General features: G+C 47.2%; 1 protein-coding gene across 2 annotated transcripts; it reads left to right on the top strand.

Moving 5' to 3' along the window:
• Positions 1 to 27,347: 27,347 nt before the first annotated feature.
• LOC311213993 (gamma-aminobutyric acid receptor subunit beta-4) lies at positions 27,348 to 89,629 on the top strand (the record flags this gene model as incomplete). 2 transcript variants are annotated; one of them, XM_084294354.1, is made up of 9 exons in its annotated part: positions 27,348 to 27,427; positions 31,074 to 31,162; positions 51,262 to 51,329; positions 68,697 to 68,917; positions 80,041 to 80,123; positions 84,343 to 84,480; positions 86,078 to 86,230; positions 88,451 to 88,695; positions 89,252 to 89,629. In XM_084294354.1, the coding sequence occupies 9 exons, from the start codon at positions 27,348 to 27,350 to the stop codon at positions 89,627 to 89,629; spliced, it is 1,455 nt and encodes a 484-aa protein (XP_084150480.1). The 2 variants fall into 2 exon arrangements, with proteins under 2 accessions (XP_084150480.1, XP_084150479.1); XM_084294353.1 differs by having other exon boundaries at positions 88,451 to 88,707.
• Positions 89,630 to 114,610: the final 24,981 nt, after the last annotated feature.

Genomic DNA, 114,610 nt, shown 5'->3' with positions numbered 1-114,610 from the left:
GGAATAGGAATGCTCAGTCAGCTGGGAAATCTGCCTGAGTAAATGACATCCTCAAGTGTTTTCTAATCCAAGGCATGCAGCCTCTCACTTTGCTGCTAATGGGCTGCAGTGGGGAGTACCAAAATTTCTGCTGTGGACCCACAGGCATCCAGGAACACCTCTTTAGCTAATTCTCTCCAGGATTCATGCCAGCAGCCCCAGTCTGTCACCTGGGAGAACCTGCTAGGTCCTGCCAAGAGATCGTGTCAGTAATTAAACCACCTCAGTCTCAGCTCTTACTACCCCAAGGCATCATGAGCGTACACAGTTTAAAGAAAAATCTTTGTCAAGGAATATGGGAGCTACAGAAAACCTGGGGGCAGGTTCAAGGATGGCCTGTAGTGCTATTAGCATGGACAGGACTTTAGATTTGGAAGAACAGAGGTTATGAATCAAGACAGAAGCTGTACAGCACCTGGAAAAATCACACACCAGAATATTAACTAAAATAACCTTCTGCCTCATCTCTTTTAAATTCAGATGCACAGGGGAATCCATCAAGGTAATTTATGGTGTGTAGCTGCTGATATGCCAATCAAAGGAAGCCCAGAGTAACAAGTGTGCTAAGAGACCTCATTGATCGTTATCTCCACAAACACAGGCTTAATTCCCTCAATCCTAGTTAATCAGGCTACTTTGTTACATTTCTTGTACAAATGGGTAAGTGATCAGTGGGAAGCATTAGACATTAGATACACAGCCCCCAGATAACTTCAGTCGTCTGGAGGCAGGATGTGGAGGTGGTGTTTAGGAGGAAGCCTGAAAGGTCTCCACCCAAAGGTTTTCAATAGGACATCCTTTCATAAGCAGAAATTTCTTCACATATGAAACGCCAAGATTTTGATGAAAACCTGATAATTTGCAGATGTGGAGATTATTAGAAAGGCAGGAAAGAAAGCTTCGCTAAATTCTAAGAGCCCACAATCAACTTACATAGAAGGAGCAGGTTCACATTTTTCCAGAAGCCCAACAGATCTTGCTCAGTGGATTGCAGATCTGAAGATGCCAGAAGCTGCAGTGGGAACAGTAATCACTACAGCAGCTTTTCTCCACCTGCTGTTTAGCAGTACAAGCAAAGGCCTCCTTGTCTAGGTTCAATATCTTTTTGTTCTCTACTTGAAAAGAAAGCAATTCTGACCAAATTGGTAGGGACTTCCTCACAAGGAAAGATGAGCTATTGCATCACTATAAGCTGTAACGTAACAGCACACTGAGAACTGGGAAATATTGAGAATGCACAAATCATGACTAGATCTAGCCTTATGAAATATCATAATTACTGATCTGGAAGAGGAAATTAGCAGCACATTAAATCTGATGAGGATCTGAAAGGAGTTGCCCGTAACAGACTAGGAAAGGCTTCAAGAAAAAAATAATCAGGTGACAAGAAAGTAGAACAACCCATCAGCAAAGCAAAAGACACTTAGGGGAGGCTGGAGAGGAGGCAGGTTCAACCTGACTTCACTCTAATAGTCTCCAGAAGCCCCTTGCTCATCTTCACCTTCTTCCCAAAGCCTAAGCAGCTCCCTGTCAGAAAGAGCTTGCACACACCCCTGTAGTAACATAGGCCTCCCAAGATAGTGTGTTTTTTTAGCATCAGCACGATCAGGAGGGAATGATGGAAGCACTGTCCAAAATAAGATGGGAAACCACTGTCCACTTTGACTAAATTGCCCTTTTAGAAAGCCGTGAAAGTTAATGCCACCTTCCTACCTTCTTTTGCATTCCTCTCCCACTTCTTGCTCATATGCATGCTCCATAGCTCTGATGCTGAGCCAGCCCAACCATCTATCCACAGGAAAAGTAATCCCATGGTATTGAAGTCCATATCTGTCTTGCACATCCTTATTGGTGATGGAGCATTGGCCAATATCTGTATTAGCAGAAGTGAAAAGGTGAAGGACAAACACTTCCCATGTTGCTGCAAAGAACTGGACTCCACTCATCCCCCAAGCAACATTCCTGAGTCCCCTATAAAAAACAAAGGCTTAAGCACATCCTGAACATGCCTAATTTCAGATTAAAGGGAACAAGAGGGAGGTCAAGTAGGCCAACAGCTCTACCCATGAAGTCAGGGATGGGGAGCTAGGAACAACTGTGACAAGAATACATAGAAAAAAATGCTTGGCAGAAGACATAAGACCCTAGTCTGTAAAAAGCAGCCAGGGCATGAAGGGAAGAGATCAGATTCCATGAACTGCTGTGGCCACAAGTGCCTGATGCCAACAGTCTGTGAAGTCTCTCCAGAAACAATACCCACAAAGGTGCAGAGTCAAGCACTCAATCAGCAGTGCCAGAATTCAGAGCAGCCCTGCTACCCTCATACAGACATAATTAAACTGTCCATAATTTGCTGCTCTTATGTAATCCTATTTACTTCACTACCGGACCTCCAGCTCTTTCAGCCAGATGCATCTATCCCAGACTGAATTAGCACAATGAAGTACAGCAGTTCCTGTTTACATGGAACTGTTATTTAATACAGATAATGAGGTATAAATAGCAGATAGCCATAAAGCTGCAGAAAAGATAGTAGATGTTCATCTAGTGAAGGGACATTAGAGGAACAGGTTCTGCCTTTGCCCATTGTAGATTACTAGGGGAGCCACTCAAATACAGTTACCGTGCTCTTTGGTCTCCAGAGGCATAAGATCTCCTGGGTCTGCCTTACAGTCACTACCGTAAGTCAGGAGAAGCTTCACTGCAGAGAACCTTAAGTATTCCAAAGTCATGACCCTACGTATCTTCTGTTTGACAGCCAAAAGCATTCACTTTTTTTTTTTTTTTTGCTCTAAGTTTTGCATGTCAGTTTTCAAATGTAAAAAAAATAACCTGACTTCTAGTTGTAGCAGTGTGAAATTAAGTTCAGTACCATGTGTGATGCAACAGGGATGAGTACTACTGCTCAGCACTTGAACAGGCAAAGAAGCAGATCTTATAACAGGGGAAAGAAGAGACTTAACCACACTGAGCACAAGTACTGGGAATCCTTAGCGAGGCAGAGGTGCTTCAGAGAAAACCTATGGGGAGGTCAGGTAATTGGCCTATATTGATATATATGCACACCGTAGGGTGGGGGTAAGGTAAAAAGAAAGTTGTTTCAACTCCCAAACGTTAGGACTCACTCCCTGAACTTCTCAGTAACATCAGCATGCAAAGTATAAAAGGGTTGCTAAAAAGAAGGTTAAAAATGAAGTTAAGAAAAAGGAAAAGTTGGGCCAGAAAGACTATTTCCTATATTCAGGTGCTCCTAATCCCTTGTAAGGACATTGAGAAAGGATTGGAAGGGCGAGACACTCTACAAAGGAGCAATGTAGCTGAGGAGTCACTGCCAGGAACCAAACAGACTTCACTGCACATCAGCTGCAATGGGCTTCAGCACTGCCCTGCTAGCAAGAACCAGAGTTAAAAGGATGTGTTGCTGGCAGCTTCTTCACACTACACTAGATTCTGTGGGATCTTCTATCCTTTTAAAAAACTGACATCTCAGTGGCTTTAGAAATATAAAATGAAAGTTTCCAAAAAAACATTTTTGTTTAATGCCTTACATTTCTAGTTTAAGCTGTCTCCCAGAGCTACAACAGCAGTAAAACATTTTTCAGAGGAAACAATTTTCTTCCTTTTCATCATTCTGTCTCCACCTGAGCCACAAGGAAGTCAGAATATTTTCTGAGTAACTACTGCCTTAGCCCCTTTCCCCACTCTCACTTTACCAAAAGTAATGTGGTGTTTCCCATCACTGAGAAAGTTGACAGGCCTGATCAGACCGCCAATGAGAATAAATAAATAAATCAGAATAAAAAAATTTTTATCAGGTGAAAAGAGATGAGAAAATTCAAAGAAAGCAACCTATTTCTCATCAAGAAGCCACTCACTTAAAACATCTTCAGCTCTTTATCTAAGGCATTCTCCTAAAGAAGAGGGTTTAGTACTTGCTGCTAAAAATACTTTTAACCTGGGCCAATATCAATTAAATCTGTAAAACCTTGTAAAATGAAGCCTTATGAAGTACAGAGACAGTAAATCTGTCTTCACCACCTCACAGGAACTCAGAGCCCCAGGAACCAGGCAGTACTACACACTGACGGCTACACTGCAAAGAACAGCTCCAGCCCTTGTTCTGGCCAGGAGGACAGGGCTAAAGAGCAACACCAACTGCACAAGGTGTTTCACAGAGGGGTTAAACACCAATAAAAGCTACCAAGAGATTGTGAGAGTATAGCCTGTATGAGAACAGCCTTCCTAACACAAAAAGGGAAGGAAAGACAACTGGAGTGGCTTTGGGGTGTGCTGATCATGGCTTTTTTCCAAGCAGGACTGCCATCCTTTGGAAGTGACTGGCACCAGAGTGCCTTGTTTCAGGAGACCTAGAGAGAGGCATCCACGAGAAGGTTACTGAGGGATTCCCTCAGCTATTGAGGCACTGAGATACTTGGCAAGATGCTCTCTGGAAACCGCAGATACAGACGCTGTGCAAGCTCCCTCTGGGGCTTTTAAGTAGTGTCTGACTCAAATGGAAATCAATGCAAGGCTGGAGTCAACTACTCTGGAGAGGAAAAGCTCTATCCAGAGCCAAGCACAGGACAACCTCTGTGTACCATCTTGGGCTAAGAAGCAGTGTCCCAGGGCCCCTGATGGCTTGTGGGGAGGGAGCAGCACACCAAAGGGAACCCAGAGGGGCTGCTCCATATTTCCCTTCACCACAGCACTGAGTTTTCCCCCTGTTTACCTGCCTTCTGCTCTCTTCCTTGCTTCACTTAGGCTCAACCCACAGCCTTTCACCCCTATTCTTAGGGACTGGTCTGTGTCCTGGTCCGAGTAGCCCATGATCAGAAAGACACTGTGTCATCTGCAAGGAAGCAGCAGACCTCCTCCTGGATATCACAGCACAGGCTGACAGGGTTTGGGAAGTTTGTTTTGCTTGAAAAACAGCCTCTTCCCCCCAGTTCCTTGAGAAGGCTGGAGAGGGGAAGTTGTAGTCATGCAAGGAAAGCCCCCTAAATTACAGCTGTATCAGGAGCCACTGCAGTAACAGCCTCAATGAGCCAGCCAGGCCACTGCCCCGCTGGGGAAGGACATTACCATGAAGCCAGTTCCTAACACGGGACAGAAGCGCTAGACCGTACCACTTTCCGCACGAGCAGAATGCCCCCTGCAGACAGCACCAACCCTTTAAACAAGCACAGAGACCAGGACAAGGGGCATCACCGGTACCGACAGCACCCGCCCGCGGACCTGCATATGGAAGGAGCCTAGAGGGACACGGGATAACAGCGGAGGAGCTCAGCAAACAGCCGGGCTCCCCGCAGCAGGCTCTGCCAGCAACCGTCTGGCGGCCCCCACCGGGCAAAGCTCCCCCGCACCCGGGCCGGGCGGGCGGCGCGGTCCCCGCCGGGCAGGGCGCAGGGGGCGCGGTGCTGCCCGCCCCGCCCCGACCCCTTCGGGCTCCGCCGCCGTTCCGCGGCTTCTGCTGCCCCCTGCCAGCCACCGCGGGGAAGTGCGCGGCTGCGGCGGGGCCGGGGAGAGCCGGTGCCCTCCGGACACTTTAGGGGGAACAGGCAGCCCTATGCCAGAACAGACTCCCAAAGCAGCATCCAGCAGGAAGACGTTCGTTCCTCCCGCATCCGCCCCGCAAGAGAACCCGCTCAAAGAACCACCATATCAGCCAGGCCACAAAACAACCATCCAGTGCTCAGAGTAAGGCACTTGTTTAACAGAAACCTTGACAGGTCCCCTGGTGATAGCAGGTTACCAGATGAGCACCATAGAACAAAAGCAGCAGGGATGTGGGTGTACAAAGGCACAGTTCGTTTTATTTTTGTTTATGCATATTTATTCCTGCAGTGAAGTGACCAAAGAACAAGCAGACAGGTTGTTCCCTGGAAATCATTGCCTAACAGGGATGAGATTTGTTTGAGAACTGCTTGCTCTCCAGAATCCAGCAAAGCCCCAGTTCTCCAGTTAAACAGACAGTCCAACTTCTCTCTAAGACTACCTCCCCACACACACCGCTCTCTTTTTACATAGTTCCTCTGGCAGCTCTTTATACATGCTTCCCAGAATATCTTGGCACCAGTCACTTGCTCCAAAGCGAAGAAAAACTGTAGAACAATAATAGCATCACCTGCAGACATGTGCCACAGGCATTCAGGTCAAACAGTGCATTTCTGGTAACTGGAAATGTCTCTGGGAGACCTCTGCTTTCCTGGATTAACTTCCATTTTAAAGTGAAGCTTATTCAAACATTTACATGCCAGTGATGCATGCAAGTGTCCCTCTATTGGTAAAGTGACCATAAGATGCTATTTTTGTATCCAGGCTTTTAAAAGCTGATCTTGATCAGCTAACTGGTAGCTTGTTAGCATTTTTCAGGGACAGTCAGTGTTTAACTTACAAGCTCCACTAACCTAGACAGGGCAGACCTCAGCCTGTAAATCAACCCAGTAGCAAAAATGCTAAAGCCAGCAGAACTGCTGATCGCCCCCCCAGCCCAGCACATGGGTAGTTCCCCCATCCCACTCTGGCCCTAACCTTTGTCTGTGCCCACCATAAGCCACAGAGACCCTCTCTAAAAGCCTGCTTCTTCTGTGCTTATTACCAGGTCCTCTCCAGAGTTTGTATAAGACGTTTGGTTCTGCTTTTCTTTCATATTAGGGCTTTAATTACTACTCACAACTTGCAGGTAAAACCAGTGGGTTCAATCCCTCAGTTGAAGAACCTTAGTTTGATGTCCAAGAGGACGATCAGTTTTTAAGAACTACTCAGAAAATGGCATAACAGGGCATCTATTTCTTCAGCAGATCTGCTTCCCTGCATTTGTTTGAAGTCTGACCTGATTATTCTTGCAATTGTATTTTTAATGCTCATCAGGTATCCTTTGAGAAATGGATAGTCACTTTTTTTTTAGATCATGCATATGCAATCAAACAATATATAGCTCACCTGCTCTCCACAGCCAAAACCACATCCTTAACAATTAGCTATTACTTTCTTTGGAGCAGTCAGATCGGACAGGGGATCACTTTCTGATCTGCCTTGGGCACACACACCAGAAATGCCATCTGTCTTCATTGCAGGGAAGAATGCTATACTCATACTTAAATAAGCCAAAGGAAGTTGTCTCCCTGCCACTGTTTGCTCTATTCATATTAGGTCATACAGTGCTTTCGTGTTTCCCTTTTGCCTAAGTAAGGGCCTCACATTTGTACAAGACCACCTAGATGATTAAATTGGTCCAGCTCCTTCATTCTTTTTATTCTTGTTCCATACTGTCTGTTAACCACTGCCTGGACATGGCACAGGGATGGTTAGGATCTCTTGGCACTTTGCAGGTGTAACTTTGCCACTGGTGTGCCAGTGAAAGGAGAGGCAATGTAACTGAGCAGAAGCAGCAGCATTAGACACCAAGTGCTGAACTGGTGAGGTGATACTTACACATGCTGGGTCACACATCATCCCCATCAGATAGTATAACCTTAGCACTAGGAAAATGAAGCAGTGGGCCTGTAAGATCTGCTGAGGAGGCAGCTGCTTACACTCTGCCAGACCAGCCCGCAAAGGGAGCCTGAGACATCAGCTCTAGCCCATGAGCACACCCCAAGCTCTTCTGATCTGAGGCTTGTCAATTTTCACAGTTCCAGGGCATGAGATTGAAAGGCACCTCCTTGTGGTTGGGAAATACCACCTCACTCAGATGTCACATCAGCTCAGTCCCCAGTGACCCAAGGCCAAGTCTGCACTTCTCTCAGCCTTGCCATTGAGCAGCTGTCAGATTGATGTCCCATCTCAGTTCTTCCCTCAGCACTCACAGCGCCTCTATCATTGCTGTCAAGCCTCCCAACAAGGCTGGGAGCAGGGACAATAAGCCCAGGGATGCAGGGGAGCTCCACACACACCTCAGCAGCTAGAGCCACAATAACTTATGCCTGAAGGGGATTTAAGGCAAAAAGTTTGAGATGTTGTAAAGTGTTGCCATAAGCAGAAACCACAGACACAGGCAGCCTCTGCACCTCATAAATCATCAGGAGGGGGCAGAGATCTGGCCACCATTTCAGTTAATTACAACTGTTAATCATATTTTCATTAACCTGAAATGAAATTGCCAGCCTTCCCTGCTTCCCACCCCGCCATTTCCACCCCATGCCCCAAATCCCATTTCTCAGATAGCAATTCCTTGTCAGCCAGGACACATGCTGTTGTTTGCAACATGCATCTGGGCAGCATCCCATTTACCAGGGCTTCTAGACCTTGCTACTTTGCCTCCTCCACACCTGCATTCACACCCCTTCCCAGGCCTCAGTACACACACACTGCCTTTGTGGTATAGATGGCATGTTTATTCCCTGCTCACTCCTTTTGCCCTGCTCCAACAAGCTCTAAAAGATTCTGCTCACAGCCACTGCCACTCTAACATAGCTTAGTGTGGAAAGCATATGAAGTCCATGCTTTTTTTTGGCTGTCAGACTTCCTAATATATTAAACATGTTGCTATAAGAGAATGCCTGTCTTCCTCCCTTTTTTTTTTAGGGGACTGATGCTACAGGCTTGCTCCTATAAAGGACTGATCTCACCATACACACCTGTAAACCAAGCTGCTCATCCCAGATATCCCACAGGACTGAGAGAGGCAGGAGGCATGTGAAAGTCTTGGCCCTCTCCACACCCCAGGTCTGCTCATAATTCCCTGTCAGCTTCCACTTCTGCTCTCTCCATGAGAAGGGGGTGTTGATTAATGTCAAATGAAGACTTGAGACACTACATCTTCCCCCCAGTGTACAGAGAAGTAACTAGTATATTTGAGAACCCCTTTGCCTATGCTGTTAGAGCAGTGAACCTGAGGGGATAGCTCACCTCTGGGGTGAGGTAGATTCAGCATCTCCCTGCCTTCACTTCTTGCCTTCTCCTGCCCTGGGCCTGGAACAAACCCTCCTGCAAGCCAAGGCATCACACCCCTCTTCTTGCCCTTCTGCTCTCAGAAAAGCAGCCCTTGAGCAGAGCCAGACACTCCTCAGAGGAGCAGCACTGTCTCCAGCCCTGCTATGCTGGGAGCACCATGTCAGCTGAGCAGCACTTAACAGTGCAGGAGAGGGAGGTAACTGCATAAGTAAGAGCTTGCTGCTCTGCTTGCTTCTTTGCTCTTTGTTTGCACAAGGTCACTCCCAAAGTGAACTAGGTGGGTTGAGAGGAGATCAACTGCTTGGCTGAAGCCAAGGGGCAGGACAGCACTTCCTCAGAGTGCTGCCAGATTTCTTATCCAGGGATGTCACACTCTTCCTCCTCAGTTTCTTAGTCTCTCCACCCACTCTTCAAGTCCAAGAGTGAACTCAACTTTTTGCTGTTACATTACCTGCAGGGCTGAAAGGAGGTCAGAAAGCCAGCAAGGGAGGGGAGGAGAGCTTGGTTGTAAGCCAGGACTAGAGGCTCCAAGTTCCACAGCTGCTTTGTTATCTCCCTCTCCCCCACTCCAGGAGCATCAGATGTGCTAAACAGCCTGTGAAGGTGTTAATGGAGAATGTATCACCTCTGTCACAGCTGCAGTGCAATAGGGCACCCAGCACAGAAATGAGGTATAAAGAGTATACTTACTCTCAGTGTGAAAACTGCTGGGTTAAATATAACGGAGGATTGCTGGCTCCAGCAAGCAGAGCCGATCTCTTCATTTGATGGCAGAGTGGTTACTTTGCCAAACATAGCCCTCAGTCCCCATGGAGCTGGCAATTTCTCCTGTGTTAAATGTGTATATACATTACCAGGTATGATAGAGGTGCATAAATTGCCTTCATTATATATATTTCCATGGAAAGTGTCACAACATCTCAGACAAGCCCAGCTTTTTTGTTCACTACAGTTTGATTGGTCTGAGTAACAGCGGTTCCTGCAGAGGCAGGTGGATTGCAAAGAAGGACTAAGAAACCTTTTACACCTGCCTGGCAGCCTTGCACTGAACTTGCCATGAAAACCCCTTCAGACAAGGGTCAGGAATTTAGGGAAAATTGTAGAAGGTCTGTGTTCACCTCAGTGTCCTGTTGAACAGCAAATCAAATTCTTTAGCTGAAAAGAAACAGATTTTGGTCTTTGTTAGTGTGCTCAGTTGAGTAGGAGGGAGGGAAGAAAGCAATAGTCTGTTAAAGGAAAGCCTTTTCTGACCCTATTTCCCAGTCTTCTTAGTCTACATTGCTCTCCAGCTCCACAAAATCAGTTCCATGTCCCAGAAGTGCTACATGAGCTCCTGCCCTCATCTCCCAGAGGCACCCTAGAAATATGCAAGGTTCTTAATAGCAGAAACCACAAATCCCATCAATACTCAAGTTCTTCCATCTTAATGCCCTACCATAAACAAGCTATCTGACCTAGGCACATTGGTAATATACAGCAAAAGTGGGTTTTATTTTGATTCTCTAGTGAGATAAACCCCCTATTCTTCAAGTTGATAGAGCCTATACCTCCTCCAGGCAACTGCCAGGGCCTCTATCCCTCAGCCACACACAGCACAACTTTGCTGCAGACAAACAGTGCCTGGGGAAGGTGTCTCCTATGACCCTACTGATCCAAGACCCTTATCTTAGGATAAGAGAACACCCAGCTGTTGAACTGGAGAGGCTTTTGTCCAATTTGCACTGCTGGCAAAGCATAATTAGGTCAGAACACACCTAACCAGTGCAACAACCAGTGCTTTCAGTTTCATGACTTTGGCTTAAATCTTCAATCTGTCTGGACAGTTTAAGTTAATGATTCAAAGGAAGACACCAGGCATGCAACACCCCAACCTTCCCTCACACAGAACAGACAGTACAAGACAAGTTGAAGCTGTATTTTAGGTGACTTTTCAAAACTAAAAGCTGGCACAAGACATGAAGGGAAGTACATTGCCTCACAAATATAACCACTGCATTCAAGCAGAGGCAACACAGCAGCAGACAAGCCTTGAGTGCACATACGTTTATTAATAACATACAGAGGAGATGCTCTAGTGTTCACAGAGCAAGCCCAGTGCTTGGTTCAGAAAAGCTTTAGCAGCAGCAGCTGTGCAGTGACACAGAGCCCAAGGACCCGGGGAGATTTGCTGCACCCCAGCAGGCAGAGCTGCCCTGCTAACAGACAGGACCGTTTCCTGCAGCCTTATTTCACAGCCCTGAGAGGCTCTGGCTGCACAGAACCAGCCCAGGTAGGGCAAGGACACCGCAAAGAGGCCCCAGGATTGCTGTAGGTCAGGGCCTGCTTCTGTGGCAGCCTTGACAGTTAGCACCTGCCTTCTGGTTAGAGCTTTAGCTACAGATTTCCTCAGCCCCTTTATGCTTACCTGACCCATCATGCCCCAGACAGTCAGAGTGAGGATAAGCTGCATTTGTAATATCCCATCACTCTGACAGCACAGACTACTTGGCATTCACCCTAGGTCTCCCACAGGATCATTTGTAATCCCTTGGACTTCAAGTCCAACACAGGACATCCTTATCAGCTACCACTGAGGAGAGCTTAAGTGCCAAATAAACACTCCATGAGTTACAGACCTGCTCTCCCAGCTAAGCTGCTCCCACACCTTGCACCTGTGCTAGACCACAGGTACTCACCATCATGTAAAGCTAAGTTTCAAATTCAGAGCCCTCTAAATTTAGCAGTGAACTTAGTTTGTTCCTCTAGTTCCCCACAGAGAAACAATACTTGCTTGCCTCATTTCTGAATTCAAAACTAACTAGCCTTCATAGTTTGAAATTAGACAAGGAAAAAAGAAAATCAAAGCCAGCATTTTTAATGGCAAGGATAATTAAGTGTTGCATTCACTGCAACTGCATTCCCTATTTACCTGATTGCATGAGTTTGTGTTTATGAGAGGTCTGCAAATCTAAACTGTCCTTGCCAAACATACTCTACCTTCATCCACATGAAGTTATTGGGCTCAGCTGATGAGTGTTAATCTGAAATTTAAGGACCCACTAAACAGAACTTATCCAATCACCCCTGGCCTCAAGCTCCAAGAGCTCAAGCCTTACACTCTTATCAAGAGTTGAGCTGCTAAGCAATTCCTTTTACCAGACTAACTACCAAAAACATAGGAAGACACTCACCTTAAAAGTGCATTAATATTTACTAACTGAAGGCAAACTGCATAACAGCTCTTATCTGTGCTAGGTTTAAGAGCAGCCCAATAAAGGCACAGCAGCAAGACTTTTTGTAGCGATACATTACATCTGACCCAGGGATGTGCCAAGAGAGCTTGTTTTAAGTGAGGATCTTTGGGAAAGCAAGGAGATTCATTGCCTTAAATGCGTGGTATAAAACTGGGTTAGACAGGACTGCTCTCCCTAAGGAGCTGGCTCTGCCAGTCACCTGGGGGAAGTATCTTTTAGATATAACTCAATAATTCTCAGTTACCCACTGCATTTTTAAAATCACAGCCCTCTACTAACCCAGCTTCCCTCCTTGGCCAGGAGCACCAGCTTGGTAGATGGCAACCTCAGACCCATGTTTTTTCCTAGGGTGAGTGGGGGCACACCACAAGAAAAGGCTACTGCCCTCCTTGCTCCCCTGCCACAGCCCACACCTCCACAGCAGCTACAGCTTCAGTATCCCCTTGCTTTGCAATATGTCAAACTAATCCAGGTCACTCTCCATAGAAACCCCAAGGAACAGCTGCTAGCACATCCCAGCCTGTTTTCAAGGAAAGGCCACATACAGGGTTTGCCAGCTTTCTTATACCCATGATAATTTCCTCTTCATTTTAGTACCTAGCATCGTGACACAAAGCAACACAGCCTGTAGCTGGAACACCGTGCTCAAATTTTCAGCTGCCTCTCAGACAAACTCACTGCCAGGAGAACTGAAAAAGCAAGATGCATATTAGCCTTGTTTCTCCAGGCTGAAAGTAGTGCTTTGAAGACACAAAGGGGAAGGTTTCAACTCACCTGAAGCATTTTGCTAAAAATAGCTTCCCTAACCCCATCAGATACTTAGGTTAGACTGTTGGAGAATTTTAAAAGAAAGGCTATACATACAGCTTCCTTCCCTCACCTCACCGAATTCCTGATCAGCAGCTGCTGTGCATACACAACACCATAGCAATTCTGCCTTTAGGGCTCAGTCAAAATTTAGGTCTAGCTCAGACATAATACATCTGCTATGGGGCAGTAATAGCTCAGGTCCCCTCAGCACTTCGCAGGGGAACCACAAAGCTTGATACACTGCAGAAGGAAGAAGTCTAAAATGAAAAGCAGAAGCAAGGAACAGCACCTAGCTAGAGCAAAGGCTAAAATCAGGCTCTGCAGTGCAGACACCTGCCTCTGAGGATATGTAGCTGCACTGCTGACAGAGGGTCTCTCAATCCAGGTCTAGGTTTACTCCTCCTTATTCCACAGACCCACCACAAAGAAACTAAATCCAGCCTAACACCTCCCACCAAAAAACAAAACAAAACAAAAAAACCCAAAACATAGCACCACCATACAATCAAGATCTCTGATTGTGGTCAGCAGGTGATTGACTGCAGATTTACTGCAGTCTGTGGGGTGGATCCAGGGGTTCCCTACAGTACCACAGGTGGGCATGCTGCTGGGGGCTTGCACCTCCCTGTGGCTGGAGAGGAGATGGATGCTGGCAGCCGGGGCTGCCGCTCCCAGGATCACATTTGTTCCTGCTTGGACTGGGAGAGCCCCAGGTGAACACAGCACTTTCCTAAGATGACCAATGCTTAGAATAATTCATTAACAAACACCCCACCTGGAGAGCAGAGCCTTCCTCTCCTATGTCCTGTTTTTGCAACAAGATATTTTTGCAAGAGGGTTTTTTCACTAGGCTTTAAAGTCATCTTGTCTGCTCCAGATCACCAGTGAGAGATGATGTTTGTGCTAATGCTCAGCTACATATCCCAGGGCAAAGGCCAGGGAGAAATACTGCAGGAGAGTGGAGAGGGAGGGAGAGGAATTCCCTGAGCAGAAATTATTTTGAGCAGAGAAAGCTGCAGAGCAGTGTGGAGTGAGGCAGAAGAAATGCAGGAGAGGGAGGTGGCTGTGCTGGGGGAGATGGAAAAGAACAGAAGAGGGGAAGCTCACAGGGCTCCTCCAGAGAGGAGGGGTGGGTAGGATGCTGCACACAGGGGCTCTGTAGAGGTTCCCTGTCAGGAGCAGGCTGGGCTTAGCCGTGCTTTCCCCTGCAAGGGGATTCCCTCTGCCACCTACTATTGGTCCTGGCGCAGTGACAAGCTGCTGGAGTGGATTTCTTTCCCTGCATACATGGTGGAGGTATAGAAAAACAGCAGCCTCCCTCCTCCCATGCAGAGGAGTGGGATTCCCTCCCCTGCCAGGAGGGATACTCCATGCTAGGGCTGGGCACTCACAGAAATCCAGGGAACATGTCCTCAAGAAAAACACTGAGGGTTGTGCTCACAGCCTGTCTGCAGGATGCAGGGGGAAGGATCCTGTGCCAGCAGGCTGCTAGGAAAGGGATTCAGAAGCTCAGTCTCTGGTGACAACCAACATCTCAGCCTGCTGACACTGAGATGGTCCCCACCTCACAGCCACACTGGGATCCTGCCTGTCCATGCTGAAGACAACACCCAGACATCAACTGGCCTCACAAAGCTATCGAGCATGCAGAAGTGGCAAGCAAAGCTGCCCAGGAGATGTAAGACCCATGCTTCATGCTTTGCACAGACCAGTCCTTAGGGCTTCCCACGTTTGTGAAAAGGGGCTATGATCTTCCATCTACATATTCAAAATAGTGCCCCATCATAACAGAGTGCAAGATTTTTTACAGCCTAAAACCCTACCTTAAGTTCAAGCTGCATCTTAACAGCTAACCACTGATTTTCTCTGTCATAGACTTCCTGAGAGACCTCAGGACACTCACTTCTCTTCTAGTTTCTGTTTTTGAAGGAAAGATCTTCACATATTACCTTAAGGTTTGCTTAGGAGCAGGCCCCTGCTCTGCCCAGCCCCACTGCAGGCTCTGTTCAACTATGAAGCATTGCAAGAAAAAGTGCAGTGAAGGGGACTCAACAAATGTCTCCTTCCCAGGAGGACACTGGGTACCTGCCTTTCTTTGGGGATAGGAGCTACAGAAGAGTCCTCAGAGGGCTGCTCCAACCTAGCACCAAGGAAGCAGCAAGAGCAGAAGAGGGGCAAGCCAGAAACCAAGTGACCACAGTGCAAGCAGAACCCTTACCAGCCAGGGTGCAGCCCCACCATACCTGAACAGGGTGAGCAAAGTCCCACACAAGGCAGTAACTCATGCCCAGGATATCCAGCCAGAGACAAGGTTGCAAAGTGCACCTAAAGGCCCTCTGAAAGACAGATCCAAAAGCAGCTACAGCATGGACCAAAAGAAAGAGAAGGTACAGGAGCCTGAGCTTAAATGGAGCCGTGGCCATGGGTGGGTGTGAATGGGTGGTGGATGTCCCAGATGGGGCTTGTTAGGGCACTCAGGACTCTGTCACAGCTGCCACGTTGAAGCAAAACTCTCCAGAGGCAGCTGTGTCCTGACAGCTGTGCATTTTTCACTGTCACAGATGACTTTTCCTCTTGTCACTTCTTGCTTTATGCTGTTGTGGTTCAGGAAAAAGCAGCACACATGGAGCTGGTGTAAAGTGAAGGCCTTGCAGAGCTGTTGCAGAAAGCTGGGTGGTGCTCACAGGCTGGGAGGGAAACCTCACTGAGCCCTTGCAAGAGACCCAAAATGCAACCTGCACCAACCTGTGGACCCAGCTGGGAGAAACCAGAGCTAGGTCAAAACATCCCTTTGAAATACCTGGACAAAAAGCAGCCAAATATTTAGCCTGGCACCAGGAACTATGTAAAACTACCCCAAGTTATGTGCTTGAGGGTAATGCGTGCCTGCCTGCTGCAGGTGCACGTGCAAATTTCTTGGGGTCAGTAGAAAGTCACAAGCAGCATGGAAGCAGGGACACTTTCAGTTGCCATTTGTGCCAAAGGTCCTGGTGTCCTCACCAGCATTTCAGAGATGCTGTGTGGAAGCAGTGAAGGTTTTGGCCATGCAGATAGACCTGGGTTTTTACTGCCTCTACTTCTTCACTCTTCTGTTTCTTGGGGAAAACCCTGCGTGATTTCTAAGTGAACAAGTATTACCTAAAGCTTGAAAAACCCAGCATCTTGAACCATTTTTTTTAAATGTAATTTAGGGTCCACACTGTAATGGGGAAAGGAAACCAGTCCAGGGTGGTGGTGAGATTCGTGGGATGCCATAGCCCAAACAGAGCCTGGGACTTATATTTGCACCCCAGATCCCTGTTCACCACTCGACTTTGCCTCCTCAGGGAGAGTTGCTGGGAAGAGAACAGGGGGATATCAGGAAGAAAGTGGTGCAACCCTCTTTCCCCTCTCCCCGACAGCTTGGGCACAGATTATGCTGTTTTTCTCCCACCACAATAACATCGTTATTCAACTTGGCAGCACAAGGTGGAGTGAGTGAGTGAGAGAGGGAGAGTGTGTGCGGCTGTGTGTATTTTTTTTAATCTCCCAAACATTTCCCAGTTCTGCCGATTGCGAACTCCTGCCCGGCCATCCCCACCGCAGCATCCCACGTTGCCATGCCGACAGGGGCTGACATCCCCAGGTAGCAAAGGGAATGCTCCGCTTTGCTGGGGGCTGCAGGATGGGAGGGATGTGCATGTGCCTGACTGGTGCTGACCCCTAACCAGGGCATTTTGGGGTTATTTTTCCCCAGATATCCCAGCGCTGGGCAACGATTTATTCCTCATCAGCCCCTTTAAGGTGTCTTCAGCAGCGCTTGACTTAATCAGGATGTCTTGGCATGATAAACAGCCTTCTCCTGACCCCGGTGCTCCCACTGCGAATTAGATATAGCAAAGCAAACGGTTCCTCGCTCCCTGCAATGCCTCACCACCTCCCTGCCCTTGTGGCTGCTGTAGGGGGTAGCAAGGCTGGAGGGAGCCCACAGCTCAGGGCAGCAGAGCCCAACTGCCCGGCCTGCTGCCAGCATGGTTTCTTTTAAAGCGTGTTTAAAGCTCCAGCTTCTCCGGGAGATGTCCTACAGCGCTGGCCAGGAAATAAAGAAGAGAAAGTTTGATGGTTTTCATTTCTTTCCACCGGGGCGAAGACACCAGCGGGAGAACTACAGCTGTAGATCTGAGTGCTGCCGCCAGGAGACAACAGCCTGCCCAGGGTGCCGGTGGGATCTGGGGAGAGGGAAGCAGTAGATCTGCTGCCTGGTCCCAAGCACACACCAGACTGTCCTTTCTGGAGGCAAAAATATCCTCGTGGCCATCTGGGGAAGGGACACAGGGCTCATAATGGAAGAGAAAGCAAGCACGCTGCTAACCAACACTCGCCTGAGACTGGGAAAAGAGGAATCCCCTTGGATCAGGAGTGCCCCTTGTTGTGCCTGCTGGTCACAAGGCATGGACGGCTTGCAAGGGGAGGGGAGGTTGGATTGGACTAGGTGATCTCCAGAACCCCCTTGCAGCCAGTGGTTGAATCTCTGGGAATCACTGGCTTTTTGGTTCAGGTTTCTCTGCAGAACGGGGCACATATTGCTGGAGGGATCGTGTGCTGATAATGAAGGGAAGAGATGAAGGTCTGTACCCAGCTTGAGCTGTGGGTTACTTAGGCTTTGCAATACGCTTCCACTGGTGGTCCCAGGGGAGGAAGCAGTGGGATTTGCTTTTATTCAATAAAAGAAACAAAACAGAATGCATTGCTAATATCTGCAAAACCAACATGGCCAGCTGCTGGCTTTAGAAAATCACAACCAGACAGACGTGCGACCACACCATGTCCATTCTCTTTGTGCCTGCTAGGATTTCTGAGCCTAGCATCAGGCCACTTACTACAGCCTTTTACTTTACAAATGAGGGCAGAAACTCAAAAGAAACAAAAGAAGAAGGTGAAGTTTCCAGGAACTGGGAGCTCAGGATCACACTTTGCCTGTGGGATCCAGACCAGCCAGCCCCTGGTGTGGGTACCCACTGCCCACCCAGCCCAGCACAGCCTGGGGTCCTGCTCACCTGGGCTGCACCTGCCTGCGAGCCCCTACCTGCACATCCCACAGGGGTGCTGAGTGCTGTGGCCACTGCTATTCCCATTCATAAAATAAAGTGCTTTTCTATCCCAGAGGAGTTTTGTACTTAAACTGCATTGCAGGAACACATTACGGCTCCCTTTCCAATCGCTTTGTTCTCCTGCTTCCCTGCAGTTTCCTTGGAAAAGTTCATTTTCCCTGTGGACTTCCTTTAGATTTAAACATTTCCCCTCAATGGATTTGGTGAGCAAAGAAAGCTTCAATTTGGAATCTGAATAGAAACAATTTGTAGCACCTTGGCGTACAAATTATGGGCATACATTGCGAAAACTTGTACACCTCTACCCATGTCTTGGTTCACAATATGTATGAGACACAGCCTCAATTTCAGTCAATAGCTTTCCAAGAGCTCTTGTGCTAGCTTCAACTCACTTTCTACTACTTTCTGCAGCAGCTGGCACCAGCATAAAACAAATGTAACATGCTACTAAAGTGTTATGCACTCACTTTAGGCTGGTGCTAGCTGCAGCAGGAGGTGTTGGCTGGTGGAAAATCAGATGTTTCTGCTATTGCTTCAATTATAGATAGCTCTTCCTGTGAAAAGACTTTTCTGCCTGAGAAAAGGGCAGTGGAGTGAGAGGACAGTGACCTAGCACGAGGAAGGCTGGGAGAAGATTCACAGCTCCTCTCTGCCCTGCATGGGGAATATGCTGTAACCTTCTTCTTCAGACAAGTTTTCTGGCTATTGCACTTTAAAAAAAAAATATATATATACATATTTCCCTAACAAAGCTTACAATATGTCAAGGACAGGCATGTTTAGTGACACAGCTGGCACAGGCAGGCTCAGTGTGGCCACCACACATCCTGGTCTCCCAACTGCTTTGTCCTGTGAGTGCCAGCTTCAGCCCAGAGGAAAGTTCCCATTTGGCTCTTGGGCTCTGTGCTCAACCCTAATTTGTAAAGAGAAAACAATGGATTCATTTTCTCAGGAAACACTTGTGATACTAGATGGAAATGATCCACAGAGAAAGATTGATTTTTTTCCTAGATGCTCATGATAAAAGATTATAATACATTCTGTTCTGATAAGTGTTTTAGTCTGTATCAGTTTAAATTTAGTATTGCATGATATTAGAAATTACAAGAAAGGTACAGATAAAACAAAACTTTATCCCAAACGTCTTAGAAGTAGCTGCAGTTAGGAAAAGTTGTTGCTTTTCTTTCCAAGTTGGGATAAATCAAGTCCTGAACTTGGAATTTCCTGCCGGCAGTCCTGTTATAATGCTGTTTTCAGTCAGGCTGGATGGAAAAGCATCAAGATGGAAAGAACCGAGCTAAAAGGTTTATCTGAATTATTAAGACTGTGGAGCAGAGCACAGGGAAACCACAGTCTATTGCAACCCTGCTACTGCATCGCTGTGTGAGTGCGAACAAGATACCTTGTTTTATGTGTCCCAGAGGCAACATGGATGGATGCCTCCTCCTGAGAACACTGTGAGATGGCGTGCTTATGCTAAAAAAGCAAAAAGGGAAGCAAGAGAATGGCCAAAGGGACAGCTGACATCAGTTACGCAACGTATTTTGTGCAGGGACAGTCTTGTGCAGGGTTTAGTGCTGAAAGTGTGCTGAAATGCAAGCAGAAAGAGGTGGGGAAACCTTGTACACAGGACAAAACAACATCCCCAAACATTTCTTTGGGATGCCTGTGGTAGAAGTCTGCAGCCAGCACTTGTGGTGCCATGCTCCAAGGGGGAGAATTTCAGGCATGAGGTGCAGCGAGACCTGTGGCTCTGAGTGGAGTTACCCAGTCCAGGAGCATTTCTTGTGGATGGAAAGCAGTTGCTCTTGTCTGTTTGCCCATGCCTTACGTTATTTTATCTTTTTTTTTTTTTTTTTCCTTCCAATTTTAATTTCCAAACAATTAAAGAAAATGGAGAATAGACTCACACCTTCTGTGCTGACTGAGCCAGACCTGTTAGCCTGAGCATCGTCCTTTAGGACAGCCTGACTGGGGCTGGGTTCCTTTTGGGACTGGCCAGAGGGGTGCTGTTACTCCCAGTGAAGCCTTGTGTGGACGCTCGTTGTTCAGGAAAAAAGTCCCTCAGCCCAAATCAGCGCAATCAACCTTGAAACTTGGGTGAGGTCTCCAGGGATTGTGAGGGCATCAGGAGTATATGAATTCCTAGGAGGAGGAGAAATACAATTCAGAGGAAACCTGCATTTTCCTGCAGTTCCTTGGGGCAAAGAGAGACCAGAGCTCTCCCTGGAAGGTGACAGCCATGAGCCCTTGCAGCTCAGCCAGTGCCCAGGTGCCTTTCCTGGACCCTTATTCCACGTCCCCTTCTCTGGCTTCTCTCTTTTCCTCCGTCTTCACTGGAATTTCTCTCCCTCATGCTCCCTGTCACGTTTCTGTGTCTGCCTTTGCTCCAAGACACATCCCTCTCTGCCGGGGTGTGCTCTCCTTCCCCGTGCCACGTGCATGGAGCCGGAGGTGCTCCTCTCAGCACAGCCCTGCAGAAGGCTTGCCCTGTGCTCCATCCCTCCCAGCCTGTTACCAGGCAACACAGCATCACGCAGATCTCACTCCCAACCTCCAAAACAAAATGTCTATACGGGGGATTTTCCTCCTGCTCCTCCAGAGAGGAACCTCACGGACACGTTGGCTGCTGGCTGTGCCTGAGCACTGCTCTGCCTGGGGCAGAGGGGAGGCACCTGTAACTCCTGGCACCAGCTGGGACCATTTCCTTTCCCCTTCCCTGCGTGGTGTGCCCATTCTTGACATCTTCTTCCAACTCTGCATGCAGAAGGGATTGGCAGGAAGGCTTCTGCCAAACTGGGGGACCAGTGCTGTGTTTGCCGTTACACTGGTGCAAATACAGAGTAATTCAGTTTGGGTCAAGGCGGTTTCTCACCAGCCTAAGGAGGAACACAGAACTCATCTCAGTTGTTTTCTCTTCCCTGGCATGAGCACATGAATTTGGGGCTTTGCACACTTACACGGGAGTTTTGTTTTCATGTCTACAGAGTGCATGCTCAAACGACTTCATAAGTTGAGGCTTGACCAGAGCTTACTAGCTGTCAGCAGGCTGATGGACTGTCAGACCTATTTCAGGAGCAAGACACATGTCACACTGTCTTCTATCCTATAATGTACAAATTGCATTTCATGACAGCAATATAACACTCCTGAGAGCAAATTTTGGCACAATTATCATCCTTCTCAGGTCGTAAAAGTCACTCAGCTCTTGGCCACCTGTTTTAGAGCTGTCAGCCAAAGCCCCTTGCAACCTCCGCAGTGGCTGAACACCATGGGAAAGCACACATGAATATTAGCTCACAGAAAATACCAAGTTAACGAGGAGAACACATCATGTGCCCGGTGAGAACGTTTTACAAATTCCCTGTCCCAGACAGGAGCAGTTGTAGAGGAAACATGTATCTGCCTCAATTTCCCACTTGAAAAATAAAACTGGGAATTTATGATAAGCAAAGGAGTAGGGTTGTTCCTTCTGCATTCAGCCTTGGAAAACTTGAAAGCAGTTTTGTGTTCTCTCTTTCGTCTCTGATCAGAGTAGAAAGCCCTGACGGGCACCTCAATGTGTGCCATACCAGTGTCCTTCACCTTACAGTGGCTGGACTTCATGCGTTTGCTTCTCACCCTGGAGCTCTCAGCCTTTGGGATGCTCCCTTCAGTAACACGTCTGTGTGGTTCTCCCGTGACATTGCCACTTGTTACTGCCCTCCACCGCACGGCATCACAGGTCATCTTTCTTTGTCATGTCCAGAGCAAACACTGCTTGGGTCCTCCCGAGTAGGAAAGGCATGGGAAGGAGCCCCTCTGTCTCCAACCACTGGGTCACTGCCCATGGAGGAGACCATCAGGATCTTTGGGATAAATACAGATGAAAACTTGCTCACTCCTACATGCCTGTGTAGATGGGGACTTGACCAACATCAGGCTAATGGGGCAATTGGGTCCCCTGCAGACTGCAGGCACAATTTCTTTTACTGCGTTTGCTGCAGCTCACAATGTAGGAAGTGAATGCAGTAAAGCTTTGGGAGGAGACATCTTCAGGTAGAACCTGCAAGGTTTGCTCAGGAAACTCCCTGTCCCTGTGGCTAGCGAATCCCAGATGCCGATTTTTGGCTCCTCCTGCCTCCTGGGTGGTGGTGCTGAGAGGGCCTCAAAGCACAAGAGCTGCATGGGTAGAGGGAAACAGAGGGGCTGAAGCCATCCACCCCTCCATGTGGTGTTCAGGAACATTTTATTTACTTAGATCCTTGCAGCCCACTTCACTACAACTTCCAGCACTTTTTTTTTTTTTTTTTTTTTTTTTTCTGGGTCTGGGACTGCACCCAGGAGATCTGGCTGCGAAGGAGGCTGATCTGCTGATGCAGAGGGGAGGGAACATCCCCAGCACTGAGGAGTGCCACAGCCTCTGAAACTGGGGAATGCCCAACAGACACGCTCTGTGTCAGAGCAGATCCCCACCATTAGCAGTAAGGAGCGGGGAGGCATTTTTTGTCACTTCTTAATGGTCTGCAGGGGCTGGAGCTCCTTGTCCTTGCCTTGGGCCCTTCGCACTGCCAGTGGTAACATGATCGGAAATGCCAGTCCCAAAGGGCACCGCTGCTGTTCTGAATCGCAGTCATGGAAATTAAACTCGGGGCCTTTGATGTGCTAAGCTCCAACCCGAGGAAACCTTTCCCACATTCCAGGGGTTCACAGCCCCGAGGTGGGATGTGCAGGTGGGATAAGCTGAGGACACGTCGCTGCAGTAAGCAGGAGCAGGCAGGCTCACGTGGCCAAGGAGCTGGCCCCGATGCCCATGCAGAAGCCAGCAGCCAGAGGACATAGAGCCATGCATGCACTCGTGAGAGGACTGAGGGTCTGAGCTCTACATCCCCTGGCACAAATGTAGGAACAAACTCATGCCTCCCCGGGTACCCCAGCTAGGTTTCCCTGTGGACCCATCTCCCTCGTCTCCCTCGTCACCTGCTTACAGGGCAGCTGCAGGTACGGCTGGAGCAGGTTGTCCCTGTGCCACAGGCCCGGAATGGTGGCACTGCCACTCTACAAGCTGTCCGCATGGCTTGTGAGGTTGTGGCATGGGGACACCACCATGCAGAGAGCTGTTCTTTCACTGTAGACCCATGAGCTAAAGCTTCTCAATAACCACAGCTGTCACAGCACTTCCACACCCATAATTGAAGGGCCTTCACTTGGCCGTACCGTTTTTCAGATGAAAGAAAGCTCAAACCAGACAGGGCCTGCAGACTTGTAATAAAAGATGGCTGAAATGGGAGGTGGTGCGTGAACCCATCTCTGCTGAGAATCCTTCCTGCCACACTTTCCATCCTCTGGCTAAAGAGATTTGAGCACAGGCAAGATGCGCGGCTGCGTGCAAAGCTCTGCTCACCAGTTCACCCATTCACAGCTCCTAAAAATAGCAAACATTTCCGCTCACTCCAGAGAATTCTGCACTATCTTGCAAAGTGATGAAAGATCTTTAACTCAGCAAAGATGGAGAACCCCGGCTATAGACTATGCCTTTGGGATATTTCTTTGGAAATATACAGCTTCTAGCATGTGGTGTGTCCAGGCACAGCGGCTCATGGGGCTGATATGTTTGGGAGTGATTTGTGACTTAAAGGGCACAGAGTTGCCAAAAATGATGGTCCCAGCTGTCCGAGCAGTTGCTGGTTGCTGCCTACCACATCAGTACATGGGGGTAATGCCTTGTGGTCTTCTCTTCCAGGGCCAAAGCCTGAGGGTGATTACGTGGCACTATAATTACTGGTGGAGCCTTTGTCCAGTGGGATAGCTTGAGGAAAAATCTTTCCCGCTGGGAATCCAAGTCCAGGAACCACAAAAGGAACTGCACCGCCTTGCTGCACTACTTGTGCAGCCCCTCAGGGCAGCGCTGATTTCTCTCCCATGGCACAAACCCAAAGATGGAGGGGGCACATGGACAGACATGCAGCAAGTGTTGGACAATTAAACACCAACGAGAAAATTAAAAATAATAATAATTTAAAAAAAAATAAAAGGTGGGGGACAAACTGCACTGTGGTGGCTGTAGACCGGAAGCCATGACCTGCCATGATCTATAGAGGCTTTTGGCACAACATTGTCACACTGCCTGTGACCCTGTGACTTGGAGCCAGGGGTGGCCACAGGATGAGAAGGAGGTCCCGGTGTGGAGCTTGCAGCAGAGCAACAAGTAGGGGGGGAGTTCACGTGAGTGATTTGATAGTGGAGGACAGCAGAAGGCCATGAACAAAGTCCTCCATGGCCTCTTTGGGATGATTACAGCCACAGCATGTCATCTCCAGCAGCCTCTCATGGCTCTATTTGGATTCAGAATATGAACTTCAGGAAAAAAGAAACACTGCTGGGCTTCCTCTGGAGAGAAGAAGGGGAGGGAGACACAGCCCTTGGGGTTTTGGGGGGAGGCTTGAGGCTGCCAATCTTCTGGAGGGAGAGAAACAAACACCTCAGTGAGCATCTTCACGTATCAAATGCGCATCAGCCCTAATGAGACTCAGCAGAGATGGGTGACTAATTCCAGAGCAGTCATTTATTCGTGAACATGGCTTCAGGTAGATTATTCAAGAGCACACAATGGTTTCTTTGAATGCATTTGCTGCTAAGCAATTGGCTTCCCAAAGTTTCACGTTGTGGCTGAGTGGTCAGATAATTCATGTGACACGGTTTCTGCTCCCGACTGGGTGAACTTGCAAGCACAAATGTCACCATTTGTGAGCATAATTTTCCCCTTCATGTATACCTCTGACATTTGCTTTCCACTTACCTTTTTGCCAGTAACATGCAATCACAGTTGGTGGGATGGAGCAGTGCTAATGGGCCACAGAAGGAAGGAGGGGAGCGGCCCAGGGGGGCTAAATGGGGCCTCTGGTGCCCAGAGAGAGGCAAATGCTGCTCGGCTCCCCCAGGAGCTTCTCTCTGGTACCCAGCAGCTTAATTCAGAATAAGTGTTTCAGAAACATGCTGCTGCCAGGAGACCTGCGCACCACAGCAGCAGTCGGTGAGGTTAATACCACACTGTGCAGGGCCGGCAGCAAGAGGAGCTGGGGCTGCTCGTGTTGGGCTCAGGGCTCCCAGGGGCACATGTGCACGTGGGGGAACATGACAGGGTCCCCACGGATCAGTGCCAGGGCTGGCTGTGTCCTGCAGCACGGGGCTGGGCACTCTGGATAAGCCATGAGCAACCAAAAAGGAGACAACCTGCCATGTGGAAATGGTGGAATTGTCTGATTTGGGGGTTGGGGATGAGCCTGGACAAGCACAGCTCAGATCTGCTGGGCTGGTTCCTTTTCTGCAGGAAAATATCTGCAGGAAAATTCTGCAGCAATTTTCCTATTGCTTTGGAAGAGCCCCTTAGATAAGGTGAACCCCTCCAGCCACAGGTATGATGGGAGATGAGCAGCGCTCATTTTCCACCATCAGGGGCTTTTGGGCCTCATCCTGCCCAGCTACAGCCACACATCTGCTCTGCCCTCTTGACCCAGAGGACTTGGAGAGCTTCCACACACAGGTGTCAGCCACTGTCGGCAGGGTACAGGAGGAGGGGAGCCTCCTCTCTGAGGGTCTGCTCCCAGCTGCCCAGACCTGTGGACAGGAGAGCTGGCGTGGTTCCTCCTGGGGCTGCAGCTTCTGCTCTGCACCCACAGTGCTGCTGGGTCTCTTCCCAGGAAGAATTCCTCCATGGAAATCCGTCACCACATGCCTGATCTAGAGATGTCAAACTCCTTAATTATGTTACTTTTTAAAGATAAAAATCAGAAGCTGATACAAGGAGATCAACTGTGAAGGTTTCCATAAGGTTACCATTTCAGGAGGCAAAACTATAGCACCGGGAGCTGATCCTCAGCAGCATTCCTGGAAGTTTAGGCTCCCTTTTCCCAAACATTGTTGTACCTGTCATGTAGCGGTCCCTGGGGAAAGCTGAGTATCCCTGCTGAGATGGGCTTCCCTGGCCTGGAGAAACTCCAGAAGCTTCATTAGATCTTCCCCAGCTCCCCAGGAGTCCACCAGGCCCCTCTGCCCTGGGGCATGGAGGGATTTTCAGTAAATCACCTTCTCCTTTATGTCTGTGGCTGAAGGAAGAAGCCCAGCCTTTGCTGATCACACCATTTTAGACAACCCCAGCACCCAGCAGCTCCTGCAGCTCAGCCACTCTTGTCCAGGAGCATCCCACTGCCTGCCAAAATGCTCCCACCTTTCTCTCCTAACCTCTCCCTTGCTCCCACCTCCCCAGGAAAGAGCACAAATTCCCCTCTGCAAGCCAGCAGGGGTTAATGCTGTCAGCCATGACGTCAGGATCCCAATTTGCCCGGAGAGTCCCCCTCCCCATCCCCAAACTCCCTCTCTCCTCCCCTCCTCTTGTGACTTTGCAATGAGCAGCAAAACTCCACAGGAGCTGCGGCAACAGCACTAGGGAGAGATCCAGTCCTCCCTCGGAGAGCAGCCCTTCCCGCAGACAGGGATTTATTTATTTTCTACACATGCATATATGCATTTCTTCATTTAACGGGTTGCGTTTGATTTTCCCTTTTCCCCCCTTTTTTAACCCTTTCAGAAAAGCCCCAGGCCATCTAAGCGATGAGCCCCAGCTTCCCGTAAAATAAAACAACAGCACGGTGGGGTTGCCTTGCCTCCCCTTCCCCCCTGGAAAATAGAGGGAGGGGGGAGCAGGTAGGTAAAATCCAGAATAAAATTGTGTTGCTAGATAACTCACAGCTCCCCCCTCACACGCGCACACACACACACACCACTCTCTTTCTCCTCCTCCTCTTCTCTGAAGGTGGGTAGCAGGAGCCATGCAACATCTGCAGAACCGGATGGCAAAAGAGCAGGAGGAAAAATAATCCAAGTGGAGTGCTCAGGGGACGTTGAGTTCTTTTTTTTTTTTTTTTTTCCTTTTTTTTTTTTTTTCTTCTTCTTCTGCGTACCTGTGAGATTCAATTTCACATTTTGCTAAGCCCATTTTGGGGCATTTTATTTTTCTTTCTCTTGGGATTTTCTCCATTGCCAGAGGATGTCTCTTGTTGAAAGGATGCTGAAAGGAAGAAGAAACGAATTCTTTGACTGGCACTGAAGGAGGGGGGGGGATATTTTTCCCCCACATTTTTTATTTTTTCTCATTATTCTCTTTCTCTAGGAAATCACTAACTGGGGGGGGTTGGTTTCTTTCTTTCCCTCCCCCCCTTTTCTTGGAGGGGGATTTCAGGAGATCCATCCTTCTTTCCCCTCCCCTCCAAAGATTTTTTTTTCATCCTTCGTCTTTGTGGAAATGTGGACATTTCAGGCAGACAGATTGAGTGGAATTGTCTCTGCTTTAGCAGCTCTTTGTCTCGCCTGCTGTGCGCAAAGGTAAGGATTGCGATCCCAGCCTGCAGGGGCAGGGGGGCTGACACAGGATTTGTTTGTTTTGTTTGGGGGGGTTCTCCATCGATCTGCGTGTGGGAAAGGGGAGGGGGTCCTTTCCCCAGATCGCTTTCCCTGCTGCCTGCTGCTGTTATTTTCCAATCCGTGACATTTTAGGGGGAGGAGGGATGCTCATACATGAGATGTGGAGCAGGCTCGCTGCAGACGGAGCCCACCTCACAGCCCACTTGCAGCACGTCCCCCCCCCTCCGTGCTTGACCTGGGGGGAAATGGCAAAAGGAGCTGTTTTGCTGGGGAACATGGTGTCCATGGAAGCTGAGAGAGTGCATGGCACTGAGCTGTGTGCATACGCAGCCGGGCACAGGGCTGCCTTGGCCATGCCTGTGTGTGTGCACACGGTCCACACGCAGCCACACTCACATCCAAGCGTGCTGTGCCTTTACCAGAGCCCCGGCTCTGCGGTGCACAGGAGGCGATGCCTACGTCTGTGACTACACGCAGATTTATGGCATGCCACATAATCATCCGGGGGGGGCAAGCCACTCAGATACATCCCTGCATGTGCGCATTGATCGGTGCCTGTTGGGGTGCACACGCATGTGTACCACGACATGCCGACAGCACAACACGGGTTACCTGCTCTGTGTGTAGCCATGTAAATGCTCTAATTCCCTGCATACTCAAGCTGCAGCTATTCCTGCTGCATGCCTTGAGCTCTCCGAGCAATCCCAGCAGCCGGAGGCGTAGGCACCCATCCAGCCTGGACAAGGTGTACGGAGCACACCTGTTTGCTCCGGCACAGGCAATTACCTGCCGCCTTCACACGCCAGAGCAGCGCTGCCTACTCCTCACCCTCCCTTCTCACGCGTGTGGGCAGGTGCCTTTGTACCTGTGTGCACCAAGTCTGCTGGGGTGGGAGCTGGGGCATTGCCTTGCCCAGCCACGCACGCTGAGCAGCGCGCTCCCGAGGCACATATGCAGGTCGCTGCCCAGGCTTGCAGATCTGTATATACGATTTATGTTCCCATAGTTATAAACACGCACATGCGCAGTCATGGCCACCTTCTCCACACCATTTGGGCATGGTTCTGCTGGGTACGGACGCACACACAGGCATGCTTAGAGGCGGTGTCCAAGCAATCATGTAAAGAGCAGTGCCCACATCAGTAGCCTGTGCTCAGACACGTCCTTGCATGTGCTTTTGTATCTGCTTGTATCCTGGACCAAGAGTCCCCTGTAGTCCCCATGTACATCCCTGCACATCCTGGGGACAAACCACTCTGCCATGTGCACATGCCTCCAGCTACTCCCACACACCCCCGCCAGCAGCACGGTGTGCATGTATGTGGCTGTTTGGCTGCAAGTGTACGTGTGTATGTAAAGCACATGCACACCCACTCAGCCAGGGACACGGTATTCAAAAATTCAGTTCACAGGCTGGATGTACGTGCTCCCTCGGCGGATGCAGACCCACATTTGCCAGGAATAGCACTTGCATGCAGCTGCTCGCCCACAGCTGGGCAAATGCACAACTTGCCTGTGCAGTGGGAGGGAAGTGGCTTTTTGGATCAAAAAGAGCACTGAGAGACATGAAACCTTGCCCATAAACATGATGCCAGCTTATACCCTCACAGGGCCAGCTGGTAGCTGAGGAGGAGGAAGGAGCCCTGCCTCCCTCTTCCCACTCTGCCCCTTTCTGCAGGGCCCCTGGCATGTTGCTTGCTGTCCCTGCCTCGGTTTCTTTGCCTCTATGAAAGAGGCAACACAGCTTCTGAGCTTGTGGCCTGTGAGGGGCTGAAGGGAATTGTCTAAACCCCCCTGAGAAACACTGAATATGGAAATCTATGAATATGGAAATGTGTACCCAGGAGTGACTATCTAGAGATAAATAAATGCTGGTGCACACTATCAATCCACAGTGAGTGCATACACAAAAACACAGTGCAAAAACTCACCTACCTGCATAGAAATCCACAGGTGCAGCCAGACCTTGCAAGTACAGGCACTGTGCTGTGAAAATGTCCACCTGTGTGCACCTCTCTAGCCTTTTTTCAGTGAACAAAGTGATGCAATCAAGACCTATCTCTTTGTAAGGTGCCCAGTCGGGAGGGCATCTCAGACACAACCCCAGCACAAGTGCTGAGCAGTTTGTCCACGCACAAAGCTGGGCCTGAGAGGTGTGCTGCCTCACATTCGCACATCACTGCTCAGCTGAGAAACCCCTGCACATCCACAGCCTGGGCATCCAGAACCTCAACGCATGCCCAGACTCCCTGGTGGTCCCATTGCCTCCACCCACACCTGTATGGGGAGCCTGGCCACCCGGGAGCCCAGCCTCTGGCACCCACAAAAGCCTTTTTACATGCACCTGCACAAATCTCATCCACACCCCAGCATGGACATCCTGACCTAACCTGACAGAGCAGGTTCTGCACCTGTAACCCCCTCCACGCAGACCTGGAGGTGGTCACGCACATGCACACATGCTCGAGCACATCTGCCACAGCTGCAGCCCTGACATTTGGTGCTTTCCTGTGTCTGCGTGTTTGCGTGCCCACGCAGGAGCCCGTGCATTCCCTGCAGAGTCAGCAGAGGGTGCAGACCCGGCTGTGTGTGTGCAGATGCACAGACGTGTCAGCACTAACCCTGGTGTCCGGAAAGGTGCAGGTCTGCCTGGCAGAGGTAGTGCTATGGTGCGCCTTGCTTTTGCCTTGGATGGATGTGGGAGGCAGTGTTGACAAGGAGACATGCTGTTTTGGTGGGTGACTGCAAAGAGCAGTGCCTGTCACCGGCAGGGCCCCTATTCTTATGCAAAACAAGGGATGGAGGTTGGCACAGGGGCTGGGTTTCAGATGAGAGAACCTATATACCCCGCAGCATTGAATAGCTTCAATATTTTTAGCATCCTCTGCATTCTGGTTTCCCACCTTCAGCTTTGCATTGGCTCGTGGGCTGCTTTTACAGAGAGCCCCCTTCTTGCTGGAGGGGCTGGAGCAGAGCTGGGGAGGGCAGCAGCCCCCTGCCCTGCTGTCAGAGGGCTGGGAGGGACAGAAGCCAGGCACTGGCACACAGAGCGAAAGATGGACTCTCCTTCCCTTCCCTGCCTCTCGAGTCGTGTTGCTAAGAAGCCATGGTGATGCTGAGTGGCAGAAAATGAATGTTCACATGCCAAAGACTATCTGTGTGCTACGGCCAGAGGAGCGTTGCTTTTTCCCGTGCCTCAAGAACACGAAGGCACAGCTGGGCGTGCAAGACAGCAGCGCTTGCATGGGGATGTGCTGGTGCAGGCTGCGTGCTGGGGGCAGGTGTGCAGCAGGGACATCGGGGCATGACTGCTCCACGTTGTGTTGGGTGAAATGAGGAGAAAGTGGCCAGCGAGGTGGGCTGGTGGCCAGCAGCACAGGGCGAGCAGTGCCCACACAGGGGTCCTGCAGGATGGCCAGGACACAGACCTGCACCATAAGGCAGCATGGGGTGCGGGGTCCTGGGGGGTGCAGGGCATGCTAGGGGTCCTGGGGGATGCTGTGGGACATGAAGGGTGCTGAGGTGGTGCTGCCTGGCTGGGACCTCCACCCACAGGGCTGGGAGCACAAGGGATGACGAGCAACCTCTCTGTCCTTTTTTGTTTCAGCCCCTCCACTGGGAATATTTCTGTGGTGAAAGAGATCGTGGACAAACTGCTGAAGGGCTATGACGTCCGCCTCAGGCCTGACTTTGGAGGTATTGTGACTGACCAGCAGCATGCTCCCTCCTGCCTCACCTTGCCTTCTTGCCTCCTGGTTTTCCTCCTCCTCTCCATCACCCCTCTCCTCCCACCCTGCCCTTTCCCATCCCTGGCTCCCTGGTCTCCCCAGTGGAGGTCCTCCAGCTCCCATGCTGGGTGGTGAGCTTCGTAGTGCTTGGGTCAGCCAAACTCACTTGGGCCAGGTTCAACCTTGCTGAGAGCCACTGGAGAGCAGAATTTTGGGGAAAAAAGAAAAAAAGAAAAAAAAAAAACAATTCCAAATTCACAGTTTCTGTACACAGATGGGGGATTATCCGTGGTGGGATGTTTCTGGGGACTTTTGGCTGGGACAGATGCCCTGGATTTTCTCTGCTCTGATATTACCTCCATCAAGGACCACAGGTTACACTTCCACCACTTCTGCTGCTCCCAATGCCAGAATTTTTGGCTGTTTTTCCTGCAGAGGGTTGGGGTGTCCACTGGCAGGGCTGTCAGTCAGTCTGCCAGGCTGCACCCCCTCAATAATGATATGGGATAAAATAACCTGTTATTTGCCACCCTGGTGGAAATAAAATATGAAATAAACCTTGGGTATCGTCATACTGCCGGGTACTGCTAAGGTCCATTATTGGAGAGAAGCAGGCAGGGGAGAGCTACCATGGTGGGGGGATTTGGAGTACTTCTGGCTTCACCTCCCAGACTTGCTTTTTCCTGGGCAATGCGAGTTCCTCCTCGGGAGGATGAGTGTGGAACTGGGGGAGCTTCAGCCTGCAGGAGGACATGAGCCACGGCCAGGTGTTCTCCAGGCAGCTGCTGGGAAGGGATTTCATTTGTGGGATTTTGAGGGGATGCCAGGGCCAGGTCAATGGTGGGCAAGGAAGGAATTTTATCCCAAAGGGACTGATCCAAAGCTCTGTGCAGCTGGGGGCAGGGGAATATCCCCACTGATTTCGTCAGGTTTTGAAGTCACCCTGGTGCCAGGAGGGCAGTGTGAGGTGCTGCTGGCCCTGGCCTGGTGGGGGTTGTGGGGTGGGGGTGATGCCCATTCCTCTGTGGGGCAGCTGGGTGGTCACCTCAGTGCACGGGATACGGCTTTGGGGGGCTTGAAAGAAAATTGGATTCCCCCCTCTTCCTCTTCTCCTTTGAATGTGGGATATGGCTGGATTTGATTTAAAGGGTCTGTCCAGAAAACATAAAATGCCCTCTTAACTGACCAGCCCCAGTCACGAGAATTGGTGCAGTCACATTTTATGAGGGGGAAAACTGCAGAGGTGACATAAAAACTGCAAGGGAAACCACCTCGTAAGCTGCCGAGGTGATTACAATACAGTAAAACAGCAGGTGACCCAGCTCCATGGGAGCACGGAGCAGAGAGGCACTGAGGGTGCTGTGGGGAGCTGTGGGGGTCCTGGCACAGCCTGCACACCCTGCCCATGCCCCCAGGACAGCCAGCCCACCCCGGGACACATCGCCCCATCCATCAGCCCAGGTGCTGGCCATGCTGCCGGGTCTGTGCAATGCATGGGCTGGGCATGCATTGCATTTCTGGCTGTAAGATGGATGGTTTGGGGAAACCATCTCAGTTTATATGATTTTACCGTGAATACCCGAAGTACAAACTGCATTCTCCTCAGACAAGCAGAGAAAGGAAAAGACAGCAGTAGCTCTCTTTCCCTGTATGCATCTCACCATTGCCTTTCATCCTCTCTTGGCCTTCCCTCTGCTCAGGAGCGCAAAGTCCCTGCTGGCAGCACCCACAGTCGTGCCGCTGGTGCTCAGTGTGCAGGGACACCCTAGCTCTCAGTGTGTCTGGCCCTCTGCCCTTGAGGATGAGCTTCTGTGTACAAAAATTGCCCCTGCAGCATTTATAAACAAGGGAAGGATGGGCTGAGAGGTGTGTCTGAACGCTGCAGATCGTTTGCGTTGCACACTCCTGGAAAAGGAGTAGAGGTCTCCTCGCACCATCGCTGTCCCCAGAGCTCACCAGTTCCCTGAGATTTGGGGCCAAATCCATTGCCAGGATAAATCCAGAGGGATAACAAGAGGGGCTGTCTTGGGGCTGGCCCCCAGTGACTGAGGTCTCTGGCTGGACAGGCAGCTGCCTGCAGGAGTGGGCAGGCTGGAGCAAAGTGGCTCCTCTCCCCTGCTGGCACTGAGAAACACGCTCCCCTCTTTCACTCTCCCACCCTGGGTTCTTTGCCTTCTCCACAACCATGATCTGACCCCGGTCCACCTGCAGTGCCAGGCTCAGATGGGTGCAGAAATCAGCCCACCGGCCTCAAAGCAGAGAATGCTGCTCCCTTCCTCTCCCTGTGGAAGAAAGGATTCCCAACAGCACCTTCTTGCCCTGTTGTCTCCATCCATGGGCCCTCCTCATCCCAGCACCCCCACTAACCCCCGGGATGCGGTGCTTCAACAGCTCCAAAGGCAACTCACAGTTCCCCAGTCCTCTTTTATTTTTTTTTTATTTTTTTTTTTTTGAGAGAGAAAGAGAACTCCGACTAATGCCAAAAGGAGGACAGGCCTGCTGGGGATTGCAGTTCACTTTTTAATTTTGAGATGCCTCGTTAGCTCTGGGCCGAGCTGAGTGGCTGAGAAGCGTCAGCCACTCACTCGCCTCCCCTTTCCCCCACCCCCTGGAAACCCATCAGGGCACGGAGCAGGTCGGCTCTCAGGGGCCTGGGAGCTGAGCTGAACAGGGGGAAACATGGGAGAAAAGGGGAAAGTTGGAGCCAGGTAGGGATGACGCAAAAATCTGGGAACACCTCCTCCAGAAAGTCTCCCTGGATCAGCAGAGGCAGCCCAAGGGAGTCCCAAGCCAGGAGAAGTGGAGTGAAGAGGGTGCTGTTGAAGTGGATGCTGTGGGACCAGCAGGTACTTGAGTCTTTGGGACACAGGTGATAAATCCTTCTAGCCCATGGAGCCCTGGACATTCCCCTCTTACCTCCCAGTCACTGTCCCCCAGACCCCAGAGGAGCACACCAGTCCCGGGAGATGTAGGACACCAGCAGGGTTGGATATGTAGTGACCACAGCTCCCAGTTTTCAGGGGCTGGGCAGGGACAAAGGGCCGGGTGTCACTGCACCATGGGTCTAAGGGGCTTGTCCAGGACTGTGGTGGGGCACTGGGATGCCCAGTTCACAGGAGGGATCTGCAGGGTAGGAGGAAGACCCAGCCAACCATCTGCTGGAGATCTCTGCCCTGGTACTACAGGAATGTGGCAGAGGTGGGGAGCGAGGTTTTTTGGCAGGATGAGCTGGGGAGACGGGGAGCCTGCCTCACTGGGACACCAAAGGGCAGGTGGGTGGGATCCAGCTGGCCCGAGGGATGGGCAGCACAGGGGGCATTGCTGCCTTGCAATGGGTAGGTTGCAAGCCAGGCCATGGTGCCGCAAGCAGGATGCTCGTGATTTAGGACTGGAAGAGCAGAGGATGCTGCAGATCAGGTCTGGGAAGCATTGCAGAGCTACGGGTGGGGGAGAGGGGGAGCTTTCAGCACCCTGGTTCTTGTAAATGCTCTTAAGCACTTGCTTCCAGAAGCGTTAGTTCCATAGGAGGGGGAAAAAAAAGGAAAAGAAAAGAAAGAAAAAAAAAAAAGAGGAAAAAAAAAAAGGAGAAAGTAAATGAAGACTGTCTTGCCCCAGGGTAGAGAAGGCAATGAAGGACTGGCAGGAGGATCCCGCTTGAGCTCAGTGACTCAGCTGCTCTCTGTTGGTGCAACATCTCCAGCCCAAAACTTTGCAAGAGTTTCAAGCAGATCTTGTCTCTCCGTCTTTCCCAGGAGCTGATGGAAAGGGGACCCTGCATGGCTTCCCAGCATCATTTACTGATCTTAGCTAAAAAAGTAAGGGGAGAATATTCGCTGCTCCTTGCCCCCAGCCCACCTAGAAATTATAGGGTTCCTAGTGTTTCTCCTGGGTGATGTGCACAGTGCCTGAAAATGTGTGGTGAAAAGGGCATGATGGGGAAAACTTCAGGATTACGCTGTAATTCCTGTGTTTCCACGCCTGTGGGTCCAGCAGCCTCCCTGCTCATTTTTATTCAAACCTCCCTAAGGAGAATTAGAGCTTGGTGGGGGGTCTGGGATCAAAATGAACCTGTGCTCTGCTCCTCATCTGCTCTGCAGCAGGGACCTGGCTTTCCAGCTTTCTTCACTTTGGCCCAGTATCACCACTCTCCTCTGAGACACGAACCCCTCCTCAGCTGCAATACCTTGCCCTCCCTGCTTTGCTCCTCCTGCTCTCGCCCCTCTCTGCTCCATCACTCCTGCACCCTCTCGTGGTCCCAGCCCCAAGTTCAGCAGACTTGGCGGTGAAATCCTTAGCCACTGTCTGCGTAACGCTATCCCTTGAAGCCCAGAATTGTAAAAATAAATGATTGCTGATGCATAAAGTGTTGCAGTGAAGCTCCGTCGGTGGTTCAGGGCTGGGGAACCAGCGGGGCTGGCAGCGGAGCGGCTGTGTTGGCTGGCACGACTGCAGCAGGAGGCAGCGGGGGCCCAAGCCCTGGCCCCACCAGCCCTGCGTGCCTGGGAAACAACTGGTCTTACTGGTGCTGTACTGGAAGGGAAGGGTATTTGGTGCCTTACGTAGTCAAGGCTGGCAGTGTTGCATATCGCTAAGGCTCCCTGAAAAGGTCCCTGTTTTCCACTGCGTATACAGCTTGGCCACTGAGCTTGTGGGTTTTTTGTTTTGGTTTGGTTTTTGCTTTTTTTTTTTTTTTTTTTTTTTTCCATGTAGCTAGCTTGCTTTGACTTTTCCGAGGGGAAGGGGGAAATTTTAGGCAAAATGATTCAGACATTTCTGAGAAGAAGCCAAGGCACATACGTGCTGTTTTTTTTTCCTCCTTCAAAATGTTGGGGGGTGAAGCTGGCAGCAGGGCTGGCCCTGGTGCATGCTCAGCCAGGTGCCCAGCACCACCACCAACCCAGCTGGCACCAGCATCTCAGCCCCACCACCTCCACCCCAGCACAAAAGCCTGGCTAGACAGGAAATATCCCCTTCCTTCCCTGTACCCAGCTCTGGGTCCGAAAGCAGAGGGGTAAATATATAAATCAGAAGGAAAAAGGGAATAAATTAAGGAAGGAGAAGCCAGAGCTGTCTGGAGAAGTCAGCAAACCCCTGTGCCACCCAGGGCCAAAGCAAAGGTGGCTATGCCAGCAGGGCCACCAGTAGCCCCACTCTCCTTCCTAGGGAAAGGTGCTAAGCAAAGGGTGCTCTTGGTCAGTGAAACTGGCTGCAGCTGCGCAGCCCCCACTGCCTCCCCCATTTACATGACTTCTGGCTCCAGACCATGGGTCACATCCTCTCTAGGGCTAATCCAGAAGGAAGATGACAACCTCCTGCTGTTGTGTCTTACTTCATTAGCTGAAGTGGCAGGAAATGAAAGGATCCAGTCCTTCTTGGGACATATGTGGATGTTAACACATTGCCACATGATGGGATTTCTATTTTTTTCACTTTGCTCTTTTTATAGGAAATACATACTGTGATAAGGGCTTTGAGGCTGTAAAGTCTCAGGACTTCAGAAAAGCCAGAACTGAGGTTGCTCCCTGTCTCTGTGTTTGGTCCCCTTGTGAGGGTGCATCCGGAGGTGAGATCCAGCAACATCTTCCTCCTGCACGCCTCTCCAGAGGACCCAAGAGATACCTTTTATACATAGAGCTGCTCCTTCATGTTCCCCTCATTTAAAACCAGCCCAGGCTGGGAGCATGACTGTGGGGACTAGCTGAAGTGGTCACAGAAGATGATTAGGACAGGTTGAGACAACAAAAAACTGGAGTGATCTGCAAGTCTGGTGCAAAGCCTAGGACTGAGCAGGCGTGAATGTGTTTACACTTCCCCACTGGGACACATCCAGTCTTGGAGAACAGGACCCAGCTACACAAACAGCTCCTGGCCTTTCCTGGAGGCCTCCCCCTCACTCGCTGCACGGCTATCAGGTTCTTCAGCAAATCAGGCAGGGACCCCACTGACAACGCTGTCCTTCGGCACATAATCCTGTGTCATCCTTAGAGTAAATCCATCCTCTATTGAACAAGGAAGAGGAATGAACAAGGATCCTGTGGATTGTTTAATTAAAAACTGCCTCCATAAGATCCATGCAGCAGCGGGCATCATTCTACCTAAATTTTATCCCCTTTGTTTTTTTTGGGGGGTGCAGTAATATTTTAGAATATTACAGCAGTCCCTTCCTCCAGTGTAACAGAGCTTGCGACTTCTTTTATGTTGTGTTGAGCATATTTATTTGTCCTTCTGTGGCCCCACGAGATCCTTATTTTCTTCCTTTGGAGACAGGAAGCTCTGGGTGGTATGACAAAGAGAGCAGTGAAGGTGGGTTCCCCCAGCTCTCAGCACAGAGTAAAATTGGATTTGGGTGTCTGAGCAATCCGGATGCCTGCCCTAGATCAGTGCTCGATAGCACCAAGTGTTGTTTGCTGGGTTTGGTAACCAGTGAAGGACATGGAGCCCTGCTGTCATCCATAGAGCCACTATATTTTCACAGCAACAGGAGCTGGTGATTCTCTTGTCTGTGACAAATCTGACATAGGATTATTGCATTCAGTTGCCTTCCTCCCTCCTTTTCCCCCTTTCCCTACCTTCCCACCCCTGACACAGCCACTTTCCGTGCTGCTGGAGCACATCCTTGGCAGTGCACTGTGGCTGGTGGAGGGCTCTGAGATCTCTCTCCCTAAAAGAAAGATGTCAACATTGTTTTTGCAAAGCATTTATTCTGTGATTTTTGCCTCTTTGCTTAGTCTCAGATTTTTTTATTACCAAAATAAAATGTATTCAAGTTATTGATTAGCAGAAAAAATCCAATAATTCTTAATTAATTAACTGATCAAAAGCAGGCTGTTGTTTATAGCCAGACTGGAAGATGCTTGCCATCTCACCTGGGCACATCTTTCTCCTTGATTAATATCTACATAACATTCAACCATTTCTGAGTCTATTCTGCCAGTAAACTTGCCTTCTAGGGACTGTCACTGCAAGCAAAATGTGAAAAGAGTGCAAAACCCATTAGTACAAGTCTTTTTGATTACTCAAAATATATTCCCACAGCCCTAGAGCTGTTCATCAGAGCAGCTTTACATATCTGCATTGTTCATTTCCTAAGACTCCCAATATCCCAGCTAGGCAGAAAAATATTTTTAACCCATAGAGCATGAAATGTAAAAGACCAGGGATAAGCTGTAGCTTTACTCTTACATGAAACACAGACTACGTGTGCATGTCAGTTTTCTCACCTATGTCTGGTTCAAAGAAAAAAAAAAGGCAGGAGGCTATTAAAGTGTCAGGCTGAACTGATGTAATATGGTTCTTCAGCCATAGTGACAGCATTTGGTGTGGAAGACTCTAAGATTCATTCTTGCAGATAGCCCTTGGTGGGGTTTGTTAAGTGTCTATTTATATCTTGATATTTCATGTGAAATATCATGCACTTGTTAAAACATCACTAGAAACATGGGCAAGACAAATGAAGTGCTTAATGATGGCATAAAGCCCATTAAAGGGATTCACATCATATACGTGAGAGAGGGAGAAATGCTGGTTGGTGCAGCCCTATAGCATGAATAGATCTGTCAGATAAACAGGTATTCTGTTGATCCAGTGATTGATCCTGTTCCCATTAAATGGAAAGCAACAAAGCTCTGCTCAGCCAGCCCTTCCTCCCAGGCTGTAGGAGCACTGCTGTTTGCTTTGAGCAGGGTATGAATTTCAGGCTGGTTTGGAGAACACTGATCATGCAATTCCTATAGGCTATTCTTCTGATTTGGGCATTTATTCTTGGTTCTGTGTCAGAGCTAAAAACTCTTTTTCTTCTCTGATCTTCCCTCCCTCCCCTTTCTGTTCCTTTCTGTTTCTTCCGCTCTTTGTACTCCTGCAGGAATAGTGCTGTTAAGTAATTGTGCACTTACAGACGTCTGTGCTTGTGACAGGGGTGAGCCTCAGCCAAACCTACCAGGGCTTGAATTTCCCTCCCCAGACCTCAGGACCTCTTAGTTCAAGTCTGGGATGGCTCGGAGTACAGTTATGGTTGGAAAAGAGCCTCTGTAAAAATTACATCTTGTTGTTCCATATTTATTCTCCCTCAGTGGTTTCCATGTCAAATTTGCTCAGTTTACCAGTCAAAACAAGATATTTCTACCTGCCAGCTCTGCCAGCTCAGCCTGGGCTCTGGAAATCAAGCTGTGCTCTCTCTGCTCTGGACATCATCACCAGCCAAAAAGGATTCTCGAACCGGGGCTGAGCTGGATGTGATTTTGATTATGCATGAATATAATTTGTTCTCAGGTAGTATTATGGGCTCTGTGTGACAGCGGCGAGGCCTCTGTGCTGTACAAATATTGACTAACAAATCTTCCACACAACTGGTGGGCTGATGGGCTTCTGCTAGCTCCATTTTACATCGAGTGGACACCAGGAGCTGGCAGCCTGTTGGGAATGACACAGAAAAACCTGGGGCAGAACAAGGAATAGAATTGGGAGATTCTGCTTCCTGCTATTGCTATTTATTCACAAGAACACACCTGAGGGCTGTCAGTGCTCTGGTCCACTGCTTGGTCACCAAACCATGACCTTCCCTTTGACTGCAGTGGCCTGTGAAATCCCCGGAGGGAACGGGTACAAGTGCCCATTTCTTGCTGCAGGGCTTTCTTTAGGCAGCTTTGCCTCAGTGAGACCACCGTAGAAAACTCCTTCAGATTGGGGAAAGTTGTGTTTTGGGAAAGGCCAGTTTCAGGGGAGGCACTGTGGCTCTGAGCAATTCAGCAAGGAACACACACACAGGAGACTCTTGATTATGGTTTCCAAAGCTCTGAGTGTAAGATCAGAGGCTTCACTCCATGACCAGAGGCCACCCAGGTAATTTACGTGTGGGATCTCACAGCTAGAACAGTGTTAGGTGAGGAAGGAAACCTCCTCCAAATGGGGAGAGGAAGCTCTGCTAGGCAGAAAGGCTGTGTGGCAGGTCTGCAGGAGAGCCCAGTTTGCTGGCCTCTAGGGAAGGGTCTCAGCTTGGCAAGAAATTTTTGGAAGAGAGGGAGAGGGTAGACTATGATCTGATTTTCTCTTCTTATTCTCCTTTCATAGCAAAAATAGAACATTCATCACAAGTTCCCCTACATGTTTTTCTTCTCTACTGCACACTAGCTCCTTGCTAGTATTTGAAGCTAGAGAAAAAAAATTGATGAGTACTCAAGTTAATAATGCGTGATTATTATGTTGATGAATTGCTGGAGATGAATATATATGTAAAAGCTCTGCAAGATTCGCTCATCCATGCATCCTGAGTGAAAGCAATTATTTTGGTGAACAAATTGCAGTTAGTCGTATCTCTTAACAAGAGGTGCTGGGGTAAAGGTGGCCTGGGAACTGGTCCTGCTGAATCTCCAGGGCGTTTTTGCAAACTGATCACTACCTGATGGAAACACCAGCCTGAGGGTCAGTCTTTCAGAAGTGACCAATGTACAAATCTGAATTCTTCTTCCTACAATGGTCTTGCAATTTTCAGTCATCACTGAATTTAGTAAGATTTTTTCTGTCTTGACACTGGGGAAAAAAAAAAAAAAGCAGAACCTGAACGAAACACATCTAAGAAATTAAGAAACTGGGAGATGAAAACGTATAATCCCATATATAACATTTGGAAAGGGGGAAGCTTGTTTGTGTGTGTGCTTTGCTTCTCATGATTTCTAACTCAGGCTCATGATTTTAATGTGAATGTCATGATATTTTCAGACCTGACTCACTGCTTTTTTCACTGGCAATACTTGCACTGTAAATTGTCCTGACTGTCACAAGCCTTGGGCACTACAGGACCCCAGAGCTCTGCTGTTGAGCTGAGCCACATGCTTGGGAAGGTAGGGGTATGGGAAGGAGCAGGTGTGTGATACAGAGAGGTTGTGGGGGGAGGCATCTGAAGGCAGCATTAGCAAAAGCCCTAATAGCAGTGCCTATTGGGAAGGACAAGGTGGACACTGAGAAAAGGTATATATCCACTAAGGACTTGACAGAGGTAATGATAAAGGAATGACTGTCTCTCCCATGGGGACCACAGCCATCAACTCTGAGCTGTGTTGGAGGATGAAGGACCGTGCCCAGCAACAGCAGGAAATCACCTTGTGGGAGGGATGGCAGGGTGGCTATGGCAGGGCTGTCCACTGCTCCCCTGGGATGTCCCAGCCCTGATTTCACTATTTTCACAAGTTTGATGTGTCCTGACCTGGTCATTGTGTTTCCTTCAACTGGATTCAACCCAGGAATTAGAGATAGTGGCATCATTTAAAGACACGTCCACAAGCAGTGATGAGGACATGTGACTAACTCACTAAAAATTGAAAACAGGGTAAAAAGGAAAACACCTTCTAGTTGTCACTTTGATAAAAATGATAAGTCTAGATATATTGTTGTTGTTGTTGTTACAAAGACTTCCAAGACGGAGTAATAGATTGGATATGAACAGAGAAGCTTGTGTTAACCCATTTAAATTAATTTGGTTCGGCTCATTTTCAGCTAAGGGGATTAGATGGCTCGGGATTTGGTAACGTATGAAAGTGTTTTCCCAGAGAGGTCACATACTCAAGTACAGCCTTGGTCTGCAGTTGTTTGGGAGATATTTCCAGGGTATCACAAAAGAGAGCCTCCTCCACAAAGCAGACATTTACAAGTAACATGCCAGCAAAGCCCAGTGCTGAAGAGGTGAGGCAGGACACCTCTGTGCTCTGAGCCCTCTGATGAGATGGGAAGCAGACTGGTGGGCAATGTGGGATAAGTTTCACCAGTTGTCAGCTGGTATGGGGGAAAAAGGACTAAATGGCCTCACCTTTGTGCCACCTGGAAGCCTCACCCAATAGGCCAAGGTGGGGTGGGATGCCCCACATATATAGTACCACCTCTGGACCTGGGGGCTGTTTGGCTGTGGGCAGGAGGGTAGCAGTGGCTGCTTCTGTGGTTTTCCCAAATATTTATTTATTTATTTTTGTTTTATTTTATTTATTTTTGAATTCCCACCTGCTGGGCAGTTGCAGATGTCCCAGCACTGGGCTTGGACCTAGTGGATAAATGCCTAGCTCTGTCTTGTGGAGTTCAAAATATTTAATGTCTCTGCAATTCTTTCTAAATTTCTGCCCCTGTCTGCATGTCCTACAAAGACAAGGAAATGGCAGTGGGCTAGGAAATGGCAGCAGCAGGGTGTAAAAGGCTTCCCAGCCTGCCTGAGCTGGGGTCAGGTGGCTCTGGGAACACAAGAGGTGATGAGGAGATGCAGAAAACCTGAGCACTGAGGGCCTGAGTAGAAAGCAGAAGGGATGGGTTCCTCCTGAGTTCTTCATAGCTTTCCTGGGTGGGCAGAGCTGTGCCCTGCTGCTGTGCTGGCAGGACTTGCAGGGGAAGAGGCGTGCCAGGATCCTGGTGAAGGTAGGAGGGAGCGAGCCTTCTTGGGTGGAGATCTGTGGAGGTCAGTGTGGGTCTGATGGTTCATGTTGCTGATGGAGGAAAAATGCCTGACTTGGGTTGATCTGCTGTTGGTCTACAATGTGTGCTTGCTTGGGAAGCCCTGTTGCACTCCTGCTACCAGTTTTGATGGGGATTGAGAGCTGAAGAAATCTGGGGCACTTGGTGCCTCTGTTTTTCCCAGGCCCAGCTCTGCAGGAAAGGGGATAAAAGCAAAAATAATAATAATAATAAAAAAATACTTGCTCTGTAGACTGCAAAGCCAGGGATCTGGTCTGTGTGTGTGCCCTGGAGGACATATGGAGGAACGTCCCCAGAAGTGAAGGGTGGGTGACTGATCCTTGCTCTAGCAACACGGTGCACACCAGGGTGTTGTCCTCACCTCCTGATGGCTGGATGTGGATCTACCATCTGCAACAGCCCTGCTCTAACAAAGAAACCAATGGTGGTGGCAGCCCTGCAAAGTAAACTTGCTGTGGTCTGGCCTGGGCATTGCCTACATCAAGAGATGGATTGTATTTGGAAATTGGTGGCTTTGGTAAGGTTATTCTTTGAAAATTGATTGCTCAGGACCCACTGGTGATGCCAGGTTGATAACTACCAGACTAGGTAAGGTGATACAGCTGTGTATGTTTGTAAATGGGAACAAATATCCAGTTTCTTTTCCCCTCAATTTGCTGTAACATTGGCAAATATATATCAGCCAGGCAAAAGATAAGCCTTCAAAAGGCTTTGGAAGGCTGTCTTTATCACTGAGGGTGAAATAGCTTTAAAAGTCTGTCTCCTGAATACTGACCTACAGTCTGTTCTACCAAGAACTCTGGGAAGTCAGGTTTTTTTCTTCATACTGAAAGTCCTGTGCATGTACAAGTGCTTTGCTGAACTGAGCTCGCCAGTAGTACAGATGTTGTAAGGGTTGGTGTCTACTTTCTTGTTCCATTTTTAAGCCTGTACATTAAGATCTTGTTTTTATTTAGCCTGGGTAGCTGTCTACCAGCAATCTTTTAAAATCAACCTTGATTTAGCTTCCTCTGTAATCCTTCAATACCTCTGGGACAACCTTTACACTGTTCTTGCAGCCAGTTGATTGTTGTCTCTCACTTCCAAATTTTCATGGGATATTTGCAATATACCACTCTAATACCTACTAATCCATTAAAAATACCCATGAGATAGATTAGGTAATCTACTGTGCTTTGCAGATTGTGCTCCTTAGCTCTCTGCTTTCCCTGGAACAGTTGCAGAACGAGCATTACATCTGCATTGGGAGAGCATTGTTCCTCCAGAAGGATCCCTCAGCACTGGTTCCCAAGCAGGTACAGCTTGCTTGAGAAAATCTTCTTTATTCACATCTACAGGGACAGACAACATAGTGAAACTGTGGCTGTTATTTATCAGCATTAGCCCTATGTTTGCAGAGGGCATCATGGGATAGTACTTGAGTGGTCAGTTCTGCCTGCTCTGCATGTGCTGCATCTCTTGGCTCTGCTGAAGAGTCAGCTTGCTTGCTTGCTTAGAGATAAGCCTGTTTCTTACTGAAGTTCTCAACTTCCTCAGTGTTTGGATATTCCAAAGATCTGCCCAAGAAATATTCTAGTCGAGCCCTCCTGGCTTGTGAGTTGCCAGGGCCAGGAGATAGTATGACTCAGAAAAATATGTAGCTTGATTATCCCTTAGCTGTTCCATCAAACTTGTGTGCCATCCTTGATGTCACTGTCTTGGTGAGGGCTTATTCTACCTTCCCATGTCTCTTGGGAAGTCACTAGTATTCCCTCTTGTTCAATGAGTAGTGCAAGTTCAGCCATCTGACTGGGTGAGTGAAAAACCAGGCTGCCCCGCAGAGCAGACTGGTGCAGGTTGGAAATCCTCATTAGCCTCCTCACCCAGGGTTACCCTGTGTCTGGCCTGATGGGGATGGATGGCGAGCCTGGCAAGGTTAGGCACAATCTTGTTTAGTGTTAGAGGCTCAGTGGCTTAAAAGGTGCCAAGCTATGTCCCTAAGAAAGCATGGCAAAAGGCAGCAAACCTGTCAGGAAGAAGAAACTCTTTTCTGCCAGATCCACCTGGAGACCAGCTGCAATCTACATGAATTGGTGGTGGTGGATATCCCTCTGCCCCTGCTGAAGAGTGGGGAAGCAGCAGGCGTGGCCAGACCTATATATTCTAGAGATCAGAGCCCTGTCTATTAGCTCGAAAACACACTTTCTTCATACGAAGTAAGCAGATTCCTTAGTAGCAAGAGCTCACTCAGCCCCAATGTTCCCCCACAGCCCTGAAGGCAGTGTAGTAGTTGTTGATTTGCCATGAGACCATCTCTGGTAATGTACTGCAGTGGCTAAAGCCCCCTTTTGCTCTTGTAAATTCAGCAGATGTTGTGGAGTGACCTGGTACGGGTAGTGGGAGATCTCTGATGGAAGTGTGCGCGACAACTCTGGCTGTTGTGCTGAGGCTGGCAAGCTTACTGCACAGCTATCGGCTGCGGGTGGGGGAAGAGGTCAGCAGTGAGTCATAGAAGTAAGAATGAAATAGAGGAAGAAAAAGGTTTGGAGGATGTTTAATGGATATTTAAACCTAGATTATGTTGGAAAAGTTTACGTAGGTGCTTAAGAGACCCTGCTGAACTTGGCACTTCCAGATGTCACCACAAATCAGATATGCTGGATGAAAGCTGCTCCCAAAACATTTGTGCTCTCATGATATGTGGTCAACTCTTCTTGCTCATCCAGCAGTGTTAATGCTTACTGAGTTTGTGGTTAATGCTGTACCTAAGCTAGAAGGAAAAGAATGGGGAAGTTATTATTGGAAACTTCATGATTTGACTTGTGTTGCCTGCTGGGATGACATCTTTTAGAAGTTTTCCTATTAACTGCTGTAGCAGAGCCTTGGTCTTTCTTGAGATCTATGAGCACAGCAATTATGCAGATAGCAATCTGCAAACTCCTCTTACAGTGTTCTGTTGTGAAAAAACAGGAGCATTTTCATTCCCATGGTGCTGGGCGATAGGTGTGGGCTCCTCCACAGTGAAGGAGTGTCCAGACAGTAAGCTGGGCTCAGAGTTATCTTCTGGGAAGATTTAAAACGAACTATGGCCCAGGAATAATTAGTCTGTGAGCTGAATGCTATCTGAGAGCATATGTTTTGGGAAGGGCAGGGGGATTTCTTAGGAGGTTGTATGGCAGCATCCCTGCAGCAGCCCCTCTGCTGGCAAGCTGAATGTTGCCCGTTGTGCACCTCTGATACCTGGCAGTCCTTGTCTCCTAACTGTGTCTGTCAGCCCTTGTATAACCAACTCTTCACTGCACGTAGCAGTGACGTGGGCTGTGGTTTTAAGTTGTAAACAAAGCCAGGCTGCCCTGAGGTTCAGTGCTGTGAACAAAGCAGGGGCAGTGGCTCCGGCCAACCTTTTTTTGCAGAAAGAGCAAGTAGGTACTGAACAGTTCCGCCTCCTGCAGGAAAGCAGGAATAACACTGAAGGAAAAAGTCCTGGGAGTGAAATTAGTCTGTGTGCTGGTCATGCCTTTGGCAAGCCTCAGAATATCTTAATGGGGGGTGGATGGGGATGGTGACTAGGGGAAGGGGAGGGGAATCAGTGAAAATACAAGTAAGATGCTGCAGTCCCATAGCTGATATGTACCAGGAAACCTTGCCCTCTCCATGTCTGTCTGTTCTGTCCTGTTTTTGCAGAAACATTTTTACTAGCCAATGCAGGGCAACCTTGTCTGGGACTTGTTGTTTCTGGGCTCTGGTGCCACAGCTTTCCTCTGGTTTTTGGAGAGCTGGGGAAGAGGAATGTGCATGGGCATTGTGCCCCCTTGTAGGGTGAGGCACAGCCCTGCTCTATATGTAGATTTAGTGGGTTAAAATTCATTTTTCTCTGACTGGCTTTGTTTATTCACCAGAAGACTTTAAGGCAGTTTTGATGGTGTTGCAGGGATCTTGGAGATCATTGATGCCGTAGGCAGGCTCCAAACAGGGAACACTGGGGCTCATGCATATAGCTGTGTTGAGTGATCTTCACTCTTAGCCGAAAGACAGTGCTGCACTCCTTCTTTCTTCATGTATTGCACTCAAATGGCAAGAGTGGGGCTGTCCCATTGACGTCTCTAATCTCCTGCACAAATTAAGTAGGTCTCAGAATGGGTGTAGTGTATTTGGGTGTATTCATTCCCAGAAGCCTCTCCAAAGTGGTTTTAAGAAAATATACATTGGAGGCTTTTTTATTTCTGTGCTGGTGACATGTCATCTTTGCTTCAGTGTCTGGTTTCTGGCTACCATGCTTTAAAATAGAGATGTAGACAGATTGGCAAAAGGCCAGAGGAGAACAGCACTAATTGTTATAGCTTTAGAAAACATGACCTCTGAGGAGAGGTTGAGGAACTCAGGTGCATTTAATCTAGGAAAGACAGTATTAGTGGGGGAGGGAGAAGGATGACATGGTTTCTCCGTACATAAAAGCTGTTGTCAAAGAAGGATGATTGATTTATTCTCTCACTATCATTGGGGGAATGATGAGAAAAAAATCAACTATACTTGCACTGCAGAGAAGGTTTAGTTTAGATATTCAAGAAAAGCTTTGAGTGCAGTGGAATGCAGGAGGAGATGGTCCAGGAGAGCTAGGGAATTTCTGGTATTGGTGGTGTTAAGTCTGTAGTCTGCTCCCATGAAGGTTATGGTCTGTGTGACCTCCCAAAGTCCTTGTCAGCCCTTTGTTCCTGCATTTTGGGCTAACAAGTAGGTTTTAGGCTGATGCCTGTCCCTTAACAACTGCAAGCTTTTGCTGTGCCAGCATTGCCAAGTTCACATGGTCAGAAACGCATGAGCCAGGCTCCTCAAAGCATCGGCTGTAGTTCATAAAAATGAGTGTCTTTAGTAGGTGATAATATAATGTAAGTTCTGTTTACCTGCCCACTGTGTTAGAGCCTTGTCTGTGTCTGTATTGCAGTTGGACATCTGATGGCAGAGAAACCTAAGCTCACTCTAGTTTAACTTTCTGGGTTGGGAGTGAAGAGAGGGCAGTGTGGACTTTAATGCAGTTGTACAAGTAAGCATTGAGTGTCTGGAGACCTATTACACAGAATTTTGTGCTGTAGTCTTTGCTTCTTCCTGCAGCTGAACTACCAAGCTGAGATCTGCAAGAGATGTCTTGATCCAGGTTGCCATCACCTTTGGCTGTAGTGCGGACAGACCCAGACTTGGAAGCATGACCCTTCCTCTGCGGTTGTGCTACAAGAATGGCTTCTGTAGCAACATGATTCTAGGTTCTGGGGCTTTAAAGCATTATAAAATAAAATGTGAAAGTAATAACTAGTTGCTGGAAAAATATTGCAGATTAGCACAACTTGTTCTCTACCTTGGCTGTTTTTGTATGTGACAAGTATCACTTGCAGAAAAAGGGCTGATTTTATTATAACTCCTTTGTCTGCTTCCCTTCCAACTTCCCCGAGTACATTTTTCAGACGTCAAACTGTTTTGAGGACAAAATGTTGGTGACTTTTCCAGTGGTGATGAGAAGCAGAGATGTGTGATGGTGCTATTCACCGGTGGAAGTGGCAGAATTTCTTAGACTCCCTCGCTTGTGGGCTTGCCTACACATAAACATTTTCTTTAAGAGGGGAAAAGGTCTAGTTTGCGTGGATTGGTAAGGTACAGATAAAAGACACGGATCTCTAATATCAGGATTTCTTTTGCATCTTTTCAGATCCACAAACGCAGAGCTCTGCCTTTTGGACAAAGTCACAGGATGACGTTATCCTGTATTTTAAATACCCTAGTTTTTGTATCCCTCTTGCCTGAAGCTATTAACATTGGCAGAATTGATGTCCTTTGTTTATTTTGTGTACTACTTACAGCCTGAATGTTGGGCACTGGTTGGTCTAGTTTTTCTATGGTCTGCGAAAAGAGGTAGGGCAAGCTTGTTTCTGCTGGCTGTGTACGTACATGCGCATGCATCCCCCTTCTGAGGAGACAGACTGCAGATTGGTCTTCATGACAGGGATGGAGAAGGTGAAATGACTTTCCTGCAATCAAGCTAAGAGCAAATCCCGTAAAGGCAGAACTTTTGCATACCTTCATCTTGAGTGCTAAATGACAATCTCGTGCTTGTGCCTGCAGGTTGACGGATCCACGCTTGAGGGGCTGCAGGCAGGTGATAGAGCTTCCCATGTGCTGTGATAGATGGGGCACAGAGGTGTTGGCAGTGCTCAGAGTGGCCATTGAGAATATTGTTGACAGTGTGGGGGAGCTGGGTGCAGGTGAGCCCAGACTGATGGGGAGCTGTGTGGTCGATCTCTGCTCCAGCACTTGTCTTGGAGCTGGGAGGTCTGGATCTTATCCACGGCTCTGACACTGAGTCACTGCATGACCTCAGGCGCTCAGATACCATGGTGATGAACACAGCACAAATGTCTAGACAGATAGATTAGATTGGATAGACTCTGAATTTGACAAATATTTGTATATCACCACTGTCAGTGCTCCCCTGTTATTGCCACCCAGTCCAGTTGTTTCAGTGGGTTTCTTGCACAGCAGGGGGAAGAGACACTAATTTTTTGCACCAAGGAAGGGACACCTAACCACAGTACCACAATGACCAGTGTTGACAAACTGGAAATAAAGCAGGTGGTAGGGCAGCTCTTGGAGGAAATGCTGCATGGCAGAAGGGCTCAGGAGTGAGCTTTTCCCCAGCTCTGTGGCAGCCCTGATATGGTGGCCCTTCTTTTCTCCTGTAGCCAATTAGTCTCTAAGGTCCTCAGGGTAGTGGCGACTTCTTCCTCCTGCAATGGCTTGCATCACAACAGGGCCCTGGCTTCAGAAAAGAAGACAAACTACCAGAAGTGAGACTTCCTGAAGAGCTTTAGTGGTGCCACTGTCAGCTTCTGACACAAAGGAAGATGCAAGATGATCGGCTCTCCTGGGGTGTCTTGTGGTTACTTTCCCACCTGGTTCCCTGGTCACAGCTGAGCAGAGGAATACAGCAAATAGATGGCCAGGAACCTGCCCTGCATGGGGATTTCTGAAGGCTCTGCAAAGTCTCCTGAGCACCCCTCTCTGGTACCACTGACAATGAGCCAGAAGTGCTGGAGAAGAGCACTGCCTCTTTAAGGGGATTTACATAGCAGGGCCTAATTACAGTTGTTGATTCTGATGTTTTCAGTGTTGTTCATATTCCATTAAAGGATAATGCTGCTTAATTTGCAGCAGAGGGTCTCGGTTAACAGTGCACCCAATCACAAGGCAGCCCTAATGACACTACTTCCCTGCTTCTGGTAACACATAATTAAAAAATCACTTCATTTCCAGTTGTGTGGTTCTCCCCTCTCCCCCAATCTCCTAATTACTTTCTAAGCTATTTCATTATTATCTGCAAATATTTCAGCATTTAGATCTACTAATGAGTCCATGGAAGAGTTAACACCTTGAGTGGCATCGTTGTTTGCCATTCCCTCTCTACTTCTGCATTGCAAGGAATCATTTTCCCCCTGGCATGTGTGGGAAGAGGGGACTTGGGTTGTGGTGGGATTGTTTGTGTTTTGGCTTTGGAACTGTGGGGATAACTGGAGATGGGTGGCATTCAAAAACCCCATCTCAAGCTGCAGAAGGTCTTTTGCTGTTTTTAGTAGTTGCTGTATATCTTTGCAAATAGTTTTACACAACTTAAATGCCACTGAAGGGGCTGTTCTGTTGCCTGTCTGTGGGAGCTGCTTGTCAGAGGGGCTGAAGTTGAACTAGGTATAAGTCATTCTAGCTTGGAGGCTCACACATCTGGAAGTATTGGCTGAAATGTTCTTCTGACCTGAATCTACAGGTCTGTGGGAAATGGTAACTCAGCTTTTGCTGCATTTGGACAAGAGGGCAATAGGTCTGGCTGTGACAGCACTTGGGTGGTATCTCTTCAAGCTCATCTTGCATGCTGCAGTCAGTGGCATTTACTGCAGTGTGAGAGTAGCTTGTTCGCTGGGTAAGGGAATATCTGCATTTCCCAGAGAAGTTGTATGCGGATATCTATAATAGCCCAGTGGCTGTGGGCAACAGGATGTGGGGTGGGATGTCCTGATACCAACAGTGAAATGGGGAATTTGTTCTCTAATCCCAGCTCTGCTCTGAAAATCCACCGTGCAAATGCTGCTTTCTCACTTCATGGGTCTGGTTCCTGTACTTGTCTGGTATCTTGGGTATTAAAACTCACTTGGGCATTTCAAACGGTGTGCTGCAGAGCTGGCAGGGTGATGGAGGAGTGATTTGGAGTATCTTTCCTGCCCACGTGTTACATGGGCTTGATTGCTGTGTTCTTTGTATGGTCAATCAGCAACACCTTATGCAAGTCCTCTGGGAGCTTTCTGATGTCTCTGAAGGCATTATTTGGAATAACCAGAGATAATTGTATAACTAGGGGGTAATTAACTTCCAGGAATTAAAGAATCAAGCTTAGTCTGCGCTACCCCTAGGGGTGAGTCTATAAAGCTGGGAGTTAGAGAAATCTATTCCTCTTTCATCATTTGAGCACATGTGACTTTGAAATTCTTGAGACTTGGGGAATGTGAGGCTGCTTCAAATCATATTGCAGCATTTCTAGTCGATGCTGTAATAGCAGACAAGAAGAGAGCTTGAATATGATTCTAATCCAGTCCATTTGTGTTTCAGGTAACCCTGTCACAGTGGGAATGAGCATCCATATCTCCAGCATTGACCAGATCTCTGAAGTCAACATGGTGAGTCTGGAAGGAATTTAAAAAAATATATAAATAAATAAAGCCTAATAAACTATTCTTCCTCTCTCTGGTTGAGAGGCACACCCAAGACAATGGCTCCTTGGAGTCACCTGAGATCTTAGGGTGCCCTTCTAAAAAGAATAGTTACCCCCTGCTTCCGTAAACTCCTTCTGCAGGTCTTCCCTGCAGCTGGGAAGCTTTTGGAGGAAGAGTGGCACTTTTCTGGTATTGAATAAGTGTTTTTTCTTCTGATTTGGACACAGGATTCTGAGGGATGATGGGAGCTCTGATTTAAGACAGTTCTTCCTCACTAAAGCATATGGAATTCAAGCATGATTTCTCCATATGCAGTGGGATGAGAAGTTAAACATCATCATGCTGTACTAAATGAGATTTCCAAATTTCTTTCTCAGCATACTGGTTTTAGTCTGAGCCTTCCTATTTCTGCCCATTGATTGGCCTTTGTCACTGGGACTGCCTGTCAATTGGCACCACAGCCCAGTTCCAGGCTCAAAAAAAAAAAAAAAAAAAATTTTTTTGCAAGACAAAGTTGGCATGATAGACCTCTCTGGTACACTCTTACCTTTGCTGGCAGTATTTGTGATGTGATTGAAAGACTGTAGTTTGCTTCCAAAGGTGAAGTAAATTCTAGTAGGGTTAGTGAGTGTCTCCACCAGAGATGCTCCTGTGAGCTAGTGTCTGGTGTTGTGGATGGAGAATCTCAGCTGGCCTCTCTGGAGCTAGTTGTATCTTATGCAGGGCAGATTCTCATCCCTTATCTTTCTGTGCTAGTTGCACGGATCTCTCCAAAATATTAATGCTTATTAAAGTAGGTTCTTATATTTTTCCAGTGACACAAAGGCAGTAGTGGTTTTACAGTCAGCCTGTAATTCCTGAGTTGAAAAACAGGCAGAGGCTTTGTATCCTTTCTGGTGGTACGATGGCCTTTTCCAGATCTGTCCTGGAAAGGAAGGAATCTAATTGTGATCTGCTTGTTTGGGGTGTAATTGATAGGCTGGAGCTTTTCATACCACTGATGAAAAACATCCTCTGCTCAGATAACAGATTTTACCCCCAACCATTCCATAAGGATTTTGGTTATGGATGGGATCCATATCTGGGCTTGTGCTATCTCTCAGAAGCCCTCAGCACCCAGCAGAGGACATGCATTGCACTGATCTGTCACCTAGCCCTGCCTTCCTCTCTCCTGTGCCCAGAGGCTTTTCTTCCAAGTTGCTTTGCTTTCCAGGAGGCTGGGTAAGGGAGGAAGGCTGAAGGGGACCTTCAGGAGCAGCTGTCCTGTTCCTCAGTTCCAGACCCATGTAGGAGAATCCTAGGCCAGTTTACAGTTCTTGCTCATTGAGCCAATTAAAACCTTGGTCTCCCAGTGCTCCTGTCCTATTTATCCGATTCTGTACTCTCCTGACCTGTTTCTCTGTCCCACCAGCTATTTTGCTGTCGCACTGGGGGAGGAGGGGAGATGAGGCAATCATCTGACTTGTCAATTTGTTTTCCAAACTGCTTGAAACTCCTGAATGTATCTGTTGATACATTTCAAGCGGAAGGGATGACCACGAGTCTTCAGGTTCTCATATAAAACAGTTTTTTATATTTTCTTATACAGAAGAGGCTTGGAAAGTGGAGATCAAACAAACTTCTGGGCCTTACTAGGAAAATAAAGATGAGCAGTGCTGATCTATGGGTTAAATCACTATCAAATATTTGCTGTTTCTTATTATTCTAAACTATGGAACATGCAGCAAATTGCAGACTCTCCCCATTCACCTAACCTTTAGCATCATCTATATGGCATGTTACGCTTCAGTGTTAACATACAGAAATTTAGGTATGGACCTATGGCCCCATTGCATTGGGTAGCTGTGCTTGAGGTTAGGCTCAGCTTAGAGGAGACAGATGGCTTAACCCGATTCCATCTATCTTGCCTGTCAGGACAGAGCTCATCTCTAAGTCACCTCCTCCCCCGGTCTCAAATTGGATCTGAATTTTCCTGTGTGGTGAACGAGCTGTCACCCTCCTTGCTAGAGTCAGGCTGAACACTTTGGGGTCTGAGAGCATAGTCTAAGACCCTAGCTTGCACAGACCTCACTGGAGGGAGTGAGGGATTTGACTATTTGCCTGCTATAATTGCTCTGATCTTTCACTACAGACCTGAGAAGAGAGCTAGGTGCTGCAGAGGCAGGTTCAGAATGAAGCTCCAAGTGAAGATGTGTGTGGGCTAATAAAGGCTGCTCAAGCTCTTTGCCATATACCTGTTGTCAGGCATGCTGTGTCCTGGGCTAGTAGCCATTCTCTTAGCAATGCTTTCAACCCTTTCCTCATGAAAGCCACATTCTCCCCTTTCTGGTGAACACCTTGTTTTCCTCTACCCCAAATTCCTGGGGCAAGAGGGTGTTTGGGGCTGGGGAGAGAAATCCACATCATTGTGGTATGCAGAGGAGAATGTTTCCCAACATGAACCTTCAACCATGTGGTGCTCTGGGTCTTACAGGTTTCAGGCAGCACTGTTGATGGACACTTTTTTTGGTAGTCATGGCTTTGTTATAATCAGGCTGGGCTCTAGGTACTCTGAGTTTATGCCACGTTCCTGTTGATGCTGCTATGGCACATCACTTCTATGCTTTTCTCATCTCTCCTGGCCTTCTGTACAAGTTGACAAGCACAATCTCCCAGCCATCCTTCATGTGTAAGTTTGGGAGGCTACTCAAGGTCAAGATCTATGGGTATCATGGTGAGGCATCTTCAAAAGGGGTTAAAAAATCAGAATCATCTTAAAGAACAAACAGGGAGTGGAAGAGTTCTTGTGTAATGCAAGTTTCCAGGCTGCAGAGATTTATGTGCATTGTTCTTTTGTGTGACAGATGCCCCGGGGAAAGGGCTGTCTTACCCCTGCTCTGGACATGGTTACGGGCAAGAAAAACAAGACATTTTTTGGCATTGTATGTGATTGGGGAAGGGACTGTGCAATGAATAAATTAAAGGCACACAAGTGGAGCTGGGTTGTCACGGCAACCAAATAGCTTCTATTGTTCCACAAGGAGTGTTATTACTTACTGCCCCTTGTAGGATAATTAATTAATCCTCAGACATCCTTTCTGGAACAATGGCCCTGGGGCTGGGCAGGCTGAGGAGAGCCCCCACCTCTCCCATCGCTGGGCTTCCTGGCACCTACTGGCTGCGTGATGGTGGGGAACAAGTGCTGCCAGGGACTTGCCACTGCATGATTCAAAAAGTTGTTTTCCATGGGAGTCCAGCTGGACACGGTGCTGTGGAGGAATACAGCTCCATCCGTGGTCTAAGCAGCACTCTTTGCCTTCACTCCCATGGGAACTGTACTGCCAAAATGATGTGGTGACATTTCAGTCCCGGAGGCTACAGGGCTCTCTGCTAAGGCAACGCAGCTATGTCTTTATACTGGAGGTTCCCAGACACTGATACACGGAATGCATTGCAATTGCCTGTACAAGCTCAGTGTGTCCTGGTGCCTTGCTGTTACAAAGGCAATGCCTCTCCACCGCCTTGAGGGCCATGCCCCAGTGCCATGCCATGGTACAGTGCAAGTGGAGACGTGTCGGGTTAAAGGAGGTTCCTAGGTGCACTGTAATGATCTCCCAATGATGAGGAACCAGAGCTACTGCTTTTATTTAATAAAAAGACGCCTTGTTCATTGCAGCTGCTGCCTGTGTGGTCAGCCATATTTCCAAGCTCACTTGCTCAAGTAATGTTTTATTGCTGTGTACTCCTCTTAGCCCTGCTAAGCAATGCTGAGCTGCAGCCTCTGTTCTTGTCAGTGATTAGCAGGATTATTTGCTGAGCCAAGATCAGTGACATCAGTTGAAATGCCTGGGAAAGAATGCCAGGGGCCAGGCCAAACAGGTATTGGGGAGGGCACGTTTGACTGGCAGACCCTCTGGGAAGTGCTGCTCCATGAAGATGAAAGGCCTAGCTGGAGACTTTTCAGATCCTGTACAAATTTGCAAGCTGAGGATTTAAAGGCAGACTGAAAGGAGAAATATCGTCACAGTGATGTTCTGTAGCTTAGATGATATGCTAAGCAAGGAAGAATGGTATCTCCCAGTTCTCCTTTAAGGAAATAGGCTGGATAATTTATCTGGCAAATGCCATTTTGCTACAGGTGGTTGAGTTGTTTTAAGTGTGCAACAATGTGCAGCTATTTACAGATGCTTGGTCACATATTGGTGCTCAGTACTATGTTCAGACCTCTTACTATGGTGTCCAGTTACTGAGGAGTCTAGCAGTACTTCTGAACCAGGAGAATGAGAAGTGCTGTCGGTCTGGAGCTCAAGTCATTCTGCAGCTGGAGAAACATGTAAATTTTGGCCCTTGTGGTATGTGGCCTTAACGCTGTCTGAACTCACCATCAGCTTGGTGCTCTGGTTCAAGCAACCTGCTTTGCTGGATCTAGCTCTGATGGTATCTAGTCCCTACTGCTTCAGAAGGAGCTGGAAGTCTTCCCCTGTATGCTCCTTCAATGGACAGCTGAGGAATGGCCTGTTCAGGGTGGACTGAACTGGCTGCATGGTGGGTGTAGAGGTTGGTGCTTCCAGCCGCAGCCTTGTCTCTCTAATCTTTGCGGACATATTTTTCCAGTTCCAGACCGTTCAGACTCCCTTCAAGCATTAATGAACTATTTCAATAAAGAAAACAACCAGAAGTTTTTTATGCATTTAAAATAAGAGATGATTACCCTTCATAACGCTTCAATTTTCCTGCCCTATGATCTGTGCAGTCCTAAACCTGCTCCCCCCTGTGTTTCTGCATGCCATAAACAGCTTGGAGCACGCAGCCTTTGTCGTCGTGATTTCTTTGTGGCTCCTATAATTTATTCATCCCAAGATGCTCTCCTACATCTGCAATAACATTGTTTCAGTTTGTTATAGCACTAGCTTTAAAGTTTTATAAACCTGGTGACAAGTTGAAAAGTTACAAGAGAATTATTGTAGAGGGCTAGTGTAAGAAACAAGGCTTCCAAATAGAAATGTCTGCTGCAATATACGACATGCTAAATGAACGATACCTGCAGGATGGGTGATACCTTTTTCTGGGGGACAGCCTGCAGTACAGACGGGTTAGTGTTTGGTGCAGAACACTTGGCAAGGTGCACCTTGATGTTTTGCTTCATTACCTCCTATTCCTGTATCATCACCTCTTGCCACGTTGCTGTCTTGTGGGAGTGACTGCGCTCATGCTGGTGTGCTGTACTTGGTCACTTGGGGACTTACAGAAGGAAGCATGTCTGCTATTTACCAACTTCCCAAAGCTTGTTTGAAAACACAGTTGTCATGTTAAGAAAATAAGTTATCCCTGCTCAGGAGAGATGTAAACTATGCCCAAGAAGTCTGAAGGCTGAGCACTAGGTGTTTTAAATTGCCTTTTAACACAGGACAAGGTGGATTGGGTGTGTAAAGATGTTCTTGACCAGGAAAGATCATTGTACAACTGGTTATGCCATCATCACTTGGGCACTACTCTTCACTATGTCAAATTTTCTCTCCATCAGGAATGTTTGAAATAGCCTCTGTAGAGGAATCTGTCCTGATGAGGCATTGCTGTTCTGTTTTCCCTGAAGTATGAATATGCACTGCCTAGCTGAATCTCAATTCACTATAACCAATGCACACTAATAACTTATTGTCTAGTAGGCATAGCTGGTGAAAGAAGGCAGTGTGAATGGACAGGCTCAGTATGAGAGTCTTTGCACTACACAGTGATTTCTTAAGCTACTAGCTCATGGACACAGCTCTTGGCCTTTGATCCATTTCAGGTAGACCCTCTGTGTCTGCAATAGCAGGCAGGAAACACCTTTGCTGCAATATGTTTCTGAAAAGGATTTTCCATTCATATGGATATCTTGAGTTTTTTAAAACAAGATTTATTTATTAAGGAGAGGTTTCTGCTACCAACATTTATACTACCATGTGTTCTCTTCAAATATATTGATAGTTTTTATTTAACTAAAATTGTTGACATTTTTTTCAATGGAAAAATGACATACAGATATTTTCTAGTTAGTCTGTTCTATGTTTCTGGACATCAAAAGGTCTTAAAACAAAGGTTAAAGCATTTACATCCTACAGTTAGAGGCTTCTGCAGTTATATGTTATGAAATACAGCAATGAGTGTCCTGTCATGCTTGTAACTGTTTCTCTGTAGCCTCAGGTATCTCCAGGCCCATGACACTACAATTTGAAGTGTGTGTGTGTGTACACTGTATGTAAGGTTGCTGAATATCGAAGACTGCCAAGATATTTGAAAGTTGAGACACTCTTAGTGCTGAGTTTAATGGGTGGTGTGTTGTCATGGTACTGCAGGGGCTGTAGGATTGCTGTAGGCTCCTGAGGTACTGCATGTAGCAGAGGATGCAGTGGTGCCTTGGTGCTGAAGAAGGGCCAGGCTCTCGTACTGTGGCATAATGAGAATGGTACAGCTCTGATTTACAGTGAGATCCCTAGATTTTGTGCTGGTATGGATGGATAGTGTTGTTTTTCTTCATATGCTGGGGGTTTGTGTGTGCTCTGAGTTAAGATATTCCAAGCATGTGGCTGAGATAGGTTTCTTCAGAGCTGGCAATGGTCTGTGCCTTCTGCTGCCAATCATGGCTTCAGTGCTACTTAGGTCATGCAGCTATTGTTGCTTCAAGTCCTCAAGTGCAGCTCTGTAATGCACTGGGTGGCTGCTTGGAAAATCAAATGGTGGCAGTTCTGTACACAGGACTGTTGGGGCTCAGCACCGATACAGTCTAAAAAGCCAAGATGTGTATATCTGTTCATACCACATTATATTTTAACAGATATCCCCCTGATTGTGCTGAAAAGATCCCTTGTACTAACATAGTACATGAGGACAAGCAAAGTACCAGACCTCAGGGCAGCTGTATTCTGTGATGGGATGTGGGAACAAGTATTGAAATTCAAACAAACAGTGGTCCCCTTTCTGCCCCAAAGACAGGGACAGTCCTTCCACAAGAGGGTGGGGTTCTTGTACAAAACAACTGAGAAAAAAGCTGTGAATGAGTCCAAAGTACTCCACATTTATAGGTCCCAAAGTTGGTTGTGAAGAGATTGGCCTGGCTTAAACTAGAAAATAGGTCAGTGTGACTCATATGTCAATATTTACTGCATTTCTGGCAACTTGTAGAAGGGAAAAATCTTGCATCTTCCATAATATTTTGGAGATTATCCTATTCCAGTGACAAAATTCTCCCTGTGTCCTTGGTCTTGATGCTGGTTAACTGCAGAGGCAGCCCAGTAAATTCACTACATCTTAGAGTCAAGTTGCTAAGTAACAACCAAAGATCACCACACAATCTCTTCAAATGCAGTGGCCAGCAGAAAGCCAGGATCTTCACAAAGAGCCAGCAGTTTCTTCTGAGATGGAAGTCTCAGATTTGGTGTGTAGCAGAGGGCAGTCAGGTAAAGCAGCAGTCCTGCGGGGAGGTGGCTCTGTGTGACAGGGGACAGCTTTAGAGCTTCTCCTGCAGAGGGGTCCCCTATGTTTGTGCTGAAGGGTGCTGATGTCTTGGTTCTTAATAATGTCCTTGAATGAAATATTTTTGTTGGTTGGATTGTACTGTTTTGACATGGATATAGATCAGTCGATAATGAGCTGTGGAAACCTTGCTGAAACAAGCTCTCAGCTGAAGACAGACTAGGAACTGCTGGACTGGAGTATGACTCTTTCCCCCTGAGGCTTTCTATTCTACCATGCTGATTTCCTCCTAGAAATCCTGTAGCATTCACAGGATAGCTTAATGGGAGGGTTTGCAGGAAGCCTTTTATCTGCGTAACTGGAAATGCTTGGCTATGGGCAAGCTGTTGGATGGACTGGATGATTTCTAGCCTAAACCCAGGGTTTTTCAGCACTATTAAAACATGGTGGCAATGCTTATTGAGAATAAGCATTTATGTGCTTATTTAAGTAAGCATCCCCCCTGCACATCTTTCCATGATGTTGTTTTCCCTAAGGAGCAGCTCTGCAAGTGCCCCAGTATCACAAGTTTGAGCCTCAGGAGGGCTGAGTCAACCCTGCTTCCAGTACTGAGAGAGTTCAAATGACTGGCTCGCTAGGTGATTTCCCCAGTGAGAATATTTCTGTGCTTTCACTGAAGAGACTTAAGTTCACTCTGCATGTCGTAGATGACTCCACCCCACAGCAGGAAAGAAGTCATATTGGAGAGGATGAGAATCCATGGCTATATGGCTTGCAGCACGCTTTCAGCTGAACAGTGCTATGTATTGCAGTGCTCCATCTGTTCCTGTATCAGCCAAGTTATCTTTAGATCTGAACATGTCAGTGTATGGTGGTGGTATGAACCTCTTTGGTTTGCACTCCAGCATTCTTGTAGTAGTTAGAATTGTTACTGCAGAAAACTTTGTCCAGGATAAAAATGACTTTTTTTCCTGCTTAGGTTTTTATTCAGGTTTTTACACAGGCGGAACTCCCACAGCCTTTATATATATTTATATATATATTTAAAAGCTGCATGTATTTGAGAGCAGTGTTCCAAATGGCCACCTGTTTCAATAGCAGTGCTGCAGCATTGGAGAGGATTACTGCAGAATGCTAAAGTATCTTCCCCCAAGTGAGAGCTTTGTCTGGTTTGATTGAAAACCGAATTAGACCTTGAGGATCTGACCTGCTGACATCTTGTCATATATACATTTAAAGCGTGCAGCAATAGTGTACGTGCGCAAGAGTGCCAGTACCTCAATATAGAACCTAGATTGGAATACAAGTGCGTGCGTGCCGTGTTGCTATTTGAATATGTAAATAAATGGGGCTATATATAGCTCTATGCTATGTACATGTTGAGTGAAGGTGGCAGATACGGCAGCTGAATAGCTTTGCTGTTTCTGAATGCTGGTAGAGGCTCCCTGCTTGCTCCCTACATCTCTCCTGCTTGCTCCTACCCCTATCTGCCTTTCTGCTATCACAATTTTCAGGCCTCTGGAGAAGATCGTGTGTGGGGACAGGAGCTGTTAATATTCTGAGTCTGTGCTGAGTTGCTAGGCTACAGAGAAAAATGAACATTCAAGGAAAAAGGATGGTGAAAGGGAGAGGATCTGCTGAGCTGTTTGGAGACCCAGAAAGGCCCTCTAGTCAAATGAAAGGGATCGTTTTGGGGAAGGAGTCAGCGCACGCACGTGGGATGAAATGTGGGCAGTCCCTGCTGGCCTGGCACAAGCAGACTCGGGACAGCTCCAGACAGAAAAAGGGCAGAGGAAGAAGTAAAAGGATCCTCCAGCCCCTACTCCCTTCTACGTCACTGCATGCAGGGCATGTGCAGCTGGCTGCCAGGGTGCAATGGGTCACCAGGCTGGGGTATACACTTTTATTCCAGGTTGGACGAGACCCTGGGCAACTTGATTCAGTGGGTGGCAGGGGGTTGGAGCTGGGTGAGCTTTCATGTCCCTTCCAGCCTAAGCTGTTCTATGATTCTATGATTCTGTGATGCATCCCTCACCCCTTCTTTGTAGGGTGCTTCATGTGAGGCTCTAGTGAAGAGGGAAGCAAACCCAAAGCATGTTCACAGCTTTCAGGTTGGACTTCATCTCCCTCTCACTGCAGCAACCTACCACCAGAAGATCTCCTTTAACCTCAGTGTGACTGCAGGGGAAGGCAACTCGTGGCTTTTATCTCCTTGATAAAACCTTTGCATTCCTAGGTCATGGATACACAAAGTACTGACCCTTTTATCCATCAAGAGTTTTCAGCTGAGGTTCAAGCAGACTTGAGGGTTTATAACACATCATCTGCAGTCTGATCCTGGTTTTCCTGGAGCCCAATCTAGTTCCTAAGCACTGACCCTCTTCAGCTGTTCCCTTCTGTAAATGAGCGTCAGGTATGTAGCTGTAGAGGCTGTGAGCCATCAGACCTGTGAGGTGTCTTGTCTTCCTCTCTTCTGGAAGGCTGGCTTTGCTCTCTGCTCCCATTCCTGTCTGCAAGATTTGTTCCCTCTCAATATTGCTGGCTGTATCAGAACCCTCAGAAAAATTAAACAGTGCCTTCGGGTATTTTTATTATCTGGATACTTTATTTACCGAGCTCACATGGGCTCCCTGCCAATAACTTTCAGCCAGCTCTGCAAATAGAGCTCCTTGGCTCCAGGACTGTTGGTCCTGGTACTGCAGAGAGCACTCACTCAGCATGGACAAGGACTGCAGCTTGTTCTCCGCCATCCAGTTGGCCGTGAAGTCAAAGTCTGCTTGCTTGTGGACCTCCACAGCCTGCTGAAATCTGTTCTTTAACTCCTGCGTCCTGTAATAAACTTGACTTACTCAGCAGGATTGGGAGTGTTTCATACAGCTGTATTTTGAATGCTATTGTCAGCTGCACTGCACCTGTCCATCAGGTTCATGTTCCCCCAGCCAAGACCTGAACAAATAAAGTGGCAGAATGATGGCATACGCCAAAATGTGTGCAGTGCTGCTGGTGGCACTCTGCTTCCCTTGGCTTTACCCTGTCTACGCCAAAAGCAGACTAACCCAGGACTGCTGGGGCTCTCTATTTCCTGTACCATTTCCACACCATCTTACCTGTTTACTCCTGGTCATCCTTTACAAGATCAAACACTTGGGCTTTTTAAAGGAAATTAACACCATTTTCTAACCTGTTGATCAAGCTACTCTGTGTCAACATTGAGTTGGAACAGATGCACAGAGGTGTTATTTTAGAGTACCTAATACCAGTGGGTTTCTAAGCCCCTTAAAGGATTTTGAAGTTTCCTTTTCTCTTCCCCATTCCTCTAGCCTCACTTCATATAGTCTCTGGCAGTCAGTGTCTATGTAAAGGGCTGCAGGACCTCTCCTGTCTGGAGTAGGGTGTGATTAGATTGGTGTCCAGTAAAACCATTGGCAAGATGGTGAAAAGGATGTTTCATTAAAAAAAAAAAAAAATAGTTCTGGGAATATTCTAGTGAAATCGCATTTTTCTGTTACCATGTTGCTGCTGATAGAAGCCTATAAAGTGTTGACCACTTGAAGTGAGCATTTCTCAGCAGGCAAGATGTAAGAAAGTCACTACAAAATTCTCTGAAGGTATGTGCAGAGGCATTTGAAAGGGTTTAGGGAGCATCGCTGGTCTTCCAGAATCACTTTTCACTTGGCATAATCCAGCTTTCTTCCCCCAGCCTTTTGAGGGCTTTAGAAACTGATATCTTCACTAGTCACTGCTTAAACATCTCACTCAAATTTAATTTAGCTTAATAGGCTAGTTGTTGCATGTTTAATTAAATACAAATGATTATTAAAAACATATTTTTGAGCTTTAATGGCTGTATATTAGATACGCCCATATGTGTATGCAGCAGGGCACTGGAAACAGATGCTGTAAGGCAGAAAGGGTATTGCCTGGTAAGCACAAAAAGATGGGCTGGGGGAAGCTGGGTGGGAGATGGAAGAAGGGATGGGATACAGGCACCAGCACAGTTCCATGGTTTGTGGGTGTGCAGAAGGTAAATATGTAGCATATCACAATAGTGCAGACAAACAGCAGCTTGCTGCCCTCCCTACAGTATCCTAAGCCAGTTACCTCTCTAATGTGCTTCTTCCCTGCAAGGAATTGCTCAGGTAGGGACCTGTCTGAGCTCCCTTCTGGTTTAAGTGAGCATCTTACCTGCTTTTAGCTCCCCCATGTACTACAAGGAGTCCTTACCAGTTTCCAGACCATCTATCAATGTAATTTTGATTGTGCAAGCAATATTCTTTTGATTTTCTGCCTGAAAATTAGTCAAACTCATGCATCAGATACTGAACTTTGAAGGTGTGACCTTGCTTCTCTGGCATTAGTTGGACATCTGGACAAAGCATGCCCTTCTGTGCTGGCTTGGTGTGGGAAGGTATAGGCACCAAGCATGAATCTGACCACCTCTCGTTCGGTGACTCCTCACTGTGAAAGAGGACAACTTCTCAAGTTATGATGAGATTTGGAGTGAAAGCTGGCTGGTGACTCAGAAATGGGGAGGCCAAACCACCCTGCTTTTGGGAGTAGAACAGGCTCTGGGTTTTGCCCAGCCACTAGCTCATGTGGAACTGAGCACGGAGACCAGACCAGCCGAAATAATATGAAATAGCTTAGAGATTCTGGGGCTTAAGAATAGAAACTGCCTGGCAATGATTTTAAGGTCTTGCCCAAGGAAGGTGGCATGCTGCAGGTGGTGACTTTGGGGTTGCTGCTGGTACAACTGAATGAGGTTGCTGTTTGTTTTTTTTTGTTGTTCTCCCAGCAGGTGCTATGCTGTAGTCTTCTGACTTTCTCCTTTCAACCTCTGCATCCAGCTCAAATGGGGCTGTTAAGCAGACAACATATAGTGCTATTCTGTGCCCAGATGGGGCTTTGGTACACAGGCTATGAAGTCTGAAAGCCTTCATAGGCTTTCATGGGCAGGCCAACCCCCTTTAGGCAAAGGATACAGCTAGGTACGTCCTGTCTGACATCTGCAGGACCAGCACCAGTCCAGGTGCTGCAGAGATGGGGCATGGCAGAAGAGAAATAGGGCAACAAGATAACACTTCACTTTCACACCCCTAGTTGTGGAGGATACAGCTGATATGTCCCAGTTTCTGGACATGCATTCAGCAATTAAACACATGCAAATTACTACAAAAGTAGATCAGATCAGTGAGGAGAAACATCTCCATGCAAAGTTCTTCTGAGGTCCTAAAGAAAATGAGTTCAAGAGCACAAAGACCTGCTGTGCAGGAGGGCACAGCATATCATGTTTCTGTCCCCTTGCATTGTGGACAGGTTGTGGGTGCAAGGTGATTTTCCTGCTCCCCAGGTCAGGTGGACAATTGGGTATTTGAAATTAAGGGATGTGGAAGGAGATTCTGGGTTTCTCACCTGCTAAGCTGAAGCATAAGGAGAAGGTCAGTATCTAAAATAGTTGTCGCTTTATGTATAACAGTTGTCAAGCAGAACTTCAGACTTGTAAATCAGGCACTGGCTTGCACTAGAAGATAAATTAAAAGCAGAATAAAAGCAGAATGTTGGCAGAATACTCTCCCTATGAAAAGCACAGTAAGTACAAGAGCTGCTGCCTCCTGCCCTAGGCAAAGGTGAGGATCTAAAGCAGACTTTGTGCTATCTTGGAGCTGGAAAGATTGCTATCGTGTGTTTGTCAGATTAACTGGTGCTTGTTAAGGTCTAGAACCCATTGATTTGTCTTATCTAAGTGGAAATGGACAATCCATTAGGAGGGCAAAGTGGCTTTCTAAAACAAGCTTGCTAAGTAAGGACTGTGGACACCTTGCTCTGTCCTTCCCATATTCTCCTGTACGTTTTACAGAGCTCTGATTCCTTGCAACTGATTGCAGGCACATTGTTTAAGGCTCCCCTTAAAAACAATTCTTATTTCCCCTAACACCTCCTTAAAATGAAACATACTTGAGGACTGCTTTGTCCTTTAATTTCTCTCCCAAGAATGACGGGAACAGGAGCTGGTGTTTAATCATCAAAGAAGTCGAAGCCAACAAACTGTTCATTAGTCTCTGGCAGTGGCAGCTTGGTTTTTACTAAGTCAGATGTTTCATTTTTCTCCCTCTTTCTGGAGCATCTTGGCTTTCCTAATGTTCTTTTATGATCTTGGACAAGGAGACCATATGTCATTTTCTTATATGGGGTAGGACTTTTATTTGGTCACTTCTCCAAAAAGAGGTGATTTATCAAAGTCAGGGGTGGAGGGGAAATGGGGGACAAAGTGAAGTGGCATGGCTAGTGCCAGAGGTAAGCTGTAAAGCCTCCTTTATCCCCCTCATTGCTTACAGTACCTTACGAGTGTTTGGTGGAATGCTAGCAGCCTGCAGTAGTCACCTTCACTTTTAAAACTCCCCCCAGAAGGTACCAGCTGTTTGTCATACACAAAGATGGACTAGGCACAGGAGAGATTCATATTGCTGGAAATACTGTGTTCTGAGCAAAGATTTGGTCCTTTCTCACATAGTATTTCATACCATTTCTAGACCTCTGAGTCCACTGTAGCCTGTAACAAGGATGCAGACTGCCTCTGGTAATATTTAGTACTGGGGGCTGTAGAGGTCACAGGACAGAAAACCAATCTGCTCCAACCTGCCAGTGACCCACATCTCCCAGCAGCTGTGCTGAGGGTTTATGAAGCAGCCTGCTCAGGAGGGATGCTTTAGGTGACTTTCTGTTGGAAGCTGGAGCTCCTGCCGTGCAGCAGGAGGATCTGCATCCTTGGGTGGTTCTCCTTTCCTGCTAGTCCCTCCCCTTTTATGACTTGGAGGACTGTGTTTTCTACATTATGCCTGCACCTTTCACAGTACTGCTAAGTACCTGACCTCATGCTTTTTCCATAGGCTCTGTGGAAAGTTTTTTCCATTACCTTGCCCTCAATCTGTTCTTATATAGCAACCCGCTGCTGAAAGTCAGATACTCTAATTGTACAGCTGTTTTGTTTTTAACCTGTGCAAAAATTATTTCCCCTTTGCTGCTTCCTGCTTCTGCCAGAGCCTTCATACTATTTTTGAATATTTACTTATTTGTATACTGCTCAGTAACCCTCAACTACCTAAAAGTGTGAGACTCTGTAAGCTTAAGTAGCACAGGGTTATGATTACTTACTGACTTAATACAGCCACTACAGGGAATCAGATAAGAGTAAGTCTGATCTGTACCTATTTTTAAGTGATGTAAATACAGTGGAGAGCTAAACTGTAGAATTTACTACCTACCACAAGGCTGCAGGTGCCAAAGGCTGAGATATTCTGAGATGAGACAAACTCTCAGAAGAGAAACCATGTATCTCCAATTAAGAACGTATCAGCTCTGGCTCAGGAGATCATTAAGCCTGAAACAGCTGCAGAATAAAGTATCGCAACACAAAGACCCCATTTTTTCTTATATTTCTCCCTTCTGTTCTCTTGATTGGTGCTGGAGACAGGACACTAATGTGTGATGACTTTTGGTCCGACACAGTACCACTGTCTCTGAAATGAGCCCAAGCACACTTGTAAGAGTATCACTTTGGGCATAATGTGTGCCCTGTACGCTGATGTATCACTGTGTTTATTGTCTTTGGGGTTCTACAGGAAACGTCTTCCTCCATCCACACCTCTCTTGTGCCAACATTTCAGCTGATTACTGTTGTGTCCTCTTACGTCTTTTTTGTTTTGGGGTCTCTGCTGGGTTTCAGAAAATACTGTAGTTATCAGTCTCTTCCTCTTGCCTAGAGATGTATGCCAACAGCCCTGTCCTCAGTAGCTGGCAGGATGCACTGTCACTTTAGCATGTGAGGCCCCCAGGTAAGCTCCTCGTTGTTCTCTGGGGCTTTTCCTAGCCCCTGAGAGAGCTGTCCTCTCTCCTCGCGGGGAAGCAGCTCTGGAGTGTGAGTGCCTGCTGCTCCACATGTTGCTCTCACCTCTGCTTTGTGGATGCATCATGCAGCGAGGAGGAGAGAGGGAGTAAAGCTTCTGCAAAACCTGAGTTGGAGGATGCGCAGGGAGGGGAAGCTGGGGCTGACAGCTCTCCGTTGCTGGGCAGAGCAGGGTGAGTGGAGGCATGTGAAGGGGTGTCCCATGGGGATGGTCACGCTGAGCAGATTTCCAGCAGGCTCAGGTGCTATCTCAGCTTTGTGAGGGGCTGAATGGGAGCTGCAGTGCTGAGCACAGCTCTGCATGCAGCTGGGCCACAAGGTGTGCCTTGCAAGGCAGCATGGAAGTCTTGTAAATAAATAGAATGGAAATGGTGCATCACTGGCTGCCTGTCCCACAGAGGAGAGCTGGGTACCAAGTGGGGTGAGAGGCTCCAGAAACTCAGGTGCTCTGCTCATACTGCAATGCAGGTCCAAAGTCACTGGGAGGGGTAACCAGAGAGAATATTTTCCTTAGCAGGGTCTTGGCCAAAGTGAGAATGTTGGTGTCCCTGAGAGAAGGACTGTGAGGCTTCTGAAGCAAGAGCTTAGCAATCCTTTAAAAAGCAAAGCAACACAGTTTCTTGGCCAGAAACCTGTCACTGTGTTTTTGCTCTTTCCAATATAATACAGAAGGTGACAGATATAGCTTTTGTATCCAGACTACACCACAGGTTTGCTCCATGACCTTTCAGATACGCATGTGGGTCTGGATTTCTGAATCATAGTTAGATACCCGAAAGCTGGCATACCCATACTGTGGGATTATTTGAGCTTGTTTTCAGAGGTGCTAACTCAAACCTGGCTTTGAGTAAAGTCAGTGGGAGAAGACGGGCAGGCAGGATGCCTCTCTGCTCAGCCCAGATGTTAGTGCATGAGCGTGGTCCTTGCCAGCCCCTGGCACAGAGCTGGCAATGCAGAACAGAAATGCCCCTCATGCATGGTCAGGAGGATTCCTTTGGCACTAAGTATCTGCTTAGGAAGAAACAACGTGTCTCTGGCCCCAGCAGTTTATTTGCATGCATTTGCAGAAAGCTTTTTATTTAAGGACTTGTGAAAAGTTACTGGCTTCTGTAAGGCTGCTATCAGCAAGACTTGTGAGCGCTGCTTACCCTGCCCACTTCCTAATCTACATCTTGTTAGCTGTCTTACCCAAAAAAAAATCTTGGCTCCTAGCCTATTTAAGACCTGTTGTGAGAAGATTTTTTCATTGATGTGTACAAGACCCCTTCCTGTACTACTCATTTATCTGAGAGGAAATGATTGTACTTCTAGCACAGTGCTACAACACAGTCTGTGGCTTTGTGGAAAAGCTGATTTGGGGCCTCTGGGTCTCCCCGGGATGTGCAGTTACTGTGCAGTATCTAGAATTTGTTCTGCAAAGCTGCAGCTGTAGGCTACAAAGCAGCTCTCCCTGCCCTTTGGAAAAGTCCTGACTCAGCAGAACTTTTAAGCTTCAGCTTTGTACTGTGGAACAGGAAAGGAAGAGGAGACATGTATGGCATTGTGGTTGCTGGGGATGGTGAAGGAACTGCCCTTTACCCAGCGGATCATGCTCCACTGGTGACAGATTTCCTCCACATATGTCCCTCTCTGAGAATTGCACTGAACTCCCAACTTAGCTCATACACCAGGGCAAGTGCTAATAGTTTGTCATGGTTGGCCGGGGTTGACTCTGAGTCCTTGGGCTAGAGGTGAGATTTTCCGTGTGCCTTTGGGAATGTCCTGAATTTCTGCTCAGAATGAAAGTGGACTTTACCAAGCGTATTGTTTTCATTTTTGCAGAACAAATCAGTTCTGCAAAATGAGTCCCTTCAGGTGGTGGAGGTGCAGACGCAAACATTTGGGTGCCAACAAATGTGGAGACCCACCAAAGGTCTCAGCAGTGGCAGGAGGGGACTGGACTGCTTTATGTCCCTGCCCTGAGGCCAGGCTGTGACACTAGCATGTTTGTCTCCTAGGACTACACCATCACCATGTACTTCCAGCAGAGCTGGCGGGACAAACGCCTGGCATACAATGACCTTCCTCTCAACCTGACCCTGGACAATCGGGTGGCTGACCAGTTGTGGCTGCCTGACACCTATTTCCTGAACGACAAGAAGTCCTTTCTGCATGGAGTGACCGTGAAGAATCGCATGATCCGGCTCCATCCTGATGGGACTGTCCTATATGGCCTGAGGTAAGTTGGAGGGGAATTCCTGTTGGTTGTGGCTGTGAAAGATGCCTCATCTAAATTTCCTCCATTTTAAAAGAGTTTCTGGTATTTTCTTCATGCACACTGACTACACAGATTCTGAAATGTTGTGCAGGTTTAAGCACCTGCTCTTTCTCCAAGTTAGACGTGGTTGTTTCCTTCAGGCCTCTGAGGTTCCCTGTAGTGCTGTAGACAAATATTGGAGATGGGAATAGTTGGTTCTGTGTGTTTCAGGTCACTGTCATTTGTGTTGCATAACACTTCCATTTGAAACACTCATTTTCAGTTCCTTATAATTTTCTGCAAGTTTGGCCTATGGAGATGAGACTTCATTACTCTGGTATCTAATGCTGAATACCTGTAGCACTTGAGTAAAATCACTTTAGTTATTTTTGAGTATGAGATCGTAGACGTTTTTGTACCATTTAAAGAAAAAAAAGTCTCTTTACCAGAGCAATTTTGATAATTGAGCTTTGAAAGTTGGTATCTAGTAGGGGAATGGTCCTCAGCAAGGAGGCTTTTTATGGTGTCTGGAGTAAATTTACTGGCAAGTACAAAGGCTTTTTGAAAGTGTGTTTGTTTGTAGGGGAGGTGACAGAGTTTGGCCTCGCTGTGATATCTGGATCTGTAGAGGTGCCAGGGCAGGTAGGAACATCAAGTGGGAGGAAGAAGGGGGCTAAAAGGGAAGTTTGCAGCTGTAGATAAGTGTGCACTTTTGGATGTTGTAGGTAAAATCTAAGCAATGATTTCCCCAATCCTGTATTTGTCTGCTTTGAGCTGTTTTCCTAGTGTGTTTTCTTTGTTTTTGTTGTTGTTGTTTTTTTTCCTCCTTTTTGACTACCAAAATTCACAGCTGGCTTTTAGACCTGCCTCCACATTCACAAATGATTGTGATAGCAGCTCTGGGCTTACGTCCCAGTGCAGCAAAGGGGGAGGAAAGACCTTTCTCTTTCAAAGAGGGTACACCCACCATTCCCATTTACAGTATCAGCTCCTCTGCTGCTTCGTGTTTTGTGGCAAGGACTGACTTTCTATGATGATTTCTTCCTTTTTAAGTAGCAGGGCTGTTTGGGGGAGGGTGGGGCTGGATGTAGGCACACCAAAGTAGGAGGCTGCACAGGACATCATCCTGCTAGGACAGCGAGGTGGCTGTGCCCAGTGTTTCCCTATGGCAGAGCTCTGGGGAGCTATAAGCAGCAGTGAATGCTTGTGCTAAGGGACAGGCAGGGGTATGCTCCAGCCTGTCGTGAAGGAGGGGGCACAGAGTGCCGTGAGGCTCAGGCTGCTGAGCCAGCCCACCTGAGCACGGAGCTGCCTCCCCCAGGCTGGTGGGCACCCTTAGCGTGTACCTGCGCAGCGCATGGCGCAGAAATACTCGTGTATTTTTATCAGCTGCCATTTAGTCAGCTCCGACAACGAGCAGTGTGGATCCAGCTGCCAAGCAGTGGAAGTCCACGGAGGGTTTGCAGGGCCAGGCTGTTGTCTGAGCACCTCCTGCACCATCCCTGCCCTTGCCCTCCTGTGGGGCCCTGCAGTGCGGGTGGGGGAGCTCAGCTCCCTCCCAGACAGGGCCTGGGTGAGATGAGGAAAACTGCATCCAAGCCAAAAGAAAGAAAATGACAGCTGTTTGCCCCTGTTATTTCCAGGGCCATAGTAAGAGCCGCCTGTGTTGTTTTAACTTTTGGCTGGTTTTCCTGGAAGCTGCTCTCTTGCCCCTGGAGAAAAAGGCAACTGCAAAAACAAAGCAGTGAGCAATTGCAACTGCTCTTCCTGGGCTGTGCCTCCAGCCAGGGTGGCTGGCTTTCACTGCCCTGAAAGCACCGGGGCACTAGGGAACAAGCCAGGTGCCCTGAATGCTTGAAGTCCCTCTAGATTTACCCATAGTGGTATGGGCAGTGCTTTCCTTAAGTCTTGCTGTCTGGACTGACTCCTGCACCTGTGATTTTGCTGACAGCAAAGTGCTAGGTGCAGTTTTGCAGGTGCAAATGATTGTGGTCGTATTCAAAAATACATAGACATATGCACAGCAGGTGCAAGCAGGTAAGAAAATGGTCTGGATATTCACCTGTGCTCCCTTCATCTTGGTACAAATACACCCATGCTTGCTCTGCAAACAGGAAAGAAAGTGCAGGTCCTTCTCCTGCATTATGAAGCCTTGTCTTCTCTTGCATTTTTGGAAGGATCTTTAAAATGGAGTTGCCTTGATAGAAGAAGGCCAAAGGAGGCATTTTCTGTTGTTTTTTGTTTTGTTTTGTTTTTTCCTTTGTTTACCTGCTTATTTGTTTTTCCTCAGGCAAGATGCCACAGCTCTGTTCCTTCTCCTGCTACCTTCTCACCAGTCGCTTCCCCCTCCTTTGAGCTGATCCTGTAGCAAAGTGACTCAATCGTGCTATTTGTGGCACAACAGTCATTTTTCTTTCCAGCAGCCTCTGATGTCAGAGACCGGGGAGGATGACACCCTGGCAGGCCCCAGCTTTCAGCGAGTGTTCAGGCAGGATCAGGCTCAAACCCCGGATCAGACCACAAGGTCCGAGTTAGCTCACATGGAGTCAATGGGTATTTCATTTGACTTCAGTGAGGATAAGATCAAGCTTCAGATAACTTGTTTCCACGAGTAAATGAAGCTCTTTATTCTGCCGCTCTGCTCCATTGTGGAAGTTGCGTGTCAGAAAAGCATATGCTTGTTTTTGATAGAATTAACGAATTAGTGGATGAAGGGAGTGCAGCAGATGTAATACAGCTACATCTTAGGAAAAGCGTTCGATACAAAAGCTTACTCCAAAATTAATTCACACTGGGCTGGGATTAAAAGCCGGTTGCCAGATCTCCGACAAAAGGAATGCATAAACAGCCACGGGCTGCATCGGGGAGGCGACGCTGGGCTGCAGGACCAGCACTGGTGTTTCCCAGCTCCGTCCCTTCCAAGCTAGCAGATGGCCCAAATCCCGGGGTCTGGAGCCCAGATCCAGCCCCGGGGATGCTCCAAGCAGCTGAGGATGTGTGGTCTGCCGTGGGAGGATGCAAACCCAGCAGAGCCAGCGGGGTTTTAGGAGATGGAAGGTGGTGAGGTGGGGTTGTGTCCACACTCCTCTGACCCCCAGATACCTTGAAGGGATTAAAGGTACCTGCAAAGTATGGGAGAGGTCACCTGGAGCACACAGCAAGGAATGTGCTAAAGAAACAAGGAAAGGCTGCAACAGGAAGGGAGGCTTAAAGGAGCTGCCCACAAAGATGAAAAGCAGTCAACTGTTGGTGTAGGGGAGGGAGGTGGATAAGATATTGAGGAAGAGCTGTGTAGAACCAGCTGGATTTAATGTATTTTTCCTCCTAATGGCTTTTTGTCAGAAATTGCATTGGTTTCATCAAATTTTAAACAAAAAAAAAAATAGGGAGAAATTTTTCATTTAAGAAAAAAAAAAATGTTTCAAAGTGTTGATGTTTCAATCCTAATTTTATGCAGGGAATTTTTCACTTATGTCAATAATTCCCTCTCTATTTCATGCTGCTTGCACTACCACTGCTGGAATTTGAGAGTTATAGGGAGAAACATTGAAGCCTTTCTCTGAACCCCCAGAGACTGTCTAGCCTACCTCTGCCATAATATTCAATAAGCTTTACATTAGCACACAGATAGGCTATGCATTATGGTCTGATATCTGTATTTCCTTTTCTAGACTATGCAGTTTCCATTTGGTAGTGAAGCAAGTTAACACTCATCAAATGTTGATGTCGTCAGTATTTTCCTATGTTTCCAGAGACCTAAAAATAGAAATAGCTGTAACAATGCTAAAATCCTCACATGGTAATTTGAAATCGCATTTGAAACCGGCTTAAAAACACCCTTCGGGGAAATCTCGAAGCTATTTGATTTCGTTCCAATTAAGGACCAAACTGAATTCCAGCAGAACAGGTGCCTCGAGGAGCTCAGCATCCCTGTGCTCACGGGGGAGCGGAGGGCCGGGGCGCGGGGCAGCAGGCGCAGAGCTGAGTGGACAGCGAGCGAGATGCAGCGCCTGGCTGGCAAGGAGCCCAGGCGATGTGAGCTGAGCAACTGAAAAACTGCAGAGGAATTTGATGACGGAGACTAAATCCTGTGCAGGGAGAATGAGGGATCTCCTCCTGCGAAGGTGGTGTAGCGGTGGGGGTGTGCGTGTGTTTTGCTTTCTTTTTTTTTTTTTTTTTTTTTTTTTATTCCTGCCCATGATAGTCACCGCAGTGAGGTGTGGTTTGGAGACAAGGCAGTTTGTGTAGATGCAAAGGAGCCAAGGCACAGCAGGGCACTGAGCCCATTGGGAACGCAGACCCCTGCTTTCCCCATCAGTGTAAATGCCTGTTCAGGGCTTGAAGCAAGGCGGAGAGAGCTGTTATAGATCAGACATCTCAACACTTGCAGTTTAAACCCGAGTGAAGCTGGATACATTTGCTTTGGCAGCACATGGTTTCTGCTTTTCACAGGGTTAAGTTCCCAACAGCCAGCTGCTCCCTGCAGTGTAGCTACTCCTGGGGGGTGTCAGCCTTTGCACTACAGCAAACTGACCCACTCCTGGGCCAGGCAGCAGCCCGAGCACCACTTGTAGCTCACCTTATGCAGGGCAGAGACCCAGGTGAGCTGAGGCACATACAGCATCCCTCCCACCCGCTCACCCACCAGCAGGTTGCTGCGTCGTGCCTCTGGGGCTGCCCTCCCTGCTCAACATGGTTTGGGCTCTGCTGGAGCTCATCTTCTTTATAGCACCCATTTTCAGCCCGTTTCTTGACCAGGACCCAGCTATGTCTGAATTTCATTCCCCAAATTCAGGCCTGGGATTATTGGTTCTCCAGTTGGTATAAAGGGTTCTCTCTCTCCTGTCTCGCTCGGAGCCTGCTGTTTGCAGACATGTCCTTGCTCTCCCTATGGGTGTTCTCTGATTTTTATGGAGTAGGGACCTGGCAGGTTATAACTGAGCAGTATTCTCTACACTGAGACCCCTGAGCAGCAATTTTCTCCTTCCATCTTGCAGGCCAGAATAGAAGAAATCTGCAGTTTTTCTCTTTGCTTCCCCCTCCCTCCCCAAGAGAGGTTTCTCTGGAAATGTGCGAGATGATTCAGTCTCTACCCTGCCTCTAGCAGCTCTGCCTGCTCCCTCCGCAGGTTAGGCAAAGGCAACAGAAATCTTTCCTTTGGCAGCCTGGGTGTAAGCAGCTGGGCTCGTGTCCACCCAGCTGGGCTCCAAAGCTGGTGCTGCAGCCTTGCACTGCTCACGCCACCCAGCTCCAGTGCAGAGATCTGGGTGTGGGAGAAGGGTTTGTTCAGTGGGTGAGGGGAAATGAGAGTTCAGTTAGGAACCTGACAAATCCCCATGTGCATTTTGGTCTTCTAGGGCCAGAATGAGGGACTTAGCTGGAAGCACTAGTCAGGCACAGAAGTGCCTGCATCCACACTTCAATTCCTATCCCCTGAAAACACGTGATTTTCCTATCCCAGGGTGGAAAACAGGTTGATTTTGATTACTGGTACCTTGAATACTAGTTTAGAAGAGCTTTTTTTCTCCTCGTCTAATTTGAGTGCAGCGCATACTGCTGTTTATCAAAGGATGCCTATGCAAGCACAGATGCTTTTGGAAACAGAGTGACCTTAGCAGGATTGTGCCAGGACTTATGGAGTCGGTTTTAGGCCAGCAGACACAAGGGGAAAATATTCCATATCCTTGCCTTGCTCTTGGTTCTAACATGACCTCCAGGAGTCTGCAAAGATCAGACCATGTTAAAAGAATGGCAAAATCCACCATGGGTTTATAAATCCCTCCAGGCCCTTCAAAGTTTGTGCTTACTGCCAGGCAGAAGGTGACATTTGCCAGCATGATTTTTATGACTGACTCTGAGAATGTACAGAGTAAAAATTCGATTTCATTTTTTCCCGCATTCAGCAAAAGAGCAATTTTGCCTCTCCTTCTACTCTCGGTTATCAGAATCCCAGTACAAGTCTAACTTATCCCTTGAGGGGGGTCTACACGTGTCCTGTGAAACTCAAGCTGCTTGTGTGCTTTCTCCTCATTGCTACAAATTGAGCTCTAGGTGTCTGTATCACTGGGGACAGGAGCATCTTCAGCTTCTCAGGTAATCTGAAATCCAAAAGGTTTCAACCAGCAACTTAAACTTTTTTTTTTTTTAAATCCTTAGCTGTGAGGGTGTTTGAATATTTGTGTTAGTCCATGGATGATGAAACTTACTCCATACCTGCAAAACAGACAAAACTGTAAGTGTAGGCACATGCTGTTCCAGTACCACTTAACATTGACCCCAGAAACCAGTTTCAGGCACATTTAGTTCACTGATATACACATAGTTATGATGCAAACAGTGAAGTATGTCATTTTGTAAGGATGAGTTTAAGGAGAAAGGGACCCTAATTGCTTTAGGAACCCCTCAAAGGTGAATGTCTTTGCTTCTTTCTAACCCAGCCCTCCTTAGAGAGGAGGACATGCTCCTTTAGGAATCAGTGTTTTGGGGAGGTCATATTTTGCTCTTTACACTCATAGCTGATGAATTTGGTTCTCCCAACACACTGAAGATGATCCAGAGGATGAACTAGTGGCTGAGGGCCTCCAGAGCTGAAGTTTGGTACAGGGAGATCAGACCTGGGGAGCTGAAGGGACAGCTCCTGTGGAGGAGGCAAGCAACAGGGTAGGAGGGAGATGGAGAGGGTAGGATAATAGGTTTAATAGGTGGGAGCTCCACACTGCTCTGTATTTGAACTTATATAATCAATCTAAATAAGACAGAAGAAGCCATTAATAAGTAAACAGTGATAAGGAGGATCGGGAAGGGAATGAAAAGGGTGGTGGCATTCAGGTCAGAGAACTCACAGAGGGCTGGTGGTGTGCAGGAGTCTGAGCTCTCCCCTTTGGGCTGCAAACGTGGTGGGATGGTCCCATGCTGCTGCTCACGGAGCAGGCAGCAGGCTGAGGCTGCATTGCTTTTCCATGCCTGCCTCTGCCTTGGTGGTACCAGTGCCAGGTGGGCATCGCCACCTCCTTGTAACAGAGACCTAGCACTTGCCTGGTGGGACTTGGAGTTTTGTGGCTGTCCTTCTTGAAATGATCCCTACCTCCCCTGGGGCTGAAGGACTCTCTCCATGGTAAGGCATCTGTGTTGCCTCAGCTTCTGCTTGGATTTGCTAGGTGCTGGCAGAGCAGGGGGATATCTATCAGCACACAGCCTGCCAGAGCTGCTTGACAACTCATGAATGCACGTCCCTTCTTTTTCTTTTTGGAAATGTACAGTGGTTTCTCCCTAGCCCTGTCTCCCCTTGATGGACTGCCTGCCAGCTGTGCAGCAGAGGAGCAGGGAGGGCACTGAGGACTTGGCTGCTTTGAAAGCCTGCAGACTTGAGGAGCAATGATTAGGGCAAGGGCACAAAGACGTCTTTTTTGTGGGGAGGGAAGTGTGAAGGTTGTGATGCGAGGGGGATGACCTGGAGGCCTGCAGAGGGGACAGAACTGGAGGGAGGAGAGGGGAGCTGGTGGTGGCGGGTGGTGGTGGCCAGGCTTGGATGCTTCACTGAGAGCATCGTGTGAAGGGCAGACGAGCCTCTCCCCTCCGATGGGCAGCGTCTCTGTGAATCGCCATCAGAGCAGATGGAATTCACACCACACACATTTTTGAATTTAAAAGGGGAGGGATGGTGAGTAAAGAAGCAAGAGAGGGGGTAGGGAGAGGGAAGATGTGGGCTGGCCAGGAGCCAGCACCTCTTGCCAGTGCCACGGGGAAGGTGGCACCCTTTTCTGGCGTCCTCTCTGGCCCCACACTCCCTGCTCTGCTCCACTTGGGTCACGTCTCCTCCGGGCACTGCACTCTGTCTAGAGCTGTTTACAGGGTGATGGTTTGTTCTGTCTCCTCATCTCCTTTCGCACAGAATGAGTATCCACTCTGCTTTCTGTCTTTTAACCTCTCCTTCTTCTCTGGCTTTCCTTCCCCAGGCTCCTTCACCCCCTGCTTCCCCTGATCCCACCCCTCCGCTCCCTTACCCCGGTGGCCTCCTTTCCTGCACTATCTGCTCTCCTGCCCCTCAGCCCTGCCCCTGCCTCCCCCATCACCACTCATGCCATCATCACTCTTCTGTCTTCTGGGAGCAGGCAAACAGAGCAGTGATGCTGTGGGTCACCCATGAGCAGGGTATGGCAAAGGGCTGTTGGGGTACAGGATGTTTTTTGAGGTCCGATATATAAATAATTAAACATCCTTCTTTCCTTTCTGTGATGCCACTTTTCTTATCCCAAGAAGGGTGGTTTATTAAACCTTAGGAAGCCCAGAGGCAGGACCCAGCACCTCAGGCCAGCTGCTCCCCACCTAGTTGTGCTGCAGGAGCCAAACACCCAGGTGGTCCCACAGTGCCAGTGCCCATGGCCTTGCTGGCTGCCCCTTGCTGTGGGTGCAGCACTGCAGCTGAAATGCTCCAGACAAGCAGGTGGCTGCAGTCCAGTGTTTCTCTGCTAGAAAAATAGGAAAAAAAAAAATCTGTGTACTTACTTGGTCCCAGTCCTCACCTGTCCCAGCACTGTTATGTGGGCAGCTCAGCATGAGCCTGGGGCCTCGAGCCAGCTGGGGTATCTCTGTTGGATGCTGAGCTGTGCAGTGTGGATGTGCCCACCCTTTAATTTGAAGGAAAGAGAAATTCTTATCTGATTTTTAAGGACTGATGCCCTCTTAATCTCATTTTTCTCCTTTCTGTCCTATCTGTCCTGAAGTTCTCTCCTTTTTGAATCAACAGGGATAAATCCTGCTCTGATGTAAATCTCTGCTGATGTAAATTGGTGTGATCTTGCAAAAATCATTGGAGTGGCTCTGGATTTATGTTGGCTGTTAGTGTGAGCGGGATTTGGCGCATGGAGTGTGGTAGCCATAGCTCACTGTGTCGTGCTCTGCATTTCCAACCAGCACTGCAGGTGACGAACAAATCCTGCCGAGAGGCACGAGGGTCCCTCTCCATCCAGAACAGGCTTCCCCTGGATGTCCTTAGCGCAGCCACGTTTGCCAGCCAGGCTGCGACTCAGGGATGGACACCGCAGAAAGGTTTTAGCCTGCAGGGTCCCACAAATGGGGTGGAAAATTTTCATTTAATCCATTTTTGCATCGCACACTTTAGGGGAAAATCGGAGAGCGCGTTTGTCGCCGCTGTTTCCCAGGGGTGCGGTATAATGCATACAGTACAGCCGTGTGCGGCACAGGGGATGACTCACACCCGGCCGTCACTCCCTGGTCTCTGCGCCCGGCCGGGATGGACCATGCACCTGCCACCGTGGGCTCTCCAGGCAAAGTTTGGCTCCCCCAGGTGGGCTTGGGGCTGTCCCCCGTGCCCAGGTGGACAGGGGTAGGAGAGGCGTTGGGTTGCCCGCAGTCCTCCCCGAGGTGCCGAACCCGGCGGCTGTGAGATCAATGCGTGCAGTCCCAACGCCGCGGTGATAATTTGTATGTGGCTCCTGCCCTGTCATCCTTCTCCCCCCCTGTGCTTTCTCCTCCACCCCAACTGCATTACGGATAAAAGGGTTAAGAGCTCGCCCGGGCCCCCTGCTTGGAGAGAGGGCAGTTGCAGTGTTGTATCTAGACCCAGCGAGGATATATATAAATTCCCTCCGTCTCTTCGGATCTATTTATAGCACGGCAGGCAGTGGCAAAGGCTCTCCTCAAGGCTTCATCTCCTACAAACAGTCTTCACAGACAGCAGAGAGATAAATTTAGCACACGAGATTTCTTAAAGAGCCAGCAGCTCCGCGGGGCCGCTCGCCCGTCCTGCTTTGGCCCCCACCCCAGCACCCCCCGGGGTTGTGCTCTCCCAATGGTGCTTGCACCCCCGTTCTGCCACCACCCCCCCTCCAATTTTCCATCCAGCTTCACCCTTCCTGCCCCTCCTTCCCCATTCTGCTCTCCTTTTTTCTTTCATTGATGCTTTTTCTGTTTTGCTGGTTCGCCATCTCATCCTCTCTGCTTCCTTGTCTTTTTTTTTCCCCCCCTTTTCTCTGTCTCCCTGGCCACAGGGCTCAGAAGATAAAGCTTTCTTGTTAACAGTTCACTGGTTATGCCTACATAGTAAAAAATGTGTAGCTTGATTAATGCCTTCCAGATGGTTAATTGAAAAAAAGAGGGGGGGGGAATGCACCAATCTCTCCCCTCTCTTCAGCACTCTGCACACATACACTGCATAGGAAGAAAACTGCATTGAAGGGTGAGGGGAGCAATATATTTGAGAAATGGGGGCAGCCTGCTAACTGTAGGGCTGGTAAATTAGCGGCTGTTCTGCTCTGTGCCTGCTTCCTACCCGTTCCCTCATCTACCCCACTGCAAAATGCCCCCATCCCAGAGAGCGACACTTCTCTGTAACACACAAGCACCCTTCTTGCACACACGTGTGAGCGCTCCATGGGCACTGAGTGGCTCTGACACCCCCAAAGCAGCACCAACCCTCTTCCTCTCCCCGTACTTATTTTTATAGGAGATGTGCACACGTGCATTCATGTGTCAGGCAAATCTTGCTCACGAAATCACTCACACAAGAGTGAATCTGTGAGCGGAGCCGCCAGCTCATGGTCCAGGAGCAGGAGGGCAGTAGGTACAATGGAAGGATTGGGACTGCAGTGGGGTTCTTGAGGCAATTTGGGAAGGAGAACAAGGGAAAAACATGGTCAGTCATTCTTCCCCCTAGGTCATGGCCAGGCAATTTAATTGATGCATTTTCAGTTTATGGACATGTGTCCTCTGCCTCACTCTAATAACCTGACATGTCTCTCCCCCTCTGCCCATAGCTCTGCCTACTCCCAGTTTCTTTGTCTTTCTCCTGGAGAGACAGAGGAGGAACACAAATCCCTCCCCACCTCGCTAATAGAGACACTGCCTTGCTGACGTGAGTCACGAAGGGTTTAAGCCATGCAGTTGAGGGTGAGCCGCATCCAGCCCCCCGCACACCTCCCTCCCGCCCTCCCACCACGGCTCTCCCTGGTTTCCAGGGAAACAGCGGCCCCAAATGCTGCCTGACTTTCACGTCTGCCTTTCATTTCTCCTTCTTTTTTTTTTTTTTTGTAAAAATAATAATAATAATAATAAATATATATCCTATTTTTTTCCCCTTCTTTCAGGATCACTACCACAGCTGCTTGCATGATGGACCTGCGGAGGTACCCCCTGGACCAGCAGAACTGCACGCTGGAGATCGAGAGCTGTGCGTATACCACGCGATGCCACGCGCCAACCTGCCCCAGCCAAGTCTTCCCACCCCTGGGCTGCCTCCCCCGGGTGTTAACCCCCATCCAAGGGTGTGCCCTGGGTGGGACCGGGCTTTCTCATCCAAACTCTATTCCCTGGGGACCTCATGGGTGAAATGCCCAGGAAAATAGAGATCTAGCAGCAGGTTGGGCACTAAAAGCACCACTGCTTTTGGTAGAAAAGCCTCCCTTAGACCTAAGCAAGCCCTGGAAAGCTGTCCTCACTGGTGGCTGAGCCTGCTCTTCACGAGAGGTGGGACCAGAGCTCTCCACAGCCCCTCCCTGCTTGGATTTTCCTTGGACTCCCATGAAAAGCCTCCCCTGACCACGCTGACGAAGGGAGGTTGGTCTCTCCCTCATAAAAATGCACTGCAGTATCCCCGCAGGAGCGGTCCAGAGCAGCAGATCTCACACTAATGATGATGCAGCTTCAGTGGTGATTATCAGAGAATTGCTTTTTTCATAAAAGAGGTCCCACGGCATCGGTAGCCGGCAGGCACGGTGCTGCCTCCCCAGCCCTGCCCGCGCCTGGCAGCCCTGCTCCCGCTCGGGATGCACAGCGATAGCAGTGCTTGGCGTGGTGGGTAATGGGATGTAAATGAGGTCCTCCTGGAGGCACTAATGGCATGTCATTTCTGGCACTCCTTCGTATTTTGAGAATAGTTTACGGTACAACCAAGAAAACAGAAGGCAGAGAATTACCCACAGTTCCCCATGTTGCGATTTTGTTCTTAATGGGACATGTCAAGCCAATTTGTTAGTTGAAGTTACACTTCCTTACAATATTTCTAAGATCTACGCAGAGATGAAGAGACTCATGGTTCCCTTCCTAAGAGCTTTTGTCTCTCACACTCCTGCACATCACAAATCCACAGGGCTCCATTTTGTTTGCTTCCACATCCACACAACTTTGGAACAACACTCCTTTTATGCCTGGCTTAAAAAAAAACACACCGAAAACAAACAAACAAGAAAAACAAACACCAAAATAACCCTTTTGTGTTGCGGGAGCATTGGGTTTGTGAAGCAGCAGCATGCAGCTGGGGTCTCCTTCCCCACAGCAGCCTGTGGCACTTGCCTGCAGGAGGTAAGCCCGGGCTGGCAGTGCCTGTTGATCCAACCCCCTGTCCCGAAAACAGCCCTCACCCCATAAACCCTCTCCTAGCTGTGTGCCAGGACTGAACAAAAAAGCGATGAGGCAGGCAACAAACAGGCCGTTAATCTGACATTTCAAGACATTGTATCAATACTTTATGATATTTCAGGTTGAAATGACTTATCTTTGTGAAAGTTCTTTTGCTTTTTAACATTAAAATGGAAACTTCGTTTTCCTTTCTAAAGCTGCAAATCAAAGTGGAACGTTTATTTTTAGACTGAACAACCTTTCCCTTTAGAATCACTTTAAAAAATGGCTTCTCAGAAAAAAAAAAAAAACGTGTTTGATTTCACATTGCATAATAACAAAAAAAAAATAAATAAATAAAAGATTGGTACCCAATATCAGCAGGTCGTAGAATAAATGGAATAGAGCTAGTTAACTGTGAGATATCCTAAAATTAGTTACTGTAATTTGACATTTTCATTGCTGATCAGGAAGTAAATTTGAAGTCACTGCTGTTAAATTTGTGGATGATGAAGATAGCAGCCTGCGTGGCTTGCTTGCTGCACATTTGAATACATCCCGCATACATCTGAACACAGCTAAATGCAGAGGTCTGGGCACAGGACTGAGGGACAGTCCCTGCCCGAGCATTGGCCAGGGGAAATGATGGAGGGATCGCAGCCCCGAGCATCACTGCTGGAGGTTTCGTGGCAGGGCTCTGACAGAAAAGGCTGGAGTGAGCCTCAGTTATATAAACCAGGGGAGCAGTGAGTCAGAGAAGGGAATCGATTGGCCTCTGAATATGTTGCTGGTGAGCCTGGGAAAGGGGCTCTGTCTAATTTTGGTTTCCATAATTTAGAAAGGAAGTTGAGAAATCAGAAGAGGTTGAGAAAAGATGCTAAAAACCGTGCGCGAGCTGGAGCAGATGTTTTGCAGTAAGAAACTTAAATAGCTCAGCCTGGCTTGTTTACTGCAAAGGAGGTGGAGAGGTGACTTGTTTACAGGCTGGGTGCACCTCTGCAGAGGGCAAGCGCTGGGTGGAAAGAGCTTGGTAACCTCAGAAAAACACAGAGCGACCACCAGTGTCTGAGAGTCTGAATTCAGGTGGATTCACACACGATGTTTGTAGCTGTGAGCATGTTTGAGCCACCGGAATCAAGCATCGGGAGCAGTGAGGGCTTTGCTTTTTCATGACTCTTTCCACACTTAGTGCCTTGCTCTGGGAGATGCTGCAGCCAGATGCAAACACCAGGTCCTGCGCACAAAGCCAGGGTAACTGAGGCAGGTCAGCAGGCTGTGACACCTTGGTGTCTGCAGCAGGGGAGATGACCTAAGGGTGCCTCTGAATCCCTGTGGGCTTGTGAGTCTGGGTGCTTTACCACTTAGGGCCATGGAGCAGAAGCAACTGTCAGGGAGGAGGTGGAGGCCTGGCTTGACTGATTTTCACCAGCAGCAGATCTGGCACAGCGTTTGGAAAATTGTTATTACTTTTTTAGCACCTGTGAATAAGCGCAGTAATGACCGTGAGCACAGGACGTGGGCTTGGACACTACAGAGTCATCAAATAACTCAGTTTGGAAGGGACCTCAGGGTATCTCCAGTCCAGCCCCCAGCTCCAAGCAGGGTCAGCCATGAGATCAGAGCAGGTTACTCAGGGCTTTGTCCACTCAGGAGCTGCAGCGTGACACCATCCTCAGAGGTTCGGATCTGAGCTGGGGGAACCCTTGGCACTTAAGGTTAGGTAGAATAATTCCTCCTCCTCTATTCAGCAGCTCTTCGTTCCCCTGCTGTCACTAACAACCTGATGCTGGCTCTGGTGGCCACTCTCTGTAGTGGATGTTGGCCTTGCTGGGTGCTGCAAGCCACCTGCCTCTGCTGCCAGGGCTTGTGGCCAAGGCTGGCTGTTGTGCTGCAGCTCAGGTGGTGAATAAAAGCTGTCTGTGGGTACAGGTGAAGTTTGTGCTCTGAACAAAGCGTTCCACAGTGCTGTACTACAGCCTGTGTATATGTTGGTGCTTCTCTGAGCACAGAGGTGCTCCCATGCAGCTCTACTCTTTGCTTAGAATAAGAGGACACCCTTGTCCAGTACCAGCCACGGTGCTGCAAAGCCTAGCTTGCCAAAAGCAATGTTAATTTTCAAGTGGAGATGACTCCTTGCCCACAAGGGCAATAGGCAGGGCTGTGACTAATGGGAGCAGAGCTGCATGATTTTGTCCCCTGGGCCTTGCTCCCAGTGAGGCCAAAGCACCTGGGCAGTCTTTCTCCTGGGACTGTGCCTGTGGGCTCCTCAGCATTTCCAGCCCATGCAGCGCTGCTATCTATAGTTCAGGGTCAAAGCACGAGGCTGTACCCTCAGCTGAGTTAACCTCTGAACAATTCCATTATGCTGAAACATAAGGGATGAGCATTCATCATCATGCTGCCTTCCCTTCCTTTCTTCTCTTGTTAGTGCTCTTTCAGCCAGTGCCTGGCAAAGGCAGTCTCCAATCTCAGAGGCTCTGTCCACTTCCCAACTCCAGATTTTGACTGAGAGTATTTAAAAGAAGGAGGTGCTCTGATGCTCAAATTCCTTTTCAATCACTGTTGTAAATATTTTATTTATTTTTTAATCTCTTGGAGTTTTTAATACTTGGAGACTCTGTTTACCTAGTCCACATCAGAATGTATTGTGTGATCTCCCCCTTCTGGTAAAAGGAGGCAGTTTATAAAAAGCAAATTGCAGTGTTTGGTGCAATTTTTGGTTCAGATGCTCAAGTCCCTGTCACGTTAGCCATGGAGATTATGTAGCACAAATCAAGACTTGGTGGACCATTTCCCACATTTTTTTCCTGAATCCTAGCCAGAAGGAGGAGTTCTGACCTTTTTTTTTTTTTTTTTTTTCCCCTTTTCTTTGGGGGACTGTACTGCCAAGCTCAGCTGAAGAAAAGTACGTCAGCAGGGAGGAGGTCTGCTTGCTGTCTGATGGTGTGGGCTTTCTTTTGGATCCTCTTCCAGATCACCTTAGAGAAAATGGGGGTGTCATCTGCTGCAGCTTGTCAGCTTAGTTTTCTCTCTGTGCTTCTCCACCTCTGCAGATGGTTACACGGTTGATGACATTGTCTTCTTCTGGCAAGGAAATGATTCTGCTGTCACGGGGATGGAGGTGCTAGAACTGCCCCAGTTCACCATTATCGAGCAGAGGCTGGTCAGCAGGGAAGTGGTCTTCACCACTGGTAAGTGTCTGCCCCAGGGATGTGATGAAATACATCAACCCTCTGCTGATCTAGGTCAGTGTGATTGCTCCTCTGATCTAGATGCTGAGGCTTTAACTTAGGATCTAGGCTTTAGTTTAGGGTCCTGTTCCTTTGAAAGAGAGGCATCTGCTATATCAACATCGTTTGATTTTTTTGGATGCAGTTGTTTTAATTTCTTAATCAAAACTCCAGCTGAGCTCAAAACAGAACCTCCTTAGAAGGTTCTCAGACTTTACCTTATTTTTACATGGTTTGCAACTGGCTCCTAAAGGCAATGTAGGTGTAGCAGCAGACAGAAGAATATTTGACTTGAAAAGCAGGTGGTCTATGGAATGAAAGAAACCCATCTGCACACTGCAATAAAAAGATCTGGAAGGAACGCTTGGGACAATTCAAATACTGCCAGTTGGAAAGTTGGAGGGGTTTGGATTTTGGTTGCTCTGTTCACTTTGATCTGGCATGGAGCTCACTGCCAAAGCAGCAAGCCACACACCTGTTACATGGTTTTTGGAAAGCCGTGAAATCAAAGCCAAAGTCCATCCGTGGTGGTGGCAGATGGTGATGTTACAACGGTACCTCAATAGGCATGCCAGGGGCAGGGTCCCATTGCAGTGGTAATCTAGAGATCTATAAGAGGCAGTGTTTCTCCAAAAGGAGTTTGCAATCTAGATAGATAAGACCTTCAAAAAAAAGGACTGGTGAAGTACTGTATTCAAGCTGTGCAAATGGCACATGTTGGTAAGAGAACATAACCTCCTTTTTCCCAGTCTACCTCCTTGATCATTAAAGAATGTTGTTCTCCTTTTAGCTTAGCTGCCAACCCACAATTATACTCATATTTCAGGCTGCTGTGTTGCCTAGGGAAGGAGGTGAGAAGGAAGAATGGCCTGGACGTTGTTTCAGTGAGAGACACAGCTTCGTCTCTGTAAAAATGACCATGCTCCAGTGGAAGGACAGTAAAAGTCCTTATTGTTGTCACTGTCCCCATTAGGTTCACTAAAAGATTAGGAGGAAGTTGCAAGAACTTAAAAAAAAAAAAAAAAAAAAAAAAAAAAAAAAGAAAAGACCTACAGATTAACTAACAGTACTCTATTTGCATATGAATTTGCCCAGTCTGACCATAACCCATTTTTAGAATAGCATGGGAAAAATACAATTCAGATCTTCATTGTTGTTTGGAGGAAAAGCTAGCACATGAAACAAAGGAAAATCATCTCACTGAATCCAGATATAGGGTTAAAATCTCCTGTGTACATCTATGTCTTATTGGAACGTACCATAATGGCAGTTTCTGCTGAGTACTGAACAGACATTATCCCATGATGTCTGATATAATAATGTAACTTATGTAGAACTTCCTTTCTTCTTAATATTCTGAGCCAACTGAGCAGACTCTGAAGAGCCCCTCCCTAAAGCTGATGAGTCTGCAAAACCTAATGAAAGAGAGATTCCTCATTATCACTGGCTCTTGAGAACGTTTTCCAAATAAAATTTCAATTTCTAACCCAAGCTCCTACCATAAATACAGCCTCACCCACCTCTCAGACAACATCTCCCTCTAATATCTCATTGACAGGTTCATATCTGCGCTTATCCTTGAGTTTCCGGATCAAGAGGAACATTGGTTACTTCATTCTGCAGACCTACATGCCATCTATCCTCATCACCATCCTGTCCTGGGTCTCCTTCTGGATCAATTATGATGCTTCTGCTGCACGAGTGGCGCTGGGTAGGTATCTTTATATTTTACACTGAAGAAGGTGTTTTTTTGAGGGAGATCAGACAGTGCAGCTCTAAGAAAGAAAACACTTTTTTCTTGATGAGGTAGCAACGAAACAAGCTGTTATCCCAAATGAAGAACATTTCTTCTGAGAACAAACTGTAAGTTTTCATCCTGAAGTGTGACTTTTTTGGTTCAGAAGTATTATCTCCTAAGTCTGAGTCAGTAAAAGTTACATTATAGATTTCTGTAGGTGCAGGTTCAGACTCTGTAACAAAGGCATAAATGGTCACAGCTTCTCAGACATGTGAGATTGTGACATGCCATGAACCCACCAGTTCCCTCATTCTAGTTTGTACTTGTTTTCTGAAGCAGAGAAATCTGGGCACCTCTTGGCCAACAGGTGTGCTGGGAGCAGTTTAGTTAGATGGTACATGCTGAGAGTGGATGGCCAAAAAGCAGTAAGTATAGTGAGTGAATGGCTAAACGTTTAAGAAAATAAAGAAAGTAGCATTACACATTTTCATGATATTTTAGGCCCTATACAGACACTTTCTTGTAGCTGAAGACCTTCATAACCAAGTCAAATGTGGGACAGTAAAGTCCAAGTTTTTCTTAAGCATATGTTCCCCTAAATAGAGATGTTTTCCTACGAGAGGAAGAAAAAAAGAGATCTTTTAAGCAACAGAAGGGAAGTGGGGGTGGATTGCAGATGAGGATTTTGAAGAAGGAACAGGAGAAAAGGGGGTTGGCTGGCATATGAGAATGGGGCTGTGCAACATGATAGAAAGTTCAGAGGAAATAAGAGAGCCAAAGAGGGAGAAGAATTTCAGCTGGGGGGGGGGGAGGAGGGTTAGGACTCAGGGAAGCAATGAGGCACAGATAGAGGCTGGGTCTTACAGAGCAATTTGAGGGTTTAAATTAGCTCTAGAAGAAGAGAGAGTTTGTGAAGGCTCGGAGGAAGCGTGGTTTGTACAGAGACACATCAAGAGATGATTTGGCTGTACTTGTTTGGAAAGTCTGGAGCAGGAAGGGGACAGGAAGAACATGGTAAATTGAAAGGGTAAGTTGCAATGACAAGAGTATAATCAGTGAGAGAAGAAAAAGAGATCGTGGCAGACATTGCTGGCACAGTGAGAGTATAAGCAGAAGGGTGGACACGAGATGCACAGCTGTTGAATTTCTGCTGACATCTGGATTCAAAGGAGAAGACAGAAGCAAAACATCATAGGTCAGAACTGCAACAGCTCTCGCTAAGCCATTCCTGACAGCTCTCTATCTAACTTGTCCTAAAAAAGCTCCAAAGAAGTAGACTCTGCAATCACCTCTGGGCACTGTACCTTCAGATTTGCCTCTTCATACAGTCAAAAATCTCTTCTTTGCCTCTATCCTAGGTCTCCAATGCAATTTGTCTAGTTTTGGTAGACACAGAGAACATTCTATTCCACCTCCCTCCTTCCTCCCCCTTCCCCTCCTATTTTTTTGCACAAAGCTTCTGGATATTGAAAGACTGTTGTCATATATCCCTTCTGTTTAGTCTTCTGTGGACTGAAGACTATGTTTGTTTAAGATGCAGGAAATATAACTAGGCCTAAAAAGGAAAACATGAGAGGAGTTTGTACAGATAACTGAAGTAGTGAGGGGTAAAGCTGGTGAGAGGAAGGTGCAAATGTATAGAGCTAAGGATGTGGACAGAAGCCTATGAGGCAGGTAAAAGGAGGGCCATGAAGTAGGAATCCCTTCTCTCTTTGTCATATTCATGGCACTGGAAAGACAAAGCAGATTAAAAATTCATGTCAAGGATACTGAGGCATTCAGTAGTGCCCAGGGAAACCTAATGAGTTCATGAAGTAGAAAACAGGGAGAAGAGTGAGAGACTAAGAGAAAAACTGTGTATTTCCTATCACAGTGAGTAAAAGAAGGACAATCAGAGAGCACTTGGAAAGCTGAGGTCCAGGGAATGTTGATCCACATTGTTCTGATGATACTCAGCTTCAACATTTTCTCCCACTATTGATGTTTTTTGTTTTTGTTTTTTAATTATTATATATATATATATATATTTTTCTGCATTAGGCAGCTGGGCTTAGAATAATGACAATTTTCTGCCCAATTGCTTCCAACCTTTCTGAGGTTCAGTCCAGCTGGTAGGAGTGATGGGGAAACTGAGATAGGCATTTAAAGAAACCACCCCACCTTGGTAACAGAACACCTACCCTCTCCTTACAGGGGTCACCACGGTACTTACAATGACTACCATCAACACCCACCTGCGAGAGACTCTCCCCAAGATTCCTTATGTCAAGGCTATTGATGTTTATCTCATGGGTTGCTTTGTCTTCGTGTTCCTGGCACTCCTGGAGTACGCTTTTGTCAACTACATATTCTTTGGGCGAGGCCCTCGGCAGCAGAAAAAACAGAGCGAACGGATCAGCAAGGCTAACAATGAGCGCCACCGTTATGAAGAGAAGAGGGTGAGAGAGCAGGTTTGTCTCCTTCTTTCATTGTGGGAGGAGAATTCAGTCTCTCCACTGCTCATTCAGTCCTGGGTGAGCTGTGGCGCAGCCTTTCTCCTCATCATGAGAGAGAAACTTCAGTTCCCTTGTGTTGTTAACACAGATCCACTGAAGTTTGCAAACAGATGCCCAGAAAGATCTCTCCCCAGTGATTACTGGGATTTTTTTCTCCTTGATCATTTGGTCATCATCCTCAAGCCAATCTCATCAGGACCATCATCTTACAAGGACAGGTCTAGCCCAGAGTACCCCTGTGGTTTTTGGTCTAATCTACTGGCAAAATCACATTGCCCCACTCACAAGTTTGTTGCAAGCACAGGCTCCAGCCTGTGGGCAACCAGCATTGATGTACAACCTTTACAAATGCATAAGTCCAGCTTCAGAGCCCACTGGTAATCCAACCAGCATTACTGGTACACAGAAAACAGTTCAAAATCATCCCTGGTGGCATAGCCATGTGCACACTGTGCACAGGACAACCTTGCTACCTTTCTCTCTGTCTTCCCTGTTCTAGGTTGACCCCTACGGTAACATCCTCCTCAGCACTCTGGAGATGAACAACGAGCTGCTGGCCACGGACATGATGAGCAGCGTCGGCGACTCTCGAAACTCTGTCATGTCCTTTGAAGGCTCAGGAATCCAGTTCCGGAAGCAGCTGGCCTCTCGGGATGGATTTGGTCACCACCCAACCCTGGACCGCCACGTCCCGCTGACCCACCATGCCGCAGCCCGCAACCGTGCCAATTGCCGTCTCCGCCGGCGGTCATCTAAGCTGAAGCTCAAAATCCCAGACCTGACAGATGTCAGCACCATTGACAAGTGGTCACGAATCATTTTTCCAATCACCTTTGGATTCTTCAACCTTGTTTACTGGTTGTACTATGTAAATTGATGCCTGCAGCCTCCAAGAGAGATAGGGACAGACACTCAGACAATGACAACACAGGAGTGTTGTGGTCTTTTGGGTTTGGGTTTTACTCTTTACTATCATTATCATTTATTCCTTTGATTCATTAGATTTATTCTAAGCTTACTCTTCTCTTTTCAGCACATGTAGAACCACGGAGTGTTGGGGGGGATAAGGGAGAGAAGGGTATATGGGAGGGGATTTGGTTTCAGGGAGGGATGTGTTTGTCTTGATTTTGGTTTCCTGCTGAAGGACTTAAATCATTGTAAAAAAGAAAAAGAAAAAAAAAAAGAAAAAAATAAGAAAAAAAGGAAAAGAAAAAAAAAAAAAGAAAAAAAAAAGAAAAAGAAAAAAAGACATAAAAAGAAAAAAAAAAGAAAAAAAAAACAACAAAAAAAGAAAAGTTTTAAATGGGGGGGAGGGAGATTTAAAGAAATTGAGTCAAAAACTGGTGGGGGGGATAGGTTATCTTCGGCTGTGCTCACTAATGCGCTATCCTCACTTCCATTTCACTACTGAATTTCATCTTTCTCTTCTCAGTATTACTATATTTTTTTAATCTCTCTTCTGTTGCTGTTCTTAACCCCTTCATGTTTATTCTTTCATAGATTCATGAGATAGTGGGTTTTCATTCTCATGCTATGAGATTTCTCTTTTCTTTTTCTCTCTCCCTCTCTCTTGCTTACAAGCCTAAAAGAATCTTTTAAACCAACAAATAAAAAGAATATTTATTTTGGAAGAGCTGGGAAGGGGGGAGGACAGGGCAATTATTTGGGAGGGAAGGGGCAATGTGGGGGTATAGGGGGGTGGGAGGAGGGAGCTTATCAAAAGCAAAGGCACATTTGCAAGTTGCCTTTTTCCACCTTCAGGAGTCTGCAAGATGTTTTTCCTGTGTGAATGGGTGTGGGGGTGTGTGTGGCGCATCTGTGTGTGTGTGTGCGTGTGGATGTAGATATGGATGTGTGTGTGCAAGCATGTTTTCTGGGGTGGGGAGCTGGGGAGGGGGGTTTTGTAATGTCTTTTGTAGAAAGAGAACTCAGATGACATTTAACCGGCAGTGTTTTGGGGGGAATAGCAGGGTTTTGTTTGCTCATTGCAACTTAGTGAGGTTGGAGGTTGGAATCCCAGCTTGTACTAGAGAAATAGGGCTGGGGACAGTAGATTGTGCAAATATACTTGCTGAGGAGAGAGAGGGCTTTGTGGATCAGCACTGGGATGGTGCCATTGTCCACTGCTGGCATCTGATCTAAACTGGTTTAGTCCTGAAATGAGGGCTTGTTCCTAATCATTTCCACCCTGCATCTTTCTTACTGAGTTTTTGGGAGAAAAGCAGTTACAGGACTCTGAAAACTCAGCCATTTCCCCCCACTACCTGCTCTTTTTGCCAGACAAGGGACTTCACACTCCAGTCTACCAAGTAACCATAGCCTACAGCAAGGTGCAGGAAGGGGTGGATGTTGTTTAACTCATTGTGCTTCAGGATGAAAAAAAAAATCCAGAAATGATAACTATTCCCTTTCCTAAGAACTTCAGAAGCAAATAGTGGGCTGGCACCCTCTGATGTGTACTGCTTCTATCTGGCCTTGCTTTGTGTCTGTTAAAACACGCGGAGTGTAGAGAAGAGGACTCTGTGTTCCTTCCTGCAGAAGATGCAACTAAGGATACAGTAGAGTTCTGTGGAGCATCATCCCTCTGGAAGACAATGGTCTTCAAAAACTGGGCAGGCTGAAGGTTGCAATGAAAATGCTGAGCTTGTCTGTGCTTGTGGAAGCCCCTAAGTCTGTAGCAGCTTACATCCACAGGCACGTTACTAAGGTACAGAAGGGTAACTTGGCCTTGGATGGCAAGGTCAACTTTTTTCCAAAGGAGCCAGTGACTTTCAGAAAATCACTGAATTATTGGCCACTTTGGCAATCACTTATGATTGATAATCTCCCTTATAATGTTAATAAAAGCCATGAATATAATAAATTCACAAGTGCAAAACTTTAACCTTAGGGTCATTCTGCCATTCCTGGAGTAATGATGAGAACCTTTTTCTTACCTGATAGAGGTTTTTACATGCCAGACACACAGACACAAACACATGGCCTTGAATCCAAACATCCCTTTATTTTCCTGCAAGCATTCTCTTCCTTTTTTCTTAGATCCCATTGTTTGGGAGAGCAGAGTGATCCTCTGAGACCAGGGAAACTCCTGTTTTTGAGATGACAGATGCATCTAATGCACAGTTTCTCATTTACTAATTTATGTCTGTACAGTGCTATGAAAATGTGAATCACTATAGGCCTGACCTAGTAACACTGAAGTCACGGAAAGTTTTGTCTTGACTTGGATGAAGTAGGATCAGGGCTCATCAGAGTAATAAGTGTTGTTATTTTTATATCAGTAATGTGTTTTATGCATTTTCTACTGGTAGAATCCTAAACATAAATGTAGAGCATTCATTCTTCTTGATCATCCCCAGTCTCTGTCTCCCTCTCATGTTCATGCATGCACACATTTAGTCCAGGCCTCCCTGGACTCACCAAGGTTTTAGCACAACTCTTAAACCAGGATTAGATTCCTAGCTGCCCTGCAGAACAGTCTCTTGCTGGTTTCCACATTTGAGTGATACTGTTGAAACTGGGTTTTCCCAATGTGGTTGCAGTTTATTGTTGACATGGGTCTGTATAGGAATAAGAGTGAAAAGTGAACAGAGCTGGATCATAGGACTAGTGCTGAATCAGGTAGTTTTGTCTGCCTGATACGTAGGAAGTTAAAGGTTGGCCAGAGAAGAAAGTTACACTTTCAAGTGGGGTTTAATTTGGAAATGGCTTTTAAAACCTTTAATGGAAGTCATAAAGTTGTATTTTATGACATCAACAGTATAATGTAGGTGGATATACGCATGCCAGATGGAGGCTGTCTAGCAGCAGGTTTGGTTTTTAAGGGGAATCTAACTAGCTGATTGATCATTAAATAAAATATCTAAACACTTATCCTTTATATATGTGATTGCAGTGTAAAGGGTGGTCAGAACGACAGAAGGAAGAAAAAACAAAGGCAGTTGTAAGAAGCCTGTTAAAGACTGGAGGGAGAACAAATGGCCACATGGTAAGAAATGATGAAGCTGAGGGAGATGACTCAGGAACTCCGGTAAAATGGTAGCTGTAGTAGAAACCTGACAAATCTGTGCCAGGAGTTAGGCACCTGAGAGCTCTCTCAGCTGGTCCCAAAGGCCAGCAGTGGCACACAGATGTGAAGCAAAGCTCAACTATGCTCTTTGCTGCTTGGGCACAGAGCCCTACAGGGAGGGGGCTCCTGCCAGCCACTTACAGACCCATTCAGCCCTGCAGGTATAGCCCAAGGCCTCCAGCAGCTGGAGATCAGGCATGGGGGCATCTGTGTTTACTCTTTGAGGCTTCAATCAGAGATTGAGCCCAGAATTTCATAGTGACAATCCAAAAGCTTTCCAGGGAAAAAGCACTGCTCAGCTGATTTCTTCACCTGCTGGGATTCAAAGCCAGGCTCCTTTGCTATTGCCTCGGTTCTCTGTTGGCTGGGTTCTCTTTCTTATCAGGAGTCATCCTAGTTTCTCTCTTTGAATGTTTCTGACCTGTCATTGCCAGGCCAGTTTTACTTCATAGAGTCAGTCTTAGTATATCCAGACATCTGGACTATTTGGTCCTACACAATAATCTTTGCCAAAGAGTGTGCGGTCAGGACTTTTCACAGTTCAGGAACTGCCTTATAATTTCTGGTGACAGAGCAGGATGCTTGGAGAACAACTGAGTCCTGTAAGTCAGATGAGTAATAGAAAATGTGGTCCTGGATGAGGGAGGATTGCTGAAGGCCTTTAGACATGCTCTCCTCCAGGACCTAGGTGGCACCTCCATTTTCCCCCTCCATAGCTATGTGTCCACCCCTAAGATAGGCAACAAACCCATGTGTTGCTGTAAGGTCCAGTGATCCAGAAAGGAGACAGTGGATTAAAAAAAAAATGAGTTTTAATCAAAGAAGGCTGAGAGGTTTCAAGCCATCACAAGCATGAGGAAAGGAAAGGCATGAGCCTCTAATGCAGTGGGTACAAAGCTCATGTTATTGGAAAGTTGGAGAAGATTTCCACTCTGCGCTTGTGTGCCCATTGCTGTCCACCCTTGCTTCATGAAGGGGGAGCAGTGGGAAGGAAAGAGTGTGAGCGCTATTCACACTCAAGAGTGCTGCTCTGAAAAGGAGCTGCTTCTGGCTTTTGCTGGAGTGGTGCAAGAGGCAATTCTGAGTGGAGCTTGGTTTGTCTGCAGCCTGGGACAGGGCTGCTGCTTGCAGGGTCTTGGTGTTTGGGCAGACTTTAACACGAGCATGATGGAAGGCACCAGGCTGCCTGAGGAAGCTGGTCTGGAGAAGGTTTTGCACCTTTCCCATGCATAACAGCCTAAGGCAGGCATGTGGAGGAGGAGAAGGAAGGGGAGAAACAGAAATGAAATCTCTCTCAGGATATACATGGCCAACATAACTCTATCGCTTCATTTTCTGATACTGTATAGTGCTGTCACTCAGGGACCTTTTGGAACTAGGACCTTGGGACTGTAATCCTACCTGTCCCTCTCCTATCCCCCCTTCACCTTGAGAATTCCGAACTGAAGAGAGAATGAGAGAAAGAGCAGAAGAGGAAAATAAGAGCCCTGGTAGCAAACCCCTGCTATTCCATGGGTGAAAGTAAAGCTTTGGTTACTAAGGTAAAAGGAAAATATATACCTTTATATTCATGTCTTCAAGCATAAACCAGCCCGTAGTGTATATAGGATAAGTTCACAGTGCATGAAACAAACAGGACTATAGGTCTTAACTGGCATCCAGCTTTCTTGCATGCACATCTGACACCATGCCAGCAGCTTATGTCTTGCAAATAAGTAGGGAACCTGCCAAGGCTTGGCACTTCCTCTGTCCAATGGACAGCACATCCACTTCCCAGAAATAGAGCCATGCGGGGAACTGATTGGGCCAGTCTGTTTGACCAGATCTGCTCCAGAGGCCCTGGTACGAGGAGATAAGGGGTGGGGGAGGGAGTTGGTTTTGTTTGCCTTTTTGTGGGGAGGGGGAAGAGGTGTTAAATCTCTGAGCTGTATCAGGCAGAAGCAAAACCTCTGGAGCTGCAGACCAAAGGACAGTGGCTTTAGGAAAGGTGTTTGCTGAAATCCTGAAGGAATGGATGGGATGAGGAAGAGGCAGTTGGAGGGAGAGAGCTGTAATCTTAGAAGCAGAGCTGAATAGAGAGAAGTAGTGAAAATACATGTGCAATACAAAAGGTTTGAAAAGATTAGAGCACTGGAAACCGGGGACGTGCAGTGAGCCAGACAGGCTGGGTGCAGCTGCAGGCAGCACTCAAGGAAACCCAGCCATGGCAGCAGTCCCTGGTGGGCACAGACCGCAGACTCTGGGAGATGGTGAGGGCAGGTACTGGGAAAGGAGCCGGAGACTCATGGTGCTCTGCTGTCAGAAAGAGCTCAGTCCCTTTAGGCAGGGACAATCATTTGCATCTGGACAATGTTGCAGGAGCTGGGCTGGGATATGCAGGAGAGCCACCACCGTCCCAAGCTGGGACAGCGGCTGAGCTCTGCCCTGGTGTCAGAGATAAGGGAGAACCGGGTGAGAAATGCCATGCAGGTTACCAAATGCTTTGTTGGAGATGAGACTGGGCTTACCAAGCAGGGTGGGATGTCTTTACAATAGGCATGGAAATTGGGTCGGGGCATGGGTCAGGCAAGAGATCTGAAATCTATGTGTTGGAAGCAGGACCTAACGCAGATGCTGGGAGGGAGGGAGGAAGGGTGGGAACGAGGGAGGAAGGGAGGGAGGGAGGGAGAGGAGTGGAGACTGGGAAGGAGAAGATGTATATAGTGTTGGGGCTTGGTTTTTATTTTGTTTGTTTTTTGTTTGTTTGTTTGGGGGTGTCTTTTTATTTTAAAGAAAATACATGTTTTATTTCTAATGTCTTGATGTAAACCAAATAAAAATGGTTCTGTACATTCAGAAGTAAAGAACAGCTGAAAGGTGACAAGTGTAATAAAGAAGCACTGTCCTCCAGGCTGGTACGATAACGCATTTCCCCAGACTTTTCCCACAGGGGTTGGAGGGCAAACCTGTGCCTGTGCCTGCACAGAGGTGCAGCCTGCTGGGATGGTGACCTTACGGCTGGCGCCCTGATCCACCTCCGAGTGTAGTAAAGAAGAGGTGGGCAGTAGAGGTGGAAGTGATGGTATGTAAGTAACTTTTCAGTGTTTGATCCCACCACCCCTGAGGCCAATGGGAGAAGGCTGTGTATTAGACTGTAATCTCTTGCACATATGGTCTCTTCCTGGAGAGCCAAACTGCACTATGCCTTACTGTATCCTGGGATGTAGTAGCGGAGGGGTGAGGATGATATCAGGTATCACTTGCATAATGAAGTAATGCAGGTGGAGTGAAGGCAGTATGAGCCTGAACAGTCTTGGAGAAAATGCTGCTGCTGCTTTCTGCCTTGTGACTTAGTGTAGGGTGACAAGAGCTGGGAAATGCCCAGCTGCTCAGAAAGTTACCAAGGAAGCCCTTGAAGTTGAAAGATTTATCTTAAGACCCTTTACAATTCAATAGACCTTTGCCTGTGGGTCCCCAGCTGTTTGGGAAGAGATGGTGAAGGATGGGTTTGGAAGAGATAATACAAAGCAGGGACCTTGCATTAAGCTTAGCTATCTGTTTTAGTGGCCATTGGTCTTGCAGAGACAAATTCTTCAGCAGAAGTACAGAAGGTCAGAAGTACAAATGAGTGGGCATTTGTGTAGGGCATTGATTGAATTTGGTCTGAGGTACACCTGGTTTCCATGCAGTTTCCAGTTAGCAGAAATGAATGATAGGGAAATGCAATGGATGATAATGGTGGTGGGTCTGAGACCTACTGATAAACGTCTGTATTATAGTCCATCTTTGCCTGGACTGGGAGGAGTGTCAAAGGTGTTAAAAAAAAAAAAAAATACAAACTGCTTATCTGTTTTATCTTAAGCTTAGTGCTTTGGAAAAGCAGAGAACAGTCTTGCCTCCATGGGGCAGAAGTGTGGTTTCTGCAGCCAGTAAATGTTGTATTGTTTGCATTATTGCAGCAAGGATAAAAGAAAAATCTTTGCATGGAAGTCAGACCAGAGGGAAGTCTCAGTCTTCTTAGGAACGGCCATTCTTCAGCAGTAAGGCTTCTCTCCACTGCACCTGCCACTCCAGCTAGAGTGCATCTGTATGGGGCAGGCTACACAGCCCTGACTCAGCCTTGAGCAGCCCAGGCAGGACTGGTGGGTACGCAATGACAAAATAGGAAGGAAATGTGTGAGCATGAGTTTCTGCACCCCATTGTGCTCTGGAAGGCCCTGGGGGAAAAAAATAAAAATTAAAAAAAAAATTGCTCCATCCAATAAGATTATGCTGTCATCATCCCATCTAGAGACACTGAACCTGCCATTCCACATCCGTTCTCAGCTCTGTGATGTGAGCTGCCCACTCCCATCTAAAATACCCAAAACTTGTCAATGCCACAGGTAGAATGAACTTACTATTATTGAATATGTCTGACAAAATGGAGAGATGAGAGGTGGTAGCCCCATTTATGATACAGGGGTGCACATTTTATCATTTGCATGTGCTGAGCTTGGCATTTATAACAGCATATTTTTCCCCTAGAAAGGATGAGATAACACAGAGGAAAGCAATATTATTATATGAAGAGGATGATGATTTCTCCTCCAATGTGTCTTAAACAGAGATGATACTGTTTTGCCTTCTATAAAGGCTAATTGCCATACTCAGATGCTGGGTCCAGGTTTTATTTGGGGACCTCAATGGTTGTCCAGTGGATAGAGTGTCCAGGCAGGAGTATTGGATATTTTTTTCCCTGACTTCCCCACCCCTCTGAATGTATCTTTGACCCCAGTGTGCTTCTCTGGGCAGGCTGTCATATGGTTCACGTTGCTCAGCTGCACACAAAGCCCAGGTACTGCTGAGCCCAGAGGGGAGGACTTGGGGACAAACAGCCTGGGAGAAGCCAGGCCAGCAAGGAAGAAAAATGTGGTTGCCTTTGGTGTCATGTAGATACCTTGTGGGGATTGAGATGGTCAATGTCCTGCTTTTTCAGCATGAGTAACGCACTTGCTCAGGCTGTCAGGGGCATTTCTTTCCATGCCTAACCTCCACTGGTCTCTGCAGAGGAAGGAACTGCCCTGAGAGATGCCCTGCCCCACTCTGGGAAGGACTCACTTGACCCCACTCAGTCCTTAAATGGGTTGTCTTTATGTTTGCTGACAGGGAATGGTGGATTTGGTTGATCTCTCCTTTCTCACCACCACCCTCTGGCTGTGCACAGGGCTGTGAGGCCTGTGGTGCTTCAGCACCAAGCCTTGCTGAGGCAAAATGGCCGTTCCCAGCGAAACCTGAGGGGCTCAGCAGTGACTCCTTGCTGCAATGTGACTGTCACACAATATCATGACATGTTAGGCGGGAGTCCAAAGAGGAGGCACACTTTGTGAGAGAGACTGTGCTGGCGTAGGCGGCGATGGTTAACTTTGTTTCTCCAAAGTTGGTGGCCTACAGGACCCAAAGTTCTGGGGATCATTGTACTACCTGCCTCAGGGACACCTGGGGACCCATTATGGATGCTTTAAACAGAAATTTGTCCTTTGCTAATGCAGCTTCTAGGTCATTAGAGATCTCAACAGCCTCATGTCCCACAAATTTGGAAGCAGAGAGAGGGGAGACATGTCCCAGGGCCTCTTAAAGGGGGAGACTGGGCAGAAAGAGTTTCAGGTTAAGACTAGGTGATGTTGAAGAAAGTGTCTGGGAATGGGGGGTGAGGTTGCCCCAGCCTTTTCCCTCTCCCATTTTGATTGTACTGAGGCAAAAAAGAAATGGGCAAAGCAGAGGAACAGGGTAGGGCGCAACCCACACCATGCCCCAGTCCAGCAAAGCCCAATCCTGTGCTCACTTCTGAGCAGAGGAGCAGTTCTGATGACTGCTCATCTGCTTAAAACCATGCCTGGATCCAACATATTCACAGGGCTGGGGCCTATGTGCTTGACAGACTAAAAGAGATGATCTTTAGTGAGAAACCCCATAGAAAGGTTCAGCAGATGTCACAGAGAAGAATTTTGAACACCTGGGAAGATGAATAGCTAGATGCTGGAGAAGAAAATGGAAAAAAATGGAAATAAAGGAGAGCCTCGAGAATTACCAGGAAAGTATCACCGTTTGGCAAGTATATGTAACCTTGGTGGCATGACCATTGTCTGGTCTACAGTACTTTTTCTTTCCATTGCCTGGCATGTCATAATATTGTGTCCTTGTGTGAAATCACATCCCCTTCCAGAAGTGAAACGTGTTTCTGAAGGACAAATGCCCACTTGCAATGTGCTCACCCAAAGGGATGTTATGCCAAGAGGTATGAAAGCAAACAAGATTAGACCTCTAAGTCTGGGGCATCCTTCCCAGGAAAATGTAGACCATTAATGCCAATGTATCATCCTCTCAAACTCCACTCATCCATCTTCCCTTCAGAGATGAAGAAGTGGCAATGTCTTCTCTAACTGGGGACATCTTATGTGGCCAGAATTTCAAACAAAACCTAACTGAACAACAATGACAACAGAACAGGGAGATCAATGGCAATGTCGATATATTATTGAAGGGACTGCTGTGAACCATCTTGACATACTCTGAGTGGCTGCGTTGCATCCTGTACAGCGTTACAAAAAAAAAAAAAAAAAAAAAAAAAAAGGCAACAATGAAAAAAAAAACAGAACACCCATTTTTATGATCTTTAATTTGCATTTTCTGCATGAGATAAGACCTTGATCCTTGTCTTTTTTCACAAAAGCAGATTCTGCTTTAAGTAATGTAAAAAAGGAAAAGAAAATAATGTTTCTAGCAAAGTGATTTAGATGTAGAAATTTTTGTAAAAAAAAAAGGGGGGGAAAAAGAAAAAAAAGGGAAAAACAACAAAGAAATAAAATAAAATGACCTAAAGAGCCATCTTTGTCTACTCTAGAGGTGGGAAGGTGTGATTGGTGGGTGGCACTCTGCTCTCAGAGCTGTTCTGTGTCAGTCAGAGGGGAGCTGGAGGGCTCCCATGATGGGCGTGCTTACCAGTTACTGCCGGGTGCTTTCAAAAACTGTCTCCTTCCATCTTCTTGCAGAGAAAGTGGGCAGGAGGGCAGGGAGAAGGATAGGCAGGGGCAAGGACAGTTGCCTTGCTTTTATTTTGGGGTTTAGTTTGGGTTATTCCTGTTCCTGCAATGACAGTTTTTGAAAGGCGATGATGAACAAAGTAAAAACAAACTTGAAAATAGTTTACAATTTTGTACAAACCATTATAAATATTAACAACAAATGTTTTTAAAAATGGTCCATACCAGTGCCAAACTGATGTAACGTGTACATTAATTTCTTCTTTCTTTCTTTCTCTTTCATTTTTTATTTTTTTTTTGACAAAAAGTGTTAAAACACTAAAGATATTTCATTTTTTAACAAATGATGTATGTGGACATAAATGTACTTGAAAGCTGTTAATTATCAATTGGTTAGGAATCTTTCTTGGGATTTTGGGTTTGCTTTCTTTTTTCCTACCCAGAACAAAAGTAACGTATATAAAATACAATCTTTAAAGGAGAAACAGTCAACTTTTTTTCTGCTGATTTGAATGTAAGAGATGTCCATTTTCAAGGCACTCTCTTTAGGCCAAGTCTGCAGTACTGATCTCTGAAAAGCAAACAATGTTACCATCCAGAGATCTCAAACTTGTCCTGAACTGTGCAACATAACTGTTATGATGTCATTTAATATGTGTGTCCAAAGGTGTGTGTATCTTGCTAAGAATTGAGCAAAGTTTTCTGCATACCTATGTGTGCTGCTGGGTTGCACCAAGAACTGGGATGCACACAAGCTCTATCATATTGCCTAGAGCAGAGGGGAAAATTAAAATAAAACCTCAGCCTTATTTTTCCACCATGAGGTGAGTAACTTCCCATGACTTTGAGGAGCAAAAATCATAGATTACAATTTCAAAGGCTCTTAAGTCCTATTTCCATGAGCAAAGGAAGTACTCAAGTATTTCTGGACCTTGCCACTGCGGAGGGGGGATGCGTGGTCAGCTGTGACCATGGGTGAAAGAAAGTAACTGGCTTTGAATGCCTGCTTCCTTGTGGTGCACAATGATTTTACCACCCCACATTCCCTTGCCACAGCTGCACCAGGTGTCCATGCTCCATCCAGGCTGCGTTCTTCACAGGTCGGTCTGCTCTGCACCTCTGTGGCTTTGCACCGCAAGCATACAGCTGAGGAGTAAAAATACAGGGAAATGAGTACTGCAGGGATGCTGGTGGTTCTGCTGGTGCTGCAAGTGTCCTTCCTGCTGGTAGAAACATCCTTGATTCCCTGAGGCAGAGAGACACTGCTTTTCCACTGTCAAGTAGGGAGGAAAAATGAAAAAATTACATTCTCCAGCTGGGCATTCAGGTGCCTGTATTTCTTCTCAGCCAAGACCTACTGCCAGTGGGATCAGAGTGATGAGCATTCACAGGATGAGAAGTCAGAAAAAAAAAGTCATGTTAGGAGCTGGATTCAACATTGAACATGTGAAATCCAGTCCTTTTTTCCCTCTCCAATCCCAATCATAGAATCATTAAGGCTGAAAAAGACCTTGAAGATCATCTAGTCCACCTGTGCCCCTCCCACCAATATTACCCACTAAACCATCCAACCTTTCCTTAAACACCCCCAGGGACAATTAGTTAAATCAGATTAGTTCCAGACTCTGTAAGAATGAGCTGACATTGAATTACCAACTTTGTGAGAAGACAGCCTCAGTCGAAGCTCACTACTGCCATTCAGCAAAATGACTCAATGGCTTTTGGCAGGTTAACGGGGAGGAAGGTTTCTTTTTTTGCCATTGAATCTTTTTTTCACTGAGTCCAAAGCCCACAGATAACATAAAATCATTACCTTACTTTTTTCACATGTGACAATTCAACTTCTAGAGTTCTCACATGCCTTGAGGACAGTTCTTGTGAAGGCCTGCTGAGCTTTCCCAGCACAGCCATGGTGGTGGGGTGGCCCTGACTCCAGCTCTAGCAGCACCCACGCGTTTCCTTGTGCCCCTCTGCCCCTCTCTCTTCTTGGATTTCCTTCCCACTGTCCCCATATTTGCTTAAAGCTGAAGCTTTTTGAGGCCAGTCACATGAGCCAGCCATCCAATCCTCAGTCTTGGGTGTCCAAACACTCGAGGGGCTCAGCCCTTCATGGTTTGTTCACCAAAATCAGAAATGAGTGGCTCAAACTAAAGAGAATTTGCCCACCCAGTAGGAAAAGTAAAAGCTAACTACCTAATATATTTGAAAGAGAAATAACAAGTGGATAGAGTCTGCAGTATTTATGCTTAAGTAATGGGAGAATAAGGCAGAGGGAAGCAGCACTATAGAAACCCTTTTGAGCTGTGATGGTGTTACAGTTCCTGCTAACCTGCCACTCCTGAGAGCTTCTATGATGTTCCTTTTCCTCCTACCTTCATTTTATTAAAGAGATAACTGTGTATATGTTTTGCTGCTGGAAAAGCTACTTCATCTTCCTGTCTCATTTAATTTGAAGTGAGATTTTAGCCCTGTTAATCTCACCTTGCCTTCCTGTTCTCTTCTGTTTAATCTATTGTACCCTGGGTTTCCATGGCAAGATCTCATACTGCAACAGGGAAAAGGCTTTAATGATTACTTCCAGTTGTAGTTCAGGAGAAGATACTAATAACCCCTTCACATCCACAGACAGTCTTTAGGGGTCAGAACTGCCCAAGATAACTGTCCTCTATCCTGTTAAAATGAATGTTTTGTCTAAATTAGAATTTCAGCAATTTTACTTTGTTAACCCATATCCTTAGTAAGCAGCACCAGTATATACCCAGCCTTCCTGGAAGCCCAGATAAGATAGATTTGCTGCAGCAAACGCCATTAAATTAAATACCTGTCTACCTCTGTTATGGGTAGTGAAAGGACTTTTGTTGCTAACATCAGGGATATTGTTAGCATTAATGGTGCTAGTAAACCTATGAAACATGCAAATAATGATAGAGCTCCACATTTTCTAAAGCCATTAAGTGATTAAAACAGCCAAGTTCCTCTGACTTTTCAATAGTTTGGGCATTTTAGTTGTGCAATAGTAATATCCGACATTTTTAAAAACATTAATGTCATGTTCAGATTGGTTTATTCTGGAAATTCTCTTTCTGTTGAAAAAAAGAAATCCTCAAGATCAGTTTTGATAATACCATGCAAAAATAGGAATATACTCCCTCCTAACTCTATTTACAGGAAGTACCACTGCAGATCAACCTCCAAAAGTTTGAGAGGTAACAAGAAGGCAGAGCTTAGTGCATTGATCTGCCAGCTAATATACATTACAGTGAATACACCCTCTTAAATCTGAGAAAGAACAGAGATTCTAAAAAGAATTATTTTAGAAATTTCAAACTAATGTCTTTAAAGTATTTGAAATTTTCTGTAACAAAAAGGTTTCATCTTTTGTTGATATATCTTTGGAGCATTCATGTCCAAGAACAAATAATGTTTTGACTCGTACCAACAAAATATGCATTGACTAATTTCAGGCAGGCAAAGACAGACGGAAAGAAATTCAGAACAAGAAAAACTGAGAGCATGGTTACAAAGCTTGAAATGAAATATTTATTTCAAGGCAGCCGAAAAACATTTCATTGGAATCATCATGACTTCACCTTCTTAAAGTTTTTGAAAGGCTGCAGACTTTTGTTGGAAAAAATAAGAAAACCCACAAGCGTTGTCCAGCCAGTTGCCTTGTGAAGTCCAATCTAATAGAACTTGTGCTGAAAAACCCTTGGAAGTCTCTCTGCCTGGAGAGAAGGAGCTGAGACTACTCAGCTGCAGCCCAGCCACGTGGTTTGAGGGAGCCTAGGCATTTTGTGCTGGCTGTTCAGATCATGCGGCTTTCCCCCAGACAATACACTTCTCCAAACGAGGGTGACGCTGAAGCAGCTGTCTAAATCGGGCACTGTGTCAACAGTTTAAATATTAACTGTTCCATGTGCTCTCACCAGCCTGTGGGAAATGCACTATCAGCCGGAGGATTCAACCTTGAATCCCTCACATGGATTTTTTCCCCCAAACAGAGCTGTTCAGTTACAAACAGCCTGGAGATAGCTCACAGACCCTTCCACAGCCAGCTCTGTCACTCCATTTTGTACACCAAAAGAGCTATGTAGGGAGACAGCCCTTTTCCATGGCTGCAGGGTCTGCTTGGGCAGGCTGCTGCAAATGCAAGGCAAAAGAAACTCAGCTTGCCAGGATGTGCCTGCTGAAGGGATGAAGGCTCCTTCATGAAGCTGTTAGCTCCCAAAAGGGTAGGTCTGGGACCTTTGACTTCTTGGCAAAAAAAAAAAAAATACAAATAACAAATAATAAAATAAAATAAAATAAAATAAAATAAAATAAAATAAAATAAAATAAAATAAAATAAAATAAAATAAAATAAAATAAAATAAAATAAACCTGCTTCCTATAAACCATGAGGCAGCTAATGTGCTTGGGGTCTAACAACCCAGCAGCAAACACTGCTGCCAAGCATAATGTTGGGATCTGTACCAGCTACGGCTGATGGATTGGCTTAAGTTTTGACATTGTGCTAGGCACAGTGCAGGAGTTTAGCACTGCAATAATGAAGACACAAATTACGAGAGCAAGGCCTGTAGCTGGAAAAAAAAAAAAAAATCTCCAGAGGAGCTCTTGGTTAAAAAATGTGATTTATATAAGCTGTTCTTGATGCTGGTTTTGTATGATCACCTCAGTTTTAGGAATGAAAATTTGACTTTGATGAGCTGTATGTAAAATATCACTCTCATTCATGTTGTGTACTTACAGGTCCTAAATCTGGATTTAGATGAGCTTCCTTAAAGCTTATTGCACTTCAAGAAAGGGCCTAACTTCAGCCTCTATTCATTATATGGAAGAAAGATCTACCCATACCTTTCCCTTGTATTTGCACTTGTGTGGCAACACAAGTTCAGATTTATCCATCACACATTCTCTTAGATCTTGTCAAGTAAACGTGCATGACCAATTAGAAAATATAATTCACTGAAATAAGAAGCAGTATCAGCAGATATAGCAGATACGAAGCTGCACTTTTCATGCTCCTGGTCCAAAATCTCTGCTGTACAGACCCCCAGGAAAAAGCTCTCTTCATGCAGAAAATTCCAGCTCCATGGTGGGAATAAAACCCCTCGTGACATGATGCAGAGCCCTCAGCAGAACTGCTTGGAGATGGCCCATCTACCATGTACCCAGTGCCACAGGGTAGATCCATCCTCACCCACCCACATCCTCACACTGTATATTCTCTCACTCTGTGGGTTTATTGGTGAATGATGAGTACATTTTCAACTGGATTTCTCTTTCAGTTGCTATGCAGAGAAGCACCCTCCTCAGGGAGCTGTGAAGATCACAACAGGAGCTGCTGCCCAGTTTGTTAAAACTCTGAGTTTAGAGACAGACGCTGCATGTACAACTGGAGCCTCTTTTTAGGAGAGGGGCACAAAGTCAGCACTGCAGAGCAGTTCTGGTTGCACTCCTGCTGGAGCAGGAATTGCTGCCGTGTCTCGGTTCTGCACCTGGACATCATCACCTGACAACGACATCCCACCCCTGCCGTGCACCTGCAGGCAGAGCTGCTGGCGAGCCAGCTCTTCTGCATAACATTGGATGACCAAAGAGGGTGCACAGATACTATTACAATTTCATATTTCTATTTCTGGTCTCAGTTCCTTTTCCCAAAGGCAAGCTCTTTTTTCTCTTTTCCTCTAAAGTTTGAGCAAAATCCATTCTGCCATTTTGAAGTCAGATGAGTGAAAATGAGCCAACTTTAAATCAGAGTTGCCAACTGGTTTAACTTAATTTGGTGAATTAATCATGAGCCTAGTTCTAAGTCCTTCAAAAAAGAAAAAAAAAAGAGAGAGAGAGAGAGAGAAAAAAAAAACACAACAACATGTTCTTCGATTCATGGGAATACATCCAGGGCTGTGTTTGCAATTAAAAAACAATAAATAAGTTTCTGTCATGGAGACAAGCTCTCACTGATGTGACTGGTGGAGCCTGTTATCAGAAGATAAATTAAAGGAATCTGCCATTAAATGTTTATTAATCGTGTAATAACTTTTGAACTATAGGTTAAAAGACATTTGGTCAAAAACAAGATTTTGGGGAAGTCAAAAGGCAAGTAACTAATAACTACTGAATATGTGTCTAACAGTTTTTCTGTACCTATTCCTGTAGGTACAAACCAGTGCCTGACAACATTCAAGAGGCATTTGGACAATGCCGTCATTAATATGCTCTATTTTTTGGTTAACCCTGAAGTAGTCAGGCAGTTAGACTAGATGATCTCTGAAGGTCCCTTCCAACTGAACTATTCTATTCTATTCTGTTCTGTTCTGTTCTGTTCTGTTCTGTTCTAAATCTCCTGAGGTCCCTTCCACTACAATATACATGCATGTGTACACACACACACACATGCACACCACAGAATTTAACTTTTGCATCTGGGACTCTCTGAGCAATGCTTCTAGTCAGCTTTGCTGGACAAGGAATTGTCTGTATGTTATCCAGTGGAAGCAAGAGTGGCAGAGAAGTGCACGAGTGCTCATTTTTACATTTTTGTTGGAAAAAGTTTCCACTTGGCTTCAAGTTATGAAACAGTGATGATGATTCACACTACGGGAGCATGTGGATGCCCCAGGAAGGATGTAAGCAGAGCAAGAAGGAGCACCCAAGAATGGCAGAGACAAGAAAAATAGAAAGTAGATTTAGGTCTCCAGCTTCCCTGTACTGTATCCACTGGTGCACTGCAGAATCAGAGAGGGTTTGTGGTCTCACTAGGGAGTTTATAAGGATTCTGCTCCAGAGAAGAGCCTGCTCCCCCTGCAGTGGTGGTGCGGGAAGAGGAGATAGGGTTGTTACCACATCAGCCCATTTTATTTACTGGTCGAGCTGTCCAGCTGGAAGGGAGGAAGCACTGCACTTCCTTGGAGGCAAGATACGGTGTCTGCTGTGTGAGTTAGGGGGAAACTACTACAGAAACCTATTATAACAACGTGAGTACTGCATTGGTGGAAGCTGTTGAGCACCCTGGGTCACCCTAATGGTATGAAAAGGTTATCCACAGAATGGCATCAAGAAGGATGAAAGAGAAGAGGATGTTTCACCAATCTTCTTCCTTCCCTATGTCTTTGCACATGTACTGACCCACTTGCCACCACGCATACTTCCTAGACAAAGTCATGTCGAAATGTTGGGATAGTGAAAAGCATCTTCACAGACCTTAGAGTTGAGTGAACAGCGTTTTACAGCGGAGGTTTCTTTCCCTTCAGATCACCACCTTCTCGTGATTGCTTACAGCAGGGAGGGAGTTGATGCATACACAAGCAAAAGAAATATGAAACTGCTCGCTGCTGAAGAAGTCTTTTGTAATTTCCCCTCAAATGTGCCAAGTAACTTTTTTCAAAGAAGGTCATTCACAAGAAAATCCCCTTCCATATGCAGCTCTCTGGAGCTTGCTAGATGTTTCTGTACTGCTCATAAATCACACAGGCAGCTGTTACCATCAGCATTTTCCTTCTCCCTTGAAGTACTAGCAGCAGCAGCAGCTGCTGAGCCTGAAGTTAATTTCACAAATTAACCTGAGATTCCCTCCACAGTCCCAGGACTGCAACCCTACCTGCTCCACGCACCATCCTGGGGGGACTGAGCTTGCAGCCTCAGCACTTCTGCAAGCTTTCGAACAGGAGGGAAAAACCTGAGGATGGGGAAACCTCAGCTGGCTAAGTGTTTCAGCCAGAAGGCAAATGGAGAAGACAGGATGCATTATACAGCAGCAAAACACAGAGGAGAAACAAAAATGAGAGAAGAGAAAGGCTCCTAAGAGCATGAATGAAATAAAGGAGATGCAGAGTTACCAGAAGAGGAAAAATACTGCAGGAGGACAGAAGAAGGAAGGAAGGAAGGAAGGAAGGAAGGAAGGAAGGAAGGAAGGAAGGAAGGAAGGAAGGAAGGAAGGAAGGAAGGAAGGAAGGAAGGAAGGAAGGAAGGAAGGAAGGAAGGAAGGAAGGAAGGAGGGAGGGAGGGAGGGAGGGAGGGAAGGAAGGAAGGAAGGAAGGAAGGAAGGAAGGAAGGAAGGAAGGAAGGAAGGAAGGAAGGAAGGAAGGAAGGAAGGAAGGAAGGAAGGAAGGAAGGAAGGAAGGAAGGAAGGAAAAGACAGAGACTGGGGCCAGTGACTTCTTTTTTTTTTCCCTTTCTTTTTCTTCCTATGAGGCTAAAAAAAGAATTAAGCCTTCTGTACGAAATGACTGATTCAGTGTAAAGCCACAGACTCTTTTCCCACCCTTCTGTGAGAATTACTTCTTTACCTTGACTGACAAAAAAATAGTGTGTTTGTGTGAGCACAGCCCTACTTAGAAGAAGAAATGAAACTTCAGCATCATCCACAGTTTTGGGCTTTGATATTCTTGAACACAATGTACTAAACGAAGAGTCCAAGCCACCCCTTATAAAGAAAGGGGTTATGTTTGGGATGCATATTTAACCATGCAAAATGTAATGCTGAGTGAGGTTGAGCACCTGCAGAGTAGGAACTGGCAGAGCCGAGGTGACACCCTGCATCCCTCGTTCTTGCGATGACCAGAGAGAGGAATTTGCTTCTGTATCAGCCCTGCTGGCCCCTGGCTGCAGGACCTGAGAGGGATGTGTGCTTGAGGAGATCTGAGCCCTCACATCTACTTACATTTCTGCTTCCAAGAATTGCTCTTAGGTAAAGAACACTCCTGCCTTCGATTAAAAGAACTAATTTACAAAGCAACAATAAGCAAAGAAAACCCTTCTGTACAACAGTCGCAGCACCTCATTGCTACTAAGCTCAAAAGACCAACTTGACATTTTGTGTTGGCTCGTGTGCTGAAGCAACAGGAATAATGGGGACCAGCTGAGTTCAGGCAGACCTTCAGTCCTCCAGGTCCTTCAAAAGCCAGCAACTGTGAGAGGGGCCGTGGTTACCCCGGAACAACGTCCTGTCATGAAGCTCGGGGGTAACAGTCATTGTGCCCTTCAAACTCCTCTTCAGGAGGAGTTCCCTATATAATAGCTCATTAGATTCCCACCTCCTATCTGCTTCTCTATTGTCTTCTTTAATAAATACGTTTCGAGCCTCTGTTTTCCAGTTCTTTTTCTCTTCAATGTCTGTTCAGGCTTTCTCAGTCAGGGCCTTCATGGAACATCATTGGTCTCACAGCTGTAGGTCCACACCTTGATCCTGCTCTGATACATCCCCTGGCACCTTTAGATGTCAGAGATGACATCCTCTGGCATGTTTAGGACCTAACAGAGGGATACTAAGGCAAAGAGCATGCAGCTCTAATTTTGGTTTTCTCTTCACACATCCCCTTCTGCACCATTCTGGTGCAATTAATCAATTTACACATTGCTGTTACACATGCTTCCACATAATGTTGCTTTGGTGACGTTAATTAAAGTGGTAACAGATGCCATAAATTTTGGTTTGCATCCTGTTTTTACCTTGGGTGTCCATGGCTGGAAGGAGAGCACCTTAGCTCCAAGTGGAGAGCTGTTGTTGTTATGGAGCGTGTGGTGGCACCATCTCAGGAGGCCCAACTCTGTGCCTCTGCACAATACTGGAGAGAGGAGACAGTTCTGTAAAGGGCTAGCTTGTGGAGAGGTTGCTTCCTGAGGGTTGTATCAGTTAGTGTCTGTAGTTACACACATCTTGATCTGGAGCTGGACCTCCAGGAAGCCTGACTGTGATGCTTGGAGTGAACCCACGGTGCTCAAGGCTGAGGCTGTGCCGTGTACTCTGATTTTCACAGAGGACTGAGAGCCCTTCTTGTGTCTGCATACGCTCTTTCTGATTTAATTTGGTCCTAATTAATTTTCATAGTAATAGGATGAGAGGCAGAATTGCAACAGAGGAAATTCCATTAGATAAAAGGAAAAATTTTCCATGGGGAAGGCAGTCAGACATCAGAGCACCAGCTCAGGTAGGCCGTGGGATCTCAGCACCTGGAGATGCTCATTGCTTGATGGGACAGGCCAAAGCACCTAAGTTAAGTTCACCTTAACGGAGGTAGTGTTACACAGATAACCTGTGTTACTCAGTGGTGTTGTGAGCTGTTTCGACTCCTGCCTTGCTTTCCTCTGCTCCTCACCCCATGCTGCCAGCTTTGAGTGCTGCCCCGGCACCACGAGGTGCCAGGACCAGGGTCAGACCAGGGGAAGGGCTGGATTTGCAGGCACAGCTCGGGAGCAGGACTCAGTGAAGCACATTGAGCTGGAGGGAGGACAGTAAAGCTGAAGAACTGCCTTTATCAGCTGTCTGTGTCCAGAGGCCAAGGAATTAAACCAGAAACTACACAAATGTTGTAATGGGAACTGGGGAGTGACTTAATCAGCGGGAATTAGCTCTGGGGTTTGTCACTTCAGCTTTTTGTGTTTGGAGTGATTACAATTAAAATGCAAAGATCTGACTGCTTAAGTGCTCCATGCTAATTGGGGGATCAGTGAGCTTTCTTTTCCTTTTCTCCTTTAATTTATTTTAAGGCTTTGTTTCCAGTGCAGAAAGTATGGCAAACCTAAGGATCTGAAATGAGGGAGAGAGGTGGGAAATACCACATCAAAACTGTGTGGGTAATTCCTCCAGATCTGGGGAGAGAGGAAAGCACCGGGCTTTCCCTGCAGAAGGAACAAATCTTTCCAAAGGGGTACAGTCACCCTGCTTTCTTCTCCCCTAGTTACTTTTTAATCTCTGGTCGAAAAGCTCTGGGATTTAATTGGGTGAGATGGGTTGGTCAAGAGTGTGCATGTTTTTGCAGCTAGTTTATGGGCTGGGGCAAAGCACTCTTCTTCAGATAGAGCAGGCAGGGTTTTTTGTGATTTTTTTTTTTTTTTTTTTCACTCTTGGGTGCCTTTTCAGTGGCAAGGTCCCCAGTTTTTGGAGAGAGCAGCTGAAGAGCTATCACACTGATCTTTTTATAGACATGCTCTCATACAAGCAGCTAGCAGCCACGGCTGGCATTCATGCAGTAGGATGCTGCTGCTCTGATGGTGTGACCCATGTTGGCTGCTGGACCCCAAACCCTTCTGGGGACAGCTACATGGCAATTCTGTCACCACTTTGCTTCCAGGCCCTGACAGGCCCCTGCTGGCTGGCCCGCAGTCAGCTGGGCATGCAGCGAGTGCAGACAGCAGCTGTATTTCCACTTGGGTGGGTGTCTCAGCTGGCTCTGCCAAGCACTGGCTCTCACTGGGGGTGCCAGGGTGTGTTTGGGGTGACAGAGCCAGTGCTTACAGCCAGCCAGAGCAGATGGGGGGGCTGGAGCAAGAACCACATGCAATGAAGTGTGGAGGCATATCAGGAGAAATGACCTTATACACACACTTTATACACTTCCCTGTAGCCTCCAAAGCAGGGGGTTTGATGTGACATGGCAAGGCAGAGCTGGGATGAGGAGGAGACGCTGTGGTTGCCCTCCTGGGCCAGACCAAGTGGGGTGTTCCTCTGGATGTCTCCAAGCTGTGGAGCACAAATTACTTAAAGGTGCTTGTAAGGGAAACCTAACATGGCAGCTCATGAAGGCCGGCCTGAGAACATCCCCAGCCTGCAAAAATGGAGAGAAAATTGCATTCAGAGAGGACGCTTTTTGCAAAGTGCTGTTAATTGTTGTTGCTGTTAAGGGTGGAATAGAAAAGGGAACGTTTTGCCCCCAAATGAAGGTGAAAGTGGAATTCCAGCTCCTGGCTCTGGTAATATCTTCTGACTATGGTAAGCCCATGTAACTTCTTGTGAGGGCTAGTTCCTTACCTCAAAAGTAATTGGGGCAGTAAGATGGGGTTAGCCTCTTGTGTCTCATTGCTGCCCAACAGGACATGTAACATGAACCACCAGAACTTGTTCTGTTTTGAAAGAAACTGGGAGCATCCCCAGAAGCCAAACGGTGCCTCTGTTGTGAGGCTTTGGGCTCAGCTGTGGCTGGCACTGAGGTGCTTCTGGAGCCAGGAGGGAGAGCAGCCGCTCAAAGAAAAAGTCGGCTTCCTTGTTCTCCTGACAAATGAATTTAAATTGGACCAGAATTTTGAGTGAAGCTGATAATAGCTGTGCTATTTTAATCCATCCGTGTCTCCCTTGCCTCAGCATCAGCGCCGACGTCAAAGGCTGCTCAGCCAGGAAAGACCCCGGCTGGATCTCCTGGAAGCTGGCGCTCTCAGCAGCAGCACGGGAGGGCTGCGATGCACAGACGGCTGCAGCCCTGTCTCTGCTAATTGGCTCTGTTCCTCTGGATGCTGCTGGTTTATGCCCAGCACTGTGAAGCCTCCACAACTGAGCAGAAAAAAAAAATGTTGAGGAAGTTTCCTCCTGCAGCAGCAAATCTCAAACCCATGGAGCCTTGATAAATAAATAAGGATCCACGTTCTGCTCCCAGATGTCACTGTGAAAAGGCAGAATAAGTTCAGTGGATGTATTCCAAAGATACTAGTGTCAGGGAGAGCCAAATTTAGCCTGAATGGCAGAAGAGGGAAATGGGATGCTTTTGCTCACCGCATTGAAGCATAAACATAATTTCCCATGTGAAGTTTTATAGTGATCTTCTGAAATATAACAAAAGGAAGCTGTGGCTCCTCAGCATCATTTCTTTAGCTGCCCATCGCTGATGGTACCAGAAACGAGATGTTACCCACATGCAGCACCACAAAGGAGCCTGTCTTTGGGACTGTGAAAGCCCCGCGTGTCTCGGGGGGGCTCCCTGACGTCAGCACTACAAGTCACGGCACAAAGAACAGCAAAATGAAAGACCTACCGTGACCCTGCCCACAGGCCCTTCTGCCTAAATTGAAACCCCATCTCTTGTAATACTCGAGAAAAACCTCTTTTTTCCATGAATTAGGGCAAAGCCTTCCTTGGTCTTTGCATGAGGCACATCAGCTGAATACAGGAAAGTTGTAAGAAAGGCAGAGGTAATGTGGTTTTAATTCATCAGCCAGTTTTGCCTTGTAACTTGCCCCCTTTCATTTCCAAGATTATTATTCTGAGCTCCATTATCTTTTCCCTTGTCCAACCTAATATTTATCGGAAAGTTGTATAAAATTAAATAAATAAATAGCATAAAAGCCTGCAAACAAAACAAAACAACAACAAAGGAAAACAATGCAAAAGAGTTTCTTTGTAACCAACTTGATGCCAGCATCTGTGGAAATGAAATATTTAGCCCAAGATTCAGTGCTTGTCCTTCTGGTGTCAGCTCTAATCTGAGCCACAACATAAGAAAATGAACAAAACAAACAAAAAAAGTAGTCTAACCTTTTCCCTGATGATGAGAGCTTCAAAGATGTAAATTCAGGACTTGTAATTATCATAATGAGTCTCTCTGCATTTACCAGATTGTTCGGGGGAGCATGCGATGTCCCGCCATGGCTTCTGCGCCTTGTCTGCACACTTGCATCTCATCCCTCCCTGCCCCCAGCTCCCTCTCCCAGTGCTCCCACCCCAAATGCTGGTGCTGACGTGCCCCAGGGGAGTGGGGAAGAGCAGCTCTGGGCCCTCAGAGCACTGAGATTTTGGACCTCAGTAGCTTTGTTATTTGCCATCACTGCTGCCCTCACCCTCCAAAGGGTGGCTCTTGGCTCTGATGGGCAAGGGAGTGTGCTGGCAGGGAGGACAGGGACTTGCACCTCTCCGGGCCCTTGGAGAGCTCCAGGACAGGTTCCCCATAATAATACATCTTGTGAGGACTCTAAATTGACCTTTAAACTCTCCCTTATGGGATTCTGTTGGGGGTTTGGTTTTGATTTATTTTTGGCAGCAGCAACAACCAAAAACTCAAATTATATTTTTAGCTTTGGGCACCTCAGGAGCCTTAAAAAATCCAAAAATATTCCTGAAAAGCAAGGCAGCGGTGGTCTGCTTTTCTCATAAAAGCCACAAAAATGATAACCCCAGGAGAAACATTTTTTAATGCTAAAAGTGAATGTATTTTCAGCCGGAATAGAAGCTGCTGTAATAGATTTGACCTTTCTCGCTTGATCCTGCATGATGCTTGTGCTTTTTTGCTAACACATTGCTAATCTGGGGCCTCTCCACACCACAGTGTAACCTTGCTGTATCTCAGACATAACATGTCCTCTTCCACGAGGCAGTGAGCCAGAGCTGGGGGTGCAGAAGGGCCCACCAGCTCCAGGATTTGCTCTTCTTGGGGGGAACCCCCTGAGTCTCTGCGGCTGGCAATGCTGAGGACATCTGGCCAGCCTTGCTGGGGTTCCCTTCAGGAGGCCCTTGGGTTTCCATGAGGTGCTGGGAGCTTTCTGGGCAGACCTGCTGCTCAGCACAGGGCTGCCACATTCACTGGACCGGGTCAGTGTGGCTTTGTCTTGTGATAAACCAGTGAAACAGCAGTGGTGATGGGAAGCTAAGGGAATAAAAGGATTTATTTCTTTTCCAGCTGAGGATCTTGCACCAATTATTTATCTCTTGGGGACAAACAGGTTGGTCATTTCCATTTTCCAGGATATGTCGGGTCTCCTTATTCAGAAGCCAGTCTGGGCAATGCCTTTACCTCATTCAAACAGGCCGGTTGCCCCCACCTTGGAAAAGTCACAGCCTCCCCAGGGAGCTGCCAGCTCTCACCTTGTCCCTCCGTGTGTTGGTGCTGGGAGTCAGCATGCTCTGTTTGCTTTTAATGACCACAGCAATGTTCTTGCTGCTGATGAGCCTGCATGTGTTTAAGGCAGCAAATCCCGTTGTCCCCCCACCCCAGCCCAAAATGAAAGTACATCAGAATTGGAGGGGAAATGGCACAGATGGGTGTCCTGAGAGCACACCCTTGCTGGAGGCTCCCGTGGGGTTTCT

The sequence above is a fragment of the Netta rufina genome (assembly GCF_964035555.1).
Source record: "Netta rufina genome assembly, chromosome: 12".
Taxonomy (NCBI): Eukaryota; Metazoa; Chordata; class Aves; order Anseriformes; family Anatidae; genus Netta; species Netta rufina.
Note: the sequence above shows the minus strand (reverse complement) of the source record. Positions and strands in the feature narration are given on the sequence as shown.